Consider the following 144,179-nt stretch of genomic DNA (forward strand, 5'->3'; position numbering starts at 1 on the left):
TAATGAGCGGTAAAAATGAATCACCTGCAATTTTAAAACATACTAAACAATCAGGGGCGTCGATCCATTTTTCAGATTGGGGGGGGGGCAAAATCAGGAATCAATACGTTCCAAAGGCGCTCCATCACACAAAACAAACTCATCCACCCACACATATTAGTATATATATATTATGTATGTATATATATATATATATATATATATATATCACTCATGAGTAAACAAGTAATGCGAGCGCGAAGCGCGAGCTGAAATTTTTTAGTATACTGACCTGAAAACGGGAAGAAGGTACCTGTTTAGGACTGTTTGTAGTAACTCGTGAGTCATGAGGAGACACAGATAATGCGAGTGCCGAGAGCGAGCTGAAATTTTTTTCATTCTGACCTGAAAGCTTGATATTCTAAGCATTTTTAGGAACCAATTATAAGAACAATAGATGCGAGCGCGAAGCACGCGAGCTGAAAATTTTTTATATTTCGATCTGAAAAAAATTGACAGTTTAATGGACGTTTCTAATAAAAAAACAAATGTATCCAACAAAAGATTATTGCAAATCAAAGCGCGAATTCTTTTAAGGTTATCAGAACTGAAAACGGGGCATTCTATTCACCTATTTAATCGTGAAACGTATGGGTATTTGCTTAAGAAATGATGCGAGCGCGAAGCGCGAGCTGAAAATTTTTATATTCCATTCTTAAAAGCGGACATTTTGAGCACGATTTTAAATAAAGAACGAGTTGTGTATCTCAATCTCGCTTGCCGATTGGCTGTGTAACTTTACAATCTTATTTTATTTTTGCACATCCGAAATTATTGGGGGGGGGGGGCAAAATGATATGTTTGCCCCCCATATTTTCATTGGTGGGGCGATCGCCCCCTGCCCCCCCCCCCAGAATCGACGCCTCTGTAAACAATTGCGTTCAGTAATGCTTTTTCAAACGCTATAAAAACTTTTAAAAAGCGACGAGGTCGCCAAATTTCAAATTGTTAGATTATACTTTGAACATTTTAGATTGAACACAATATGGTTAGACGTAAGACAGTGTTAATCTAACGCTTCGGAGGGGTGGTATATACTCGTAATCCTCTAGAATGGTGATTTTATTTTTACATTTGATATTATAGAATGTAGCACTGGCGTTAATCCGGTCCGAGCAGTGGGGGGTGGGGGCGATAGCAATATATTGACCTGAAAATTCAAAATTTTGAGGACACCCCCACACTAAGGGCTATGTGTACTGAGGTATATTACCGTCAACATAATAATACAATCTTTCAGTAAAAGGCCTATAACGATTTTTTTCCATGGCTGTACTGCAATGGATTTGTTGAGATATAAAGTAATGAATTGCAGTTGATATCAATATGCGAGAGAGCAAAACGAATGAGCAAATTAATTTTTGAGTCATTGGAAAACGGGGTGGTGTCCAAATCTCTTTCAAATGGCGTGTAATTAGCACATCATGGGCAATGTATACGTAGGTATATATATATTATTATAAATATCTTTCTGTTAAAGGCTTATCAAGATTTTGTTCGATGGCTATAAAGGATTTGTTGGTATCATTAATTAATGAATTACAGTAAATATCAAAATGCGAGCGAGCGAAATGAGCGAACAAATTAGTGGAAGACAGAATGATTACCAAAATCGTATTTCAAGGCGTGTGAAATTATCGGAGAAATACAGCGAGTCAGCGTAATGAGTGAGTCTTGAAAAAATTGCTTCAGTTTTTGTTTAAGTGAAATGCATCAATATTAATAAGGGTAAATTATAAATAACTTAATCTTTAGAAGAAAAAGAGATATGAATATGAAAAGCAAATAAGGATTAAACATTCTAGAATTTGTTCAATGAAAACGCATTTGTTCAATGGTTTAAAGGTGCACATGAGATGAGAATTAAAAAAAATGGGATCATGATTTTCGGGACTAAGCAGTGGCGCAATGAGCCAAAATTTTGAGTGGGCTATATTTAGCGTATCGGGCAAAATTTATTAAACAAGTTGCGAGTGAGCGGAGCAAGTTGGCCCCCCCCCCAAAAAAAAAAAAAAAAATCTAAATTTTCATAACAAAAATCCAATTTTGTGATAGATTTCAGCATAATACTCAGAAAATAATATCATATTTCACCCTTTCAAACTATTTCTATGTTTCCTGGGGCCCGTTGGAGACAGAGTTGCGTTTAAACGCAAGCCAAAAAATAAATCGCAAGTCCCAAATGCGCGTTGCTGATTGGTTGAAAATCAAGTTGCGCATGATTTCTAGAGTTGCGATTGATTGCAACTCTTTCTGCAACTGGCCACTTTCTCTTTTTTTTTTTTTGTCGTGAAAACTTTTTTTGGGGGGGTAAGCACCCATGAAATAATTATAGGCCATCACAGGCGACAATATAAACTTTTAAAAAAAAACGTGGAAATAGCACAATAATGCAAATTAAAAGGAAACTATTGCAGAAATACATGATAATATATGGAAGGTTTTCTACCTAAGCAATTAAATTTATATAATTGTTTTTACCCACAAGCAGAATACTTGATGTTGTGGTGAAGATATGATATCAAACACAATCCAATATATTTGGATTTGATATTCTTCTGATTAGATAAAATCAATTTGCCTCATTCGTTTGATTTTTCGCAACCCTTTCAACAAGACCCCGATCGTGTGTATGCCTATAGTTTAAAGTCCACGTTCTCAAATGCATTGCAGTATTATCCCTTTTTCTTACTTAGCTCCCCCCTACAAAAAAAATGAATTCATCACATTGCACTGAGTTCAATAGAACTGCATTTCTTCATTAAGGCGATTGAGGCAGCGTATATATAACAATAAGCTGCAATGTGTCATCTAGCGAGGCAATATTGATTAGGTGCGCATAGAAAATCGTTGAAGTGAGTACACTGTAAAAAATATTGGGTGAAATTTTAACCAGCACGAGGGTAATTATGAGTCCAACCAATTTTGGGCAGTATATTACCCAATGCGGGAAGCATATTGTCCAGTAAGGTAACAAAATAAGCAGCAGTTACTTTTGAATGGGCAAAACTTTCATCACACTTGATAAATAAAAATGCCCAAAAGAAATGCCCAATGTTGGTTGGACACATAATTACCATCATAGAGCATTTTTACCCAATATTTTTTAGAGTGTATATAGAAGAAAGTAATAATGAAAATTGCATCCAAATCATCATCCATTCATTCTCTGCCTCGAATCGAACAGTGTTGTATAGGCCTAAGCAGGGGAGTTGTTCCATGTTTGAGGTGAAAAAATGTCCAAAGTTTTATGCCCCATATTAAAATGGGCTTACAATATTTTGCGCGCTTGTATATATAGTGCCGAAAAACCTTTTTGGGGGTAATAATAGTATAATTATGCTAAGTTTAATGCCTAATTTTACGGTGCTTTCCCATGCTTTTTAAAACACAGGGGCCTATATTTGCATTGCATATTGCGATTTTTTTTCTTCAAGTTTTTAAAGTTATCGGGGTGGGGGCAAGTCGAATTGCCCCCCAAGTAGTTTCATTAGGAATGACAGGGATGACCCCCAGATCAACGCCTTTGGGTCTAAATGATTGTGGAAGGGTTAATTCAGAAATCCCAACACAATGGACCGACTTCACCAAAAAAAAAAGACCCCATGTAGTTTTCCCTGGAGTGATGCATTGAATTTTCAACATCTTTGGAATTATCATTTTCTTGATCTTTCAAGGTTTAGATGGTGGTAAGTGGCGTCAATCTCGTTCGAGCAGTGGGGACTGGGAGGGGTTGTATCACAATATATTGAGATGAAAGGAAGGAAGGAAGGAAAGAAAGAAAGAAAGAGAGAAAAGAAGGAAAAGAGGAAAGGGAAGGGGAAAAAAACATTGAAAGGGAAAACGGAAGGGAAGCGGAAAAGTAAGGAAAGAAGAACGTGAAAAAGAATAAATCATTCCGAAATACTAATACATTAGCATGATTAGTAAGAAAGGGAAATAAAATGGCAAAATGGCAAACAAAAGCGGAAAATGAAGGTAAAATGGAATGAGCGAAAATCTAAATAAAAAAATGAAGAAAAGAGACAATAAAAAAAGGAACTCAATATATAGATTGAAAATAACGAACGGGAAGAGAGATGGACGTCATTATCTAGCTTGCTAAATTTTATGCAATAACCGTCGCAATGAGGACAAAAAAAGTCCTTAGCCACAATTTGTCCCTAAATAAGTAAGTAAAGATTTACGCTGCATGGTTAAGAGTTACCGAAAAAGTCTTGGCTGGTGATCTCAAGGGGCTCTGCCCCAACCCCATGCAGAATATAGGTGCTCTTCATCTGTATCCTTCAAAGGCTCTATAACGGGCCCTCTGTATGGACCATTCCGTACGGGGGGGGGGTCCCTAGCCAAGAAGAAATAAAAGAAAATAGAGGAGGCAACGAAATGAATGGAAAACAAAGAAATATATGAAATATTAGAATTTCATTTCAAAAGGCCAATTTTTTTCTGACTCCCTTCGCTCGCTGATGACTTTTTTTTTCAAAATTTGCTATTTCTTGTGCCCCCTCAAAAAAAAATTGGTTTATTATTACGCAACTGCGTTGAATTAATGTGATTAAAAATAGCGGCCATCTGTAAGGTTTAAAATGTCTTTAATATCAAGAGGTTCCAGGGGCTCTGCCTCCAGACTCCAGTCGCATGGCACTGGCGTACATGAAAGGGTTTGCTGGGCCATAGCCCCTAAAAGTTCTACAACCAAGAACAAAAAAAAAGGATGAAATAATATATCAAAGGAAAAGTGAAAGATATGATGTTATTTTCTGAATATCATCTCAAAATCTGTCTCAAAGTTAGATTCTCATGAAAGCTTTTTTTCTTGCTCGCTTTGCTCGCTCGGGACTTATATTAAGCAGCTTTTTGCCAAAATGCGCCATACTTTGCCCCCTCTCTTTTTTTTTACTCATCCTGCTACTGCCGCATAAAGTTTCGCCCTAATGCTCGCACACAATCATAAACAATATCCTGTTCACAGTGGCGTATAGATAAAAAAAAGAAAAAAAAAGAAAGGAAAACAAAAGGAAAGAGAGAATGGTGAAAACACAATATTATTTTCTGAATACTATGTAAAATATATTTTAAAAAATTGATTATTGTAATATCAAAATTTTTGCTCGCTCGCTTCGCTCACTCGCAACTTTTATATATATATTTTTTAATTATAAATCCTGCCCGATACATGCACCATACCTGCCCCCTCAAAATTTTGCCCCATTGCCTGTTTATCCCATGATTTTGACCGGATATTTTTTTGGCTCCCCCCCTGGCCACCGACCCCTGTTACGTCCCTGCTAAAAATAGGGTTAATAACACATGCATTTATAATGCACAAGCGAGAAAAAGGCAACCGTATTTTTTTTTGGGGGGGGGGGGGGTGTTTGTTGGAAGACTAAGCAGTATCAAGAAATGTCTTGGAAGGGAGAGACTGAAAAATGTTTCAAATCTGACTATAGCGAGAAAGTGAACAATGCGACAGCCTAAGTTGCATTCATTAAGTTAATGTGCACATAGGTCTAAAGTCCTTTATCAGAATGTTATTGAGCAAATTCGTTTTATTAAACTGAGCGAATGAGAATGAAACTCTTAACATTTTTTTTATCATTCAACAATCACTAGTTTCCAACTCATCACTGGTACTCTTAATAATACTATCAAAGATTCCCCAAGTCTAAATTCTTTTAAATTTAAGTTCAAAAAGTTTCTCCAAGATACTCGTTAGTTTGTTTAACTCTTCATCACTCATACATTATATTTTTCATATATACTTAGCACTACTAAGTGTGAAATATGATAATTTTCGTTTTCCTGTTGATCCGTAATATTCGCTGTGAGTGCCGGGGCAAGAATCTGGAAACCATTGATCTCGTTTTTTCTCTCATTTTCTATTTCTTTCTTCTTTTCTTTTTTTCTTTTAAACTATTCATTTAAATAGATTTAAGCTCAACTTCTACATGTTGTATTTGTGTTTTGTTTACATTGTTCATACAAATATGTAATAGGAGGCTGCATTCTACAAGTTCGCTTTTTTAGTAGCCTCCTCCGTTTCCGACATGTTATCTTAATTATTACATATAATAAGTTTCTTTGTTTTATTGATTATATCAAGATGTATGTAACAAACTTATTGTAAATGATTGTAAATGATTGTTGGAAATGGAAAAATAAATGAAATGAAATGAAATGAAATGAAAGGAGAGATGAAATCATGAAAGTGCTATAGATGTCAGTTCGCGCTTCACACTAATTGAAGAGTTTGTTTGCAAAAGGAGGTAGATCCACTTTAGGCAATTCCGAGAAAATTACATGTTTTTTTTTAATTCTCCGATACCGCAATATTCTTATGCGAAACTGAGTTGTCATGATACCCTACCATGTGAACATAAGATTGGTTATACAAGAAATCTTGGTTTCAAATTGTCATTGTGGATCTAGCCCCTATTGCAAACAAACTGAAATGGATCCAATCCCTTTTTGATAAAAAAGTAATTTTTCTTTGCCATTTTTATGCACGTGATAATGGGAATTTCAACTTTTCTTTGATATCATCAGAGCGACTAAAAACATATACATTGAGACCAAAATAAAAATCAAATTTTATGAAAAATGGATCTAACCCCTTTTGCAAATGAGCTCTTCGGGATAGTTTGTTTGCAAAAGGGGTTAGATCCACTTACACCATTCCAAGAAAATCATTTTTTTTATTCTCCCATTATGTTTCAATATTCTTATGCGAAATTAAGTTGTCATGATTCCCTACAACATGGTATATGAACATAAAATTGGGTATTGAAGAATCTGCTTGTCTTCATATTTTTATTTTTCCCCAAAAAATTACCTTTGTGGATCTGGCCCCTTTTGCAAACAAACTGAAATGATATTATCTTAAAGAGCTACTAAAATCTATACACTGAGACAAACATTTTTTTATGAACAATGGATCTAACCCCCTTTGCAATTGAGCTCTTCAACTATTATTGTTAAATCACACCCTGTTTATATTCAACCGTTGCTTAAAAATAACGATCCTTTTCAAGTCAATGCAAAGAGATTTTTAGTTCGCGCTCGAATGTTGTTTAATGGGATTTCCTATTTACCACTTGGTTACAAAATATGCTAGAATGTTCAATTTTTTTCGCTTGGTAAGTATAGGGAGATAGGCCTAAGATCTTTATTGAAAGCAAAATTTGCGCAGGAGCCATAGAGACATGTAGAAGTCCTTAATTCAACGATTTACCAACAGAAATCCTGCATTAGCCGACCCTGTTGCCCTCACTGATCTGATGATGATGGTGGTGATGATGATGATGATGATGATGATGGTAATGATGATGATTATGGTGATGGTGATGATGATGATGATGTCATGGTGGTGGTGGTGATGATGATGATGCCTGATGCATGCAGTGATGATTTCCGATACGATAGTTCTAAGATACATAAGAAGATAATGATAATAATAATGACAAAAACAACAGTAATGATGATACTTAAATTATAATGCTATAAATGTTGAAATGAAAGAAAAATATATATTATTCGAATGAAAACAAGTTATTTTTAATTTTTCTTAATGTATTGAACCGGGTATTGAAGAATTATTCACTCCTTAAAATTCAGTATGATCGGCCACCGTGACGGCCAGCCGGCCAATTTGGTTGGCAAAAATCAAAGCGGGTGATTTCGATTTGATGCCAACCGGCAACCTGACGACACTAGCAACAAATTTGTTGTCAAACAACTACATGTAAATTACAAGATGTATCTTGAGCCCTGTATGCTCACTGTGGTATTGCTGTACTGTGTCGGTGTGTACAATTTAGGTAAGTTTGATAAAAGTCCTAGGAAAAAGACTTGACATGTTGAATTCTTCACTTGCTACTGCGCGCCCCTGCTACTCTGCCGAAGTTGACACCGGTACCGTGACGGTACGGTACAGCAGCAAAGCGCAGGCCGCCCCGGCGCGGCACTTGGTGAGTGTCCGGATGCCTGGCCTACCCAGGAGGCTTCTACTAGAGAGTAAAAATCATTTAGGCCCTACTAACATATGCTTACTCTCAACGAAGCCAGGGATTCGGGCCTTATCGTGATTGCTGACTCCAGAGTCATAAAGTAGTACCGGACCTGAATTTCGCTAAGCACTACCACTACAGTACCACGCCTTGGCCTTGTTGATTTTCAATAGATGATGCGAGAAATTCAGCTAGCTCTCTCACCGGACAAGACTCTCGCACATGGGACAATTTCTGCGTTGACATGACATTGCACAGCAACTTAACTCTCGCATCATCACACTCCCCCCAATCATAATGCCAAGGCAATGGATCATTCGAGATGATATCATATGCATATCACCATGAATCATGATCACACACAGCTCACAGTCACACATTAATTTTCAACGTCCTATTACTTTATCTTCCTTTTTGACTCCAGTGCGTGTTATCGCGTTGTCAAAACCCATTGACGGAGCCACAAAGGAGGATACAACCTAGAATCTTAACTTTATCGTTCTTTTTGGCTCTGTCTATGGGTTTTGGCCACGCAATAACGTGCTGGAGTCAAAAAGGAAGATAAATAATAAGCTTGTTGAAATTGTATTGATAGCTAACTGTCTAAAAGTGGCAGAGTGGTCTTGAGGAGAAGGGAAAAGAGGGGTTGATGGAATAGACAGGTTAATTACTGTGCGAAATTTCGTTGGAAAAGTGGAGTAAAAAAGAACAATAAAGATATAGACAGTTTGAATTGATTTATTTAGTGGATATCCTATACTGTCTAAAAGTGGCAGAGTGGTTTGAAGAGAAGGGAAAAGAGGGGTTGATGGAATATACAGTTAATTACCGTGCGTAATTTCGTTGGAAAAGTGGAGTAAAAAAGAATGATAAATATATAGACAGTTGATACTGTGACTTATTTTGTGGACAGTAAAAAGTTGCAGAGTGAAGAGGAGACAAACGATGGGTTACTTAAATGACAGTGAAATTTCTTTGAAAACAGTGGAGTAAAAAATGTAAACTTGGCTGAATTATCGCTGACTAAATAAAATGTAAGATTGATATATGACAGGGTTATTTTATAATTAGATTTTTTTCCCTTTGTAACATTTAAGAGAGATTAACAAAATTTGTGGCACTGACTAAATAAATTGGCCGATCATTTTATTCAGATTTCGTCAGTTAAGTCAGTCAGTCATGAGAGGCCTTTATAGATTCCCACTTGGCTGACAAAATAAGACAGAACTTTGAATTGGGAAGATCATCAATCTGATTGTCGATCACTGACTAAATAAATTTAGGCCGATTTTGATTCTATCAACTTTCAGAAGACAGATGCAAATTCTGCTTTCTGTCAATCAACAGGTGTGAGAAATTAACAAGCATGTGGCACCCGCTGGGTACTCCTACATAACAAGCCATGAAATGTACATATGTCTATTGAATTAAGCATTCCTGCACACTTGTAATAAAAGTCCTTTACTTTCAAAGGGGGGGGCACACTTCTGTTTTAACAGCATTTTTACATGTCATTCTCAAATGGGGGGGGGGGGGCACGGGCCGGCCCGTGCCCCCCCCCCCCCCCTGGATCCGCCAGTGGATTAGTGGATATTATTTACACATGATTTGGGGGCCTAACGTTAGATCTACTGGCTTAGAAGGTTGGTAGGACATTGAAAAAAGCAAAACGGCATTTCTAATCAAATTAAAACTAAGCATTATTAACGTTAGGCCTAATGTCAAAATTTCCTAAATAGTGAAAAATAAGGCTATATTGGTCCATCCATATATGCTATACTGTGTGGGTTAGTGGCTACAAATAGGCATTTTAAAGTCTTTATGCTGACCTAGGACTGTTTTAGCCTCTGAGAGGAGCTGTGGAATAGATAATCAACTTGGCTGCCATAACATGTGAAGATGTCGCTAAGCTAAGTTTAACTATACATTGTTCATTCAAAATAAAGAAATAAAATTTGAGGCCAACTCACCTATTGACTTTTTGGACACATGTCTACAGCACAAACCCACTCTGTGACATCCGGTAATTAGCTAGATCTAACGTTAGGCCTAGATCTATATGATGTTTATATTAGGCCAGGATCTATATGATGTTTATATTAGGCCTACAAGATCTATATGATGTTTTGTCTGACTTTTCATTACAGAAGGTCAGATCCTAACTTAACTTGCTAGGCTAGAAAAATGGACCGTACAGACCTGCATGTCGAAGGAAGTAAACGATGGATTTCCCTCGAAAATCCACATTTACCAAGTGATGCAATTTGCCAAAAAACATGTAGATCTGATAGACTGTCTAGATCTATATTTAGATCTAGATCTTGTTTTTTATACTTTAATAGACCCTAGTTTAGCGATGCCTAGGCCTAATGTTAAATCTTTTCAATTTTGTATAATAATGGACCTACTACAACTGGACATTCAACGAGAGCATTTTATGACCATCACCTATTTCCAGCTGTCATATACTTAACTTTCTCTTTTCGCTGTTTTTACGACTACTGCCTTGGGCGATTGTTTACACAAGCTCCTTTCGGCCTATGACGGTCACCGATCGATCACTGGCCCTCTTTCGACCAAAGACGGTCATGTTTTAGCCCCGATTGCTAATAGGGAAAGTCCCTACATTACCTAGAATGCACTGCACAATTTATTTCCAGTTTTCAGTGCATTATTTCACACTACGTTGACAGACATAATAGTAATAATGATAATAATAATAATAATGATAATAATGATAATGGTATACTTACCCAGGATAGCCACTTCACTTCCAAAAACTGTTCTCCCAGCGGGCCCTGCATTATTATTACACCGGCTAAGCTAGGCTACCTATTCCGGAGCACACAGCTTTTTGAGGAATTACTTTCTGCCGCATTGACCTTTCCGAACTAGGAAGCGATTGATAATTCATCTTTTAAGAGTCATTCATTTACCAGATTAAACTAGTTTTAAAAGAATATGGACTAGTTTTTATACGCCCGTCTCGACGGGACGTATTATGGTATCACGCTCGGTGTCTGTCCGTCCGTCCGTTAACTTTTCCTTGTAAACGTGATAACTTCAGTTTAACTTAACCTAGGCTCATACAAATTGGTGTGTATGATACTAGCATGGATCCTAGGAAGCCTATTGATTTTGAGGTCAAAGGTCAAGGTTACAGGGACGTATTTTCATCGTACCCTTCTGCAGTCCTTGTAAACGCGATAACTTCAGTTTAACTTAACCTAGGTTCATATAATTTGGTGTGGATGATAACTAGCATGGGTCCCAGGAAGTCTATTGATTTTGAGGTCCAAAGGTCAAGGTCACAGGGACGTATTTTCATCGTACCCTTCTGCAGTCCTTGTAAACGCGATAACTTCAGTTTAACTTACATGTAAACCTAGGCTCATACAATTTGTTGTGTATGATACTAGCATGAATCCCAGGAAGCCTATCGATTTTGAGGTCAAAAGGTCAAAGGTCAAGGTCACAGTGACATGTTTTCCTCTTACTCTTCTGCAGTCCTTTTAAATGCAATAAATTCAGTTTAACTTAACCTAGGCTCATATAATTGTGTGTATATGATACTAGCATGGATCCCAGAAAGCCTATTGATTTTGAGGTCAAAGATCAAGGTCACAGTGACATGTTTCATCTTTTCCTTCTAAGTCCTTTTCAACACAATAACTTTAGCTTAACTTAACCTTTAGGCTCATATAATTTGATGTGTATGATACTAGCAAAGATCTCAGGAATTCTATTGATATTGAGGTCAGACAGTCATAGGTGAAGTCGCCACCTTCCACTTTTCTTGCTTGACCGATAACCCCATTTTCCGCTTTACGGGCGTATTATGTGCTCGCCTTAGCGAAACTCTTGTTCTGGTATAATAGCAGGTGAGTGGAGATCAATTGTTTATCTTGTTTATTTTTGTCGGAAAATAAATAAAAATAATTTATTAAACAGTTTTTATAACCATTCCTTTTAAAAACGAAATTTTTCAAAGTACATTGCAGACCCTTGTTAAAATAAATGTTTTGTTTGCTCAGTCCTGGCAATCTTTTATCTGTATTTGATAATTTATTTAATGGTAGTAATACATTGTCAAACCTGCACCAAATCAAAATTTTGAAAAAACTCTAACAGGCCATCACACTTGCAGCACTAACATGTGTGCAGTGCAGTTGAGTGCCCTGGCCTTGAAATTCATGAAAATGATAAAATAAAAGAAGGCTCTAAATCTATACCTACTTCCTTTTTCCCCTTTATCCTCTCCTTTCTCAAGCTGAAGGTCTGCAGTGTTACCGATGTTCAAGTGAGGACACCAATGATAACTGCATCGGATCCAACAACATTCAGACATGCTCGATCACCCAAGATAGATGTCTTACCCAAGTTACTTACTCAAGTAAGCCACAGATCTGAGAAATTAATTTAATGATTTGTGAACTTTCACATTCTTAATGTCACTCAGAAAAAAGTAGTGAAGATTGCTCTTTAAATATAGTCGTGGGTATGCGTACCATGTATATTTTTTAAATTATTATTTAACACCATTAAGAAATACTTTTATCTATTTGGCCAAACCTATTAAGCCTTGTGTATATGTAAACTTGCTTTGTTGTGCAGTGCAACTTCTTGTGGTGAAAGGAATTGCATTTCACCCCCAAAATATCACACAAGACACATGCTAGGCCTATGTGTTTATAATTATAAAGCAATTAAACTCTCATGATCTTCTTCTAGGCTGTATCAGTAATGCTGATTTATTAAAGTTTATTACCTTTCTTCATTTCCAACACATTGTGAAAAGGATATGTTCATAGGGAATTATGGAAATTGTATACATATAATCTTACATTGAATTAACCAGTTATATACAGTGTAATGCAAGTTATCCATGACATGTATTGTGATTAATTAGATGAGACTTGATCAATCACTTTTGAAAACTCCTTACTTGAATGAAGATTATTGTGTCAAGGAGTCGTGTGATTATAAATTTATTTTCTCTATACCTACAATACTCAGTTATTCTATATTGCTTTTGTAAATTCTGTTTTATTCATTATTTTTTTTAAACAATTAAAACACGGTTTGAACTAAACTGCATGTATTATCATTCAATTTTCACAATTGTGACCATGATCATCCCATAGTGAGAATTTTACCCTTATATTTAGCAGTATTTTATTTCCAATACAGCCATTTAATAATGGTTTACCCCAAAAACCTACCCCCATTATCACATGCCAAGTACATTTTCCACTAAACCACCCTCATTTTTGTAATTTTCAAATTCACATTAACTAAGTCAAACAAATCGATTGTAAACAAGAATGAAGAGTTAAAAACCCACCCTCTTTCCGAAGTATTGATTGTAAGTTTAAAAAATGCACAACTCTTTTCCCCTCCAAAATTATGTTGATAAACATTCCTTAAAATCTAAATTTCGAAAATCCATATTTTATTGTTTGAAACAGAAATCCTCTGAAAATTTGTTTTGCCCAATTGATCATTGGCTCTGCAGCCTCCATGCAGCTCCAGATCGATGTAGCGCTATCCCTTGTATTGTTAACAACCCTTTACAAACATTTTTACACAAAATTTGGATTGATCATGATTGATTACATAAGTATGTACACCTTCAATGAGATTCACCTGCCCTTTATTTCTTTGGTTTTATCCCATTGCTTATTTTCATTTGTTTGTGGAGGAGAGCGAGGAAAGTTGGGGATTGATAAATCTTGTGCCTCTGTGCAAGGATGCAGTGCAGCTATTGAACAGTTGTCCAAGTACTACTTCTGTGACAAGTCCCGAGCTGGATGGGGATGTGTAGAATGCTGCCAAGAGGACAGATGCAATGAAAGTAGAGGGGTTAACATTCACCAGCAGTCCTGGATTCCTTTGATAACCAGCATAGGTATTATTTTCTATTATGAGTTGTGTAGATGATGGATGGATTTTTTTCCTCCAAATTGTTTTCTTCAGTGTAATAAAAATAAAATGAGGAATTATTTTCATTTTCAATGCGTTCACTTGACCATACAGATTAATTGAAAGATACTAAAAGAGCGGATACCAGTTTATGCCAATGAATAATGATGTACATGTATCTGATTCTTAGCATCTTTACAAGTGATGATCACTTTGCATAGTATTGGCTTTCTGTATCTTGTACTGTCAAGAAAGAAAGAAATATCTGTAAGTGATGCACATATTACAGTGTACATACTGAATTTTGTGTTTTCACTGAAAAGAGATAAAAAATACATAAACTTTTGACTAAACTACAAAAAACATTGTAAAATAGTGAATGGAAATTTGCAAGTCAAGATTTTTAAATGTTAAGCTGCTGTCAAATGTAGCAGTTTGATATGCTAGAACTGATGAAAATAGCTTTAATAGAATTTGAGCTTGAATGAATATTCTAAAGAACAATACTTTACAATAAGTGAAGAGAGGTCTTGTGAATACATTTGCCTTGCAATATCAGATTCATAGCCCCAAAAATATCAAGGGAATCAAACCTTTGTAATGAAATGATGGAGTGGGAAGAGGAGAATAATTTTTTTAAAATTGTTATGGTGGAAGTTTAAAAGAAATTATTCCAAGGAATGAGAAGATTATTGCTGTTTAGGAAACAAGATCTCAAACATAAATTAAATCTCAAATTGACAATTTGACGAGTAGACTCACTGGAACAAGTGGTTAGTGCAACTCTTCCATTAATTTATTTAAATATGACTTACTGTAATGGTTTTCCCTTAAGCCAGGCAGTAAACCATTACAACCATAAAGGAAATGATGAATAAAATCTTGAGAAAAAAGGGTAAATTTGTATACTCGAGCAATTCAAATAGAAGTCCCTATGCTCCATTACAATGACACTACCTGCATAATATGTTGCCAATTTCAAGTCTCTACAGGTACAGTGATTAACCTTTTACAGTCTAAAAATTCTTAACTCTCTCATAATTTGTCAGATTTCCCCCAAAATCTTTCACCAATCAGCTTCTCTTATTATTCTCTATGGGTTTGATTCTCCATTCAGCATACCATGTAAAACAGGTGCACTTGTGCCAATCCAATGGGTATGCCTTTGTGTGCAGTATTACTCACTATATGCAATATGTTCCATGATCTACTGGTTTGTCTTCCTTATGAGAGAGGAGGTACACTTGCCGACTCTGGTGCTGTGCATAAAACTAACCATTGAATGGCATCTGTGACCTTTCCAATTTAATCCAGAAGAAATTTGATGTAGAATATTTTTCATGTACTGTATCAGGCATGTGAGACTTCTGCATTTCTGCGTTGTTGTTTCATTTTTTTTGGTGGGGGGGGGGGGGGGGGTTTGTTCTCAGTTGTAGAGTTGGTGCTATTCTGAATTTCTCCTTCACCACCTTACCTTTTTCCTGTTTGACTTTTACTGTGGAAAGAAACAATCACAGTAAGCACATTTCAAGTCCGGTTCAGTTGTGCATCAAAAACGTTTATTATCATAATGCACATGACCATAACATTTTTTTCTTTTGTTTTAGATCACTTGTGTAAAATGTGTCATTCAGAGCAGACTCCCACATTTGTAGTTTACATGCAACTTTGTATCGACTGGGCTAGAAACTAATGTTAGGCCTTGTAATATAAATCAAGATCTATACTTTTAGGGCCCTGCCTAACTCTTGATTTTGGAACTGTTGATGTGTGGTGGTATTTTTCACTTCTAAACCAGTCATGTGATATATGGATATTGACGGAAGATGGAGTGAAACCACTCCAATGAGTCATGCTGGACATTTATCGGGCTAATAGTGGTACCAGTGTATGACCCAAATCCCTGGACTGTTACAGTGGTTGTGATGTCTATCATCCAACAGTGTTGGATGTCCACCAAACAGTCTAAATATATTGCTGTACACATGCGTGACAAAAAAAACGTGTTTAAAGGGGTGTTTTTGTCTCACCTGCATAGCAGAGTGAGACTATAGGCGCCGCTTTTCCGACGGCGACGGCGACGGCGGCGGCGACGGCGGCGGCGACGGCGGCGGCGGCGTCAACTCCAAATCTTAACCTGAGGTTAAGTTTTTGAAATGACAGCATAACTTAGAAAGTATATGGACCTAGTTCATGAAACTTGGCCATAAGGTTAATCAAGTATTACTGAACATCCTGCCTGAGTTTCATGTCACATGGCCAAGGTCAAAGGTCATTTAGGGTCAATGAACTTAGACCATGTTGGGGGAATCAACATCAAAATCTTAACCTAAGGTTAAGTTTTTGAAATGTCATCATAACTTAGAAAATATATGGACCTAGTTCATGAAACTTATACATAAGGTTAATCAAGTATCACTGAACATCCTGCATGAGTTTCACGTCACATGACCAAGGTCAAAGGTCATTTAGGGTCAATGAACTTTGGCCGAATTGGGGGTATCTGTTGAATTACCATCATAACTTTGAAAGTTTATGGATCTGATTCATGAAACTTGGACATAATAGTAATCAAGTATTACTGAACATCCTGTGCAAGTTTCAGGTCACATGATCAAGGTCAAAGGTCATTTAGGGTCAATGAACTTTGGCCAAATTGGGGTATTTGTTGAATTACAGCCATAAATTTGAAAGTGTGTTGGTCTAGTTCATAAAACTTGGACATAATAGTAATCAAGTATCACTGAACATCCTGTGCGAGTTTCAGGTCACATGATCAAGGTCAAAGGTCATGTAAGGTCAAAGAACTTTGGCCATGTTGGGGGTATTTGTTGAATTGCCATCATATCTCTATAAGTGTATTGGTCTAGTTCATAAAACGTGGAAATAAGAGTAACCAAGTATCACTGAACATCTTGTGCGAGTTATAGTAGTTTTCAAAATCAGCACTGCTGCTATATTGAATCGCGTGATGCAGGTGAGACGGCCAGAGGCATTCCACTTGTTTCAGTTTTGGATGAGGGCTGCACGTGCACTCATTAAGGATATAAGAAAACACAGATTTTCAAGAAAAAGGGTGGTTTGAAAGACTGGTCAATGGTCGATTGCAGGGTCAAACGTATTTAAGGTATTTTTTTTTCAAGATTAGCCAAACGTGTTTAGGGTATGTTTTTTCCCAAAGCTTTTTCCCCGGGGTCATATTCTGGCGACAACTTGTTTAGGGGCCAAAATGTGTAAACAAAGCCCACAAAAAACTTGTTTAGGGGGTTATTTTGCACACAGAGAAAAAACTTGTTTAGGGGGTGTTTGGAAATAATTTGGTCATGCATGTGTTCAGCAATATATTTGACTGCCCCCCCCCCCCCGGATTGCGGGCTGTGTGAAACCGTCTGCCGTTTGCTTGAGTCTGTCAGCTTGCGCTGCCAACTACGACCTCTTTGGTTGGCTTGAACTTGTGTAGTCAGCTGTGCAAACTACGCATAGAGTTGGTTGACTTTCGTATCATGCTGGCATGTGAGGAAGTTGCGATGGCGGCAACCTAGATTGTATTTTAAAATACTAGACGGGCTGGCAACATCAACAATTTTATCTGCCAGTGCTGCTAGATCCACCAAACTTACCTCATTGCTTGTCGCAGCTAGGATGAGTTGGATAGTGATGATGGGCAAGAGCTGAAAAATAATTGCCTAAAAATGGAATCCATCATGCTAGTCCTCATCAGCTGAGCTGCATTTGCTGATTGAGGCACATCTGCTCGGAGACGGTTGTTTGCTTGACCAGTGCAGCTTTCAGTTTCTGATTATTGCCCAGGACAGCAGTGATGATATCCCTCACCTTTGTGGCCCTTGCTGTAGGGAGGCAACCACATTATTAAATTTAGTTATCTCCTGAATTTCCAAGTCGTTCTATGAGGCCTCTGTGATTTCATCTTGCCTCAAAGCTTGTTCGTTTCATTATTGTGTCTACATACTCCTGCGTGATAGCTCGTTCTTTCACTCTTGATGGGCAACTGGAAGTCTTGGCAGAAAATCTTCAGGATTTGTATTCAGTGTCAAAAGTTCAAGTGAATAGCTATTTCCTTTCCGAGGAGGCATCCACCTTCCCCCTCGACAATTTTTTTGACACCAACTGATTCTCCCTTTAAATACATGATTCCTATTTACTCTCTTCTCAATGGTAAAGCTTTTGTGTTTCCATATCCGGTTAGACATGGCTGGGATCTAGTTGTAGTTGTTCATCTCGGGCTGCCATGCAGTCCAAAGTTACAGAATCAGTGATGTTGGTTGTCTCCCCTGAATCATCAATCTTGGAGATTTGATGACCATTTAACTCAACATTCCCCTGAGTGTGAATGCCTTTAGCTGAATAAATGTGGAAAGAGTACTCGACTAATCATCATCTGATGAGTATGAATACACTTGCTCAGCATCCACTGTATGAATAATTCCTGGTCGAGTTCGAGAGGGCTTGCCACTCCGACAAAAGCAAGCAAAATGTTCAATCTTGCTGAACTTGTTTCATTTTTCCCTCTTGCTGGGCATGCTGGGTCTCTGGAAATATGGTCTTTCACACCACAATTCCAACATGTTTTGTCTGGAGGTGTCTTCGTGAACTGCTGCTGGCCATGCTAGGAACGTCGAGGATTGCCACTATTTCTGAATATACCATTTAGCTCCTCTGCTTGATCACTATTTGCCCACTTCCATCACTTCTACTTGTCGAACTGCTGCCTCACTTTCCCAAGCAATGTGAAGGAGGGACTGCTGAGTCAGACTGGTCTTCCTTAGCAAACAACGTCAGAGAAACAGTGATCCGCACTGGTCAATGGATTGATCATGATCATGATCTTTCATGGACGTCTCCTCAAAACTGCATGTTAATTGAACAGGGTTTTAACAAAATATCTGGATATTTATCCAAAATCATGAAAGTAGTTGAGTAATTAGCTAATTTTCACCTTTTTTTTTCTCAAGGGATGAAAAATAATTAGTGTTTTTTTTCCTTCTTCCATCCATCCGATCCGTGACCTTATTGCAGCACGTTTACATTCATAACTTCCCTAACTTTTCTTTATTAACTTGATTGTACTTTTCTTTTGATGTATTATTATTTTGATTGTCTAAATCACATTCACAGATTACAATCCTTGTATACTTTTTGGATACTATCAATTTTTTTTGAAGTTTTCTAAAATATTAATTTTTTTTCTTCTCCGTTGGAGCATACAAATTCATCAAACAATAATTAAAACAGTTCTTCATGAATTTTATCACTAATACTCTTCCAGTGTTGACAAATAAAACATGATGTATTGCAATTTCAAAACAGACAGTGTATTAATAATTCTATATCAATGTGATGTCCATATTATCCTTGGAAAAAACAAAAGTAAACAACAACACTCTACAATTATATACATGTATCACTACTCCAACTGATTGCTTATTCTACTAATGTCAAATTGACAGTCTGTTCATTTTCCCCACGCTCAATTAATTGGGAGTTCGTCATAGTCAAGACCAAAATCTTCCCTACATGTTATTGCAGTTTCCTCCCCACTTTTGAAGATAATTTCCATAGGAAATCTATTACAAAAAAGAAAAAAAAATCTTAGTGTAAAAATAATACTTTAATATAAATCAGAACACAATATCAATTATAATAATAATTGTATATTACTTTGCACAATATACTTAACTGCACAATACAAGACTTGAATGGTGAAATAGTTAACATGATAAGTAAACAAAAGTACAATAACATGTAAGTTATAATTATAGCAAACAGGAACCTACTGCTCTACAAATTACATGACAAAAAGTGACTTATTTATTGAAATTCTGGTGAAAAAGTTATGTTTTAAGTTTAGTATTGAACAAGATAAGAGATACATGTAATGCATTTCTTATAAAGAAAGGAGATTATTCTACAGTTTTGATGGAGCACAACAAAGGCACAATCATGATCAATATCTTTACAATACCTTTAATTTAGTACTATGCTCTTCAACCCTTTCAACCTCAAAAGCCAGAATAATGGCTATACAATGAAAGCACATATACCAGAAAAACCAGAATACCAGTTTCAAGTTGTGTGACTTGAAAAGCAAGGGTATAAGATCAGGGAACCTTTTGGAACTTGTTTATAATTTCATCAATAAAAACTTTTCATTTTGTAAGTTTTTGGCCAAAATGTTCTACCCCACCAAGGAGGTTCATGTAATGATACACAGCATGTCGAATATGGACTCCGCGTAAGCTATAAGTGAATTTTACTTTTGTTAAAGCAAAACAATTAATAATTAATGCTGTTTCAAGAATGTGGAAAACCAGTCCACACCCGCCATCTCATTATCTGTCCAAGCAGATGGAAATTTCAGGGTGTTTGCTTTAGCAAATTAATTGCCAGCTTTCTATATTGAAACAAAATTTGAGATTATCATTAGTACAGGAAAGTACAGAACATCAGCTGAGCCAGGCTTTTAAGTAGGGGAACTGTGTATCTATAATTGGCACTCATACACATGTACATGTAGCTCGTCCCTCCAGCTGTACATTATGTATGGGACCATCCTGAGTAAATACTTTCTTTTACAACTTTCAAGAAAACAACTACCGTAATTGTTACTTTAAGGGTTTAACTAAGTAACAACTTGTCTATTTAAACAATAAACTCAGTTTGCAACACCTGAAATACAGCTTAAATGTCTCTTTATGATAAATTCCAAAATTAAGTCACTGTTTCCATCATTTGGCACTCATCACACATGTAGCTCTTCTCTCCCTCTGTGCATTCTGTATGGGACCATCCTAAGCAGCCCATGCACTGTACCCATTGCTCCCATGGTGCTGAGTTGGAATACAAGACACCTGGGTCCCGTTCATCTCTGGGGTCTTCTGGATACCTTCTGGAAGACTGCTAACGCCAGTTGGTCCAGCCTCGTTTTCAGATGCACTGCTGTAAATGCTAGAGCATCAGGTGGATTCTGCTTGGACTCTGAATTCTGATGCGGAAGGTCTACTTGATTTTTATTCGTACTTTGTGCATGATCTGCCTGATCAGGTTGGTTCTCTGTGGAAAGTGTGTTATTGTCTTGTGAATTGTCCAGGTTGGCTTGATCTGAATGTTAACCAGTGGCATTTGCTTGCTCCAGAGGGCGATCAGCAAAAAATCCAGGAAGAAACTCATGATCGCCAAAAATATGCCGGTTGAAAGAGTAGATACCACAAACATTTAAGCCTCTCTGGATGTTAGATGCTGTAGCTGCCAGTGGCAAGGCTTGCTTTACAATTCTTGGAATGTCGTAAATGGACATATATAGTCTTCCCGGGATTTGACTTCATCCAAGCATCACAAGCTGAGTTGATATATTGCTTTAGCAGCCCATAGACACTGTGATCTAATGGTTGGAGCCTATGGGAAGCAGTGTGGAGGCAATGTGAGAAGTACTACACCATTTTCGCGGCCCAGATCAATGATGGAGATCGATACATGCGAATCATGATTGTAGAGAATGAGAAGAACAGGTCGCTCTTTGTACATTTTGTGGCCTTCATGAAGTGCTGTAGGAAGATCAAGAAATCATTGGATTTCATCCACCTGCTTGGTTTTGCAGACCCTATGCATCCCACTGGTCCATCCCTGATGAAATGTTCACGGAAATGCACACGTGGGAATATGAAGATGGGTGGTATTGCATTCCCTGATGCACTCACAGCAACACACATTGTGACAAGGGTACCCTGCTCTGCAGATGTGATAGCTCCAACCTGTTCTACCCCCAACCTGTTCTACCCCCTTTCTTGCAACTATAGGTCAGGCTTCTGTACTGTTGTTATTCCTGTTTCATGTTTTCAAATGTAGATTTCATGAGGCTCAAAGTGGTGGTTTTTCAAGCACTCTGGCTTAATTGTCAAAGAAATCCCCAACATTCTTACGGTTAAAGCTGGAAGCTCTGCTCAAACTGGTAGCTTCTTGTAATCTAATGGAGAGGTCTTTATGCTTTTTCAAGAATGTGGAAAACCAGTTCACAGCCGCCATCTCATTATCTGTCCAAGCAGATGGAAACTTCACGGTGTTTGCTTCAGCAAATTCATTGCCAGCTTTCTAACTTCTTTTGGCAAAAGGCCATTGTACATTTCAAACGAGCTTCTTGATCTTCATTAAAAACAAGCTTGCCAGACACGTAACCAATTCTGGGTTTACGTTAACATGAATTTCTTTATAATCCATAGGGGCTGGGGGTGATTTAATGCCTGAAATGATCAAAAGAGCCCTGAAAGCTAAAAATGTAGCTGTGGAAAATCCACATTCATAGCATTGCACGTTATTAGCTCATGCAATATTGCAGATTCATGTAGCAAGGCTGTAAGCTGGGTAAAGTAACCCCAGTGCCCAGATTAAAAAAAAATATCCTTGTTCCTTCCATTCTAAAATATCTGCTATGGACTCCCATCAAAATTTCTTACAAATAACCATGCCATGGCCATCATTTCATTTTTTTTAAACGGTCCCAAGACACAATCATTCAAATTACAAATGATTTTGCGAAGTAGGGGCACTGTGCCTGTGCAAATTTTGCGCACCATACGATGGCCTAGATACATTGAAATATTTTGGTGGCACAAACAGCATTGATCTTCTAAAGGGTTAGGATTAGGGTTAGGGTGGCTGTCGCAAAAGGAATTCTTTCCAAATGTAACTTACCACGGGTTCTTGCCCTACGCCAAGATGGTCATCGACATGATGTGTATAGCTGCCATTGTTGTCTCTGTCCGACTCATGTAGATGCCCAACTTTAGATCTCGATCTTCTTGGTCATCTAGATTTATGCTTGCACTGTCGTCAGCAACTCCTTGAACCCCAGATGATTCTAATATTGATCCACCTGGAGGATACACACTTGGTTTTCCTCCTAAAACTCTGCAATCAGAACTTCATGGTTCTGCAATGTAGGGTAATGTAACATTCAAACTCTATGTAACAGAATGATGCTGCGACACTATAACCAACAATACATATTCGCCTTTGCTATGAAGCGATTTACTTTTAAATAGATTTGTTTCAGTATTTTTTAATCTGAAACTCATCAATTTGACAGAGTTAACGAAAATACTGCAAAGGTCTTGGCTCAAATGGTGCCAAAATCCCCCCACCCCCACCTTTAAGTTTAGTCCCTGAATTATAAAGAGCCAAAAGGACACCAAATTTCAATCCTAGAAAATCACCATAAAGACTACCTCTCTGTATAAAGTTTTCAAGTATAATATTTTACCACCTCTACAAGTCCAAGTACAACTGAATATGATCTTTTTCTAATGTGGTAGCTCGTTGTAGAATTTCTTGTAGTCTGGGTGTGCAGGGGTAATCCCGGAGCAAAGTGCCATTAAGTCCTTTATTTTCCCTGAGACAGCTTAGGAAGCCTGGACTCATATGCACCTAGCGTTGGATCTTCTTCTAGTCCATTTGAGCCTCGTCTTGTTCCCAGAAGTCTGATATGACAAAAGGCATCCATTGTATGGGTGGTTTTGAAGAAGATGCTGTCTTCAACCATTTTCATGACTTTAATGGCCTAGAACTTAGTCCAGTCTACGGGTGTGCCATCATCTGCACTCGAAGGATACCCTTCTTTTGGCTGTATGTCTTCCAATCTTGGATGTCTGCAGATGTTACAGAAGCAACCTTGTATCTTGGTGGTGTTTCCTTTGCCATTTGACAAATGGTAGCCAACTGAGCTGGAAGACTAACCACGGCCCATTTCATTTTTCTTTTCAAAACCAAAAACTGCTGAAATATAACAAAGCCATAACTCTTAAGTGCATGGCAAAAACACTACACATATCATCTAAACTGAGGCAATAGATAATGCCCTCTCTTCAGTGTTCTATTAAAAATTAGTGGATCAATACACATTTGATTTTCCCAATGGGTTTCTGTACTTTTACCAGGCTTGACACCCATTCAGTTGGTTGTACAACAGGCACAATGTAACCCTTTTTCTCTAATGTGGTTAATTCATCCTTTAACCTATCCTTTACTGGAAGAGGAACCCTCCTTGGTGGCATCACTACTGGTGACACTGTTTCATCTACCTGCAAGTGTACTTTTCCTGGCATTTCCCTCTTCCACTAAAGACTTCAGGGTTTTCCTTAATCATCTTTAGTAGTAACATAGCTTTCATTATTTCTATCAGTAACTGAATCTACCTGAGAGTTATCTCTACACACTTTGATTGTTTCCATGAGCTGGGCTGTTTTGAGCCCATTCACAGGAATAGCATGATCCACATCTACAACTACAAAGTGAACATCATATTACTAAAGGCCCTAGCTGTCACATCATTCCGTGAGAGCCTTGCGAGTAATCACTCGCAACTCACTTGCAAGGCTTGCATGGAACGCAACAAAGTTTTGAGCATGTTCAAAACTTTTCTGCGTGCAAATCAGACTTGCGTGCGCTTCTGCGGTCATCTGCGTGTGAGATGTGTGCGAGATACTGTCAATGCGGGCAACCTGCGAGTAGCAAAAATAGTTACCCGCAAGTCACACGCAAGGCTTGCACGGAACGATGTGACATTTTTTACATTCTTCATTGTTTGAGTGCACTCACCAACAGTTGTGATTTTGGCTTTACCCCTGTACAGAGAAAGCTTCTCCTAATACATTTATGCATTTTAGCATTACCTGGAAATTTCTTCTTGGGCAAAACATTGCAAGTTGCCCCACTATCAGTTTGCATCTGCATCTTTTCCCCTTTAAAGGTCAAGTCCACCCCTTGAAAATATTGATTTGAATAAATAGAGAAAAATCAAACCAGCATATTGCTGAAAATTTCATCAAAATCGGATGTAAAATAAGAAAGTTATGGCATTTTAAAGTTTCGCTTATTTTTCACAAAACAGTGATATGCACAACTCATTCACATGCAAATGGGTCAGTCAATGATGTCCATCACTCACTATTTCTTTTATTTTTTATTGTTTGAATTATACAATATTTCAATTTTTACAGATTTGACAATAACGACCCACTTGACTGAACCATATAGTATCAAACAATGCCAATTCCACATGTTCAGGGAGGAATAATCGTTTCATTTGACAATGAGGAAAAAATTAGAATATTTCATATCTCATATAATATAAAAATACAAAGCAAATAGTGAGTGGATGACGTCATCAGTCTCCTCCTTTGCATACCAACCAGTATGTTCATTTATAACTGTTTTGTGATATTAAGCGAAACTCTAAAATGTTATAACTTTCTTGCTTAACAATGCTATGACCTTACTATCAATGTCAGCCTTATACACTTCTTTATTATCACTACATGCTTAATATTCATCTTATACCAATTTTGCTACATGCTTCTTAGCCTTTGATTGTGTATGTTTCTTGTACCACTTTAGACTAAAAAACTTATTTTCCCACACTTCGCACACACTTTCCCATAAGCTGGGCATTTCCTTAACTCGTGCTTCCCAGCACAGAATTTGCAATTTTTAATAAGTCAACAAACTCCTTCGTCGAATCTGAGGACATTGTGTCAGCAGTGTTGCCAGGATAGCACAATGTCACAGCATTTATAGTTCCATGGTCACAGCAACACTCACTGTCTCATCACAGCCTACCTATCCAGTCATCTGATGATTGAACATTCAGGCCAGTTTGTTACCGTAACAGATTTGTTTGATGAGGATGGCAATCAACGCTCAAACCACACCTGTTGGAATTGACATAGCACTGATAATTCGGTGTTGAACCAGACTCTCATTTTTTGTGTTGTATATATATAGGTTGATCAACATGTTTATGATGACCCTTGGGTAGTAACATACAGTATTGTGGTGTATACATAACTACATACTTTATGAGACTGGCAATATGTTATTATCCTGTCACTTGCAGGTCCTTTCAATGTGATTTTGGTGATAACAAAGGTAATATTGCATCATTTTCCGTGTACACTGTTAGAAAAATTTCCGTTTTTTAACGGAAAAAGTCCGGCAGCAAAATTTCCGGACTTTTTTTTTTTTTCCGTAAATTTACAGAAAGTGGTAATTTATGGAAAAGTTCTGTAAAATATACAAGATTCCGTAAATTACAATTCTTGAAAATACGGACTTTATTTACGGAAACTTTACAGAAAATTTACATAAATTAACATGATTCCGTATAAATAATTAACGGAAAAAAAAAATTTGTCCGGAAATTTTGCTGCCGGAATTTTTTTTTTTTTGTCCGTAATTTTACGGATTCCTTTTCCGTAAAATTACCGTACTTTTACAAAATTCCCATGTAAAATACGGATTTTATTTACGGAAATTTTACAGAAAATTTACGTGAATTAACATGATTCCGTATAAATAATTAACGGAAAAAAAAAATTTGTCCGGAAATTTTGCTGCCGGAATTTTTTTTTTTTGTCCGTAATTTTACGGATTCCTTTTCCATAAAATTACCGTACTTTTACAAATTCCCATGTAAAATACGGATATTATATACGGAAATTTTACAGAAAATTTACGTGAATTAACATGATTCCGTATAAATAATTAACGGGGAAAAAAAATTTGTCCGGAAATTTTGGTGCCGGAATTTTTTTTTAAAATCCGTAATTTTACGGATTCCTTTCCGTAAAATTACCGTACTTTTACAAAATTCCCATGTAAATTTACACATTTCCGTAAAAAAACAAGTTTACAGAATTCTTAAATTTTTAACAGATATTTTTTAATCAGTAGATACCTTACAATAGGAACGCTGATTTGCTATTTAAACATGTACTCCCAAACACATGGTAGATTGTATGAATGCATTCACTTAAGGCCTGAACAAAAATTGTGTTGCCCTTTTCTGACCTGGACGAATCGGGCCAGCTTTTTTCAATAATTTTTATCATACTAAGCTTACTATTTCTAGAAGAAAACATGGCAACAGTGATTGTGTCTCGCCCACTCATGAAAATAACCAGAAATATCGTGATTTGCGAGGGCACACAACATAATTGTATTGAAACTTCATTGTGAAATGACTGGGATGGAATAACACATAAACTTTAATGTTGACCTGTAAATTCAATTCAATTCAAAATGGTTTATTAAAAAAGGCAAAAGCCGAATTGCGAAAATTTACATTTCAAACAAAATCATCAATAACAAGGTAAAAAAACGTATAGTACTACGAACAAATTTCAATATAGACATATGTAACAAAGTTTATCATAAATAAATTTAAATCGATACTGATCAATAAAAAAAATTGAAAAATATTCAAAATACATGTAAATATGAGTGGATAGAGGAAATGAATTGGAAAGCAGAAAGGAATAGAAATAGTGGAGGAGAGAAGAGAGGCAGAGAGAGAGAGAGAGAAGAGAAGAAATTTATGGTGGAAGGGAAACAGAGAGAAAAGGGCGAAGAAGCAATTAGGTCACATTTTTTCATACATGCTGCAATAATACATATTTTGGCAATTTTTGTGACTTCAATTCAAATATTAAGTTTACGACTAGATATCAGTGAATAATTGCTCATATGAAAGAAAAATATTTTGATTAACAAAGTAAAATGAAATGAAATGAAATGAAATGAAACTTGAGTTCGCCAAACATAAAGAGAACTCAACATTAGAATTAGTATGTAATCTGCATTTTATAAAAAACAATCGTTTAATGATATCACATTTTAAGAGTCCAATGAATGATGAGTTTTTTAATTCTCAGCCATTCGTAGTTTGATATTATTATACATGTAACGATAGGGGAAGATATATAAAAAAAAAACTACTCCTTGTAATCAATTCTTTTAGAGTTAAAGGTAAATGCTAGTTTTGGTAACGATATCAAAATGAGTTCGTACAGAATCCAATGAAATGACCACCAAAGTGTCTGTTTGTATAAATAAAACATATGTGCCAAAGGATTCTGGAAGAAATTGTGTAATTGCTGAGAAATCAGCAAATAAGCACAGGATTCGGGTAGAGCGTCGGGCCCGACATTCAAAGCAATAATTATACACTGTCCCACGTGCGCTTATCTGTGTTGGGGATCTTCAGCCTGAACATTTTTCAGCGTAGATTTCAAGATTTCACAAAGTTCAGTTTATGTAACTGTACCAGATCTAGATCCTCGATGATATACTGACAATTAAGCCTTGTTTTACAGACTTTCTCATGAAATCAGTGTTTACTGCAACTACTGGAATTTCTCTTTAAGGTGCCAAATCAACGAGGGCAAGGGGCTATTTCTATATCGTGAAGTTCGACATCGCATCTCTACTGTTCCGGCCAAGCTTCTAGTCTGATATTGACAAGTCCTATTTTGAGGTAGAAGGTGATACAGTTTAGACGTGGGGATTTGCATAGACTTCGCAAACGCAAGACAAGAGTTTGATCCATCTATCTTCAAGAGACATCAGTTCTGACTGGAGTAAAGCATGCTCATATGAAGAATATGCTGCTCCAAAAATGATTCTAAGGGCACGTTTCTGAAAACGTTCGATGACTTGTACTTGTTGTTTTGTTAGTGCTCCTGACCATACAGGTACAGCATATTCAACAACTGGTCTCACGAAACTAGTATATACAACTATAAGGTCCTGAAATTACAGACTATGATATTTCAAAGTGTGAAGAACATATAAACGACTATTTGCGCGCTTGACCATATATCCAACATGTGTAGACCATTTCAAATCTGACTGGATTGCTACGATGAAGTGACACATCATGGAGTGAGAGCACCGTCGGGTTTGGTACATTTCTACAAAAACTTATGTCCATTGTGGAACACTTTGACCTTACCATGTGACCTCCGACTGCAGCATAACATGCAGGTCGCCTAAGTACATCTACCATCCAAGTTTGGTTGAAAAGTGACTTACAGTTGCGGAGTTAGGTGTGCTGCCAGGCCATCTGGCAACGATGCTTGTTATTTTCCCAGCCTGATCACAAACAACCTAGCAGAAGACAAAAGAGGAATATCAAATCTTACATTCATAACTGTCTCTATATCGTTCTGGGCACTTAATTTTCAATTTTCTTTGGGACATCCAATGGGAGCACACAACAATTGAGTTTTGCAAGTTTATCACATATTTGGAATGCAATTTTAACATGCATGCACATAAAAATTATTGGTGTGCTTTCCATGTTAGGTTGATTTATCCAACAATCACCCCACCCATCCACTGCTTCCATTGCTCAGTACTTGGAAAAAAAAAAAAAAAAAAAAAAATGCATATTAAAAAAATTTGCTACAGAATTAACTACTCATTTTAAAAATTGCCCAATCAAATACGAATCGAATAATTACTATAAATGAAACTGAAGTGATAGGAAATCCTAGGAAAGAAAATTAATGTCACATTCTTTTTTTTTGCCAAACTTTTTACAAAATAGTACATTGTTCTAGTTATAGTAATTTAAGTGGCTTTCACATTTGCTTGTATAAGCAATTGCAATCATTTGATCACAATATATGTCGCACACAATCACAAAGGTTGCAAGCAGTCTCAGCACTAATTGTGAAAAGGGCCTAAGAAAGGGTGTAATTAATCTAACCTGTACATTGATCGAGTATCTATTCTTCCTGTTGAGGAAGTATATTGCCTGATCCACACCAGGGCTCCTGATGTAGACATGTGTCCCATCAATTGCACCTATCACTCCTGGAAATCTGCAGTACTGGAAGAACTGTCGCTGAGTTGCTTCAACTTCTTCTCTTGTCGAAGGAAACTTGATGTATTGCCTTTTCCTTCTTGCTATAGCTTCTGACACATCTTTGATGATTTCGACACATTGATGACTGTGATATTGCTGCCTCATCACCATGCATCTTTTGAAATGATCCTGTAAAATCAAACAAACCATATGGTTGATAGGTCATTGTTTTGAGGTAATTTTAAAACATTTCATTGAAGCACATACAGATGATACTTCTGATGACAAAAAAAATTAAGCACATATTTCATAAGAATATTCATCTTTTACAAATATCAGACAATTTTCTGCAATTCATTTTAACAAATGGAAGGCCTCTTGCAGTGTCGCCATCATACGCAATTCGATATAGCAGCAGTACTGACTTCAAAAACAGCTATTGAATAATGTTTATTTTCTGCCCCGTGCTTTTGACTTTTTACCTTGATGTTTTTGCACATCTATTGATAAAAGTTCGAAAAAATTGGTCAGTAACCCCAAAGTGTACCACTATATAACATGGCGCGCAACATACATGGTATTTCCCATACATAGTAGATGTCTATGTGTGTAATTCACATGATTATAATTCAAATAAAAAAACATTTCTAAATATTCATTTGGAACTTATGATAATCATGTGGAAACCAACTCGCATATCCAATGAGCTGTCACCTTTGACCTGCGGACTCCGAATTTGAACTGAGCCTGTATTTTGGTGTCCTATACCTACACACCAAATTTTTTTTATCCATTAAATATTTTTTTACTTATTGCGTGGAAACCAAGTGGGGGGGGGGGCCGACGGACAGGGGCATTGCATGACCATCCAGGCGCCATTTTGTAAATTTCTAGTCCATTTGCATACTATTCCTAATCCCATCCTTACTCTCTTATCCTGCATGCTACACACTTCTAACAAATTGCTGTAGATTGTTTAAGAGTTGCTCTTCATATGAACATATGACTTGCCCTTGAAAATGCCGTCTTCATGCCCTAAATTCAAATCCGAAATAGTCTACATTAAAAAAATTCATATTTATTGAAATGTAAAGTAGGAAAATCATAAAATGGCCGTAACTTCCTTGTTTTTATTCATTTTGGTCTGATTTGGGAACATGCTTCCTTATTCATCTGTTTTTACGCATCAGTGACCATTACCTTTAGAAATAGCGCCCTCTATTGCAAAGTGGAAAAATAGTAAAATGGCCATCACTTACTTGTTTTCATTTATTTCAGTTTCATATTTTCAAGATTGACTTATGATAGTCCAAATTCAATTGTTTTTTTTTTTCATTTTACACATCAATGACCATTATCTTCAAAAATAGCACCCTCTATTGCAAACTAAAGAAATATTATAATGGCCATGACGATAAGTTCCTTGTTTTCATTTATTTCGGTCTCATATTTTCAGGGTATGCTTATGGCAACATCCCTCATAATCCATGTTTTTTTACGCACATCAGTGACCATTACCTTTAAGAAATAGCGCTCTCTATTAAAAAGTTAGAAAACAGTAAAATGGCCATCACTTCCTTGTTTCCATTTATCTTGGTATCACTTTTTTAGGGTTTGCTAATGGCATCATCCCTCATATGCAAAATGTTTTTTTTACGCATCAGTGACCATTGCCTATAAAAATAGCGCCCTCTTAATATTTTGAAAATGTATATCCTCAGGAGTTTTCTCTTTATCTCCTTCTGTTTCTTGCCCTCCATAAAATCACAGGCGTCAATGCATGCACATTGTTCTGATACGATTGCAGCTCTAGTTTTTTGTGTGTATGTTCATCTCGAGTTGTTATCTATGTGCCAAATTTCATAGCTTTTCATCGCAACACAGCCAAGTTTTTTGGGGGGGTGGGGGTGATCTGCCAATTTAGGGTTAATGACGAATTTATAACTCTAACCTGACATAACAGTTCTAACAGCAGAAACAGCAGAGCTTCACTCCTGATGTGGTAGTTTTGGAATTTTTAAGTATGCAATTCATAGGTACTTGACTGTTTGCTTAAATGATACTCTTACTTATGTGATCCCTCTCTGATTTCTAGATATTGTCATCATCATCAACTTTGTCTGGAGTCCTAAAATTAATAGAAACAACCTCAGTCAAATAGATTTAACAGTGCCCAGAAACATTCAATAATCGTTTAATTCAATTACTCACCCACTGCATGAAAACGGAGAGCCGTCAACACCTGCAAATAAACGGGAAGTGGATCATTCCTCTGTGTGTCCCTCTTCAATTCGGCTTCCAGCATGTTGATGATGTAAATGACGGTTTCTTTTGACAGTCGATACCGATCTCGAAATGGCCCATCCTCGTACGATTCCGATGGATTTCTAGCATCCCGTAGCCCACGACGTGGTCTTGGCAAAGGTAGCTGTACATGTATGCAGAAGAGTTGAATATTATTTTTAATTCTTTTATTTTGTGATCTTTATAAACGTTCCAAACAGTGAACATGTGCATGTAGATTTGATTACACATCTACCAACATAATAACTGCAATCTTAATTGTCTTCCCAAGATTAACAAAAATTACATTCAAAATGTTATTTCAAGTTTTCATTTTTGTTGTCTCATCAAATCATTTCAATAATACTTTTAAACAAATTAAAACAATGTAAACCAAATTTATCAATCATACCTCTCTTAGCAATTCAAGGTTGTGAAGGTGGAGATAATCCATGGGTATAGGTAGATGTCAACCGATGACGTAATTCTGTGAAACAATTGTCAAATAACACAAACATTATTTTTTAATAAATACCGGTAGGCAAATAATTGGAAACATATACATATAAAAGTAATTCATTGGTTTATCACTTTATACAGATCTCATAGTGAATGATAAATAAAACAAAAACATTGTAATCATTTGTGCGAGATGCCTTTAAAAATTAAAAAAGTTTTTTTTTTTGGGGGGGGCGCTATATTTTCTCTATTTGCAAGTGAAAAAGATTTTAGAACGAAATTTAAGTAATCAACTCTTTAATATTTCAGCCTCTAAAAATTGGCCTGTGCCGAAAGCAAAAGAAAGGTATATTTTTAAATGCAATTTAGGCAAATTGAAAAAAAAAAGCATTTCTTTCTCCTCTTTAAATGCACCAAATAGTACAAAATTATATGGGGTCTTCGGAAATTTTATTTGATCTATGAGAAGCAAGTTCCCATAGAAGAATAATTACAGCTGAGAACAAATTTTGCTTTCTACTATATGGTCAACATATAGTCAATAGACCAGCATGTTTCCACTTATATTGCACTTTCATTTGACCGGCATGTTTCCATTTTCATTACAGTGGACATTGTATAATAATTTAATGAAACACAAGTGAAGACTCTCTTTAATTGATATGTAATGGGAGAAATAACGTTAGACTGAGGACAAAATAAAAGACCTGTTCTAAAACAAACAATTTAATCAAATAATTGGAATGTAGCAATCATCATTATAAAAATTTAAGCTTAAAAAGAGAATCATTTAATTAAAGATAAACCCACAGAGCTGTAAGAAACTTCAACCCGGGCTTCAAACCTTCACAATCACATGCACACTGTCACTAAACCCATGCCCACACGTCCAGAGGACACATGTACAGCACGCTTCGCATTACCTAAAGCGATGTTCGTGCAGGCTCCACTCCACTTCACTACCGCTACACTGTACGCTCCAACAAGGTCGTCTACATCGCTTGAGCTGAGGTAGCTTCGCATCACACATACACACATGGAACACACTGTCTTAACTGAATTATCAGTGAATGGCTGAGAATGGAAACCCGTCGGTCGCTAGCCAGCACTAAGTCATTACTAGATCTACCTCGAGCGAAGTTCGTGCAGGCTCCACTCCACTTCACTACCGCTAGTGACAAAGGTGGGATGGAAATGTTATTTATTGTAAAAATTATAGAAAAAAATAAAACGAGGAAAAAATTTTTTTTCCCATACTCGTAGAATATTTTTGGTATTTTCTGAACCATCCAATAATAATATAAATATTTATGCTGTTTGACCTGCGACCGATCGCATGCGATGTTTTTAAATCGGCCATGAATAGTGACGTGTGAGGAAATAGATACATCATACTGGCTCAAAATCAACAATTTAGAGGATAACCAGAGGATGGACACGGAGTGAAATACGGGTGAAGAGTAAGAAATTAAGCCATTTTTCTTTCTCTTTATATTTTTTGTTATGATTTTTACAATAAATAACATTTCCATCGGCCACCCCACCTTTGTCACTCGGAATATCCGATCGAGTTCACCGTCCCGAAGTTTGGGTAGGTGGAGTGTAGTGTAGCGGTAGTGAAGTGGAGTGGAGCCTGCACGAACTTCGCTCGAAGTATACTAGATCTAACTAACTGTAGTTGACATTGGGTGATTTCAAGTTCGGTGTTGGTGTTGAGAGCGTAAAAAGGCCGCTGAACCGAGCTCCAACGCCGAGCTGGGACTGGGTTCAGAGGAATGATACCAATTGCGTTATCGATAGCACATGACGTCACGCCTCTGCGCTGCGCTGCTAAATCATCTCAACTTCACGCGAGAAGTCTCGACGACGAAAATGAAATCGGAAAGAAATGCATTAAATTCTCATCGTACAGAATACATGTACCAATGTTTTAATTAATTCAAGAATTCGAAAGAGTGAACATTATTCTTTATCAAAATATATACAGCTCAAATGATTTGTTCTACTACTAGTACTAGCTCATCTTAACTGTAAAAGCTAATTTTACGGGGATGTTTCAATGTGTTTGCCGCCTGTTCACGAGCTTGAGATTGCCAACACCAACACCGAACTTGAAACCATGATTTTCCCAATCCCTGGGGGTTGGTGTTGGTGAATGGGGAAATTGCACGTAGATCGTCAACACCAGCGCAGTGCTGGGTTCAGCAGACGACATTCAACACGAACTGCCGGAAATACGTCATATTTTCCGAGGTCAATCCCAACACCAGCCTGATTTCAAGTAGGCCTACGGTGTTGTGGCTGGTGTTGTCACAACACCAACACCAGATTTCAACACCGTACTTAAGTTGAGTTGAAAATCACCCATTTTTATTGACATTGTCATTGATTTGATTTAGAATTAGGGCCTAGATCTAATCTAATCCTACCCCTTTAAAAATTTTAATTTAAATAAGTAGGCTAGGCCTAATTAAGACGTTTATGCCTAGGCCCTACCCTAATTGCACAAATTTAATATTTTCATCTTGACATTTACAAATGAAGATACAAATGAATATATAAATGGCATCATAATATAAATATCCTTGTGAAGCTCATAATTAAAACAAGCTTGGCCCACGGCTTCGCACCTTCGATTCAATTCGTTCAACCACAGTGTCAAAATATCCAACACTCAAATGCACCAATGGGACTGTAGCAGCGCGTACGCGACGATACATTGCATCGTCTGGACTTGTCAATGCCAAAACCTTGTTCGTAATCATGAAAACCAACACTATTAATTTCATATAACAGCATAAAACGTATCAATATATTCCAGAGAAGCACAGCAGAAATTTCTTTTACGAATTCAAAGCAAAATACTTACGAATTTCTGATCAAGAAGATCACTTGACACATCCAAGACCGCAAGGAAAATTCTCTTTGCTTCGCGGGCTTTTCACAAACTTCTCAAGTGCGCATGCTCGAAAAAGAAAACTTATCATTTACTTGATTTTTCTGTAAATTTTACAAAGTTTCCGTAGAAATTGCACTTTGCACATATTATATTACGAATTAATCTGTTAAATCGTCTCTGTAAACTTACATCTACTTTACAGTAAATTTACAAAGATGTATCGTAAACGTCTCCTTGTAACGTCAGTAAATTTACCATTATAACCTGATTTTTCTTTAAATTTTACAAATTTTCCGAAGAAATTGCACTTTACACATATTACAAATTAATCTGTTAAATCTTGTCCATAAACTTACATCTACTTTACAGTAAATTTACAAGATGTATCGTAAACGTCTCCTTTCAATAATGATCTTCACTACAATTACGGACAACGTCAGTAAATTTATCATTAACCTGATTTTTCTGTAAATTCTACAAAGTTTCCGTAGAAATTGCACTTTATCTGTTAAATCTTGTCCGTAAATTTACAGCTACTTTCTAGTAAATTTACAAAGATTTGTACAGTAAACCACTAAATGTCTCCTTTCAAGTTTACGGATAAGATTAACAGATTTATTTGTAATATGTGTAAAGTGGAATTTCTACGGAATTTTGTAAAATTTACAGAAAAATCAGGTTAATGATAAATTTTCTGACGTTGTCCGTAAACTTACATCTACTTTACAGTAAATTTACAAGATGTATCGTAAACGTCTCCTTTCAATAATGATCTTCTGTACAATTATACGGATCAAAACGTTTGTAGAATTGATCATTTACCTGATTTTTATGTAATTTTTACAAATTTTCCGTAGAAATTGCACTTTACACGTATTACAAATTAATCTGTTAAATCTTGTCCGTAAACTTACAGCTACTTTCTAGTAAATTTACAAAGATTTGTACCGTAAACCACTAAACGTCTCCTTTCAAGAATGATCTTCACTACAATTACGGACAACGTCAGAAAATGTATCATTAACCTGATTTTTCAGTAAATTTTACAAATTTTTCCGTAGAAATTGCACTTAACACGTAATACAAATTAATCTGTTAAATCTTATCCGTAAACTTACATCTACTTTACAGTAAATTTACAAGATGTATCGTAAACGACTCCTTTCAATAATGATCTTCTGTACAATTACAGAAAACGTCTGTAAATTTGATCATTTACCTGATTATTATGTAATTTTTACGGGTTTTCTGTAGAAATCCGTAAATTTACAATTTTATTCCGTATTTTATCGTTTACGGACGATTTCTGTTAAATTTTGTCCGTAAAATTACGGCAATTTTTAACAGTGTAGAAGACCTTGGAACAATGTGCTTAATGTTATTTTTGTCAGGTGATTGTTTCACTATGACATAGTTCTTCAACCCAATGCTGTCTATGGTGGCACATCTCACTTATCTTGTGGCTGTGATGGTCGCTACTCAGTTTGGCGTGCACCTATCCTTATCTCCTGTCCTTTGATTTGCTCAGCTACCCGTTACTTCTCTTAATCTTTTATACATGTATGATGGCAGTTATGCATCACCTCTACAAAACATGTCAACAGGCTCTAAAATGCATACATGTATATTAGATCACATTACATTTCTTACCAGCATTATAAGAAAAATTAGAACATTTTAAACCAAATCAAATAAAAAATATAATTATCTTGATTTGATTGAGTTCTTTTCATGGTTTTCGCAATCATCTGCGAGAAGTGGGTAAAGCACAAGAGTGACATGCTGACATGCATTTTGTGCATGGCACAAACACTTAACCTACACAAATGATGTCTGAACACAGATGTTGGTGGTCTGGTAGCGCATCTTGAAGTGCTGCCTTTTCTTTTAAGGGTAAATTCCACTTGTGGTAACGATCTCAAAATGAGTTTGAACATAATCCAATGAAATTGCCACCAATTGTTGGTATGTTTAAATAAAAAATATGTTCCAAGTGGCTCTGGAAGAAAATGCGTAATTGCTGAGAAATGAGCAAAACAAAGCACGGAATTCCATCAAATGTCAGTATTTTTCCAAGCATAATTTTGATAGACTGTCCCACATACGCTTTTCTGTGAATTAGTGATCATCAGAATTAACAGTTTGAGCTAAGAATTCATGATTTCACAAAGAAAAGTTTACATTAATATACCAGATCTAGATGAATGATAATATGGTGACAATAAACCTTGAATTTAAAGACTTTCTCATTAAATAATTGTTTGCTGCAACTAATGTCTTTTGCCTTTAATGTCACATGTACATGATTGGCTTGATTGGATTTCATCTGATCTGAGCAATTTTTGTTTTCCTACCTGTGCCTGTACATGTTTAAGAATTTGACAGAATCTTAAAAACTTCTTTATGTTTTAAAACATAAATCTTATAAAAACAAATTATTTCAATGAAATGGTTACTCTCTTTTAAGAAAGAATCAAATATTATAACAAAAGATGCCACCTCCAAAATGCAAACAAGAATAGGTAATTTGGATTGTATATTATTACATTTTCTAAACCCCTTCGTAAAGAAATATTCAAGGAATCATGGTCACCCTCGCTGAAAAATAACAATTCAAAATGAATATTATTTTACTTACCACTGAAAATTACTCTTAGTTCTAGACATTTACAGATGTCATGCATACCACAGACCATTATTTTGCTTTAATAGAGATATCAACCTACTCATTTTTTCTTATTACTTTCTAAATAAAGTTGATACTTCATAAGGTTCACTGCATGACAATTGATTTCTTCTTGCATACAGTATCAATGCAGGTATTGAAGATTTCAAGCTGATATCAATAAATCCATACCCACCCCCCAAAAAAAAATTGAGTCAACGCCATTCTGGTTCCAAACATGATATTTTCCATGAAGAGACCTGATAACGACACCCCACACCATATCCTCATTCGCTTTGCTCCCTCACAGCTTTGCCATTTAGATATGTATATTTTTTTTAAAATGCCACTCACATGCCTGATATTGATGGAAACCTTGAACATCTGAAACCGTGACATCTGGATATATTCATCTGGTAGTTTCAATAGTTCACATTACATATATGTTACCATTTAAATGTTAGATTTTATGCGTTTGAGTCCATATTTGATTGTTCTTCCTGCATGAATACTGACTTCACTTATTAATGTACATGCAGTAATGATGCGGTAACAAACCGTTCTGTCCTCTAGCTTTTGTTGACTGACAATTTGAGCTTAATTAATTTATTTATCTCTGAGCATTTGAATATAAAACTATATCATACAGATATATCCAAGCTTTGAGCACATGTGCACAGGAGTACTTGGCATGTTTACATGTATGTATTACATCAATATAGAATTCAGTACTTTTTTCTGAATATTTGAGAGTGGTAGGCCTATTTCTTGTCATCTCTGGTTTTCAGACTGTGCTCTCTGTCTGAAATTGTTGACATTCCAACATTAAAAACTCCATATTCTATTCTATTCTACTCAGTATTATAATCTTCTTCCTAACATTCCTATTCAAGATGAAAATTATTTTATCTTTTGTGCTATGTTTACATAAATTATATGTAAAAAATGGTACTGTGTACAGTACATTATGTTGCATGCCAAAACAATCTACTAATGTAGTATTCTTAGTTTAAATAAATATATTTTATATAGTTGTAATGTCTCATTTTGTACTATGTACAGATTGTATTAAAACTTTTAAAAGTTTCTATGTCACGTTCAGTTTTGTATTTATGGGGAAAAGAATTTGGATTATTAGAAAATGCAACATAAAACTGACTTGAATAATTAGTCAATTTGCACATGTGTTAGTGGTTTTGAGATATACATGTACAGTATTTGTGTTTGCATCCGAGTTACTTATTGTAACTTTTTATTCATTTTCAAGGAAATTAGGATTATATTCATGATATTCTCTTGATTGAACTACCAAGATTCAATTCATGAAGTTGTTATTGGTATTGCGAACCGCCTAGCTAGGTAATGAAATATGTTTTCATGCCATGTGGGCTAATCTTCTTCATCCATTGATTCTTTATGATAAAAAATTTGAGTTTTACATTTGATGATAATAAGTTACTCTCGCTTGGAGATGTTTTTATTTTCTCAAATTGGACGATTTACTTTTTAACACTTTTTTTTCAAATTTCATTTACAAATAAGGATTATGTCCTGAGATTCGTAGCCCATTCTATGCTTGAGAAATGGTTTGGTATACCAAGAAAGGATTTTTTTTGGGGGGAGGGTATTTGGTCAGGATTTGAATTGAAATCAATTTAAGGCAGTTAGTAGCTTTGTCCAGAATTCAAGGTAATTTATGTCAAGATGTTCAATGCAAAGTCTTCAACATCAAGTTCTGCAAATACTCTATGCCTAATAAAGGCAAAAGATATTCACAATGAAAAATGGTGTATATCATTTTGTGCCCCATTTGATATCCCAAACTTCGTTGAAGCAAACTTACCAAAGTCCATGTGCATTTGAAGTTATCCAGTTCATTGGATCAGGAAAGCATGGGATTTTAGCTACTCAATTCAAAATTTGTCAAATAAGTACCTGTCGAATAGGAGTCTACTTTAACTACTTGACTGCGGGACTTCAAGGAACTAGAAAAGACAAACTACCTCACACCATAAGATAGTTTCATGACCCCCCCCCCCCCAGCAGTGAGGTCCATTGTTCATGATGATGTTTATGATGACCCCCCGTAATAAGGGTTGTTGTTGACAAAAACAAAGAGTAGAATACAAATATCAATATTGAGATTTGAGAACTCTAAATTCTAATGCTATTTTTAGGGGGGGGGGGTATTGCATCAATCAGCACAATTTGCCTAAATCATTCATATAATCATGGGCGTCAATCCAAACTTGAGCATGAGGGGGACACAATAGCAATTAACATGCAAGCATGTCACTTTTATAGGTATACTTTCCAGATCCATTACACTTTCGTCATACTCCACCGCTACATGTACCGTATGTCACAGGGGCGGATCCAGCCTTCGCCAATAGGGGGGGGGGGGGGCCCGGAAATTTTTTTTCACCCACATTTTCCCCGATCGGCCGCTCGAAGTTAATTTTTGTTTGTTTCTTTGAAGGGGTAATATATTTATATATATAATATCATAAGCCTTATTTAAAAAGTGCGAGCTTTTTGTTTATTTTATGTATTTTGTTTTAAAATTCAAACATTTTGGGCAATGTTTATGATCCTAAACGAGATGTGTATCCAACAAATTATTGCTGCGAGCGCGAAGCGCGAGCAGAAATTTTTAATATACGTTTTCATCTGATAAAAAAGGATCTGTTACCGGCAGCTTGTTAGCCATGAAGACGTTACATAATTATTTCAACTATCAAATAATGCGAAGCGCGAGCTGAAAATTTTGACATTTTTACCAGAAGAATTCAAAAGGCTAAGTATATAGCTAAATAATTAATGCGAGCGCGAAGCGCGAGCTGAAAAATTCGAGATTCAAACCTAAAAATTGGACACTCTATTCATATTTTGTAAATCATGAAAATGATGAGTAATTGGAAATCGGCTTCCTACATAAATAATGCGAGCGTAGAGCGCGATCACAAATTGTTTTATTTATTTTTGATATACGCTTTGTTCTGATCTGTTAACGGCTGCGTGTTAGCCATGATGACGTTACATATTTTAACTACCAAATAATGCGAGCGCGAAGCGCGAGCTGAAAATTTTGATATTTCTACCTCAAGAATGGAAATTCTAAGCACTTTTTGTAATCGTGAAAAGGATAAGTATATAACTAAACAATTGATGCGAGCGCGAAGCGCGAGCGGAAAAATTCTGGACACTCTTATTCATGATTTGTAAATCATGAAAATGAGTAATTGGAAATTTTCCTACATTAATAATGCGAGCGCAAAGCGCGAGCAGACAATTTTTTATATTGTGATCTGAAACTGGATAATGATTTAAATAGAGAACAAGCTGCGTATCTAAATAAACGCGTGTTTCAGATTTCTACCTAGAACATGTAGAATTAGGGTAATTTAAATACATTTCTTATCATGAAAATCAATAAAGCGAGCGCAAAGCGCGAGCTAAAAATATATGATATTCCGCTCTGAAAAGGGTCAATTTAAGCTCTGTTTTTCAAGCACTTTGTGGGAAAATTGTGAGGTGGATATGGATCACAGTTAAAAAGAGCTGATAAGTTTCATTATTATTACTTTGAGTTTTGACATAGCGGACCGGGACATTATGTCATCATATGAAAATGATGACTATCTTCCTATTTCTCTTCCTAAGCATGAGAGCGCGAAATCCTTAATATTATGGCCTGAAAACTTGACATTAAAAGCATTTTTGTAATTATATGAATAAGATGCATGAGTTGATATATTTCAACAATCAATGCGAGCGGTAATCGCGAACCGAAATTTCTGATAAACTGCATGTGATCAAATGGGGATTTTAAGTAGTTTGTTTTAGAATTAATATTGAGATAAACATAACTCACCAATCAAAATGCGAGCATGCAGCGCTAGCTGATACGTTTTCACAATCTGACCTGAATAGGGATATTTTGATAACTTTATGGAATACAGGAAAATAATAGGTACCTGGCAAATCAAATTTTGCGAGCGTGCAGCGCAAGCAGAAAATGTTAATATTCAGACCATAAAACAAAAATTTTACAGAAAACTTTTTGAAAATCAAATTTGCAAATCAAACAAAATAATGAAAGTTAAATTTTCGAGCTGGAATATGTTTTGTATATTGACTTCAAGATTTGATATTTAAGCTCCATATTGAGCAAGATATGTAAATCACCTAAAAGGCGATGTGAGCGCGAGCAAAAATTTTATATCCCGGTATGAAAGATTTTTTATTATTACTTTCCGAGTCTTCCCCTTATCTTATTCACTCGTCTTCCTCCTTTTATGTTTCCCTTTCTTTTTTTCTCCTCTCTTTTCCCTTCTTCTCTTTTTTTCTTTCTTTCCCTTTGTTTTTCTTTTTTTTTTGCTCCGCCAATAGGGGGGGGGGGGGGGGGGGCCGGGCCCCCTGGATCCGCCTATGCTGTCATGCCGTGCATACCCACATGAAAAAAACCCACCACGCACGTGCGGGTCTCCATGTGGGTGCTCGCGTGTACCCCGGCGTCGTACGTACAGGAACGGCTCATAGACGGCTAGCTGCGCTGCTTTTGAATTCGAATTTACCCACCGTTAATTGCATCGAAAAGTTACATGACAGTTTTTTTTTTCCTTTATATTTTTTAAGGGAATCAACTCTCATTTCCTTGAGAAGGTATGCACATATTCCCCCCCCCCCCCCCAGATGGTCACACGTCTTTTGTGACAAAAACATGGGGGGGACATTTGATATTGTGTCGGGGGGGACACGTCCCCCCCGTCCCCCACCGATTGACGCCCATGCATATGATATGAAGATATGATGGTAATGAAGATTTACACTATTATTTTTTTTATGGGTTTATAATCAATGAATACATAATTTACATTACTGTAGTCCAAACCCCATGGTCATTTGTATGCTGATTTGATCCACTGAACTTAATTGGAAAACAAAATTCCTTCAATTCAAGGTACCTACATTATTTTGCATGACGTGCTTCATTGTATGCAATTGTATGTGTGATATTAGTTACTGTGATGAATATTCAGTTATGTATGTAGTTATAATGACAGCATTGAGCAAGTCCGTCCATATGTTTTTACAAGCTGTAGATTGAAACTATCGGGTTTTGTACATATTTTAACTTATCAGGAAACCAGTGCATAAAATGTGTAAATTGTTTGGTATGGATTTCATTTCTTTTCTCATTCCAATATAGAGGTGTATTATGTATACATTAAAGAGGATATTACCGACGAAATGTACGGTCCCTTTAATATCTAATGTGTATTGTCTGTATGATTATTAATTTGTTAAAAGATTTTTCTTGAATGTGTGTCACAATCAGAACAGAGAGGGAGATAGAAACAAAGAAAGAGGGTATGGGAGAGGGTTTTTTTTTTTTTTTGGGGGGGATAATAAGATATCCATGGAGGATTGTTACCTAAACATTGCTTTGACGGATCATTTACTAGTATTCACCCTGTCACTTGTGGCGTGGAATCATACCATGTCAAACCTTTAACATGAGGCTGCTCTTGTCAATGGGAGGCTTAATATTTGGCGCGTGACAGACCTTTTCTGAAAAAAGAGGAGCGCCCCCCGCCCTCCCCTCCCATTGGCGATGCAATGAATGAAGGGAAGAAGAGAAGAATCAGAAGGAAATGAACAAAAAGAAAGGGATGGAGTAGAAAGAAGTTTGAAGAAAAATAAGGGGATTACGTATATCAAATCTTTCACGAAATAATATTTTCAGTTTAAAAAGTTGGGTTTTTTTCTCATCCGCGGCTATAAAGAAATCCCCTACTCACTGATATCGGGTAGTAACGTGAAGAGCAACCTCGTTTCTTCCTTCTCATGTGATTGCGACCCAATATTGTACTTACACCATTTACACTGTAAAAACGCTGTTTAAAATTTTAAGCGCGTTGTGTAAGCCCGTCGCTTTAACAACTACTGTTTAAACTTCTTAAACAAATGTTTAAACTTTTTAAACAAATTGTTTAAAAAGTTTAAACAACTTGTTGTTAAAGTGACAGGCTTAAACAACATGCTATTTTTTTTTACTGCGTATCATCAAGGATGTTTCAAATGAGATGGAGTAACAGCAAATAAAATCTCTTTAAACAAGGTTAAAAACCGCCAGCAGAAAGTATGTCAGGCATGCACTTTGCTCAACATCTCTTGCAATTGTGTAGACAAATGATTCCCGCATGACTACGCAGCAATAGGTAGTACATAATTCAGAGGCATGCGAAAATAAACGATGCAATATGTCCTGAAATATGACTCAAATTTGCTCGACTGGGTATGTGCGGGCACTCATCTGGCATATTACAGTAATGAATAACAATATTCCACCGACTACTTTTGAAATTTTCATTCGCCGCAAACGATCGGAAAAGTGTTAAAATCTGGTTTCAATAAAGGTCAAATTCTTTCTTTTTTCACTAATTAAAGGTTAATTGATATAATATGGGCAAATATCTCGTCGTAATAGTGCTTGGTTATTGATGTTTTGTCATGCATTCAAATTTCAGTTTGTTTATTAATATGAAACATGAAAAATTGATACAAATGAATATTCGTAAAATTTCACCCCCTCGGGTAAATTACCAAAATGTGCAATTTACCAGAATGTACCACCCCGTCTGTACGCAAGTGATGCAGTATAAATTACCCGACACACTCGTTTATATATTTATCTCGTTCGTCTATTAATAGACGATGCACATAAACGTCAAAGTTGTTTTTTGTATTGCCTGCATAGCAGAGCGAGACTTTTGGCGCCGCTTTTCCGACGGCGACTGCGGCGGCATCGTCAACATTGAAATCTTAACCTAAGGTTTGATTGTGTGAAATGCGATCATGACTAAGAATTTTAGAAAGTATATAGACCTTATTCATGAAACTTGGACATAAGGGTAATCAAGTATGATTTAACATCCGGCTGAGTTTCAGGTCACATGGCCAAGAATCAAAGATTTTAGGGTCAATGAATAGACGGTAGACCATGTTGGAGGAATCAACATCGAAATCTGAACCGAAGGTTAAGGTTTTGAAATGTCATCATAACTTAGAAAATATAGTGACATAGTTCATGAAAATTGGACATAAGGGTAATGAAGTATTACTAAACATCCTGCCTGAGTTTCAGGTCACACGACTAAGGTCAAAGGTCATTTAGGGTCAATAAACTTTGGCCGAGTGTTGGGGTATTTGTTGAATTGCCATTATAACGTTGTAAACTTAAATGCAAGTGTAATAAAGTATCAGTGAATATGCTGCATGATTTTCAGGTCACATGACCAAGGTCAAAGGTCATTTAAGGTCAATAAACTTTGGCCATCATGATTTGAAAGTACATGGATATAATTCGTGAAATGTGGACATAGGGGTAATCAAGTATCACCGATCATCTTGCAAGTGACCTAAGACTTGTTGCAACTTGCAACAAGTCTTAGGTCACAATGATCATGGTCAGATGTCAATGAACAATTTTATCATCAAAATACTAGTAAATGTTTTGTTGGGTGAATAATAATTTAGTCGTTTTCAGAGTCAGCTATGCTGCTATATTGAATTGTGAGACTGCAAGAGGCGCGTTACCTGTTAAGTAATATAACCAAAATGTGCATAATGTCAAAAATATGCAGTCACAACACGTTTTAACTGCACTTCAGGTAACAAATAGATCCCGTAAGGCAGGTGCACTATCGCCAAATTTAGGTATCAAATTTCTTATACCAGAATGTGCAGTCTAAACAAAAACATGTGTTTTGACATGGGGCACATCTGTCCCGTGCCCCTTTTAAGGGTCACAAAAAATATTTGTATTGAGATTAATATAATAATAATAATAATAATAGGCATTTATATAGCGCCATCTATCTAGAAATATTCTATTCCGAGGCGCGTTGTTATTATCATTATTACACCGGCTTTAGCTCGAGCTGCCTTTCAGCGCTCATGCATTCAAGGAATTAATCCTGCCGGGTACCCATTCACCTCACCTGGGTCGAGTGCAGCACAATGTGGATAAATTTCTTGCTGAAGGAAATTACGCCATGGCTGGGATTCGAACCCACGACCCTCTGTTTCATATGCATACGCATTGAAGACCGTTTTGGTGGGTTGGGGCTTGTCAAATTATTGTACCCCCTAAAGAAGAAAAGACGTTGCAGAGATCAACAGGACAGGAAAGATCAAGGAAGGACGAAGCGGTGTTAGGGGGGGGGGGCTATAAGCGTCATGCTAAAGAAACAGCTCATTTATCTTGGCACACTGGATTTCTATCCCGGAAATGCGGCACACTACCGGTCGGTTCGAGATACAGCACTCCTCTTTCCTCCATGCATCCTGCATGAGAAAAGTTGTCCTATCAAATATTTCCACTTGGTTATCCTGAAATGAACACCAGTATACCTGGTGTTGATAATAAAACGATTTGTTGAAATACTTGCGGATTCGCCTCAAGATCCTTTCTGTAAACTTTGTAGAATTAATTTAGTAGTTCTGTATATTTCGTACGTCGGACGAGTCTGTCCTGTAGTGTACTTCCACCAGTGCTTACAAAAAAAATTAAAGAATTCCTGAAATTTAGATTTCTTTCATTTGTATGAAATGTTATGCATTAAATTAGATAAATATAGCATTGTTATTTCTATTTTTATTTTACGATTTGTTAGCGTCAAGGAATCAAAGCCCGATATAAGCTGCAATCGGGGCATCCAAAATTCACGTTTGACGTGTGATGCGTATAAACGCCTGTAATAATCGTGTTTTTTTTTATGTGAATGACAATTTTTGATTTAGCATTACATAATAATTTTGATTAAAATGTAGACATGTTTATAAAAAGAGTGCACAGTTCTATGACAAACAACAAGAACAATCAAATTTGACTCGGACCAAGCGGACTGAGTCTGACGATATATGCGTATCGCTCACTTCAACAAAAATTTCAACCCAAAATGAAGCACACTTAAAAAAAAGAAGATACTAATTTAAAACTGTGGCCCCTATCTAGACCCTTTCGCCCCTCAATCTGTGCCCAAGCCGCCAGAGTTCAAAAGGCAAGAAGTGCATGATCATCGAAAAAAAAATCAACATGTAATGCTCGCACACACACCCATATATACACAAATGATTATATCTGCTATCGGGTACTTCTATGGACATTTATAATGATATTAAAATAAAAAATGATAATGGATAATGATGGTGGTGGTGGTGATGGTGGTGTTGGTGGTGGTGTTGATGGTGGTGGTGATGGCGGCGGTGGTGGTGGTGATGATGGTGGTGGTTGTGACGGTGTTGGCGGTAGTGGTGGTGGTGGTGGTGATGTTGATATTGATGATGATAAAAAATGGTAATGAAATTGAAATATTATTATTAAAAACATTTTTAAGCTCTCCACAGTTTTTCTACACTATATCACACTGTTTACGTGAACAAAAATTATCAATAAAATGCACAATAAAATTGAAATACCCCAAAAAATAAACGAAAGATTAAATGATCAGTATAAACGCTTTATAAGGACTTTACTTAGTCATGTTACTAGACCTCGTTGGTTCATGAAATAAGGTTATTTGGCATTTTATAAACTTTTCTTACCCTTCATTATTGGTGTATATCGGACTACTATATCAACCCGATTCGCCAATTTTATCAAAGAAAAAAATTATTCTTTGAAATAAATAACATTCATTATTTCAGTTGATCTGAGAGCATAATCAACATACCCAGTCAAATTTGAAATGTATCTCTCCCGATCCTTTAAAGTTAGGTCAGAAGCGGCACTAGGGTTCCCATTCCTCTTTTAAAGGACTACTTCTTTATCATCTAGGAAACTCGCAGGAGACAACCCCCCCCCCTGTTGTGCTGTCCCTGAGTGAGATGGAGATACAAACCGACATTTTGTAATGCTTACCAAGGATCATTGATAAAAAAAACATTACAGACCACAGGGTTAATCCGCCAATAATGACTCCACATAGGGATGTAAGGTCATGTTTGTGTTTTATGAAGACAAATATTTCTAGAAACGGACAATATTTTTGCCGACATGGAAGGTTACTAGACTTGGTGTGTTCATGGTCAATAGGCATTGGAAAGGAAGTGTTTCCTCGACGCTTGTCTCATTTTTTTGATCGCACCTTTGAGGGGCAGTGCTGGTAAACCGAAGCTGGAGCACGGACATTGAAGAAAACCAGAAGAGAGGCAGTTGATGCTTCCAGAAGACCACTCGGTTGTAGATCTATGACTAGTCTTCGGTACGTTCCAATCTAATGCAGATGTGATCATAGGTTGCATTTTCACACAGTATCAATCTTAGAAGAGCCTAGTCTTCAGAACTGGGAACATGGAGAGCTCTGATGACATGTTTCCAGCCTATGTTGACGATCAATATTCATACCACTATCATCACAATGGCAGTCTCGACTATTTCTCTTACTATTCATATTCTCAATATTTCTATCAATTCGATTTCGGTCTCGATCACCAGGATCGTCAAGTGATATACATCGTAGGCTTTTTCTTCATTCTTCTTCTTGTCATCTTTGGGTTGCTCAGTAATACGTTCCTGCTTTATGGCATCGTCAGGTTCCCGCGCATTCGCCAAGATGTCCAACACATCTTCATCACTAACATGACCATCGTATGTATCATGTATTTGGTCCTTGTTGGAATTCCAGCATTGTTTATCACGGGTTTGGAGGCATTCGCCCATTTAGTGGCATTCCATGTTAAATCCGAAAATAGTATGATATACATACAGATCTTCTATCAAATTATTCATACGGTGAGTTTAAGACACGAAGGGAATTATATTTTTTTACAAGTTAGAGAGATTTAAAAAAGTAACAAACAAAATGTTTTTGAATTGTGAAATCTGAACGGAATGTGAAAATAACTTAGATTTTATTTATATTTAATAAATGAATGATAGTTACACGTGATAATGTAATTAAATTGGAAAAATCGTGTTTTCCTCTTATTTTACGATTCAATATCAGGTGCTCCCACTTTCATAAAAAATAATTTTAAGTAATACTCCAATATAACATGGCTTTACTCTTGATTAAAAATATTGAATAGTTATTACTCTAACATAGTACGGTGAAACAGCTTACATTTTGACAAAATAGTTAACATGATGAAAATTAAGGTATGTGACAGGGCAACATCATCTGCTTTTTGTCTGTATACCACTTAAGGTTCAATAATCATAGATGGAATAACATTTAAGAAATTACAAGCAGTATTATTAGACCTATTTTATCATATGAAGTAAGGTTGCCCATATTTATATACATCTTTATAATGTCAAATCAAATAACACATAAGTGGTGGTTTAAACATATTGGTATTTTCAAACTCGGATTAATCTCGTTTTTACCCATATCACCACCACTCTCGATGTAGGCGGTACTCTTTCACCTCGCCTCAATGATCACTGCTCAAGCCTTTGACCAGTATCTCTTCGTGGTTTATCCCGTCGTTGCTCGTAAATGGAGGACACCTCAGAATGCTGTCATCGCGTGCATCACCTTGTGGATAGGTAAGATATTTTACTGCCATTTTCTTACTCCTATACTCCTCACCCGAAAAGGATAAAATAAAATGAAATAAATAAGGTCATGAAAATAATTTAAAAAAATAGTAAGATGAAATTAATTTTGAAATAAAAAGTGAAGTGATTATGATAAGGCATGTTTCCTCTGCATGCACAAACCGTATGGATGTATCCGGATACTTTAATACTCCAGGATAAACATACTTGGGGAAATGGTATTAGTCCGGGTTATAATTGAGCAAGGTGCCACACGGAAAAGGAGAAATTTTCATATAGTGCTTCTAGACCAGTTTTTTACGCTGAATATGAATATATGAGGTAACCAGGCTGTATCCTGAAAATTAACCCTTGAGGGCGCTTTTTTTTAAATGGCCGCCAAATTTTCAGAACATTTGAATTTTCGTACATAGATTTTGACACAAACATTCCATTGCCACAAAATTAGTGTCATATGAAAGACAAATAAATTTCCTACAATTTGGTACTATTTATAGGGGCTAAGTAAGTCAATTGGCTGAGATTTTAAGTAGAAAACTGCATTTTTTGTCATTTTTTTCCAAAAATTGAAAATTTTGAAAATACATGATTTCACATAATTCTAAGAAAAATTAATCAATTATCTTGAAATGTTCCAAAAAACTTTATTGATATACTATTATCATGTGGATGAAATTCTAACTCTGTATCATTCTTCTTAGCAAATTTATAAGGTATCAAACTTGAATATTTCAATTTCAGAAATGTCGCTTTTTGTATGCATTTTCATAGACTAATACGTATAACATGTATAATATGTATAATGTATAGTTACAAATTAAATGCAATTATCTCTGCTTGTTAATCACTTGCATAGTTAAAAGTAGGCTTTTCTCTATCAGCTACATAAAACAAAATGTTGGCACATCAAGGCCTAAAACTCTCATGGGGTGGGGGTGTCGAAGCCCCCCCCCCCCCTTGGCTATATCATGTTGTTGTATATTGCCTATTTGTTGAAAAAATCACTGTTTTTTGGAGCACCCATTGAAGCAAAAACAGGCATTTCTACTATACAGTACAGCCACTTTGATTGCTTTGAAACCACTTGGATAGGAAAGAGTAGGCTTTGTTCTACCAGCTACATCCAAAGAAGTGGAACATCGAAGCCTACTCCTCTCGGGGGGGGGGGGGGGGGCTTTTGCTTAATATTGCATATTTATTTGAAAATTCACAATTTTTGACCCAACATTGAGGCCAAAGAGCGTTTGTGCTTTGTTGTACACCCCATTTTATTGATTTGAAACCACTTAGGAAAGAGTAGTTTGTTCTACCAGCTACATATAAATAAGCACTGGCACATCGAACCCTAGCCCTCTCAGGGGCTGTCTAAGTCACCCCCCCCCCTCTATATCAAGTATATTGCCGATTTATTGGATATTTCACCATTTTAGATCACCCATTGAGGCAAAAGCGCGTTCCTACTATATAGTACAGCCAATTTTATTTTCTTGCAATGACTTTGAGAAGAAAGAGTAGGCTTTGCTCTATCAGCTACATAAGTGTTGGCAAATCGAAGCCTATCTCCTTCAGGCGGCTTTAGAAGTTACCCCACTAATTTTCGGTATTTGGCTATTTGTTGAAAAGTCACCATTCTGGAGCCCCCATTGAAGCAAAAAGGTGTCTCTGATATATAGTTCTGCCACTTTTATTGCCTTGAAACCATTTAGAGAGGAAAGAATAGGCTTTGCTCTATCAGCTGCATAATTTTGTGCTGGCAAATAAAAGCCTACCCCTTCCAGGGGCTGTCGAAATCAGCCCCCTCACCCCTTTGCGTTATTGCCTATTTATTGGAAATTCACAATTTTTTTGCCCCCATTGAGGTAAAGAGGCATCACTGATATATAGTTCTGCCACTTTTACTGCCTTGAAACCAATTAAGGAGGAAAGAATATGCTTTGCTCTATAAAGAAGTGCTGGCACATTGAAGCATACCCATCTGGGCGGCTGTCAAATCACCCCACCCCTCTTGCATTATTGCCTAATTATTTGAAAATTCACAATTTTTGAGCCCCCATTGAGGCGATATGCACTTCTGCTGTATAAAACACCCAATTTCTCTTTCTTGAAACCACTTGGAGAGGAAAGAGTAGGTTCCCCTCTTTCAGATATATATAACGAATTGCTGCCATATCGAAGCCTGACCCACTTCAGGGGACGATACATGTAGATGTTACCCCACCTTTTTTACGATTTTTGCCAATTCATTGGAAAACTCGCCATTTTGGAGCCCCCATTGAGGCAAAAAAACGTGTTTCTGGTATATAGTAGAGCCACTTCTTTATATGTACCTGTTAGAGGAAAGCCTACTCTTTCCTCTCCAAGTAGTTTTAAGGCGGTAATAGTGGCAGAACTATATATCAGAACCGCCTTTTTGCCTAAATGGGGGCTCAAAAATGGTCAATTTTCCAATAAATAAGCAATAATGAAATAGGGGTGGGGTGAATTCAACAGCCCTTTGATGGGGATAGGCCTTTTTTGCGAGCATGTCTTTATATGTAGCTGTTAAAGCAAAGCCTATTCTTTTTCTCTCCAAATGTTTTCAAGGGTGAAAAACGGCAGAAACATAATCAGAAATGACTTTCTGCCTCAATGGGGGCTCCAAAGTGGTGACTTTTTCAATAAATAGGCAATGCAAAAGGGATGGGTGATTTCGACAGCCTCCTGGAGGGGGTAGGCTTTTATTTGCCTGCACTTCTTTATATGTGGCTGATAAAGCAAAACCTATTCTTTCCTCCCTAAGTGGTTTCAAGGCATTAAAAGTGGCAGAACTATATATCAGAAACGCCTTTTTGCCCCAATGCGGGCTCCAAAATGGTGAATTTCAAGGGGGGTGGGTAATTTCGACAGTCCCCTGAAGGAAGTAGGCTTTTATTTGCATGCACTTCTTTATATGAGGCTGATCAAGCAAAACCTATTCTTTCCTCCCTAAGTGGTTTCAAGGCAGTAAAAGTGGCAGAACTATATATCAGGAACGCCTTTTTGCCTAAATGGGGGCTTCAAAATTGTGAATTTTTCAATAATTATGCTATAATGCAAAAGGGATGGGGTGATTTCAACAGCCTCCCGGAGGGGGTATGCTTTTATTTGCCTGCACTTCTTTATGTGGCTGATAAAACAAAACCCATTCTTTCCTCCCAAAGTGGTTTCAAGGCAGTAAAAGTGACAGAACTATATATCAGAAACCCCTTTTTGCGTAAATGGGGGCTTCAAAATTGTGAATTTTTCAATAATTATGCTATAATGCAAAAGGGATGGGGTGGTTTCAACAGCTTCCCGGAGGGGATAGGCTTTTATTTGCCAGCACTTGTTTATATGTAGCTGATAGAGCAAAGCCTACTCTTTCCTCTCCAAGTCATTGCAAGAAAATGAAATTGGCTGTACTATATAGTAGAAACGCACTTTTGCCTCAATGGGCGATTCAAAATGGTGTAATTTCCAATAAATAGGCAATATACATGAAATAGAGGGGGAGGGGTTGACTTAGACAGCCCCTGAGTGGGATAGGTTTCGATGTGCCAGCGCTTCTTAATAATATGTAGCTGATAGAGTAAAGTCTAAGCTTTTCTCTCCAAGTAATTGCAAGAAAATAAAATTGGCTGTATGATATAGAAATGCCCTTATGCCTCAATTGGTGATCCAAAATGGTGAAATTTTCTACAAGTAGGCAATATACATGATATAGAGGAGGGGGTGACTTTGACAGCCCCTGAGAGGGCTAGGGTTCGATGTGCTAGCGCTTATTTATGTAGCTGGTAGAACTAATTCTACTCTCTCAAAGCAATAAAATACTATAAAGCACAAACACTTTCTTACCTCAATGTTGGGTCCAAAATGGTGAATTTCCAAATAAATTGGCAATTAGCAAAAGGGGGAGGGGCGACTTACCCAGCGCCCCCCCCCCCCCGAGAGGGGTTGGCTACGATGTACGTGCCACTTCTTTTGATGTAGCTGGTAGAACAAAGCCTACTCTTTTCCTCTCCTAGTGGTTTGAAAGTAATTAAAGTGGCTGTATTGTATAGCAGAAATGCCTTTTGCCTCAATGGGTGCTCCAAAAAACCAGTGATTTTTTTCCAACAAATAGGCAATATACAACAACATGATATAGCCAAGAGGGGGGGGGGGGGGGGCTTCGACACCCCCACCCCATGAGAGTGTTAGGCCTTGATGTGCCAACATTTTGTTTTATGTAGCTGATAGAGAAAAGCCTAATTTTAACTATCCAAGTGATTAACGAGCAGAGATAATTGCATTTAATTTGTAACTATACATTATACATATTATACATGTTATACGTATTAGTCTATGGAAATGCATACAAAAAGCGACATATCTGAAATTGAAGTATTCAAGTTTGATACCTTATAAATTTGCTAAGAAGAATGATACAGAGTTGGAATTTCATCCATATGATAATAGTATATCAATAAAGTTTTCTGGAACATTTCAAGGTAATTGATTAATTTTTCTTAGAAATATGTAAAATCATGTATTTGCAAAATTTTCAATTTTTTGAAAAAAATGACAAAAAATGCAGTTTTTTACTTAAAATCTCAGCCAAATAACCTACTTATCCCCTATTAATAGTACCAAATTGTAGGAAATTTATTTGTCTTTCATATGACACTAATTTTGTGGCAATGGAATGTTTATGTCAAAATCTATGTACGAAAATTCAAATGTTCTGAAAATTTGGCGGCCATTTTGAAAAAAGCGCCCTCATGGGTTAATTTTCAGGATACAGCCTGGTTACCTCATATATTCATATTCAGCGTGAAAAACTGGTCTAGAAGCACTATATGAAAATTTCTCCTTTTCCGTGTGGCACCTTGCTCAATTATAACCCGGACTATATAGGAATACCATCCTGGAATAGTTCCCTGTGGAAAGGACCCTTAAAACTACCCCTGTCTGCATATAGGAGTGGGATCGTCGTAGGGGGAGTTGTGGATTGCGGGTGAATGCAATATCTAATATCTAACGAAAAGAGCCATACAACATAATATATTTTATAATCATTATTCTTCAAAACATGCAAGAAGGCACGATAATGCATCAGAAGTTTTGTAGAAAAGCACATGGGGAATACTTCATAAGATACAAAAGAAATATAGTCGAGTATATTATCGATCCCCTCATTTGCATACCACCCATGATGTGCATTTAACTACGTGTGTTTAATTGCAAATAAACGAAACGAATAGATATAACTTTTTGTTCTTATCAGATTTGGGTGAAATTTTCAGTCTTATGCTAGTTTGGTTTTTCTATATTTTATTTCCTTTCTTATTGGGATGGACTTGAGCTTTAAGGACTTCATCCAATCTCATAAAAAAATCACTCTCCCTTACTCCCCAAGTCCCCCGTCCCCCTCTCCCACACCCTCTCTCGCGTACGCACACACATATACACACACACCCCTTTTCTCCAAATGTTTTATGAACGATTTCATCCATATCTCTTTCATTTCGTTTTCACAACATAAAACACGCAACACACACACACACAAACCCTCAGCCTAGCTCACACACAATCGAATAACTTTCCCTGATTTTCACTGGATTAACAAAAATAAATGGTGTATTAATTTTATCATGCAGCTAACAATGGCATTTGAATGTATATCGTGTTCGTGATGAGGCATACAGCAGTCCCCGGGCATAAAACACAAAACAGGAAATACAGCTTCCTCTCGTGTTTGATTTTTAAAGCCAAAGTAGAACAGCCACTTTCAACATTTACAGCTCAACCCCTTAACTGCTCACGTTTGACCAAGTAATTTACCCACAATACAGCATTTTGATAATGAAATACAGTCCTTATGATAATACGCCATTGGAAAGATAACAAATAATTTTCCACGATCGCTCTTTACACCATTCATGATAAAACAGCATTTTCCAAAAACTAAAATAAAATAAAAGGGTTAAAGTTCTTGATGTTTCAGTATAGTTTATGAGTATTTCCTCACCAGAAGTAAAAAAAAAATATTTCCAATATTTTTTAAAGGAGCACATTTTCAAGACTATCAACAAAGCGCATATGTTTATATGACCATGTACCTATTACATGATATGACATGAGGCTCACATTGTGGGATGAGTTCTGCACATGTCAGTGGAAACATATAGGTCCATTGTGGAAGATACTTCCCCAATAACATGTTTAAAAGCGTTTTAAAGCCACCTTTGGCTACTCAGCAGTAAATACATGTTTTATTTTTGTGTTAGACAGAAATCTTCTGATACTCAACTGCGTTTAGTTATTTAAAACTGATATCTCCTTTCGATATGCGCAGTGCTGCACTCTTAACACTAATCAGTCAAACTGACTAGACCAGTAGTCAGCTGGTTGCAACTGATATGACAATCACTGATAAACACATTTCGGACAATAATCTAGTTAAAAATAGCTCTGTTCTAGAATCAAATTTAAAGGCAAGGTACTTAATACTACAATATTATTTGTCATATCAATTTTAACATGCAATTAATGCAAAAAGTGTCACAACTTACCCCGCCTTCCCCTACTCCCTTTCGGTAATAGCAATTTTTTTTTTCTTGATAGAGGGCAGTTATTAATTTTAAGTTTTGCTTATTAACAAAACAGCTAATAATTTATTCACTGCACGGTTTATATACAAAAGGAGTGAGTCGTTATTGTCACTGATTCACTATTTTCTTGTATTTTATTATGAATATATCAAATTTTGCCGATTTGATAATAATTAAGCATCTTTATTTAAATCGCACGAGGTTGCAACAACGGCAATCACATACTTTTTTTCTTTGTCATTGGATACAACTTTGCGTTATGAGCAGAAAATTGTCCTGTCGAGTCCCTACAGGAATTATCAGGAACAGAAACGGTCTAGTAAAATGCAAAGTAAGTGGGTGGCGTCATATAGGTACCTAGTTTGCAACCTGATGTGCATTTAAAGTATTGTTTGGGTTTTATGGCTAGTATATGAAAGGGATGGTCCGGGCTGTTTTCACAAAATATTGCTAAACTTTAAAATTCAATAACTTTGTTATTTGTTATCCGATTTTGATGAAATTTTCGGCATTTTGCTCAGTGAATTCTACTCTATAAATACTTTTAGCCCGGACCATCCCTTTAAGTGAAATATAAACTATTTCTTATCTTACATCCGATTTTGACGAAATTGTCAGCAATAATTTTTCTACTATAATTGAAATCGAGTTTTTGTTGAGGGGAGGTCTTGCATTTTTCGTCCGATTATCTTTCGAATGTGTATACGATCCTTCACAATTATTTGGGGCATTTTATTTTCTAGAAAGCTTCATTATGACGTTGCTAGTTTTCCAAAGTTTGATATAGAATTTGAAATCCCCCAGGCACTTTTCAGGTTGTCTTTTAATATCGCTTATCATAACTTTATTACCCAATGTCATATTTCATTTTGCAGTTGGTATGATGGTAGCACTCTTGGATGGTTTGACATTCATCAATATATTTAAGGGTGTATCGGATACCGTGATGCTCATTAAGGACTCACTCATCTTCATCTTATTCTGTCTGGTTCCAATCATCTTGACCATTGTTTTCAACATGAAAGTATGGCACGCCATGCACAGTGCTCGTACTGCCACAGTGAAAGACAACCACCAGGCTAACAACGCACGACGCTTCACGCAACTTGAAGAAGAGAACGGCGGTGTCCCTGGGACCCTCGTCCGAGCACAAGATTTGCCCAACAACCTTGCTATCTTCTGGTCCTTTGTCGTTTTCTGGACTCTATACCACATCGTACATCTAATCATTTCGTTCACATGGGCCCTAAAACGGTTTGATCACTGGATATACTTCAATAATAAGGACGAGGTCATGATCATCGTCGGCGACATCGCAGTGCATTTCAACGTCGCTCTTAATCCTCTCTTTTACGTTGTCTGCAACCCGAAGTTCCGTCAACATCTGTATCGTGTTGCCTATGCATTGACCAAAGGCAATTCGCCCTACTCGGGTCACATCGACGAAACCACTATAGGTACAGATGAATAAAAAAATAAAAGACTTGAGTAGGACTATGAAAAAAAATGTTAAGGATTGTTTGACTGTTAAATCGGTGAAGAAAAAAATGCATGATGGCCGATGTGGAAGACATTTCGGGGAGATAAGACCATCACTTTGGACAGGTGACAGGTCCATGCACGTCATTGTTAAAAACGTAATGATTTATTTTTTGTCTTACGTCAGATTGTTCAACCAACCAATAATCAAATGTGACACTATGATTGATATATCATAATCCTTCGAGGGGCACTGATTAAAAATATTGGTTAACATTTTCATTTTTTAATTGAACCCTCATTATAAAGCCTATCAGAAAATGATATAAGCATGCGGGTTGCATAGTGTGAACAAAATACTTAATGAAAGTCTCACATAATCTACATGGGGAAATATTTCATATTTTGGTCCAGAAAAGGCCTTTCCAATATTCCTTGTTAGATACGTAGAAAATCAGAAAATGTATATAAGAAAATGTGTCCTTATAAACAGAGAGTCTTGAGAAATGATGTAATTTTACAGCACACATCTAAATACAATTTAGGTTCATCTATTTTAATCTGTATGTGATGATTTTTTTCTTAAAACAGAGAGAATTGTCTTAAAATGAGGCATTTCGAGTGAAATAAGCGAACAAATTTATGTTTAAAAACCAAGCATTTCGGTCTAGGATCTTTCGTTAAAAAAAAAAGAAAAAAAAAGAAACAAAGATGGTCTGCGGCTAAAAGATTTTCAAGTAAGATTAACAGATTTGTCTGTAAAAGAAAATCGTTTTTTTTTAAATATATTCATGGTCATGGAATACTGTACGGAAATTGCACAAAAATCGTATAGGTCTGAAAGCACATTTAAAAAACCGTGTTTTTTTTCAGACACACCTGTTGAATTGCATTTACAAAATATCCTGCATTTTTTTTCACATTGAATATAGTGTATATAATAATCAGTGGCGTAACTACGGGGGCATGGGCTGGCAAACAAAAACGGGGAAAGGGACAAAAAGGGAGAAATTAGGAAGAGAAACGTAGCGGGAGAAAGAAATTATTGTTCGTTAATTATATTATGTTATATTATAAGAAACATTATTTTCATAACTTTATAAAACATAATTTGCTCAGGGCTTATGTCTTCTTTGTTCCTGGTGCTCGCATTGTCTGTTTAACGAGTTATATAATCCTGTTGTACTAAAACCTCCTGTTTTCAAGTCAATATACACCAAATATATTTTCTCGCACTTCGAGTTATTATCATTTTATGTATAGTGACATATGCTTCTTTTTCTTAATATAAAACATTTCCTGCCCGTGCTTACCGTCGCATTAGTGGATTGGTGATATATGTCTGCTCTTCATGAATTCCTAAAATCAGTCCTTAAAATGTCCCTTTTTCTAATCTGAATATCAATGTTTACAGCTCGTGCTTCGCGCTCGCATCATTCGGTTAGTGAAATACGTATGGTCTTCGTGAATTCCTACAAACAAGCCTTAGAGTTAGAATGCCCCTCTTCGGGTCTGAATTTCCTAAATTTTCAGCTCGCGCTTCGCGAGCTATTTGATTAGTGAGATGCGTATGATAATCGTCATTACAATGTCTACAAAAAGTGCTTCGTGTGTTTAGATGTAATTCTAACAAAAATCAGCAAGCGCTTGGCACTCGCATTAGATAACTATGGTGAGATATGTATACGCTTAATGGATTCCTTAAAAAAAAATCCTTAAAATATCCCTGTTTGGGGGTCAATATATACCAAAAATTTCAGTTCACGCTTCGCTCTCGCATCACTTGGTTAGTGAAATACGTTTGGTGTTCGTGAATTCCTGCAAACAAGCCTTAAAATGCCACTCTTCAGGTCTGAATTTTCCTAAATTTCCAGCTCGCGCTTTGCGCTCACAATTTTGATTATTGAGATGCGTATGTTAATCATGATTACAATGACTACAAGTGCTTCATGTGTTTAGATGTAATTCTAACAAAATCAGCAAGCACTTGGCACTCGCATTAAATGACTATGGTGAGATATGTATACTCTTAATGGATTCCTGAAATATAGTCCTTAAAATGTTCCTGTTTGGGGTCAATATATACTAAAAATTTCAGCTCGCGCTTTGCGCTCGCATTGTTTGTTTATCAAGACAGGTATGTATCATGATCACAAATATTTGCTTATAATTTTCCTTTTTTAGGTCTGAATAAAAAAATCAGCTCGCGCTTCGCGCTCGCATTATTTGAGCAGTGACATACATATCCGTTCAATGGCACTGTCCTTAAAATGTCTCTAGTTTGTCAGTATACCTAGCAACTGAGCGCGCTCACTAAGTGACTCAAAATTTTTGTTGGTGCCCCCCCCCCCATGTCGTGACACACGGTACGCCACTGATAATAATTGTTTACAAAGACCAGATTCAAATGCCGTAAATTCACATATTCTTTGAGTATAGTGAATCTGAACAAATTGTTGAAAACGATATTTCACGATCGATTCTTCCAAAGACAATTTTTTTAAATTTCTCTCATATTGACATTTTCGGCATCATTCATTTTAGTTGGTTGGTTATAATATGGTTTGTAAGTTAATGTAAATTACACATATATCTCACATGATTATTTTCCTTTTTCACAACGTTCCCTTATTATGTTTTGTATATCTTAAATAACATCATTGTCTAGATGTATCCACGCCTTCACACCCACACCACACACATACACACCTTAAACGTAAAGAAAAAAACACAATAAATACGGGTACGTGTTGCCAAAATGTCACTCTGTTGCTTCTCAAGGGTTCAAAATCCATTCTTTATTAAAAATGTAATTTCGTCATCAGATAAAGGCGACTGTTGCACCATATACAACAGTGCTTTAGTAATGATATTTGGTTTCAAAGTCCATGTTTTCCTTCTCTTTCAGGGGAGCACTCATCGAAGAATAGAGAAAAAAATTCACGTATTAACATGAACCCACCAGTCACGGGGATTGTTTTATAAGGCTGTAAGGAAAATTATTTTTCGAGTGGTTGGGGCGGCAAATAATTTTCAAAGACATAAGTAAGCAGAGGAGCGAGCCTACAAACTTATCTCGAGGATTTCTTTTTTATTCATTAATTTTGAAAAAGAAGGATCTGCTGTACACTTAATATACGAATATTTGTGAAATTTTGCAATAAAGTAATGCCGCCCACTCCACCCCCGCTGCGTAGGTTTTGTTTGTTACTGGCCTATTAAACTTGCCGCTTCTCTTCCTCGAAAAAAATAAAAACAGAAGATTGTAACTGTCATTGCCTTTTTAAGATTATAATATTGTTATCGTATGTTTATTTTTGGAAATAAACTTAATCACTTGCCAAAATTGTATTCTTGTTTCGCATGATACCTTATAATGATATTAAAATCATACCCTATTGTATTACTTTAATTTGTTTGTTGAAATTTCTAAACGGAAATTATAGTGTTTTGTATCCGCAATATAACGCTCTGCAATCACATAACTTGCCCCGATGCATTGTTTATTTCAGAGTAACCTTGTTTTGTTTTTTTACTTCCATAGCTTGTTTATTTCTGATATCTGATATTAAAAAAATATTCTTAAAAGAAAATTGCACAATATGCCATGTGTCAAATTAACTTTGGCAAAAAAAAAGGTTTCACCAAGTAGCTCTCTCTATATTTTTTTGGAAAACCAAATGTAAAAAATTGACTCGGGAAAAATAATGTCATTGGTTAAATTTAGTAAAAAAGGAAATCAGTAAAGAAAAAAAAATCTCGAGTAGAGACGCGTGTCCTGTGGTAATTCAGTGAGGGCGGTCACCCAACCGACCCCGAAGCACCCTGACACTTCTCATTTATTGTTAAAAGGATGGACGATGGTACAGTAAAAGTTGAACGTGATAGAACGGAGGACCAGATGGAAAATGTTATGTTAGATCACGGTCCTTTACTACTATGTTATTTTAAAAAAAATGTCATGAATCTATATAGTATAACAAAAAGAAAATATTCACGTGATTTCACCAATATAGGAAATTATGGTAGCCTACATTAGGGGATTTAACTGAATTTATTCTGCTCAATAATGAGACCATAAAAACACAAAGCAGTTGATATTATTGTACATTTACACGAGGTGAACTCAGTAATGGGCTTGTCCAAAATAACCAGATCGGCACACTTTTGTTATAACCGAGAACTGTTGACAAGTCCATCCCAACAAAAAGTTGATTTAAACAAATAGAGAAAAACCCAAGAAGCATAACACTGAAAAATTCATCAAAATCGGATGTAAAATAGGAAAGTTATGACATTTTAAAGTTTTGCTAAATTTCACATAACACTTATTATGCACATCCTGGTCGGTATGCAAATAAGGGGACTGATGACGTCACTCACTATTTCTTTTGTATCCTATTATATGAAATATGAAATATCTTAATTTTTTCCTCATAGGAAGGTGAAATAAGTTTTGTTTCTCCATGTACATGGATAATTACAATTGTTCTAACATTTATGGTTCAGTAAAACTGGTCCTTATTGTCAAATCTGTAAAAATTGAAAAATTGTAATAATTCAAACAATAAAAAATAAAAGAAATAATGAGTGGAGGACATCACCGATTCTCTCATTTGCGTGTTGCCGAGTTGTGCATGTAACTGTTTTGTGAAAAATAAGCGAAACTTTAAGATGTCATAACTTTCTTATTTTACATCCGATTTTGATGAAATTTTCAACGTTATTCTTGTTTGATTTTTCTCTATTGATTCAAATCAACATTTTTCTGGGGTGGACTTGACCTTTAATTATAGTTACATATTGTATATACTGCCTAAAAATAATAATTTCTGTATAAAGATTTTTGTGAATAATGAAGATATTTTTTCTGTATAATGTAAATAAGTTCACTCTTGCCGCAATTGTCTTTATCAGTATAGAATTAGTACTGAATTTGATGTACAATATTGTGATTTAGTTAAAATTATTGCTTAAACTATGATAATGACATTATTTGGGGCTAACCTCGATTAGCATCCTGCCATTATGTTAGCTCCAATTACCGAAATTCAACTCAATTCAGTTACTTCTGACTTCTAGTCTAAAGTATGTTAGATTGTATGTTAATGCTGATGATGAGTAGTCAATAAGGAATAGATTAATCATTAAATAAGTCTACATATCCGAAGTACAAAGTATGATCTAACCGATGTAGAATGTTAATTTGCCAAAAAGACTTGTAAACTTGTCTTGACGACGAGATTATTTTTCAAAATCGACATTGTGGTTTACAGGCCTATTCATTTTGTATACAATTAGTAATCTCAGATGGGCTTAAACTAATTTGGTCTACTATAATTTTGTCTACTACAATTTGGTCAAAGTACCGTTTGGTCTACAATACTAATGATTCGTCTAATGGTTACTTAGACTAAATTCTACTTCGTCTATATTTTTTTACTTGAAAAGTGAAAATTTAGTTCACAAACAGTGTATCATAAACTACTGTAATCTACCCATGTACAATAGACTAATAAGTGGTGTCATACCGAGAAGGTATGTGACGAAATGCTTTAGCCTAAATGAAACTTAGACGAAATGGTAAATAGACTGTGTGGCGATTAAACCAATGTTATAAGACGAACTAGTTGTAGAAAATTCGATTAGATCACACTGGATAATACCAAACGGGTCGTACATGTATAGACATGACAGAAGCAAAGTGGTTGTAGACCTATACAATTTACCATCATTAGCCTAAATGAAACTTAGACGAAATGGTAAATAGACTGTGTGGCGATTAAACCAATGTTATAAGACGAACTGGTTGTAGAAAATTCGATTAGATCACACTGGATAAGACCAAACGGGTCGTACATGTATAGACATGACAGAAGCAAAGTGGTTGTAGACCTATACAATTTACCATCATCATGATCATGAGGCGAGTTACGTTGTCATTAGACATGTTAGATAGGGGGCTGGAAGTTTGGGTTGATAGTCCATTCAGACAAGGGTGTGTTTTTTTGCCCCTTTCAGACGATTTGTCAGTGGACCAAGTTTTTTTTTAACTCTGATGGTGAGTCAACTTTTTTTTGTTGCTCATATTATAGCAAGTCAAGTTTTTTTTTAAACTTCCAGCCCTCATGGATATCTAATGTTGCGTCCCTTATAATTATGTATCTCGCCATGACGACGTATAATTTTTCATAAGTCGACTTGGCGAGATAATGAATCTCGCCATGTTGACATTAATAATCAAGTCGACATGGCAAGATAATGATTATCTCTGTAATCTCGATGACACTTTAAAGCTTCCGTGAGATTTATCAGCCTTTATCATAAAAATCCTACAATTTATTTATTATGCCTCTGCAAACTGGGAATATAAAGAATCGTGTAAGTAATAATTATGCAAATAGCCATTTGATTGGAAGTAGGCCTATACTCAAGTCAGTTTCCTTCATTTTGGCACAACCTTCGACAAAGTTCGGTGCCCAATGAATAACTTATTCTAATCTGGTATTTCAATATCATTAGATCGAAAAATCATTGAGAGACATGATTACAGATTACAGTATAAAAAATATACAAGTTTTATACGCAGTGTATAACAAAACCCCACAACAGCTAATTTAGGAACTTGCATTTCCGAAAATTTATCATCGCTGTCCTGGAAACGAGGTTTGGCACCTGGTAATGACTCGAGTATCAGTTGCCAAGATTCAGTCTGTATATGGGTATATTTTTGTGGGGGGGGGGGGGGTCTTCAGCAGATATCCGAGGAGTGAAGATATTAGACTAATACTTTTATATTTTTTTAATGTCTGAGTCAGTCATACTCGCCTTCAAATAAAAAAATACAATTCAAATCAATACAGACATGGACGCTGAAAATTTTATCAAAATCGTATGTAAAATTTTTCACAAACCAGTGATATGCACAACTCAGTGACATGCAAATGAGACAATCGATATCCCTCACTCACTATTTCTTTTGTTTTTTATTGCTTGAATTAAACAATATTTCATTTTTTTACAGATTTGACAATAAGTACCGACTTGACTGAACCATAATAGTATTAAACAATGCTAATTCCACATGTTCAGGAAGCCTTGTTTCACTTCACAATGAGGAGAAAATGAGAAATTTTATATTTCATAAAATACAAAGGAAATAGTGAGTGGATGACGTCATCAGTTTCCTCAATTCCATACCGACCAGGATGTGCATAATTGATTTTTTGAAATGAAGAGAAACTTTAAAATGTCATAACTTACTCATTTTACATCCGATTTCGATGAAATTTTCAGTGTTATGCTTTTGGATTTCCTTCATTTATTCAAATCAACTTCTTGTTGGGGTGGATTTTTCCTTTTAAATTAGTGAAATAAGAAACCAAATGTTTGAGCTCACGATTCGCGCTCGCAACATCTCGCAAGTATATGCCCCTTTAAATAGTGCCATTTTTTAAACCAAAAAATCGAGTTTTACAACTTCAGATTTGAAAATGTTTCCACTGAACCGAAATCACAAGTTCAAAAAGGCTTTGTGATCAACTTTCTACAAAAAAAAACTCTACTACTTCACGCAGATGATAATCTCATATCATGTCCCAGATATAAGTGCCCTTTTAGTGGCTTTATTTGCCCCCCCCCCAAACGAAAAACGTATGGCCGCCGCCCCTTAACAAGTGCATACAGAACCCCTTCCTTAAACAAATATTGGGTAGGAAACGTCGTTACACTTCTGTTACACTTCAATTTAAAAAAAAATATGAAAAAAGGGATTCCCTGTATTATTATACAAATTTCAGTCAACCTGTAAAATTTTTAATTGCAAGGAGTATCATGACGGCTAGGGAGTTAAATCGGTCCCCAATATGCCTACATATACGTAATGTTGGAGAAAAAACCCGGGAGAAAAAAATATAAGCCTGTTTAGCTTTTATACACTCTTAAATAAGACCCTATCATGTAAGAATTTGCCACACGAAAAGTATATCCTTTGCCGTTTTTAAAAAGCATTTGTTTTTTAAACCTGACTTCACCCTTTGTTCACCTTGTCTCATTTCACCCAGGCTGTATCATACGAAATAACATAATGCTGGGGTGTCACGTAAACTTGAATATGGAAACATGGTTACAAGGTTCGAATCTTCTAACTGATCTTCTAATGCAAAAATTTCCCATTTCACCCCGCTCTTTAGGCCTATTTTGAGCTGGAGGACCTTACAATCATGACTATTACAAAGGGGGAGGGGGAGCACATTTTCCTGAGGAAAATTTGTCAAGCAAAAAAAAAATAAAGTTTTCACCCAAAATTTAAGGTCATTTTGTCCACGGAGACACTCTATTCCCGTTTTGTAAATCATGAAAAGGATGAGTGATTGGGGATCTTCCTTATATTAATAATGCGAGCAATTAAAGCGCGAGCAGATAATTTTCATATTCGTTTAGAACTGATTGAAAAGGTACCTGTTGAGGACATGTTTGCACTTATCCATGAAGACGTTACATATTTCAACAATCAAATGTGAGCGCGAAGCGCGAGCTGCAAAATTTTGACATTTCTACATAAAGAATGGAAAATTTTGATCAATTTTTGTAATCGTAAACAGAATAGCTATCTCAACAATTGATGCGAAGCGCGAGCGGGAAAAAAAAATCGAGATTTAGACCTAAAAAACGGGACACTATTCATGTTTTTTAAATCATGAAAGGAATGAGTAATAGGGGATCTTTCTACATTAATAATGCGAGCACAAATTGCAAGCAGAAATTGTTTGATATTGTGATCTGAAATTGGATAATGATTGAAATAGAGAACAAGTTGAGTATCTGAATAAACATGCACGCGCGTGTTTCATATTTAGACCTAGAATCTAGGCATTCTTATTAAATCTTTTATCATGAAAATCAAAGCGAGCGCGAGCTTAAACTTTGAGAATCCGATCTGAAAAAAAAAAGATTCATTTCAGCTCTATATTTCAAGCACTTTGTAGGAAAATTGTGAGGTGGACATGGATCGCACTTAATAAAGAGCTGATATTTTTCATTATTATTACTTTGAGTTTTGACATAGGACCGGGAAATCCTTAGGATATGTCATATGAAAATGACGACTATCTTCCTATTCCTCTTGCTAAGCGCGAGATGAAACAAAAGGGACAATTTAATTATTAAATTAATATCTTATTCATTAATGCCTATAATGATCGAGGGGCGAAATCTGATGATATTATGGCCTGAAAACTGGATATTTCAAGCATTTTTGTAATTATAAATAGGATGCATCAGTTAAAAAATATCATGTTTTAACCATTAATGTGAGCGCAACTTAATTGCGAGCCATTTTTATTCATAACTGTCATGTAAAGGGGATTTTAAGTAGTTTGTTGTATAATCAATATAGATACATAACTCGCCAATCAAAATGCGAGCATGCAGCGCTAGCTGATACGTCTTGAAAATCAGACCTAAAAAGGGATATTTTGGAAACTTTTTGGGGCACGAAAATAATACGTACCTGATAAAATCAAAATTTGCGAGCGCGCAGCGCGAGCAGAATTTATATTCAGACCATAAAACTTAACATTTTTACAGAGCGCTTTTTAAAATTCAATTTGTAAATCACACAAAATAATGATAAAGTTCGATTTTCGAGGTGAAATATGTTTTGTATATTCATGACTTCCAAACTTGATATTTAACGTTAAACTAATATAGGCCTATATGAAAATCACCTAACAGGCAATGCGAGCCCGAAGCGCGAGCGAAAATGTTATACAACATGAAAGATTTGATTTTCCAAGTCTTTCCTCATCTTATTTTATTCACTCGTCTTCCTCCTCTCCTTTCCCTTTTTTTTTCTTTCTTTCCTCTTTTTCTCCCCCCCCCCCTTTTTTTTGCTCCGCCAAATAGGGGGGGGGTGTTGGGCCCCTCGCCCCCCCCCCCCTGGATCCGCCTATGCATGAAAATGCATAAAAGTTAGAGATGTATTGAACTATTCAAATTAAGCCATATAATCATGGAATTCCCAATCGAGAGCAAACAATACTATTTCTGTTTGATTATTGTGAAATATCATATAACCGCCGCAGAGAAAAAGAGCGGTGCAAGCAGCAGCTAGCTACATGTAGGTGGTATGATCAAAGCACTGGACGCGACGTTACATGTAAGGAACGACGTGAAAGCTGAAAACCTATCAAACGCCTTGCTTGCTTCTAGTTCTATGTTCTAACGTTCTTGTCAAGTTAATAGTGGGTTGCAAGTAAAAGAGAACCTCTGATCGGATTCCAAAGATGAAAAAGGACAAACACAAGGCCAAAAGAAGTGCAAATTACAAGAAGCAACATGGTATTTCTTCTGCAAAGAATGCGAACAGAACTGGAAAATCGACGACTGCTGCTGAATTCGAAGCAGATGCCACACTGCGACATGCAAAGGGATATGGCGTCAAGTCACAAGCAGAATTGATAATAGAAAAACAGGAGGAACAACTGAAACAGGTAGATAGTATAATCTTGAGTCTAGTATGGGATAGACTGGGCCTTACTATGTAATACAAATTATGGAATAAAATCAAATAAAAAGATTGTAAATTTGTAATTGTCCTGACGTTTTTCCCGACATCGCCCTCGCTATGAAATATGATGTCCATGGACCATGATATCGTGAGTCTGGACGTGGGGTGGGTGCCATTACCATACCGACGCATGCAATTCTGATTGCACACAAATCCAATGGGGTTATCACAGTTCTGTTTTCCGGTAATCAGAATTGCACTGAAATGTTACTAAGGCTGAGATATTGATCGTGTGATGCCAAAACTGGTGCTAGATTAAGTGCTCATAGCTCATGCCCCCGGCCTAATGTTAATCCCATCCCAGGGCCAGGGTAACCAGATTTCACAAAATGAAATCCGAGACAATCAACAAAAAAGATCGACAAAGAATGCTACACAGTGTGAGACTTGTGAAAAATATATAGAATTGGAAGGGATGCGATGGTGAACGAAAGAATGAAGGAGAGAAAGAAAAAAGATGAATTGAGAAGAAAGAAAGAAAAATGAAGGAAAAAATAAAAGAAGGATGAAATAAAGTATAAAAGAGAGAAAAATAGGTTTCTGTCTTTTGAAATGAATCTAGAAAGAAAGAAAAGGAAAGGGAGGGAAGATTGATAAATGTGCAAAAGACAAAGGAGAGAAAAAAAAAAAGGAGGAAAGAAAGAATGAAGGAAAGAAAAATGTTTCCTTCATTCTTTTAAAGAAAGAAACAAAGGGAAAGAAAGAATAAGGGAAAACAATCGGAAGGAAAAAATAAGATAAAGAATGAAAGAAAGAAGGAAAAGAGAAGATGGAAGGAGAGAAAGAACGAAAAGAAGAGGAAGGGAGAAGGATGCAAAGAAAAGTTTAAGGAAAGAACTTCAAGAATGAAGGAAATAAAAAAAGGAAATTTAATAAAGAAGAGAAAGAAAAATGAACATAGAGAGAACGGTTCAGGGGAAAAATAGGAAATAAAGATAGATGGAACAAAAAAGGGCAAGCAGGAAGGATAGAAAAGAAAGAAAGAGGAAAAAAAAGTTAAAACTTTTAGCAAACAAAAAAGTCCAATCTAACAAAAATCATAATGATATTTGGTGTTTTTTTATTATATTTTTAGAAGAAAAAAAATCTCCAAATCAGTACCGGGGTAATATGAGAATCCATAATTTATAATTATAAAAATTTTCCGCCAATTTTGTGATTATTTTGGTGGAAAAACTGTTTATCATGTGAATTGTTTGCACCATTGAGAATCTGCTCCGATCCTATATGCCTAGCTAGTATAGCCTGCCACACACAGGCAGGAGGCCAGTTCGTTTGCAATGTATTGGAATTGGGTTAGCAAGAAAATCACTGCAGAACTTGCAAAAGTTTCCATTTATCGATTTTTTTTGTCTCTGTTCGTCATCCGTTGGTTATTTGATGAAAATTCGCCACTTTTAAATGTATTAACTACATTTTGTTCAATATTCTGAAATACGGGACAAATAAGCATCCCGGGAAGGGTTTGTCAGGACTCCGGGACAAAGGAGCAAAATACGGGACAATCCCGGCAAATACGGGATGTCTGGTTAATCATGGGTACTACATGTACGTCGATCTGTGCACAGGTACGGTACCTGTTGTCGATCTAGTCTAGATCTACAGCTGCGCAATTCTATTTCTGATGGTAAGGTAATGTACATAGTATAAACCAAAGTCACACAACAACTTCAAACCTAACTACATTTCAATGCATACCGGTAGATTGTCATTAACAAAAATCCACATCGAAATGGTGAAGATAATTTCAGGAATTTCATTCAAAGGCCTCAAATTTATGTTTTTTTGTCTCGCCTGAATGTACAACTAAACTAGAGACTTTGTAATCACTTTTCCTGGTGGTCTGTCTGTCTGTCTGTGACAGTCTTACTTTATAGTCTGCTCCAAAATGTTAAAGGTGCTCTCATTTCTTTATTTCTGCATCAATTTAGTTCATACTTGGTACATAATCCTTGGGTAATATCACATGTGTGTCCGTGAGGGTGATGGGTCAAAGGTCATATGGGGGTCAAATGACATAAGGTCATGTCTGTTCCAAAAATGTTAAAGTTTTTGTTCAACTTGCTTTTATTTTTTTTTCTGCATCAGTTACCGGTATGTTGACACTTGGTTCATATGATCATTGGGTAATACCACATGTGCATCCATGAGGCTGATGGGGTCAAAGTTTATCTATGGGTCAAAAAGTTAAGTTTTTTATCAAATTGCTCTCATTTCTTTATTTTTACATCAATTGTGTTTACACTTGGTACAAATAACCATTGGGTATTAAATACCACACATTTGTGTCCATGAGGATTGATCAGGTCAAAAGATCATATTGCATATTTTAGCGATTGCGATATCAGGTGAGACTTGTGGTTCGTGGACCACCTTGTTTATCTAAATGTACCTACATGTAAACCAGTGACAGTTTGCTCGAAATGTTTAATTTTGAACATATATGCTTGTGAGGCCTGATCATGGAATTTGATAAATGAATCTTGCTAACTTTTTTGTCATTAAAAAAAAAAATTGTTTGAAGAAATTAATTTAGCCATGGCAAAGGCAGATTAATAAATATGATGAATACGGTACCTGTAATATGAACTTACTGCAAAATATCAAAACAATTTCCATTAAATCAAGTGATGAGATAAGCAAACTATTGTCCAAAGTTTCAAACATTGCCAAACTCACATGGCGATATTCACACACACACACAAACATTTCCTTCATACTTACCCTACATGTGTATCTTGCCAAATACTGTCCTTTCATTTTCAAATAAGATAGCTTAGTTTGGTCTAGTGCTGTAGCCGAACCGCCGAACCGAACGGTAGTTCGCCGAACATGGCACTTCCGAACCGAACAGAACCGAACCGAACACTAAGACTTGGTTCGGAAGTTCGGCAAAAAAAAAAAAAAACGGCTTTCAGCTAATAAATTTATAAGTTTACACCCTTTCTAATCATTATATTTGCGCATTCTCTATTTAATATTCTTTGCAATTGTATGTTGGAAGTATGCGCTTATTTTGCGGTTACTAGATTTTGTTTTCATTTTCATGTTGACATTGTGGTTTTTACGGCCCTGATTAAGAAAGGAGATCCGATGAATGATGTTGCGCGAGCTTGCGCTATAATCATTTTACTGGCTTTCATCATCTCTCCCTCTGTGGCCGAATCGATCGCCGAAGCATGGTAAAGAAAACCAAAACTGTATGAGTGTTCATTGGTTAAATCTAATTATCTTAAATATTGTTGTTTTTAGGTGGCGAACAAGATTCTTGTTTGAAAATCTTCAAAGTATTTTGAATGAACGAGCTCAATAAACTGAAAGTGAAAGATGAAGTACCATTAATATTACGAATTACGATACGATGTGATTAAGATCGTAACTCGTGTATTGTTGCGGCGGAGAATAAAGATCTGATTGAGGTGATTGACATTATTATTGAGGTGTCGGCTCGCTACTGTCTAGTTTTCATGATTTTAGAGAGAAGTAAAGAGTTTTTGAAAACGAGAGATCCAGTGAAAGTGGGAAATAAAGTGAGTGACTGTTAGAGATGGAAAGGAGAGACGCAAAACAAATAATATAGAAATGAGATGAGGTGAAGTTATCTTTTTTATTATTAACAATCAGATGAAAATAAAAATCAAACACTCATGAATGATTACGGTATAGCATATAGCAAGATCCCCTTCCCCTCGTTGACAAGTTGAATGAAGATAAAGCCATGCGGAAACATTCATCTCTTGGGGAAAATGACCCCCAATCTTTACTTTTTTTTTCCTTTCTTATCAACTTCATCACTCTACTCCCCCTGTCCCATTACAGTCGTAAAACTTTGCATCCCACTTGGTCTGTATGTTCACGGTCGAATGAAATCTGACCTATGAAATCATAGAAATCTCGGGAATTGCTCTTCAATCAGTGAGCTGAGTTTCGCGAGCAGACAAAGCACGTGGCCGGCTGTATGTACCGATGCGACAATCAGCGACATGCGATTGGTGGTTTAGTTCACCCATCGAGCCAATTAGCGAAAGGCGCATTACATAAGCTTGCTTTCTTCGACACGCCCCTGGCCCTACTATGCCTACAGTTCAGTGCACTGGCGCTGGCCGCCTCGTGTGTGATGCAATTGCCAATCACGTTTGGCCGGACTGTATATATAAATATTCATGAGCTCAGAGTCCCGCTACAAGGGGACTGCATGAGCTGGCCTAGCTGGTATAGGTACGAGTGCGAGCGTAGTTAATTTGGCAAGTATCCAAAGTGTGGTCCAGGTATGGACGACTAGGAAGAGTCGCCATTTTAGAACTGCGAGTTACCCAATAAATCTGTCATCAGATAATCAAATTCGAGATAACAGTTGATTCGTTGAGCGCTATAACTTTCATAGTTTCATGTCAACAAGATAGAGATAAAATGGTTTGATGTGACAGAGGTACACGCGAGCACATGCAGTCAATCAAGTACAAATTGTCTACCGGTACGCTACGTATACCTGAATGAACTATAGCTTTATCAGTCTATCATTACCGAACCCCGAACAGAACCAATGTTCGGCAAATTTCTGCCGAACCTTGCCGAACCGAACCGAACCCGAACATGGCGCCTGACTTGCAGCACTAGTTTGGTCTTTGTCTTTTGTATACACCTTCATTACAATCACTGTGATTTGGACTCTCTACCATACACCTCCAGATAACAGTGTTATGCATTCCAATATTTGAATCATTGCCATTTGTCATATAACAATTTTTTTTTTCGTTTCAGTATTCAAGAAGAAAGGTTGAAAGCAACTGGGAAAAATATGAAGATTTTGTTGTTGATCCTGACACAGAGGCAGAGAAAGTCCGTTCAGAACCAAGGGGGGAAGACTTTCAAAAGCTTTTATCCAGATCAGGTGAGATGAATTGTTATTGACCATTATGTTTATAAGCCATACTGATAGATGTATCTTTAGAGACTCTGAAATCAGGGTGGCGTTAAATGAGATAACAAATTTGATCCTGTTTAATTTAGGGGGGATGAATTTCCTGTGTCCCTGATCAAAATTTTATCAGGTTTGTATTTTATTTACATGTAGATGCTGTTAACAGCAAGAATGTTAATGTATGAAAATTGTATGTCATATTGTCAACTTACGCAGACGAATAAAATGATGACCTGTGACCTGTCACCCAAGTATAGGTCATCATTCATGTGTGAAGTCCTGCTCCTGCATAAATGAACATTGTGATACGCCTTCATGGTCATTCTACAATCTACAATGTACATTTAAGCACCTTTTCAGAAGTTCAATTGCTGTGTGTGTGTGTGTGTGCATGCCAATAGTCAACATGATTTAGCAGTATATAATGATAAGAATGAATTAAAGAACGCAAAATATTAATTTTGTTTACATAAGTTTTTAAGGTACATTTTGATTAAGACAAAAACAGTCCTTAGATGCAAATACAAGAATGGCATTTTTTTGCTCCTTTTCTCTTGCAACTCTTACTCATAGAGTCATAGTACCAAAGAAACATTATCTCATATTCTGATACATGTAGTTTGCATTACTGTAAACAAATACTTCCCCCACAACCCTAATCCTAGTATAAATCCCTGTTTATTAAAAGTAAACAAAAATTAACATGACCAGTCTGATTGTCATAGTGGTATGTGTCATCCTAAATATTACAATACCATATACATGTACCTTTCACTCACATACTGGTAGATTTGCATCTAGATAGAAATGCATAGATGCTTTAATTATGTTATGCATAGTTTGTTTAGACAAATGTTGTTCTTGATAATTCCAGAGTTTACCAGAGGTTTGTTAGGTATAAAGATAAATAATGTACATGTATGTGCAAACTGGATTCCAATTTATTAATTACTAAAATTTTAAAAGAGTACTTTGTTATAGGGGTCCCAGGGAAGAAAATAATTACAATTTACTAACCATTTTTGTCTCACCTGCATAGCAGAGTGAGACTATAGGTGCCGCTTTTCCGACGGCGGCGGCGGCGTCAACACCAAATCTTAACCTGAGGTTAAGTTTTTGAAATGACAGCATAACTTAGAAAGTATATGGACCTAGTTCATGAAACTTGGCCATAAGGTTAATCAAGTATTACTGAACATCCTGCCTGAGTTTCATGTCACATGACCAAGGTCAAAGGTCATTTAGGGTCAATGAACTTAGACCATGTTGGGGGAATCAACATCAAAATCTTAACCTAAGGTTAAGTTTTTGAAATGTCATCATAACTTAGAAAATATATGGACCTAGTTCATGAAACTTATACATAAGGTTAATCAAGTATCACTGAACATCCTGCATGAGTTTCATGTCACATGACCAAGGTCAAAGGTCATTTAGGGTCAATGAACTTTGGCCGAATTGGGGGTATCTGTTGAATTACCATCATAACTTTGAAAGTTTATGGATCTGATTCATGAAACTTGGACATAATAGTAATCAAGTATTACTGAACATCCTGTGCAAGTTTCAGGTCACATGATCAAGGTCAAAGGTCATTTAAGGTCAATGAACTTTGGCCAAATTGGGGTATTTGTTGAATTACAGCCATAAATTTGAAAGTGTGTTGGTCTAGTTCATAAAACTTGGACATAATAGTAATCAAGTATCACTGAACATCCTGTGCGAGTTTCAGGTCACATGATCAAGGTCAAAGGTCATGTAAGGTCAAAGAACTTTGGCCACGTTGGGGGTATTTGTTGAATTGCCATCATATCTCTATAAGTGTATTGGTCTAGTTCATAAAACGTGGAAATAAGAGTAACTAAGTATCACTGAACATCTTGTGCGAGTTATAGTAGTTTTCAAAATCAGCACTGCTGCTATATTGAATCGGGTGATGCAGGTGAGACGGCCAGAGGCATTCCACTTGTTTTTATTGTTGACTCAGTAATTCTAAACTATTCAATAACTATTTAAAGCCACACAAGTACCAACTCCCTCTTCAAATGGAAATTACTAAGGTTCCATCTGGGCACCTACATTATACTCCATAGAATCAGTGGGATATTTGGACATATGTCTTGCTTCATTAGTTTAGGTGCTGCTGAAAGTTGATGGCAACAATCCTGTCTGGTCTAGAGATTCAAGTTGATCAGGAATTCTTCAAGGAGCCACTTAATACCCAGAAGTAAACCACCAAACCTGAAAAGAACATAAGGCCCGTTTTTCAACATGATATCATCTGAAGGCTTGTTTCCAAGAGAAGTCAGGTACCCCTGGAAAAAAAGGCCAGAAGATGGCACAAACGATCAATGATGATTACTCAGATTACATGTCAGAATGCTGGAGCTTCTGTCCTCCGATTATTGGCCTAGATTATTCAACACAGGATCAGAATATTTTGCAATGATTGCTGTAGCTGATCAACTCCCAATGTGTGAAAACCATGATGTATAAGCGGGTTGCCAGCAGCAATGCAAGCACTATGTCACCTTGCCCTCCAGCATCGTCTAAACACCTGGCAGAGCTCTATCCAATGAGCCGTGAGAGGATACATTGGTGACATCTGAAGCCAGAAATGGTAATCAAGCATTAAATATCAAAAGAAGTACTCCTCGTTGAAGAGTTGAGTATGCACCTGCTCAAGGTCACAAGAATGAAGGGAAAAAGTACCATGGGTGGCTCAATCACAACAAAAAATACAGATCATCTACTGGATATGATGGCCCATTGGTGAGATCTGTCAGCTAATTAATAGACTTCCTGATGCCACACACTGCTTTACAGTTTTGATGAGAGCATGTTCAACAATTAGTTCAGAAGAAACAGGATAGGCCTACTTCTCAACAACGAAGGTCATGGAAGACATCGGAAGCTGATCATCACGGTATGAAATAATAGTCTAAGCTGCATTTTCAAGGGACTTGATTTTGTTGGATTTATCACTTGATGGAAGGAAAAGTAACCACATGATAAAGGCAGCATACCTGTACCTGTTCTACTCATACTGTACCTTGGATAATTGATATGTCTATAAGTTTATCAATTGAGACAAAGTAATTCAGCATCCCATGTTTCTTTTGTCTTTGTGGTAAAAAAAGCTCTTAAGACTTTGATTTTGTATTTTGTATATGGCCATGTGTTTATATCTGGATGCTTTTGTTAACCCCCCAAAAAACATTGACCAAATGGAGAGGTAGGTATTATGACGTTGGTAATTTGGTATTATTTGAAGAATTTTGAGAATTTCATTCTCTATCAAATCTTGTATTATTAAACATCATTTTGGTGTAACACAGAAGAGGTCCTAGTTAAAAATGCATGGCCATATATGTTGTAAATTGTGAATGTACCCATTATGTAATATTAGAGCACTTTCTATGTTATTTAGTCGCATTGAATTAATGCTCACTTCTGTTATCCATTAATTGTGTTTTTGACAGATGATGCTTCGTCTCAGCTTCGAATGAAGGATGAAGTATGGTGGGATGAAGATGATCAAGATGATGAAACTGAGGTTTGTATTACATAAATGATACGATTATTGAACGTAACTCTTAACCCTATCTAGGCCGGGGTATTTTTGGAGTTTATATGGCCAGGGGGGGGGGGGGGCCTCCCCCCTTGAGATCTCGGCCGTCGACCAAGCGATCGCGCCGAAAATTGGCATGCGGTTTGTCTAGGACATAATATACAAAATTGCATAGTAATTTATTTCATACGAATTGCTATTAAATGATTATACTAATTTATGCGTAATTAGTATGCGAAATCATACTTTTTCCTCTAACTCCCTAAATAAAGCTCCAAATGTTCTAATTTTTAGTATAGAAACTCTTTGTGGTGTTATTAGCAAGTGTACATGAACAAAATTGTGATATCAAATAATTTTCTTATGTATTATATTGTTTTTTGCAATTTCTTATGTATTTCTTTGTTTTTTTTACCTTTTGTTTTTCATTGATTTTTCAATGAAATTTGTTAAGGACTCTACTGAGATCATAAAAAGCATAAAATAAATTATACATTTAGACCAGCAAAACAATAATCATACATTTATGATTTTTGGTTGAAAACACAATTTGCATTGACTTTGTACACAAAATCACGTGTTTCAGCAATTTTTGGTCTGACATGCACTTACATAATGTTGCGTAATTTCGGAACCACGTACCCTGGTGACGCAAAATTGGTCTCAAAAGTTGCGCAAGACTTCCGGATGTTTTCGGGATATTAGGTTTACGAGGGTGACATTCTGACAATGTATCATGATTATGTAATATTGGTGGGCATAGAATACATACAGGTGCAAGTTTGAAAGTTTGATGGAATTCTACACACACTGGACCTCACAGTTTTACAGAGTCAGTAAAACACGCCTTATCAATCCACTTGTTATCTTTTTACAAAATCTTAATTTTGAAAGGGTATTTTCGCTGGTAGCAAAAATCAACCTAGGTTATATAGAACATCATATTTTGTATTTCACTTAATTGTTAACATGGTTCCATCTTTACTTTAAAGATAATGAATTGGAATTGTATTGTTATTTTAATGCAGGAGTAGAAAAGTCAATTTAGAGAGATGAACAACTTTTGCATCTATTCTATTCGATTCTTCCATTGTTAACGTGAAATGTTTGTTAATTTTTTTGTTTTATCAATACTAATTCTATATTGATTTTTTTAATACAGACTGAAATTGGGAAGCTGTTTAAGATTAACTATGTGGATTTATCACGGCGTCTTAAATGCATCCCTCTCCATGAGCGTCTTGGAATATCTACTAAATATTTTGATGTAAGTGCATTAATTAACTTTTTGCTCTCTTTGTTCGACTAGAGTCACATACAGCAGACTGTTAAGTTCGACTTAAGTCACATTCTAATCGCAATGTACACGGAGTGCATTAAGTCTATTGTTCATACTCACATACACAATAGTGATGTGAGCATTGCATTGTACACACAAAGCTTTTCTTTACAATAAACTATCAAAAGCTAATGTGAGCTGAATTAGCATAGTCCTTGCTAAACCCCTCTTACATGTAAGTTGCACATTGAAATTAATGTGGTGCAGGATTGATTCTGTATGTGGCGGGCAAAGAGTTAAAAATGAGAGACATGGATACAGCTTTGCATTATTAAAGTGTAACTATGATAGTGTGTTGAATGAGTGAAAAGATTGTTTTAAATCAAATCTCCTCTGAAATGTCATGACATTGGCATCATGTTCAATTGCTTAACTTGGAAGAAAAAAAAAAGTGTTGCATTGTCAGACTGTATTTCACTACTTTCAGGTTAGATGTAGGTCTCTTGACAAATTTATGGGTGACTTTGCCTTAGTCAACAGAAATCTGTTGGACTTATAAAAGGTGAATGATATGCTTGGTACAATCTGGTCTAAAGACTTACTTCATAATTGGATGATTTTTTTTTTAAATAGAGAAGCTTGACTTTATACATGGATGCAGAAATAAGTGTAATTTTACTTTTTTTTTGCATCCTTTAGAGTTTAGAAACAGACACCTATTGTGGCGGCAACTGAGCAGGAAAATTAAGTATTTTCATGAGGGAAACGTGTAGAATCAAAACCTGAAAGGGATTGAAATCTGCATGGTCAAATTAGCTATTATTGTCTCATGGTCAAGTTTCTTCATCTATTCACTTCTGGGACATTTTGCTTTTATATAGTACAAATGCACTATGCTACATTGATATTCTTTGTTTTAGCATTGAGATACAGAAAGGTTATTCAATTAGAAGTGACCGTGGGTCAAGGAAACCTCTTGTCCCAAATGTGTGGGATTCTAAAAAGGAAGACTGCATACCTGAATTTATCCCATCTTGATTTACTCATTTGATTTTCTGTTGTACATTTCCAGGAAGATTTACTCAATAAAATAAATGAGGATGCGGCAGAGCATACAAAGAGGTATCAAGAAATGTTGGATGCAGAGAAAGCTCAAGAACTGAACAACCCTCAAGAATCTGAAATTCCTACCCCATCAGATACTGTTGCTGATCTATCATCAAGAGAACTAATGACAGAGCCAACTGTTGGTGCATGTATTGATAGTTGTGAAGCAAACAAACTGCATGAAGTGACGGATGAACAATGTATTGAGCAATCAAGTGATGTTACTTTAAGAACTAATAGTGATACAGAACATTGTACTAAAGATGTAAAACAGACAGACTCACAAGCCGCTGTTAGGTTGTCGAATTCTGCTGTAAGTCCGAGCTCTAGGAGTCATATTGATTCAGGATCACTTGTGACCTCCAGCGATAGGTCAACAAAATCTGCTGATGTTAAAGGCAAGGAGAAAAGATATTTGTTTTTTAAATCCCCCACTAGTTTGTGATGTAGCGTATGTACACTTGTTGTTTTATGCAGTCACTTCATTATCAATTTTGGAAAGTAGCTTGTAAAATCTGCATTTGCAGGTTGCTATATTTTTTTTCACCATTTGCCCTGACTAGTATTTCTTATGTGTACTTGAACAAAATATAATTGAAGTTATCAACCAAAATTAATTAATTTTTTCTTGACTGGTTTCCATGCTTTGCGATTGGTCTCCTTTGGGTAATTTCTGGTCCCACATATAGACATTTGTGTCCAGTTTTAAAAACTCTTCATTAAACGGAAAAGTAGATAACCTTGATATTACAGCACTAATGACAATAGGTGAAAAGGATGCATTAACCAGCAAGTTTGCAAGAATGATTGTTATCTTTATAAGATATGCTGACGGAAAAGAGATAATTAGTTTGCCCCTAATATTTATCAAGCTACCATATTAGCTAGAATGTGTTGGTAAATATGAAATCACTTCGTGAATGGGTTCAACAATCACATGAGACATGTCCTTCGGGCACCCTCAGTAATGGATATGGATACTTTATAAGTTTCATATTATTAACCTAAAAACTAAAAAAAGTTTCATTATTATTATTTAAGTTATTATAATTGTATTTCTTTTTAAAATATGTTTCTGTATTGTTTTATTACAGAGCCAACCACAGAACCACATGCTAAACACAATGAAGAAGAAAATCTTGAAGAATGGCTTGATGACTACTTAGATGATTGAAGTGATTCTGGTTTAACACTTTGCCATTGGTATTTTGATTTTCTAGTTTTACAGCGCATCCCAAAAAATGTCCCTCTGTTATACGGCTGAATTATTTCAAAAATTGAAAATTATTTCCAATTAAATGTGTTGTATTAGGAAGCTCATCTCATGTCCTAGCTTCTAAAAAAATTTCATTGGTTTTGCTTCAGTGGTTTTGAATACATAGTCTATTATGTAAGGTGGTGCTTTTTAGTCCATTCCAAGTTTCCATACATGCAGCACTGCTGTATGTTCTGCACTGCTAAACATATCAACCCCCTTTGATCATTCAGAATCTGATCAGGGAATTCCCTGAGCTGACAGGAAATCTTTATGATCTAACCAGGCTAATCAAATCACAACCTTGCATGTTCAGAAGGGCAACAACAGTACCTGACACAATTCATTTCAAGTTTGATAATGGGAGATGGACAATGATAGAAACAACAGGTCATGTCTGTTTCATGCCTAATTCCAACAATATTGCATTCTTGATTTTATTCCTTTTTAATTAAGTTTATAATGACCAAGTTAATTTACTGTACCTTTTGGAATGAAAAAAATAAATTTCCTCAAGCAATGTTCGCTTTCGTGAAGTGTGATACACTTGTGATTTGCTCTTCATGGTTCAGCTTATGTACTTATCCAGCATTCATATTTTCTTTCATCAATCTCCCATCAATCGTCAAGTTAATAATTTGATGAGCCCTGATAGATCAGGGAAATGTCCCTACTCAAGATACTGGATGGTAAATGGGGGTTAACATTCTGAAGACAATGCAGAAATACAGCAGTGCTGCAAACTTGGAATGGGCTGAAATTCCTCACTGTTTCGTAACAGGGTGTGTATTCAAAACAACTGAAGCGAGACCAAAGAAATTTTCATAGAAGTTTGAAATAAGTTTATGAAATAAGTTTTCTACACCTGTACATTTGATTGAGAATACTACCACATTTTGGAATTAGTTTAGCCCTATGTCAGAGGTACATTTTTGGAGGGACGCGCTGTAATGGTTTTATTTTTTCTTTTCTTTATTTTCATTTTTTGTGGGGGTGTGATAGAATTATACATGTAAGTATTGTACTTTACTTTTCTTGTGAGTGAAAGTGTGCTGCATTTTGCCGTACTTTAAATGAACTTTTGAAGAAAAAAAACCTTTTCCCTTTGATTGCTAGAATTTCAGCAGATATTATTCAACTCATGTAGGTTATTTGGATTTTGCTCTCCTTTGAAAAAAAATGTTTACAAATTTGACTTCTAAATTTAGGTGGTTTGAAAAAATATAGAAACCAGTCCATGTTATGAGAAAAAAGATGTATGAAGAATAAGGACATGTGTTTAATTTTTGTACCCTTAGTTTTTTGTTTTTTTCTTCCATGTTTGAATTGACTTGAGCTTAAAATGATTTATTCATGAAATATGCTGAATCGTTATACTGAGATGAAGAAGAGGAATAACAATTGCTCTCATGACTTTCCATGATTTTTATTCTTGTAAAAACAGATATGGTCCATAATTAATACCTATTTATACTTGAGTAGGGTATGTCATTTTGTGAACAATCCCTGATGATGATGATGATGATGATGCGTTTGTGGTGTATTTATTTTGTACTTTTTGGGGGTGGTTATGCATGATATATTTCCCTTCATTCATAAAGTACAAAAGATAAATTGTTAATAAGTAACATGAAATGATATATCCCCTGTATTTTTACATCTGAAAGGATGTCATGTCATAACCACCTCCAGATATGATCTAAACACACCTTGTGCAGAGGACATATTCTCTGTACAAGATGTGTTTTGATCATCTCTGGAGGTGGTTATGCAATGATAGCTCTGCAGTCATTAAGTACCAATGACAAATACTTAATCAGTAACATTTGTACAAACTTGATAGAAGGAATGTTCTTTGTAAACCAGAAAGAGGATTCATTGAAAAATACACAAATATTAGTTAGCGGCTGTTGTATATATTTAAAAAGAAAAGACAGGAAAAAAATCTTATCAGCCATGAAATAGAAATGATCAAACTGTAACTGTTGAAACAGGAATGTCTGATAATGAGGCCAAGGTGTGGAATAGACCATATCTGTTAATGCAAAAATTGTTGTGGCATGTTAGCAACTTGGCATAAGCATATATACAAGACCATTTCTTAATCTTGTTGACAATTTTGTAGATTTCATGAACAATCCACACCATTGAAATTGGGGCAATACATGTTTTGCATTGAAGGGTAGGGTATGTATTGGTATTCATCTGTGATTACTATTGAGTTTAAAATAGGTTTATATAGCTTTGACAAGCAAAAATTGTAACTTCTCACCTTTTATATTTTATTTCAAAGTTATGCTTTTCGTTTTCTTCAAATCAAGTTGTTGGGGGGTGAAATTGACCTTAAACAGACATTGATACAGCAGTAGTTCATAAAATGCAAAATATCATGTGCTATCATATCATGTACGCTAAAGGGTGAATTTGTGAGACTGGTGAGTGAAATCACCAACACCAAACTGGCCTTTTCTGTTCTCTTCTGAAAATAATGACAATAAACCATCTGGTTTATTGTCATATTATATTTGGGAGGTCTGATATGGTGTATCTACAGTGCCATTTGAAAATTTTCCCCAAAGTTACTGTCTCTTGATATACATGTCATAAAATTCAGAAAATTGAACTGGTACAGCTGCATGGAGAATTATTCAACTCTGTGGTATAGTGAGTACTTGTATGTATTTTTGCAAAATTTCAAACTTTGGTTATGGAAAGAAGCACCTGCATAACATGAACCAAATTATCAAATTCTCGACAAGACATAGCTTTTGATTTAATAAACATTAGGAATCGAGTTCTTTCTTGGATGAACAGAAATGGTTGATTAAGTAAATTAATGTCATATCATACCTTTCTATGTTGTTCATTCACGTTATAAGGACATAACATGCCTTAAGTACATACAATTCATAGTATGTCAAGCAGCATTACTACTTTTCAAAAATGTGATTTAAGAAATAATATTCAAGTGAAAATTTCCTCCAGTAAATTTGTACATGGGTTGTACCTGAGATTCAATTCCAATTCCTGTCAAAATTAATTAAAATTTTAGATAATGATCAAGTTATTCTTGAATGTTTACAAATGATGCTCCTCACAGGATTGAAAATAAAATAATTTGCTCAATTATTCATGCATGTATCTTTTCATGCATGAATGAACATGATTCCTTATGTTGATTCTATCAAAGGCTATTTTCTTGCCTTTAATTTAATAGATAATATGGTTGATGTTAGATATAGTATGCGTTTCATTCCATAACCAAAACTTGCAAAAATATGTACTTATACTATGAGGTTGAATATTTCTGCATGCAACTGTGTATCATGTTACAGAATACGATATGATAGACTGCTGCACCAATTTCTGACATGCTGACTTGCAGCAGCCAATGTCGCTGAGAAGGGGTAATCCACCCAGCTATCCCACCCCTGTCTTTATTAGCTGTTTTTAATTGTACCAGAATTATCAGGATAGTTAGTTTTAAAGAAAATAGAAGAGGATAATAAATTTAGAGGAAATATGTTTTTCAGACACTTCAACTGGATTTATTATGGAGATGGGTAGTTGGGATTTGGGGGGCAACTTGGAAAAAACTGATCATCACCCTGAAAAGCGAGTTGATGGGCAGTAAGTGATGGAAAATGTTTTTAAATTTGATAAAGTTTTAGTTATCCTTTGTTATACCTGCCTTTGTTTTCTCTTATCTCGGAAAAAAATTGTTCCACTGGATAAGGGTTGACCTGACCCTGCAAGGTCTGCCATTTGTCACTTTTATGTTTCAATAATTAAAATTTTGGTTCTTTACCAATTGCATTTCAGTACTCATAGTCATCAGCATACAATATTATTAGTGTTGGTTTGTCTTGTCACTTCCCAGTTATGTGACAGCCACCAGCTGTAAAGTTAAGGGAAAAAGAGGAAAGAAAAAAACGGATTATATGGATGAGAAGAAAAGGAAAAGGGGAGAGTTGAGTAACTAAAGTAAGGTAGAGAGCTAAGGAGAGAGAGATGTAACAAATGGGAGAAAGAGTTTGGATATACACTGTATATGGTTGGATCAGTGAGGGAAGGCTAAAGATACAAGAGAGAAGGAACAGAGAAACTAATGAAGAAAGTGGGGGGAAGATAGAGGAGGAAGTAATTGAATATAGAACGGAGGGAGAGGGTGAAGAAGAAACGGAGAAGTGAGAGGACAACTGATACTAAATTAGGATGAATAAAATTAAGAGGGGAAAAATATTTTTAGCTAAATTGGTAAGTTAACTGCAATATTTGCAATTAAATAGAAAGTTCAATGAATATTTAATCGACAGAGACTGTCAATCGACATTCTATGGTCATGAATGTGTTCGGTGATTCTTTCCCAAAACATAAAGACACTAGAAAATTTAACCAGAATCCTTAACTCTTGCCTTTTTGGTAACAAAAATATGAAGATTTCTCCATTCACAAGAATTACCCCAATGGCTGTCTTTACGACTTGGTATTATGGTGTCAATTTACCTTTCTAGATTGAACATCATTCATACCTAATAAATACAGACAACAGTAAACCATATTTTCAACCCAAATTTTGAACTAACCACTTTTTTTTATTGTAAAATAAAATTCTGAACTAATATCTTATCTGCGAAAGCCAACCAACCTTAAGGATTTTTTTAACATTCTTTCCCAAGGAATAAACTTTTTTTTTTTGGGGGGGGGGGGCAAAAACTGGGCATAATCAACTAAACCATAAATGAGGTCTATTGACCTTGTGGGATAGGGTATTCTCTGAAATACAAATGAAGAAAGAAACTATTTGTACCAAGCTCTTGCCATCTGCCACCCCCAAATTATCATTTTTTTCCCTTGCCCCTTTTTGTTTTGCCTTTCCAAGGCCAATATGTCACTAATATAAAAACGAAGAAAGCGACCTCAGACAAAATAGACTTTCTTTAACATTATACATGTAGTTCTTCCAATTCCGGGGGTATATCTCTGTGCAAGAATAAGCGGCTTGCTGTCAATATAGGCCTCCAACATTCAAAATAGATCTATTGACCTAGCGCGGAAATATTTATATACTGAAGAGAAAAAAAAACGGTTCTTGTGATTTGCAAATGTATGTTTTGAGTAGTGTAGGGCCCTACCCCTGGGCATACGTTTATGGTAATACAGGAATAGCCAACTGTGTATCGGTCTTCCAGGTCGTTTACATCTGAACTTTGCATTTTGTGACTCAAAAAGAAAGAAAGGAGAGTGAACAAGGAAATACAAACAAAAAATGAAACGGAAAGAAAAGAATGAAGGAAGAACATGAATGGAAGTAAGAAAAAGATACAAGGAAAGAAAGAAGAGGAAAAGGAAAATCTAAATCCCCCTTTTCTCTTATTCATTATTGCTCGTATCTTCCAGACTACTGATGATCGCCGATGGGGGGGGGGGCGAAATTGATTTGTTTGTTTCTTTGAAGGGGCAGTCATGACAGTCACTTCTGATAAAACAACATAAATATCATCTCATAAGACCTGTTCAAATAGTGCGAAGCGCGAGCTATTCTATTTATTTTTTTTAATTAAACATTTTTGGCAATCTTTGTGATCCTGAACAAGATATGTATTGTAACTAAATAATTACTGCGAGCGCTAAGCGCGAGCAGAACTTTTTAATATACGTTCTGGACTGATCGAAACAGAACCTGTAAAGGACTGTTTGCAATTAGCCATGAAGACGATACATATTTTAACAATCAAATATTGCAAGCGCGAGCTGAAAATTGTTGACATTCCACCCTAAAAAATGGACACTTAAGCACTTTGTAATCATGAACAGGATAGGTATATAGCTGAACAATGCGATCGCGAAGCGCGAACGAAAAAAAAAATATTTGAACCTAATAGCGGGACACTATTCATATTCATGTGAACCATGAAAAGAATTGGTAATTGGTATCTTCCTTCATTAATAATGCAAGCGCAAAAACATATTTTTTTTTATATCCTGATCTGAAACTGAATAATTTTCATGCACGTTTTAAACAAAGAACAAGCTGCATAGTCTACATTATTTTATCATGAAAATCTATAATGCGAACGCGAAGTAAGAGCTGAAAATATTTGATATTCCGATCTGAAAAGGGTAAATTTAAGTGGATATGGATCGCACACAATAAATGATGAGAGTGCGAAGCGCTAGCTGATATTTTTATTATCATTATTTTTTGTCATCATATGACAATGATGACTATTATCCTATTCCTCTTTCTAAGCGTGAGATGAATCTTATCGATATTCCGTTCTGAATAAAGAACAATTTAATCATTAGGAATTAACGAAAATGTTATCTTATTTATTAATCTAATAAGCCTAGTGAGAGCGCGAAATTTGTTGATTTTAAGGTCTGGAAACTGGACATTTTGAGCACTTGTAATTATAATTATATTTTGATTTTGTAATTATAAATAGGGCATGGGTTAATATAACATTTAATGCGAGCGCAAATCGCTATCCGATTTTTTTAAATAAATTGTATAAAAAGGGGATCTTAAGTAGTTTTTCATAGAATTGATATAGAGGCATGGGCGGAAATCTGTCCCGTAAGGCAGGGGGGACAACAGGGGCTGACCCGGCCTTCGCCAATATAGGGGGGGGGGGGCGAAAATGTTTTCAGCCATATGTTAATCCCCGATCGGCCGCTTGAAGGTAATTTTTGTCTGTTTCATTGAAGGAGTAGTCCTCATGGTCACTTTTTAGCTTTATTTTATTAAATCAACATAAATATATAATATTGTCCTTAATTATATAATGCGACCGCGAAGCGCGAGCAAAAAAAAATTGGGCAAATTCATGTATTTTTTCCTAAAATTTGAACATTCTGGGCAATGTTTGTTATCCTGAAAAAGATATATATACAACTAAATATTAACTACGAACGCGAAGTGCGAGCAGAGGGTAACTGATGGAAGAGGTACCTGTTAAAGACTGCTTGCAGTTAGCCATGAAGATGTTACATATTTCAGCAATCAAATAATGCTAGCACGAATCGCGAGCTGAAAATTTTTGACATTTCTACAAAAAGAATCGACAATTTTAATCAATTTTTGTAATCGTGAACAGGGTAGCTATATAACTAAACAATTGATGCAAGCGAAGCGTGAGCAGAAAAATTCGAGATTTAGACCTAAAACGGGACCTAAAAACGGGACACTCTACTCATGTTTTGTAAATCATGAAAAGGGTAATAGGGGATCTTTCTACATTAATAATGCGAGCACAAAGCGCGAGCAGAAAATTTTTGATATTGTGATCTGAAACTGGATAATGATTGAAATAGAGAACAAGTTGAATATCTGAATAAACATGCGCGTGTTTCAGATTTAGACCTAGAATCTCGGCATTCTACACATCTATCACCGAGCGCGAAGCGCGAACTTAAACTATTTGATATTCCGATCTGAAAAAAGAGTAAATTTTAGCTATATATTTCAAGCACTTTGTAGGAAAATTGTGAGGTGGATATGGATCATTAAATTAATATCTTATGTATTAATGCCTAATGAGGGCGAGAAATCTGATGATATTATGGCTTGAAAACTGGACATTTCAAGCACTTAAGTAATTATGAATAGAATGCATCAGTTGAAATATTTTTTTAACCGTTAATGCGAGCGCAACTCGCGAGCCAAAATCTTTGATAAACTCTCATGAAAATCAATATTGAGACATACATAAATCGCCAATCAAAATGCGAGTAGCGCTATCTGCTACGTTTTGACAATCAGACTTGCAAAGGGATATTTTTCAAAACTAAATGGAATACACAAAAATAATAGGTTCTGAATAAATCGAATTTTGCAAGCGCTCAGTGCGAGTAGAAAATGTCAATATTCAGACCATAAAGCTGTCTCTTTTACAGAGCACTTTTTGAAAAATCAGTTTGTATATTTCCCCAAAAACTAATGAAAGTCCGATTTCCGAGGTGAAATGTATAATGTATATTGACTTCGAAACTTGATATTTAAGCTCCATATTGAAAAATCACCTAACAGGCAATGCGAGCGCGAAGTGTGAGCGAAAATTTCATATAGTGACATGAAAGATTCTTTTTATTTTCCAAGTCTTCCCCTCATCTTATTTTATTCACTCTGGAAAAATTGACAAGCAAAAAAAACCAAAGGTTTTCACTCAAAATGTAAGGTCATTTAGTCCAAAATACATGTATTATAATTGTTTCAAATGTGATTGATGCATTTTTCTCCATCATAAAAGACCAAAAAATAGTAGGGGGACATTTGATATTGCGTCCCCCCTACTATTTTTGGTAGGGGGGACACGTCCCCCTGTCCCCCCTGGGATTTCCGCCCATGTATAGAGGTATAACTCACCAATCAAGATTTGATACTCTGACTATGAAACGAAAATTTTACAGAGCACTTAAAACAAAATCAATTGAAAAATGTATAGTGACATGAAATATATCTATTTTTTTAATTTTCCAAGTCACCTTGATTATTCACTCGTCTTCCTCTTCTTTTTTTTCCTCGTATTTTTTCTCCTCTCTTTTCCCTTCTTATTCTCTTTTCTTTCTTTCTTTCTTTCTTTCTTTCTTTCTTTCTTTCTTTCTTTCGTGAGGTAGTTGTGTTTTTTTCGAGCTCCGGTTTTTCTGGTTTTTCACTGATTTATATGACCATTTGGTCCTTGATTTTTGTACCATTACAATTGTGTTGGGTTATAGATTGATATAGTCTCGATCCTCCTTCGTCAGGTTTACCAATTTTAGTGTTTTTTAAACACATTTTCTGTTATTTTTTGTAAGGTTTCTAGACTGGTTCGTACATGGCCAGTCAAGCAAACCAACGTAGTGTACAGGGCCAGCGTACCACAAGTGCAGCTGGCCCTTTGTTAAACAATGTAGGACATTTTAAAAATGTCACCCGTCACAATGGTGTAAGCTTTCAAGCTATTGAAAATGTAACGATACAATCTTATATCAATGTCTTTACTACAACTATACCCGCTAATGACGTAATATCTGCCTCTCGCATCTCTAATGGTCGCATAGCTGTGTATCTAAAATCAAAAGAAGCTGTTATCAATGCTGTACAAAAAGGCCTTGAGTATGAGGGGGCCTTTCTTGAACTAACCCCCCTTGTACGGCCCACTACTCGAGTCATTTTATCTAATGTATACCCAGAACTACCGAATTCTGTCTTGACTGAAAATCTAGCACCTTTTTGCAAAGTTGTGTCCGACTGCAAACCAATACCTCTATCGATTTAAAGACAAACGTCTAAACCATATTATGAGTTTTAGAAGGCACGTTCAAGTGTTAGTGAAACCTAACACAACACTTCCAGATAACATTAATTTCGTGTTTTCAGGTATGAACTATCGTGTTTTTATTTCAACTGAGTCAGTCAGATGTTTTAACTGTGGTGAATTTGGTCATATTTCCCGCAATTGTAAGAAACCTCAAACAAGCACAAATACTAATCAGTCAAAGACAAACGCTGCCCCAGTTTCAAATGACACGAGAGTGCGCCAGCGCGGATCCTCCCCGCCCCTCACTACGGTTTCGGACCCCATGCCACCATCACCTCCCCCCTTGGCGGCAACTACAATGCCCCCACCTGTACCCACCTCCTCTGATTTCCCTAGTTTACCACCTCGTGATTGTGGGCCCCTTTCTACCTCAGCCACCCCCTCGCGCATCAGGAAGCCTCAATCCTCCCCACTGCACATACCTCTGACATCACCTGCTCAGCCGTCCAGCAATTCAACTACCACGCCCATAGTCGTGTCCTCCAAGTCCCCTCCCCCCAAATCTATTTCTGCGTGCCCTTCGCCTGTGTGGAAAACTCCCCCATCACCTGTCCGAACTTTCTCTGAAGTTGTTTCAAAACGTAAGCAACTAACACCCGAATCAAACGAAAACAATACTACTCTTACTACACTGAAGGCCCCCTCTCCTCTTCGGAAAGTGGCCAGGAAAGCTCCCTCCTCCCAAACCGAAACCGTAGACTCTCCAACCTTGACGCAAGTCCTTGACTCCCAAACCCCCAATATCCCTCCTACCCCATCCTCCACAGTTGGAGATTCATCTACCGACACTGACCCCATGACTTGGGAAGATGCCCAAACGGATGAAGATGTCCCGAAGGAAGATGCACTCCCATTGACTCAAGGCCCCCTCTCCCAAGGCCAAATTGTGAAATTTCTGTCAAACGTAAAAGGGCGGAAAAAGCCTGCCCAGATTGCACGGAAATATACATCAAATATTCCAGGGCTAGTTAAACAATTAAAGCCCCTGAAAAACAGCCCCCTAGTAAAACGTAACATGCAGCAGAGGATATACAAATTGATCAGCACTCTGGAGAGCTAATTCCTTTTTACCTTCTCTCCATTCATTACGTACGCTCAAGTTGCTATAGCCATAATGGCACTGTCAATGCTGACCCTCAACACCGGAGGATGCTCCTCCCAAACTCAAAATGCCTCCTTCCGAGTTTATGTTGAGCAAATTGCATGCAACCCGCTCGTTGTATTTTTACAGGAAACTTACCACCTTAAAGATAGCAATCCTTGCTGGAGCAACTGGTCGCATAAACCTTTTTGCTCACCCGGTATTACTCGAGGGTCAGGAGTGACAACTTTGGTTAATAATTCTCAAGTCGATATTTTATCTACTTGTATTGTTTTTGATGGCTATATATTGTATAACAAGCTCTCCCATAATAACTGTATTTATCATGTATACAACACACTCATTCCTCAATCTGATGAAATGGCAATTAAAGCTATTAATGCCCTTAATTGTCATATATCCACCTGTTGCGAAGATAATATTGTGATTGTGGGTGATTTTAATTGCACTGAAAATCCTGCGATTGATCGTTTGTGCACGCTCACAGAACGCAGACCTAAACTTGTTACGGCTTTGCAAAATGTTCTGAATAAATCTTCTCTTTGTGATGCATGGCGTTTTCTAAATCCAAATGAAAAGAAATTCACCTGGCAACGGCACAATCCAGCCAGTGCACAGGGCTTTTCAAAGTCTAGATTAGATCGATTTTATGTACCATCGTGTCTAGTTTCTTCTATTCATAAGTGTGAAATTATACCTAGTTCCTTATCTGACCACTCTGCAGTTTCTCTAACCTTGAAATTTCCAATACGAGCTAAAGGAAAAAGTGCATATTGGATTTTTAATAACACTCTTTTGGAAGACGAAAGTTACATTGATATTATTCGTCTTTTTTGGTCAGATTGGCAAAAAGAAAAAAATGACTTCCCGAATCTTGCATCTTGGTGGGATTTCGGCAAGGTTCATATAAAATCAATTACTCAAATGTATAGCAAAAAAATAGTACAAAGGAAAAGGCAAGCTCTAATAGAAATTAACAAAGAGATTGATAAACTTCAGAGCGCAAAAGAATCTAGCCAACAAGATAAATATACTCTCGACGAGCATAGAAATGCATTAAACTCGTTACTGAAAAATGAAGCACGCGGAGCTCTTGTGAGGTCTCGCTTTAAATACACAAATGAAACAGACTCATGCTCCAATTTTTTCTTCAACTTAGAAAAAAAGAATTCCTTATCAAAAAGTATATCCCGCATTCGGCTCGCTTCGGGACGTATTTCGGAGAACCCTTCTGAGATAAAAAATCATGTTCGGGAATTTTATGAATCTCTTTACACTCGAAAGCCAACTGACAAGAGCGCCATCAATAGTTTACTTGTAAATATCAAGACGCTTGATCCGTCCTTATCAAAGGACCTTGAGAATCCAATATCTGTAGAAGAACTTGATAATGCTGTCAAGCAGCTAGGCAAAAATAAGTCTCCTGGTATCGATGGACTTACCTCTGAATTTTATCATGTCTTTTGGCCCATGCTCAAAGATGATTTTCTCGAAGTTCTTACCTCCTCTCTTGAATCTGGATTTTTACCATACTCTTTTAGGAGGGCGGTCATTACTTTACTCCCCAAAAAAGGAGACCTCGCTGATATTTCAAATTGGCGTCCCGTCTCCCTCCTCAACACAGACTATAAAATTTTTGCTAGGCTGCTTGCCAGTAGGCTAAAATCATGCATTGACCATGTTATTGGAAGAGACCAAAGTTATTGTATCCCCGGTCGTTCTATTTATGACAACATTAATCTCATTAGAGATATTTTGTTCTATGCAAACACTGATAATATTTCTTTGGCTGTATTGAACTTGGACCAGAAAAAGGCATTTGATAATGTAGATCATGTTTATTTATTCAATGTTATGAAACGCATGGGCTTTGGAAGTCATTTTATATCTTATATACAAATTCTGTATGAAGGGGCTGAAAGCCTTATTAAAGTGTGTGGATCCCTGACAGCTCCCTTCCCCTTTGAGAAAGGAATACGACAGGGATGCCCTCTATCAGGGTTGCTATATACTCTCGCCATTGAGCCTCTCCTGAACTCACTAAGAGAGAACGTGTCAAATCATGCATTAAATATCCCTGCTATTAACAAACGTTGTGTAGTATCTGCATATGCAGACGATGTATCGATATTTGTTACAGCCGATGCTGGCTTTGAATTAGTTGAACAAACTTACAATATGTTTAGTCTGGCCTCTGCTGCATGTTTAAATACAAAAAAATCACAAGGCCTTTGGGTCGGCCGTTGGAAAGGGCGGAATGATAAACCCCTCAACTTTTCTTGGAATAGTGAAGGTCTCCCTTTTTTAGGAGTTCATTTAGGGAACACCTTTAATTATTCTAAACAAAACTGGATTAAATGTAAAGAAAGACTTAATAAGACTTTCATTTCGTGGTCTCGTTTATCGAACTCACTCTCATTTAAAGGCAAGGTATTGATTGCAAACCAGCTCGCTGCATCAAAAATATTTCATGTTCTTGCAGTTCTTTCTCCTCCTGAAAATGTATTAAACGAACTTCAGAATTTAATTGTGAATTTTATCTGGTCAAATAAGCGGCACTGGTTAAAGAAAGAAGTGTTGTATGAAAAACCTGACGAAGGAGGGCTGGGGCTAGCTTGTCTCCAAGCTCGTGTTCTAACTTACAGATTTTCGATTATTCAACGGTTTCTTTCGTTAAATTCTCATCCAGTAAATGACTTTATGGCTCATTTTCTGAGACAGTATTGTAAATTAGGATTTGATTACCATTTGTTCTTTACAAGAATTGATCCTAAGTTTTACACAAGTCTTCCAGTTTACTATAGTGAAGTTCTGCGAGCTTGGTTGACATCTGGAGCTCGAATTGTGACACAATCCCTCTCTTTCAGCCATGCAATTAACATGCCCTTAAGTAGTTTTCATATTATTGATGCAATTGATGTTGATAATTTTTTTCCGACGCGCCTGATGGCATGCGGAGTGAAACTAGTTCGCCATTTGATAAACCACTCAACCGGTCTTTGGATTGAGAGTAGCTGTCTCCAAAAGAACTTTCCAAGAGGACTTCGACAACCATCATCGCGTCTCATCGAACGTGAAACATTACTCATTCGAACTGCACTCTCTAAAGTTTTTCCTACATATTTTAATGACTCAGGCTGTCAACACGAATACTCTGATTTATTGTCTGTTCCAGTAACTCCGATCAACTTCACTCTGGCTTCTTCCGAAAATGGACTTACTGCTTCTTCTAAAGCCATCTACACAATCTACAGGAAAGAACTAGATAACACGACAATCTCATCAAGCTCACATTGGCATGATACTGGATTTCTCGATCCATCTACAAAAGTGAACTGGCTATCTATCTATCAACTACCAACACCTAAAAAAGAGGCTGATATTCAATACAAACTCCTTCACAATATTTTACCGTCGCTCACTGTACTCCATCATCTTAATACAGACATTCCTTCTTTTTGCGGATGGTGCGGAGAAGCAGGAACCATTCAACATCTGTTCATCGAATGTAAAGGAATTCAACCCCCTCTCAATCTTCTTCATAGACTGTTGAACAATCTCCTCCCCTCTCTCAAACTTAATTTTGACCTGTACTGGGCACTCATTCCGCATGCCAGAGGGCGTGACAGAAAGATTATCCGCCTTGCTAATTTCCTTATTATTAGTTTAAAAAGTACAATTTATTTTATGTACCGTACCTCAAATTTCACCGATCCACTTATAATTTGGTTACATCGTCTCAAAAACAGAATACTCTATGAATTTACTTATTACAAATTATGTTCTAATATTGATGCTTTTTCACGTAAATGGTGTATGAATAGATTACTTTTTACAATTAACGAGGGCAGCATTGCATGGCTCATTTAAACATTTGATTTTATAACTCTGTGCTTGTAATCAACCTGATCTCATTTGAATGTTTATGTCAAACTATTCTTTTATTATATACCTGACTTTTGTGATTATAATTTGTAAATAAAGTTTTCATTTGAAAAGTCAAAAAAGTCTTTCTTTCTTTCTTTCTTTCTTTCTTTCTTTCTTTCTTTCTTTCTTTCTTTCTTTCTTTCTTTCTTTCTTTCTTTCTTTCTTTCTTTCTTTCTTTCTTTCTTTCTGTCTGTCTGTCTGTCTGTCTGTCTGTCTGTCTGTCTGTCTTTCTTTCTTTCTTTCTTTCTTTCTTTCTTTCTTTCTTTCTTTCTTTCTTTCTTTCTTTCTTTCTTTCTTTCTTTCTTTCTTTCTTTCTTTCTTTCTTTCTTTCTTTCTTTCTTTCTTTCTTTCTTTCTTTCTTTCTTTCTTTCTTTCTTTCTTTCTTTCTTTCTTTCTTTCTTTCTTTCTTTCTTTCTTTCTTTCTTTCTTTCTTTCTTTCTTTCTTTCTTTCTTTCTTTCTTTCTTTCTTTCTTTCTTTCTTTCTTTCTTTCTTTCTTTCTTTCTTTCTTTCTTTCTTTCTTTCTTTCTTTCTTTCTTTCTTTCTTTCTTTCTTTCTTTCTTTCTTTCTTTCTTTCTTTCTTTCTTTCTTTCTTTCTTTCTTTCTTTCTTTCTTTCTTTCTTTCTTTCTTTCTTTCTTTCTTTCTTTCTTTCTTTCTTTCTTTCTTTCTTTCTTTCTTTCTTTCTTTCTTTCTTTCTTTCTTTCTTTCTTTCTTTCTTTCTTTCTTTCTTTCTTTCTTTCTTTCTTTCTTTCTTTCTTTCTTTCTTTCTTTCTTTCTTTCTTTCTTTCTTTCTTTCTTTCTTTCTTTCTTCCGCCAATGGGGGTGGGGGCGGCCCCCCGCCCCCTGGATCCGCCTATGTAATTCAATGTATCTCCATCATAACCATATGCGGGAACCATATAGAGATATACACTAATAACGCTTAGTATACATCTCTATGATCAACCTACATACTCATCAAATTGGCAATTGACGTTGTGTCTTTGACGGGCGCCGGATATGTACTTCCGTCTTCATTCACACGACACACGTCCACAAAAGAATGATGTCTGCTGGTAAATAGAATATACCAAAGATGCGGCGGTTATTACGAAATAGAATGATATTCATGGCTTATTTTGTAGTTTCCTCCGGAAGTATACTATGGTTGGCATCAACATGCGGTATGTATCATTGGCAATATAGATCTAAGACATGTCGTTTGAACTTTGTGAAGCCGACGGTTGTCCCATATAATGAAATCGATGTAAGTAATAGCCTAGTAACATTACTACACATGCACATGCGATAGGTGTCTGACGCCACACTGAAAAGTGTCAGCATAAAACAGGCTGATTTAGGGGGAAATATGGCACATTTTTTCGGGAAATCCAGGCTGCTAGAAAAATGTGATCTGAATTGATTATTAACTTGTGTTTGGCAAGTATGGAAAGAGAAAATTCAGGGGCTTCTTTTGACAGTAAGGACAAGTTTATAAAAATTATAGAATTATTTGAAATAAGGATTTGGAGATAAATTGCAAACCCTTATTTGTGTGTGTGTTGAGATTGCCATTTCCCCATGCGTTTTCTATGGGAAAATTAAATTTCTTTTTTGTACAATTTTTTTTCACTTTGTCGCAATTTTTCATTGTGATCTGGTTTCCAAATCTTTATAAAAATCATACCATCAGAAAGAGCATAAAAAATCCTATTGGACTCTTTATAGACAAGTTTTTGGCATTAATAATAAATCTATAACAGCTCTCGGAAGCTAAAAATTTGGATTTGTGTGTGTCCATTTCTTAACTACACAGTCTATGGCAGAGAAATGCTGAAAATTGACCTTATTTCATTCTTCTTTTTTAAAGCCAATAATTGGAATTTTTAAAAAAATGTTACACTTCTTGTCAGTCGGAAGGTCATTTCTCTTCAAATTCACAAAGAAAATGTGATATTTTCTTGAAATAAGAAAAATATTTTTTTTATCCAGACACCCCGCCGATAGTATAAATTAGGCTCAGATCTATATCTACTGTAGTATACTCCGGCTATCTTACAGCTCTCTTATCCATTGCAATATACAACAATTTTAATTTTATTAAACCGGTTTTACCAAATTAAATTGTAATGTTGCTGTTCCTTGACCTTAAAAAGTTAAGCCTTGTTTGGGCTAGGCCTTGGCTTAAAGGAGAATGAAACTCTTGGAGCAAGTTGGCTTTTGTGAAAGCAGAAAAATCAAAGAATAAGATCAACAAAAGTTTGAGTAAAATAGTACTAGCAATAGAAGAGTTATGAGCATTTGAATGTCGAGATCACTAATGCTATGGAGATCCTCCCATTGGCAATGCGACCAAGATCTATGATGTCACAGATGAACAACTCTCCCCTTTTGGACACTGAAAATATACCCCAAAACATCTCTTTTTGCTCATTCTAATCATATGACAAACGATTCATCAATGATATAATGTTGTGAAACCTCTGTACTTGTCCTCTCATAAAGAGAACACCTCAACTTGTGATAGACTCTATAAAAGTGAGAATATAAGTGAAATAAGTACTTAAGTAATGAGGGAGTTGTACGTGTGTGACATCACAGATCTTGGTCGCATTGCCAATGGGAGGATCTACATGGCATTAGTGATCTCAATATTCAAGTGCTCATGACTTTCTTATTATTCATTCAATCTTCCTCAAACTTTCAACAATATGTTTCTTAGATTTTTCTCTTTGATATGGATTCAGCTGGTTTCAAGGGTTTCATTCTCCTTTAATCATCATCATCATGCACTTCTTATTGCGATGTTGCATGGCCAAATGCCTCATCGAAAAATCTTGATCTTTCACCCAGTTATCTGAAATATATCTTCTCCAGGGCCAGGCCAAGTCATGCAATTGAAACAAGATTTCGCATGAATAGCTCTTTTTAAAGTTGAATAATTGTGTGGCCAGTACGTTGGACATTTGAATTCATGGGATATGCCAAATGGAACAACCTCAATGTAAATCAAAGAAACAGTTTGTCATTAAATGCTTTTAAATCAGGGTTTAATAATAAAAATTAAAGGAAAATATTATTTTTCAGTATATCGTATGAAACAAACTATATGAACTATAAGGAAAACAGTCATTTTATGTCTGGTTTAACAAAAATGTGTGATAGTTTGATATTATTAATTTACTTTTCATTATTTGATTAGGACGATCTTTATATAATTTTTTTTAATTTTTTCTTTCAAAATCATTTATGGGGTTTGTTTTGAGGTTTTCGTTTATCTTGAAACCAATTCATTGTTTAATGGATATTTTTTGTTTGTTAGTTTTTTTTTCAGTTCTTTTGGGTTCCATATTTATAGATATGTATATGTAATTGTGCTATTGATTATGTAAATATTACTGATTCAATTATATTAATTACATGTATAGTAAATTGTATGTTATGCGGACAGGGCCATTGTGGAAAGCCGTTCTGAACCGACAATGCTACCCTGTATAAATAAAACTACAAATCTTGGGCATTTCAGGGGTGAATTTGCCCCACACCAATTTAGATATCTTAACTTATATCTCGGGTAAAAATTTTGATTAAGTATCTGTGGATTTTGTACAATGGTGCTTGAAAGTCTGACTACTCTGGCAGCTCTTTTTTTCAACCTTACTGAGATCCCTATGCCCCCCGAGAGTGACCCCGAAGGCACCATGACTTTTTTTAATGAGGCAAATAAAGGGCCTTACAAAATATGTCTAGATTATAAATTACAAATATTGAACACATCATCTCTGATAAAGCTAATGTATGTAATTTAGTTGATTCTGAGTCTGATAAACAACAAAAAAGTAATAAAAGTCATCTATATTCATCGTAATCATGATTCATGATTACATTGGATTCATGATAGTTTAAATAAATTATAAAAAAAGTGATTTTTTTTTTTGTTACAGTACTTAACCTAATGCATCATAGACTTGACACAGTCAGAGTTTCAAACTTTCAGGTCAACTGAAAGCTTTGGTCTCTGTTTCATCAGTTCTCTGTTGATCTGAAATGTCTTGCTTCACTACACCTCCTTACGTTGATTGAAGATGTTATTGCACTCTGAGAGGGGACCAATGCTCCAAATTAATCATTGATCATTGATAATATTTTCCATCAAAATGTACTGTAGGTTTTTTAATGATGAAAGTTTTGAAAATAATCAGAATGTAGCAGTCATCACCACCTTGGAGCAATTTCATTAAGAATCAATCTAATGTAATAAAATAACTACCCTGATTTTTAGGGGAATATTAGGCCTACTTCGAACTTATGGGCTCACACAGTGTGTGAGATGGCTAGCCATCTTTATAGGAGGAGAAACAAAAATTGAAAAATAAAATGTTTAAAATCTAAAAAAAAACCAGACAGATTTCAGCTGTTTAGGTTTCAGGGAGTTGGTAGTGCTGCTACCATTAGTCTGAAGTCTGGCATATTTTCCTCTTTCATATGAGAGATAATTCATTGGATTTTATGAAAGGTTAGAAATTTTTCTATCTTGCTTAGGACATCTTCTCCATTTACAGTGTTTTAATGTATAGTGTACAAATAATTTCTGTATACACTGGTTATGAAATTGCTATTGTTTTCATTTCCATAGATCACTGAACATGTTTTTTCTTTCTTCGCTGATTTATTATTATAGGACCTGGATGCATGTCGGATGAAATTGGAGAAGATTCTATGTTAGATTATTACAAACATGAGCTAGAAAGAACTAGAGCTAATATGAGGCAAACTGAAACTAAATTAAAAACAATCACTCAAACCTTGAACAAGCAATATGCAAAAGCTGCCAGTACTGTGAATGAGATTCTAGGAATTGAGAGCCCTCGGGTACCGAGCATCTTTGCTGTCACACCAACGTACACCAGACCAGTGCAGAAGGCAGAACTAGTGCGGTTGAGCCAGACCTTCCTCAATATTATAAATTTTCATTGGATAGTTGTGGAGGATTCTGAGAGAAAGACCAACCTTGTGTCTAAATTCTTGGAAAACTCTGGCCTAGTGTACACCCACCTGAATGTAAAAACAACAGATGAGTACAAGTTAAAGGAGAATGAAGCTTCTTGGAGGAAACCTAGGGGAGTTGATCAAAGGAACCTTGCAATTGACTGGATTCTAGAAAATGTTCCTCAAGATGAAGAAGGGATAGTCTACTTCGCAGATGATGACAACACGTACAGCTTGCAGATTTTTGAAGAGGTAGGTCAGAGAAATGTTAGATCTGGGGCTTGTTTCATAGAAACGCATGATGGTCACGTTGCAATTAAGATAACTACATTGTACCATGGTAACAGGGCTCAAAATGAAATTCAAGGTTTCCATTCAATGGCAAAGTTGAAATTGTCTTTATGAAATGGGCCCCTGATAAAACAGGTAGTACATTCCTATATTATGTTTTATCAAGTGGTGATTACTGTTATAAGAATAATCCTTGAATCCGTTTTGATGAATAATTGATAAATGGACAGAATATAAACACTAGATTTGTAGAAATCTCATGACATCATTTTTTTTAGGTGAAGGAGTATAAGCTCACTGTTTGAATGAAAAGGCAGTTAGTTATAGAAAATAATCTTTGGTAAGATAAGCTATTGAAATGATAAACAGCAAGATATAGTGCTCTATTTTTCAATGAAGATGATGCAGGTATAGCTAAAAGATGAAATTCTTTTTTTTTTCTTAATAAGTATGTCTCCATTGCAAGAAACCTCTATTTTACCATGATACATATTTTTCATGTTCACTGCAGATGAGAACAACTCAGAGAGTCAGTGTGTGGCCTGTGGGACTTGTTGGTGCGCTTCGCTTTGAGCGACCTATTTTAAACGACGCAGGAAAGGTAACCTCTTGGTACACCATGTGGGCCCCTGACAGACCATTCGGAATGGACATGGCTGGATTTGCAGTGAGTCTCAAGCTCTTCAGGCAGCAACCACATGCTAGGTTCGACATCACCTCAATGAGGGGCTATGTGGAGTCTTCTCTTCTTGTACAGCTGGGAGTCAGAAAGGAAGACTTGGAACCTCTAGCAGAAATGTGTACAAAGGTAATCAAATAAAGATAAATAAATACAAATCAGCAATGTCAACACATTTGTTAATATTGCCAATTTATATTTCTTTATCTTCATTTCAAATTGTAATTGTTACATTAAAAATGGAATGATAGAAATTTTGGGGTCATCTCATTTGACATTGTAAGAAAAAAAGAGGGTTTTAAATTGTGCAGACAAGAAACCTGTTATGGGCTATTCCACGGTTACTCACATTACATTTGGAGACACCTTGACTCATACTTGGAGCTGTAAATCCATTATTATTGATAGGAACTAAACATCTCTTTATCACAACATAGTACGCAGTCTGACTATCCTTTGTATAAAAACAAAACTTGGGAAATTTCATTATGCTCCTGGCTACTCATGTTACATGATTTGGACATGCATAAAATGAAAAATGGACATAAGTGAAAAGTGTCCTCATGCAAGGCTTTTATGAAAGTTGATCATATCCATTTCAAAGAAGTATATTAGGGAGACAAATTTGAATATAATTAAAAAAATAAAGAACACATGGTTTTTACAAGGGGTGCAGATAAAGTGGTTACTCATGTTACGGTTCAGATGGGCTATATGTACAAAGACACATTGAGCTCATGTCCACCAACCTATGGAATTGCCCTTATGATAATATTGATGAAAGTAAGGTCATTAATTCAAGTTATTATTTGTATTTTAATCCAAATCAGCAGCTCAAAGGAAAAGGGTCATAACAATTGTTTGACAGTTATTCTTAGCTGAGGGAATATATTGCCTGTTGCCATATCATGGTCAAAAGTCAAAAGAATACAATAAAATTCTCTGATCAAATATACTGGTGCTATTGAATAAGCTTTGACTTCAACGCAGCTCTAGTGAACATCGTTTATATGTCTCAAATGACTGACAGGCCATTATGTCTCCCAAAACAATTCATGCAGTCCATCCAGTCAAAAGAATGCAATCAAATTCTTTGATAAAATTGAATTAGCTTTGACTTCAATACAATATTATGCACAAGACTACCGGTAATCATAGATACAGTTAGCATTAGAGACACTGTGGATACATTTAATTCATACTTTCCATGATACAATCAGTAGCCTAGATTACCTGGTGGGTGTTTCATAAAGCTGTTCGTATGTTAAGAGCAACTTTAAGAACAACTGGTGATCCTTTCTTGTGGTAAATGATATTCATTGGTGCTTAATTATTGCGTAAGAAAGGTTCACCAGTCGTTTCTTAAAGTCGCTCTTAACTTACGAACAGCTTTATGAAACAGCCCCCAGGTATTTATCAAAATTTGATATATTAAGATATGATTCATGAGTTCTGCTCAGCATCTTTGACAGTCCCTCCCCCCCCCACATCTCCCACTGTTTTTACTGTGCTGAAATGACAGGATAAGAATTAAAAAGATGATTTATAGGATTCCTTCTGAATGACTTCTTCCTCAGTGCCTAAAGTAGCAGTCTTTACATCAGTTCAACCTGGTTGATATCCTTCACAGAGCAAAATAACCATGGATATTGTAGCTTCATGAATAAGCTTACATAAACTAAAGAAAAATAGATGCAAATAGTATATGATATTATCATCATCATCTATAAAAATTAGAGTGTTCTAGCGATGCATTAAAAACATGTATTTTGCATCAATTGCCTGTGCAGTATCAGAGCATATCCCTAAAAAGGACCGAAATCCAATGAATATCCCATAGACTCCTGTACAACATTTGCTATTGAATGTGTAAGCTTATTCAACAGTCTAGTGCTAATGCGTGAAATATACAACGCGTGCAACAATGAAAGCAATGCGATGCGCAGCATAGAGCACAACTACGCTCCATGACGTCATAATGAACTATATGCAAGTTGCATGTTGACGACTAAAATTGATCCTATGAAGTGATAATGGCATAATGTGGTAAGTGATATGACTTGTTAAAGTAAATTTCTCCCTCTTTTTTTTTGGGGGGGGGGGTGGGATAGATGATAATAATTATATTGGATGGCGGTATTTCATGAAATACCAGAAATATTCCACTCGTTAGGGCCAATATTCCAAACTCTTGGAATATTTCTTGTATTCCATTCTAAGGCATCCAATATAATATAATTATTCTTCACTTTAATTAATGATAATGAAAATAAGATTTCTGTTATGCTTTCTTCCAGGTACTGGTCTGGCACACAAGAACTGAAAAACCCAAGTGGAAACAAGAGGACAAACTGATTGCACTCGGTAAACCATCAGATCCTAGAATAGAAGTATAATCATGAGGACGAATCATTCAAAAGATCACTCCTCAAAGCGCAGGGATAAGAAAAATTAAACTAATGATGTGCAATTTTTTACAGGACATTTTGTCTTTTATAAACCTATCATGTTACTATAGACCACATGCCTTAAAAGAGTCAATGTTAACAGGACTCAAATTAAAAGAAACAAACAACACATAGAGCGATAGTGGCATATGAAAGGTTCAGTATTAAACACAGCCCCTTTTCATCTCATCTCTTCCATCAATCGAATAACCTACATGCATCCTTTGCCACATACCTCCAACAAATATTCCTTATAATGACGGTATAGTGGATCCAAAGTAATGGGTGATAATTACATCCTCTATTATTTCTGTTGTTCATTCAGCTTCTTGGTTCCCCCTCCTATACTGTATACCCAGGGGGTTGGGCTTGTTTGATCCACCTTGCATGGGAATATTCACAGGTTGTGACCCTCGATCAGTATGGTATAAGAATGTTTGATTCATTAGGCCGGTTGTAAGATAGTCATGACTTTTCAAACAACTGGAATATGTTTGGGTGCTCAATCAATTCTCAATCATTTAGATTCCCAAAAGCTTAATATGAAATCCAATCTCTCTACATTAAAATATCCTGTCATTAACTCATTAGCATGTGAATTCAATGTTTATTATTTTGTCAAAGTTTGATTTGGGATATAAATTCTAACTTTGTTGAAACAACATAGAATTTATTCATTTTATTTTAACAGGGTAGCCCTTTCAGTTACAAGAACTGCTCGACCAAGGGGCCCTGTATCAACAGAAATAAAAAGCGTAACAAGAAATATTACATAAAAATAGTCAACAAAATGAGAAGAAAAAAAATGTAATCCATAAAAGTAAAAATAAATCAAAATATTTGGTGTATCTAATTAGTGCAAGAACAAGTAAACAGTTGTGTTGAAGTTAAGCTTTATGAATCACACACCTTTCAAGGGTCTATAATCTGACTAGTCAGTTGACATGCAATAGGCATGTATTAATTATAACTGCTGTTCCAATTAGGATTAAGGTGGAGCTGCAAGGAAGGCAGGGATGACCACCCCCCCTAGTAAGTGGAGAACAAAATTGAGGAAAAGAGGAAAAGATAGTATAAACAAGATAGGTCTGACTTGTTTGCTACATACCTGTCATTCATTTGAAACAACAACTAAAATGACTGATTAAATGTATTTGGAAGTAGTGATAACTAATGCAATATATGGCATTATACCTTTTATGTGGTGAGCACATACTAACATGTGCATTTCACTGTGTAGCTGCTCTAAAGTGATACCACTAAGGGGGGAACTGGTGAGCTACGTAGAAGTACGATTTTGACCTATCAATCAGGTTTTGAGCTGATATTTTGACTTTTATTTACTATGCAAACATATTTTCTTCATAAAACATCATTCATGATTTGTGACTTTTGTATTAGTCATGCATTATGCACTGCACTCAGTCAAGTTTACAATTAGATAAATGGTATATGACAAGGCTACTTATCTTATTGTGGTATGAAATCAATGCATTGTCTGTAACCCTTGTGAGCATGAAATATTTGTATATTTATTTTTATATAACCAGTACTTCACATATCTTATAACTTTTTTTCTATTTTTTAGAATTGATAAACTGTAGGCCCATAATGAAAAAAAGAAAACAAAATATGTGAGCATGTCCATGAGCAGTTCCTCAAATATTGGCTAAGTGCCAAACTTAAATGGTCTTGTAACATTAGACAATGACGGAACAAAAAGTTTTGTATAAAGTTAGGCCATCTTCCAAGGTATGAATTTTAAAGTATGATGTATTATCATTTGTTGGTATTAAAAAAAAGATTTTGTAAAAACTTGGGGAAAAACATATTTATGTGAAAATATCTGTGATTTGTTGTCATAATATGGAATTTGGTCTATTGATCGTACTGATTGTTATGATAAATTTGATAGATTGTTGAAGATTGTTTCATTTATTTCAATTCTAGAAACATGTGCATGAATTAGTGAACCTAGCATTAATTAGTAGGTATAAGAAAATATTTGTTCAATCTTGCCAATTTCCTAGTCTCCACACTGTATTGAGATAAATTAGATATGATGGCACTGTTCTCAATTTAAAACTTCAAGACATAGATCCCTACTCTACCAATTGTGAAATGATTGATAATATTTGTGTGCATTGGCGCCCTCTATTGAACAGAGTATAGCATGTCTTTGCAAGTGCCAGGTTCCCTGTAACATTGTAAAGTTGGTTTTTTTTTAAGTCTTCTTCTTATGTTGGTTTGAGTGGCAATTAGTCATATTTGACTACTGTCGCCATTGACTCTATCTATAAAATCTCATTTCTCACATAAAGATATTATTATTACCAATATGATGTATACATATATATGAAATATTTTTCTTGTGCATTCTTCTAATATGAAAAAGATAATTATAGTATTATATACAAAAGTTTGTCGTAACTCTTGTCAAAATGGCATATAAAAGATCTTCACCAAAGGATTTTAAAAATGAAAGTAAGTTTAAGGTATCCACAAAATTTTCATTTCTGCGTTGACATGTCAACCATCAGTCAGCGAGACTCGTTCTGCAATAATATGAAACATAATCTATTTCGGGGATTATCACTACATGCTTACCCTGTATTGACAGTTATACATGTATACTTACTGGTGCTAAACCAATCAGAAACACGATGAAAATTTGATTTATAAAGAAAAAAAATCACTCAAATATTTTTTAATTCTGATATTAAGAGACAATTTGCATTGTACTTTTAGGCCAAGCAATATAGAGAGGGGCCTTTTTCATAATAATTATAATAACTTGAGAAAAAATATTTTCCAATGGATTTACATTCGTCATTGACTTGAATGATTTAGACAAGTTATCTCAATATTGCACTTTAATTATTTTGTTTATATTTTTGATGAACTATTGTCATACAGCTATTACATGTTTTATTCTGTAATTCTCTTCATCACTACATGCAGTGCTGGCTGAAATGAAACCTTATGTTTCCAGTATTACCATGTTAGAATGCCTAAATTGTAAGTCAGCTCATTAATATCTTTTAAAAGTTTTATAAAAGCTTTATAAGTGTAACTATTAATATTACTATTGTTATTAACTTGCCAATGTTTTACATTCCACAAAACTCGATGTACGTGTGACTTTGCAGACTCCCCCCCCCCCTCATCTTTCCATTCATTTTCCACCCCTCTTTATTTGATATATATTATTGTTGTAATTCTCCACCCATCCTATTTATTTAATGGATATTGCTGTTGTTGTTATTATTCATTATCTTATTCTACCTCGTCTTTTTTTTGGTCTTCTCCTGAACTGGTAAAATGCGTGACTATTTCGAGCACTTTTGCCTCATAAACGGATCACCCCTTATTGATATTTATTTTTAAATGGGTTAGACTTACCACAAAAAATGTTACTCTGAATAGAGTGGGATATTCATGCCACGCATGTGATATTTACTATATGATTACAGTTGCATTATACACTCGAAAATAATGGGTGAAACGGCTCAAGGTATAGGGAAATGTATGTCCAACCAAGTTTTTACATTTCTATCCACAACTTCTTTAAGTATAATCCCTTCTTCAATTTCCCGTTTGTGTTCTTCAAATATTGTTTAGCTTCTGATTGCTCATTTGTAGTTTGACAACTCACGATGAGATTATGTTTTACCTGAAACTTTTGGACAGGATTTTATCGGACAAATATTTGTATAAATTTCATCTGTTTGAATATGTTATTATAATGTATGTCTGGTAGATAATGGGACTCAATTTTGAAGAGTTTATCTTTTGTATTTCAGTTATTAAATGTTTTATGCCATTATGGTGCATATCATTATTTTGATATAAACTTTGATATATGTTACCTAGCCATGTTTCCATGTGTTATCAGTCCTTGAGTGCATGGGATAAACGAGTTATAGGAAGGAATCCAGGAATTGACTTAATTCAAATGTATCGTCGCGAGTAGAGGTTTTGTACTAAAATATGAGGAGCAGCAGCTTTATAGGCATAAAATATCACAGCACGGGCGTAAACCCCGGGGGATGGGGAGATGTATCCCCCCCACTTTTCGGAGAGGGGGGTGGCATGTATATTCATCCCTTCCTCCCCTCCCCCCCCCCCCCCCGCCCACACACGCACACTTTTCAAGACAAAAATATTTTTTTAATCATCAAATAATGCTACTGTTAATGAGTGGGTTCATCTTTCAATACTTAAATTTGCCCAATTTTGCATTCTATAAATGCAAATTTTCTCACGCGGTCGCTCCAGCCCCGCATTCAATATAATCTTACAAGATTTTGGCCATGACAAGTAGGCCCTACCTACGTTTAGCTTTAGTATCCCTGCATCATGAGAGTATGGTTATAATACATCCATCTATGAATAATTGTATGATACCAATTACTTTTGAATATGGTTATAACTTTGATCAAAAACCAATCAAAACATCCTTTGAATACACTGGCGTAAATGTGGGGGGGGGGGGTCATATTATTATCCTAGCATCTTTGTGGAAGCGGGGGATAATTTGTACAAAAAAATACAGGCATATACCCTCTACTTCTAGTTAAGCGTACGATGAGTACTGATGACATTGACCAAATCAATGTCGTTAATGAAACATAGAGGCAAGCAGGGGCAGCAATATTTCCCCCACACACTTTTCATCCGTTTATAGGAGACTTTAAATCACATTAATTTCATAAACAATATAATAAATATTTCAAATGTGAATATTGTTCAAACTTGTGAATGTTGCATCATCTCCCAAGATAATCTCAAAGATTATTCAAAATCTTTCCTTTCTGCAATATTTTCCATTAAATTGCATAAAATTTATGCACTTTCTCCATGTGTTTTTAAATTGATATTGTGGCCTGTGATGGCCGACAATCATTTCATAAAGCACCCTTAATCCCGAAAATCATCCCGTTTTTTTTTTCATTCTCATCTCACCTTTAACAAGTGAGCAAATGAGATTTCATTGAACAAAATATGGATTGTTTAATACTTATTTGCTATTTATATTTCATTTTCCTTTTCTTCTAAAGTTAAACTTATTGATAACTTACATTTATCGTCCTCTGTAATATTATGTACATCATTTTAAACGACCGAAGCAACTTTTTCAAGGCTCGATCAACTACTATACGCTCACTCGCTGCAATTCTCCAATTGCACACCTCTTGAAAGACAATTTTGGTCACCATTCTGTCTTCCAACTATTGAATAGTTATTGATATTTACTGTAATTCATTACTTTATATCCCAACAAATCCAGTACACTATAGCCATCCAGGCGCGGATCCAGGGGGGGGGGGGCACAGGGGGCACGTGCCCCCCCTTTTGAGAAGCAAATTTTAAAATTTGTAATGTAAAAATGCCACGAAAACAGAGGTGTGCCCCTCTTTTGAACTTGAAGGCCTTTTTTTTTTTTTTTTTTGCTTGTCAATTTTTTCTCCGGGTACGAAAAACCCATAATTAGTGCTTGAAAACCTTTTTTTTTTGCGTTGTCGATTCTTTTTTTCGGGTACGAAATACCCTTTATTTGTGGTTGAAGGCCTTTTTTTTTTGCTTGTCAAATGTTGTCAAAAAATCCTCCGAAAAGTTTGCCCCCCCCCCCCCCTCTTTGGAAATCCTGGATCCGCCCCTGTAGCCATTGAAAAAATCGTGAGAGGACTTTGACTGAATTAAAGATGGTAATCCATTTATATTATATACCTACGTATACATTGCCGTAATGACTAATTACGCACAACTTAATGAAGTTTTTGGACATCATTTTGTCTCACAGCTGCTAAATATTTGCTCGATCGTTTCGCTCGCTCGCATATTGATATTAACTGTAATTCATTACTCTATATCACAACAAATCCATTACAAGATAGCCATCGAAAAATCGTTATAGGCCTAATAACTGAATGATGTTACTATTGTGTACACGGTTATATACGTAGCCTTTGGTGTAGGGGTGTCTCCAAAATTTTGAATGTTCAGGTCAATATATTGTTATCACCCCCCCCCCCCCCCCATTGCTCAGACCGGATTTACGCCAGTGTATCACAGTAAGTATACTCGTCACTATTAATTTCTAGCAGAATAACAATACTGAACGATTGTGGGTAGTGATAATTATTATTTTACCCAGGGTAGCCATCTCAGGTCTTATGAGTTTTTCTCCCACTGGGCCCCGCCTAACATTATTATTACCCTTCTCCATTCCAATACGTTGAGCGCCTGACCAGAAGGTATAACAACGCTCAAAAGTTTGTACGACTCGGCGGGAATCGAACCCACGGCCTCCTGTTCGCTACCTCGAAACCACACAGTTACCACAGTGTCCGCTGTTCACTAATGTTGGGTCGATTCTTCATCTGACGTTTCCTAGTTTGATGAGTCAAAGTACATGCGATGCACCATATTCCACAATTTATTCTTTGAATATTTGTTATTTTTATTTTGTTCCAAAAGTGCATATAGTCGCATAGAACATACAAGGAACGAAATTAAAGGATTTTAAAGGGATTTAAGGAACCAGGACTTCTTCCCACTTTGAAATAGAGAATGCAATTCATTACCAAACGCAAATGGCACCATTCTAATGGGTATACCTGTGAAAGCTTAACGAATGAACGAGGAATTTAATTCTGTGATCCCATTCGAGGAAAATAATTGAGCCTACTGTCAGCTGTAACAGGAATTAAAAATCACAACAACAACAACAACAAGAGCAACAACAAAGTCAGGAACAGCAGGTTATGACGAAAGAAACGTAAACAATTATTGTTAAAGGATGTTAATCCTCTCTCTCAATTGGATAAGGGTTCGGGCAGGAGGTAAGAAAGCAAAGAATGACAGAAAACCCCCGCTAGCTCTCTGGCGACACGACGCCAACGTCCCGTATCGTGTGTGGGATAGGGTACCCGTTATGCTCTCCTAACACATTCTTTTATCCAAACCCACATCAAAACAACCATTTAATCCAACTAAATGGTTTTATCTTTTCCCCGTTAACGCAGTGACGAATAAATAGAAAATATGAAGAGGTTATACACAATGAGGCGTGTGGGGGTTTAAAGGCAGAAGACAGTATGTCTATGCCAAAGCAAGTCCATTTTGTTCCAAACAATTACATCCTTCGTTAGTCTTTTTCAGGCCACCTTCTCGTAATCGGCCTAGTCGAGGGGTCCACAAAGACAAGAAAAATAGAACCCACTCTTAATTCAAGAAGGGACCACAAAGAGATTTCTATATACAACACTGCCTTTGGTGTGTGATTGATATCTTGCTGAAGGGGGGGGGGGGGTGGCAGGGTGGAAGATGGAACACGTATTGAATCAAAAGATCAGATTGAAGACATCATTTCTTTCCAAGGTAGGTACGAGAGAGAAATAGCGGGAATGCGAGGGCTCTCGATTTTTCCGAGTTTTCAAGTGAACTGGTGTCATGGGGGAGGGGGTATATTTTTTCTTAAATCTGTCAATTTGATATTATTATATATTACTATCTATCATGCATTTTTTTTTCAAACAAAAAAGTTTTTGTCGAGTTCAACATCGTTCACAAATTCTATGTGATTTGTTTTTCTTCTCTTTTTTTTGGGGGGGGGGGAGAGGGAGGAGGGCGAATAAATCCTTACTCAAAGATAGAAAACGGAGGTTGATTTTTTTATACAAAATTTAATGCCATAGAATGGTGTCCTAATGTTGGTGTATAAGTGGAAACTGCACTGAACACCACACAATGATTAAACTTGCGGGACGAATCCAATATGTACATGTATCTAGTACATGATGTAGGGGATGTATCTATAGGTGGCCGAAAGACATGCACGCAATCTGTTAAACATGTTAAAGGAGAAATGATTGGTCAATAGGCGCACAACTATATCTTATTTTGAGTTATCAGAAGTTATATAGGTGCTTATTGAAGTCAAGACTAAACTGGCATGTTGTAAGATATGAAACACATCCATCCCCAAATAAAAGCAATTGAAAACACTGGCCGTAACGATGACACGACAATTGCTCCTGTGACATAATTATGCTCCGGTCTTAAAGCTGGGAATAGAGTTAGGATTGTACTAGAGTGTTTGGTTCAGAATAATATGAATGTAAGGGTTATGGTTTATTCAGTTTGGAGGTTAGATTTTGTGTTTGGCTTAACATGCCGATTTTCCATCGGAGCAATTGTCGTCGGATTAAATGTCATGAAACCGCAGTACCAGTCGGAAAACAAAAGTGTGCACCCATCTCAGATGACAAAGTTCGCTTTAATAAAGGAAAGGGAAAGTTGCATCTCTGAGGCCTATATCAGAGTATGGGCATGGGCAGCAAGCTGAGTAATCAATGATGATCACATTTACAAAGGATATGGGGTGCTTGACCCAGTAGCCTAACCCCTTGTGGACCTAAAACGCGATGTTTGTGTTTATATAAATCGGAATATGGTAGTTGGTTTTTAAAAAAGATTCCTCTAAAACTGTATATCTAGTAATCAATCCCATCATTTTAAAAATTACTCTGTATTGCATTTAAAAAAACCGCGTAAAGTATGCATTTAACCCTTGATTTAACCCCTCTTAAAACTTACAATCATTCTTCTATATAGGTAAACTTGATCGTGCGCTCCTATATAGCTTAATGCAAATAATTTTCTAACATTTTACATTTCCTTCCCCCCCCCCCACCCCAGGGAAAAAAAACTGCGCTAGATCATGGCACTGGCCCCCTTTTACATCTTAATGGGATGTCAAAATTGTTCAAAGTTATTTTTCATCATTATCTTTTTATTTGCGAATTATTGAATAATATAACGTCCATACATCCATCATGGATGACATGAATTATGACTTATACGAATTAAAATTTTACAATTTAAAACGACACCTTTCTATTTTATTTGTATGACATGTCGTTAAGTCTTATTTTAACAATGATATTAAACAGGGCATTGAATCGTGCATAATTAACAAAAAGGTCCAACGGTCACAATTTCATAACTCGGTGTTCATAATATAGACTGCATATACGACACAATTTTCAAAATACAGACCTCGAACATTGATTCGATTCAACTAATTCGCTGTGCACCATGAGTAATAAAATCATATAATGCTTAAGTCTTTCTTTTATGAAGTTAGCATGTCTTTTTAATAAGATCTCTGTGCAATCAAGCATCTCTTGTCAGTCTTGTCAAAGCTTGAAATAAATCCACAAGTCACGGTAACGACCCCATGTCTGCTCTACATGCAGTGTAGAGGCTTTCATCTACCTCTCCAATAATTGTCTGTCTTCAACTAGCCCTTTTGACATCAGAAGCGTAATTACTAAAGGAGGAGAAATCGCAAGTTACCATCCCTCTTCTCAGAACACGTAAAAAATAATAAGGAAAAAAGTCAGAAATGACACATCGGCGTTAAATTGCGCGAATAATAATACGCTGGCGTCCGCTTTCACGTAAAATGGTGTAATTATATACTTCTTTTCAGACAAAAACTCACACACTTCCACAGTGAATTTAATGATGGTGGTGGTCTCTAAATGATGGAAAAGTACTTCTTAATCCCATTGTCCGTCGTTTGTATTGTTGGAGCGCTTCGTTGATGACGTAAAGAAATATACTTTTTAGGAAGTATGCCTCTCCTCTAACGGAAAAAAGGACACGACTGCCCGAGAAAACAGAATAGAGATCAAGGAGAATAGATTTTACTGACATTTTTGTTTTATTCCAATCTTTTTGTAAGAGGAAAGGCAGTCTTGATAACACTCGACGCAAGACAACTGTGGATTCATCGATCAGGAAATCGAGAATTATTTTCGCAATGTTTGGGTGAGTTATTTTGTTCCCTTTACATTATTGACAGTATCATTCTCTAAAATGCACGTGTCTTTACATCACACATATATACACACTGTAAAAAAACGAAGTGATAATGTAGCACTTACAGTGCTTGTATAGTGACTGCGCTACGAGTGCTGATTTTCTAGTTCAAATTTAAACTAGAAAATCAGCACTCGTAGTGCAGTCACTATACAAGCACTGTAAGTGCTAAATTAGCACTTTATTTTTTTTACAGTGCACAGAGATAAGAAACTCTATTTGTATAATCGGCTGGGTTATCCCCACTATCTTTTCGTATTTTTTCATTATCATAATTCTTGAATTTCATGAATATAAAAAGTTGTTTTATTTCGTTCGTTTCGTGGACATTGTAAAATTTGCATCACTTATTGCAACCTTGATTATATCAGAACGTGAGACTTGAAATAAGTTAATAATGATATCATATACATTGAAAGAGAGAGACGTTGTCATGTTTGTATGTCATGATTATGCATTATTTGCTTAGCATACAACAGATTGTAAAAAAATATGTTAAGTTGGTAATCTGAGGGGAATATGATATACCCCTCCTTAAAATGAGAATGATAAATTCGAATTCTTTTCTGAAACATTCAGTAGATATCAGCGCCATTTTGTATTGTCTTAAAATAAATTTTCATTTATGTAAGCGACTGAAATTCATGAACAAAACTATCATCATTATAACAAATTGTTTCTCTCTGTTAATAGCATGTATGATACTATCAGTTAATAATCATTTCACTTTTTTATTGTTATTTTTCTAATCGGAAAGCATCAAAACATGTTGCATGAATTATCATTTCCATTTTGTATATAATTAGGCCAACATTCATTGTAACTTCGGTAATGTCAAAGGTTTTGGAACAAACATTCGTGCAAAATTATAAACAATGTCTATTCTTGTACCCTGGATTTGATAAGTTTAGTCTACTTCTTTGGGTTTCCAAAGAACAGCGCAGATGCCTGCTGGGTAAAAAGCGAAATCTACCTGTTGAAATAGGCCATGATAAAACGTGATTTGTTAGTCGATACTATCGGTCTTACTTCATGGTGATAGATCCATACTAATTTGTCTCGTCTTAATCTCCTTTTCTTCTCAAAACAAACACAATATGTTCCGCGGCATATAACCATCCATCATCTGATTTACAGTCATCTCGGCTGTTAGGAGGAAGAAGAAAACGGGAGAGGGGGAAAAAGTCGGAATGAAATCTAAAACCGCACGGCACGAGCGTCAATATTGGGTGGAGATCTAGCGAACGGGGCAATACATTGCACTTAAATGTAAAAAGCGAAGCAGAAATAGAAGGATTTCGATTTTCCTCGTAAAACCACACACGCGCCAAAACGATTTTTGAGGTCCATCTGCCCCCGAAATATTAAGGGGCGGCTTAAATGCCGCGAGCCGACTGAAATGATATGCGAGTATTATTGCCCTAAAGAGTTAAATGCTTGTAACAAAATGTTTCATCGTTTGCTTCTACTCAAGCTCAACAAATGAAATAAGTAATAAAACATTTTTTAAGGAAAGAAACGAACCATAGACTGTGATCTGTGAAGCAGTAGCAGCTAGGAAGCAATTCTCTTCTGCATTATTCATTTGGGAATACAGACATATAGCATTTAAAACATTGAAACAATGTAATTTTGTTGGTCTATATCACTATCTAACATTTATTTCATGGGACCTCAAATAAGTAAAGTAATATTCTGTAAATATTGCTGACTCTTACTTTTTTTAATTTGTTTTCAGTTTCTCTCAGTTCAGTCTCGTTTCAATTTCATATTAGTATATGCCAAACATTTTTTTAAGATACAACATAATTAAACAACAATGATATACACCAAGCACAATGGTTTTTGCCAATATGGCTGTATAGAATGACATATAAATATTTATATCAATGCGTGTATATTTTGTTTATTTCATTTCAAAGAGAAAACAATAAAACAAATAACCTATCACCAAAACTATCAGAACAGTCTACGATCATATGGATACCATGATTAGAATGCCCACACCATCCCCGTTCTCCTCCTTTTTAAGTCTCCTTATTTTTGTTATCTATTTTTAGCATTAATTTTGATACCCATATAGGTTAACCATGATGAGAGGGCAGCTTGGCAAAGGACTGTGCAGTCTTTTCACATTCCTGAATTTATCAGGATGGCCAATTCATACACACTTCTGAAAACATAATGATAATCATTCTCGAATATAATAACCTAACATTATGTGAAGTTGCAGATGTATAATCCTTTTCAACTGAAGTTGGTGTCCTTAATCTTCGTCAGAATAAAAATAATGGTGTGAAGGGATTTCTTTAGGAATGCCCTGTTTATCTCTTAAGCATGCTTTCTGCTTGAGTACGGTACCCTCTCTGCACTTTAGGAAGCTAAATGAAATCAATAATGAATACGCTTTCAAGATTGTTTCTTGTTTTCGAAATTGACTTTTCCTAATCGCTTCATTAATTCTTGATCGATACTAGATTATCGTGATTTTCTGCATGATTTAATCATCAATATCCGCACAAAAAATAGAGGCCCAAAAAGGGGCATGACGAAGTACCTGTCGCCTATTTTAGAGAAAAAAAACCTCTTAGTTTTTAATGATCAATTCTTTCTGGCCAGAATAAGCTGTCATGTATAAGATATACTCGCAAAAGTTATGTAGTCCACATAAGTATAAGAAACCCAAATAAAATACGTTAACTGGCATTAATTACAAAATTGAGGCTAGATAAGGCGATGTAGCAAAATAGCTCCAAAATGATAATAATCTATTTTTTCCTTATCATTTTCCCAAAGAAATAGAATGAACAATCACATGTCTAAATATTAAACAATGTCATATGAAAATAGATAACGTTAATAAAAAATAATTTTTCACAAAATGCCTTTAATTGTTGGTACATTTTTTCCCATTTCTTTATAGACTGCTGCGTATCAACTTAGTATAAAAATAAAATTGTGGTTTCCTGATGAAAAAGACTTATGAGGAATATCACACGTTTAATTAACATTAAGGGAAATAAACAAAAACTGTGCCTTATCTTCTACATCAAACCATTTTACATGTGTAAACCTAGCACTGAACAAAATCAATATTTTTAATGTTTCTGTTGTGTTTTATAACCTAAAATGTTGCATCATAGAAAGCCATGTTTGAAAAAAAAATGTCCATTATGTATTTAATGATTGAATCATTATCAAACGGTTCAAATCAAACTTTTTGCACGTTATTACAAGTTTCTGTATTCCTTTCATTTGCTGTTTACAAAACAACTAAAATTCAAGTTAAATTTGCTTATTCCTGCATTTTAATATTTATGGTTTTATCTAACAGGTTCTACTCTACACTTACTTTTATCATCCTCTGAGTAATGTTTTGCTTGATCTTTATTTGCATATCCATGAGACTTTTATCTTTTCGAATTTATTATTTGCTTCATTTAAAAAAATTATTCTTGCTACATCATTACTTTCATGAAAACAAAATAATCATAATCATAATTAAAAACATATAACACAATATATTATTAGAAAGTCAAAAAGGGGCCTAAGCTTTCGATCCTAGCAGAATCTTCGTCAGAGGCAAAATGACAAACATATAAAGTGGAACAACCATAATATAGACCAACAATATATTATTGTCAGAAATGTATGCCTGTTCGTTAAATTGTTTGCTGATATCTGCTGCATGAATTCGGAAGTTGTTTACACGGTAAGGTATGTTGAATTCAATTTATGCAACTTTGTGTGCCAGCATAGTGTTTCACATACTGTAAAATCTAATTGAACAAAAAATGCTTGCATTTTAAGTGCAGACCTACAATTAATATTGCTAATTTCGGTGCTAAAAGTAGGAGGCAAATCCTTTATATTTTTAAAGTATTCTTTGTCATGTTATTTTTTTTTACGCGAGATGAAAGTTGGTCCTTAACGTAAATAAACTTGTAAATACACTTCTGTAAAAACGAAGAGGCCAATTAAGATGTTTTGTTTTGCCATTAGCCCATTCCCAGGTACCCGTCGGACGCGGTAGAGGGATTTCTATAAGAATTGCTTGACCTAAACACTCCACCTCTTATAAGATTCGTCAACCCCAACACAAGAAATTGCATATATCATGTATATGGAATTTATTTTGATGGTGAAATTCATACAAATCCTTCCAAAATGTCCAACAAATTTGAATCGACGAAAGCGTTCATTAATAAATTCGTTTAAGAAATAAGTAAAAGACAATAAAGACTTCGATTGTGGAGCAAGCATGTCGTCGATTATTGCACTGTGATTTCTACAGCTCGCAGTCGATTAGCAACGCCTCTCTACCCTCCTGACGACTCGCTCGATCATGCACACACTGATTCACGGCTCCCTCTCCCTCTCTTTTCTATTGCTACGTCTGATGTTCTAAACACTTGGCCAAGAGACTAGGGAGAAACAGCCAAGCTAAACTCCATCCAACACGCTGGCTGATCATCAGCTTCAGATATGCGGAAGATTTGATGAGTGAATAAAAGTCCTTTCTCATGAGACTCCCACTTTCTCTCTCTCTCTCTCTCTCTCTCTCCCTCCCTCCTTCGTTCTCTTACTCTCACTCTCCGAATAAGTTTATCTTACCTACTTTATCTACTCCTACCCACTTACACCTCAAGAATAAACTCTCAAGAAAGAGAAGAGATAGCACTTGTCATCCAATTTTCTCTCAGGTGTACAAAGTGACATAAATGCCGATATCGTCCCAGTATTTCCCTTTCCCTATTCTTTTACGAGCCAAGCCTTTTGGTTTTGTACGCCACATTTAGTTTTATCGGATCTAAGTGACAAACTTTTCACGGATCGCTTTGTTTGAAAATGCGATATTAGAGTGATACTTTTACCTTTTTTGCAAGCTTGTCAATAAAAAAAAAGAAGTTTGCAAGGGATTAACAAACCACTGTACACCCTAAAACAGCCTACAGTATTTTTTGTTCTAGCAGAATTAAAACAAAATCAGGGCACGCACTTTTAATCTAAAGTGCAACAAAAACACCTGTTGTAAGCATGTGTAAGTGCCTCTACCTATATGCGTGAGTTGAAAGGGGTATAAAGTGATAGAGACTGGACTTGTAAAAGTATTGTATAGAAGAGAAGGACAATAGCAATGGATGAAAATAATGATGAGAAGGGAAAGAGTGAAAGCTAGAAGGAGATAAGGGGGAGATGTTGAGAAATTGGGGGCAGAAAGAGAGAGGGGCGGACTTCAAGAAAGCAGAAGGACGAGAAGGTATACAGGGAGTGTTCGAATTTCATAGTTAAGGGAGGGTATAGAGGTATGTGTGAGTGTGTGTCTTGTGAGCGTGGGTGTAAGAGAGATATAGTTAGAGTAAGAGAGAGTGGGGAAAGAGAGAGAGTGAGGGGGAAGAGAAATAGGAGAGAGGTGTCGACAATGCCTTGATTTCTAGCCTAAATAGTTCGAATTCCGTCTCTGAATTCACCGTCATCAGTAGATTTTAAGGTATTTCAAGATTATTGTAGGTACTGTAATAACATTTGCGTAATATGGAAGATTTATATATTTTATGGGTTTTATTCTATAAATATTTTTTTTTAATTGTTTCTGATTAAGAGTTTTTAGAATTATTTGATTGATCACTCACTTTACTATACATCACCTTCAAACTCTTTTTTCGTAAAGATTTTGTGCTTACCCGAGTCTTGTTTCGATTAGGGACCAAATATGTTTAGGAACTACTTACTTGCAAAAAATATACTTCGACAAAGGGATGCAAGAATTATGATAAGTTTTAATATGCATGTGAAGGATTATCGCAAACAAGAGACGCTGAAAACAAAAGCAAAACTTTGTCAAATGTGTTATTCGTCACGCTACCTGAGGTAAAAACATCCATGAAATTACCAGTTGCTTTTAAAGGCATACGATTTTTATTATTCCTTATCATATGAAATATGAACGCGGATATAAAAATATTAAATGACGAAAGAACTAATAAAACGAGTTGAATCCTGATCAAAATACAAATTGGAGAAACATTAAAGCAAGGGAAATTAAAGTCAGGATGAAGTCGTTACTTATATGCCATTTCAGAATAGACCATCGTGTTTGCTTTGCTGATTAACGTCTTCATTAATCATTCCATCCTAGATTTTATCAGCACCAAGAAAGACAATATAAGGAGATTTTCAGCTAAATCAATACCGCCAGAGCGCTGCCTTCATCATTCATCTACCACCAATGATAATACTTCAACTATCAGTTCTTGGGACCCAGAATGCATAGGCGAGTATGTACGCGCAGACCAGACGGATAGGGAAAGATAGGAGTACTGTCTTTCATTAAATACAACTTGGCAATAAATTCACACGCACTACACACGCGCACACACGGTTCGCGATTTTCCTGGCTTTTAATTTGGAGTGTCGTTATACGGGGATAATATACGACTATCCTTTACTCTCTTTTCAATCGACTTCTCTCCTCTCCCTTCTACTTATTGTGAGAAGAGGGGATATTTATTTCCGACACCCAGTACTCTTGGTCAAAGATTAACCAAAGAGGCATCTGCTGCAGGTTGATCATGAACTAGGGCCAAGCTGGGATTGATACAAGATGGCCATTCGTCTTTTTGTTCGCCTTGCCCTTTCCCTTCCATTTTGCCCCTGTTTACTTTTTATAGTTTGAGTTAATCCTCGGTCATGTTTGCTTATCATTATAGAGATAAATTTGGCTTTAAATCGAACAGAAGGCTGAAACTTAATGATAAAAAAAAACAATGCCCAAACTCACCAAATTTAAAATCATTTTCTCTCTCTGGGGGATGGTAAGGATCTTTCGGTGTCTATAATTTCATTCATTTAACAACGATAAGTCTACCGGTTTATGTCGATCGTAAGTCCATGAAAAATCATTGCTAAAGTGTTACAATCGGATTTATTACTGATAATAACTCTTATGCTACATGACATACGGTATTAATGGATTTACAAGAAAAAGGGTGCAAGCAAATACAAAAAATAAATCATTAAAAACTATTATGTTTTCACTGTAAGATGTCAACTTTGCTTTGTCATTAATAATTATGCATCCTTGTTTGTCTTTTTGTTGTGCGCTCTCAACCTTTTTCTTCATTGGCCTATTATCGTCTTTCTCTAAATTCAACTAATAAGATTGTGTGGTAATTCATGCTTGGGCGCGCGCGGGCGTGTGTGTTTGTGTGTGAGCGCGCGAGCGTGCGTTTATGATGAGTGTAGCGGACTACCTAATTATGTTTGCATCTGAACTTTGTCAACTTCTTTTTGAGTGAAAAAATCTCAATCGATTTTGATTCTTTTAATTAAAAGCAAACTTTTTAAAACAAACTTGAATGCTGAATCGTCTCATATAGTTGCATGAGCCTATACGGCAGATGAGTTCTTGCATATTATCTACAATATTTTACAATTTAATTTGTAATCATTTTATGAGAAGTGCATTTCTTCACTGGCCTTTTTGTGCATGTTTATTTCTTCCCTCGCTTACCACACGCACACGCACCTCTACGTACACGCACACACACACCCTCGCGCAATACGCTTCCACAGAAGCATTCTTTCCTAGTCTCTCCTTCTCTTTCTTTCTCTCTCTCGACAGTCTATCTCCCCCTTACTCTCTTTATCACATGTCCTCATTTTTAACACAACTTATATAATACCTTGCTTCAACAAAAGTCTAAATTACGAAAACACAAACAAAAATCAGTCTTCTTTTTCTTGAAGATAATTATATCTAAATATCTGTAGTCATCGTTTTAAACTCAATTTAGGTATAGCAAAGATGGAATAATCAAACTATGACGAGGAAAAAAATAACGATAATCCCATCTGTTAATCATAATTCAGTACTTGACTAACACATATGACCCTTCCTTCAAGTAATTTAGAAGCACATTTTAATAAAATGATAATGAAGATAATACAAAATGACATATAAAACAACAAGAAATTCCAAATAACTCACAGAACACCGAATAAAGTCCAAAGAACGTCTATAAAAATAGTTGTTTACTTTGAATTGCAGGATAACTGTTCTCCCTTTAGGCATATAGGTTATTCCTTTATTATGTGCCAATACTAAGCCAAACTGATAGTAAAATAACATTTCTATTCATAAAGCTTTTTTCCCCTTTGTTTGTTCGTTTTTACGTCAACCGAGGCAGATGTTAGATTGCCATTCTATTACAGATTGGGAATTACTGACAGAGAAAACGGGGATACATATAGCTATTAAAAGAAAATCATTTTAATATTCCGATCAATCGCACCTCCATAAGTACTGCGTATATAATGACTCAACATCTTCATAAGACGAAGATCGCTTATAAACATCTTTCTTAATTAAGAATCCTTAATTTGCCTATACTCTGAGCTAAAAACAAACTTAATGATAATCGTTATTATGTAACACGGTGATAATAAAACCCATCTATAACGTGTCAATCCTGCTGAGAGATTTGCCATGTTTGCAAATATAAATATTAACTTCCATCCAAATTCCATTACGGAAGCAGATTGGTTTTTATCAAGTGAACGATCATCGCCCATATTGCGAATCACTTTGACGAGGAACATGGCGTCCATAAACAAATGTGAGGAAAATAGACAGGAGATTACGGAGAGGGGAGAAGAAAATCAGTGGAGAAATTTAAGCGTCGTCTAGAATACCTGTGTTTTCACTGCTTTAATCACATCCATGGCGATTTCACGGCGTTTTCACGCCTGCTTTGACTGAGCACCGCGTGGCTCATTAAGCCCGCCGACTGGTCCCGTACGGGTGGGCGGGTACAGCCTGCTACGAGTGCCGCTGCATTAGTGCATACAACCAGAACTAATCGATTTGAAAAGGGTGTAGACATGAAGATTTCATTTCCCTTCGTTCTCCTTGTTCCGCATTGCTTAGTTCAAATTCTATATCCATCTATGGAAATCAACGTACATCGTCAACTAAAAAGGGGTGTCTGTAAAGAAGGAACGTAGAAAGGAAACTCGAACTATTTTTATTTGAGCTTTTTAGTGCGGTGTATAATGCAAAGTATGGTATCACGCATTTAGGAGTGGTCGATAGTTTAGGATCGTGTGGTTATGGCGCGCATATACTTTTTAGCACTCTGGAACCAGTTCGATTTTTATCATTGATTAACTCCCAGACAAGATGTAAAGTAGGAGTGAAAAGAGAGATGAATGCATTGACAGATATTTATTTCATGCATCTCCGAGAGGAAATGAACATATTTTTCAATGAAACTTTAGTCTACATAGCTTGTCGAGGTTTCAGAGATGATTGCTCTCATAAAAGAAAAAAAAGAAATTTCCACTGAAGAAAACAGAAAAAAAGTATATGATTTCGTATTCAGGAGGGAAATTTTCATTCATATTGACGGGCATCGTTTTCTTTCCATTTCAGTTTGCCTGTTTACCCGAATTTCAAAGAAACGATCTTGTTTACTTATCACGTGATTCAATATTATTTTGACTTCCATTCTATGTAAATTGATTAAGATTATAATGCCGGAACAAAAAAAAACAATGAATTCAAAATAATGGACGGTTGAGTTTTCCTTGGATCTGAATTTTCATATTCCGACAGCATGTTTAAATTGTGAATAATAAAAATATAATGTTATATACCTCAGTCACATTTGCTTTACGGTTGCCGAACGGCGAGTCGAAAACAGCTATTCTATTCATTTTTATTCAAACCACCTATAATAATTATGTAGCTCGCACAAAAAATGTTAAAACGGCTGTTTTCGACTCGACGTAGACCGCCGTAGAGCAAATGTGAGTGAGGTATTAGTGATCTGCAAATGAAGAGGATTTTGAATGTACAAGACTAAAATAAAAATAAGAAGACTCAATAAAGTAAAGGAGAAATTAGCAGAAGGGAAATGGCTTTGCTATGGAGTAAAAAATTGAAAACAGAGATCGGAGAAACTCTTAGAAAATTAAAGGGAGAGAAATAAAAGAAGAATCAGTTACGTCAGTCGAGATATACGGAATACAATGGGGGGGGGGGTGATGAAGAGAGGGGATATAGCCAGAGCCCTGGGAACGGTTTTTCAATAGGTGGTGCTGCTTTGGGGGAAAAAATGACACACAAAAAGGAGGGTTCGCTCCAAAGTAAAGGTGATTTTGGTCAGAAAAATATTGACATGCACAAACAAGTTTTGTTTCAAAATTAAGGTAATTTTCGTCGAATTTCCACACCTTTTTTGCATGCCATTAAGATTTTAAAGGTGTGCTGCATATGGTGTAGTTTAACATAATATCCGCATCACCACGCTTCCCAGGGTTATGGGGATAGGAAAGAGGAAAGGGCGAGGGAGGGGAACACCTCACACACAGATATAAATAGGGGGGTATGTCTTTCATAACGAAGAAAATGAATAACCCATTTTGCAAATACACTCATAATATAGAAGGACGTCGTTTATGATTCCAAAGTAGTTATTTACAAACTACGTCAACTTGTTCAATTTTATTGGTGTCAATTCATTTAGTAGTGATTAGTTATTCAGACCAAAGTATAATTGCCCTGAATCGGAGTTAACACAAATTTCCTAAATTGAAAATCAATCCAAAGGAATATCACCAAATTTTGTATGTAATTCTATTTCCTATAGCGTGGACGATGACACCATTTAGACCTACTCATAATACGGATTCCTTGTTAAAACTACTTCAAAACCTTTGCAAACTAGGTTTCAATCCAGTCATTAAAATGTGTATCTGATGCCACACAGATCGAACAAGGCTACTAATCCGTTTGTTTACAAATAGTTGATTTGAAAGTCTCAGAAAAAGAGAAAGAATAGGGGAAAGACGAATAAAAGAGAAGGGCTCTTATTTCGACAATGTATAGAATGCACATGCTCGCAGTTTTTTTTTTTTTTTTTTTTGGGGGGGGGGTTCGATCTATATTATATCTAATGATAAATTTTTATTAAGATTCTATATAATAAAGAAATATTGTGAATTATATTGAGGCTATTGTTTTTTTCTTTTTGTGTAATAATTATGCCTTATGCCTCCAACGTCAAAGTTTGAACATAAATACATTAAAAATTGTTTATTTCTTTATACTTTGTTGGTATCTGATCGTAGGTTTTTACGATATACTTACTATGTCTATATACTCTTTTTAAATGATTGATTTTATTTCCCTGTATCTTATCATCAGACAAGTTCCTTACTTTATTATATATTTGTAATTTATCTAAAGTTATGTGATTTTCTCGAGAAAGGTAAGATTCTCTTCTTGTTCATGCCGAGTAATAAATGTCAGGTATATATTTAAATCTAATATGAGTTGAGTGCAGCTAAAAATGTGGATAATTCTTGCTAAAGGAAAATATGACATTGCTAAGAAACGAACCCACGACCCTCTGTTTAAAAAGAAGAACGAGAGTAAAAAAAACCCACTAAACCACGAAGCGCAACAAGAGGGGTGCAGAAAGTGAGAGAGGGGGTAAAATACTCTCATATACCAAGGTAATTGCGAGGCGGTACGATGTGTATCTAAGCGCTGTAATGAAGAAGCGTTATGACTCTTCGTTTCGGCTACCAAACTCTTACTATATGCATCAATCATGCCCCCGTTGGCGGAAAACGGAAGTCAATTTATTTCTCGCCGCGGGCAATCCCTATTTGCCCACCTTCTGCATAATAGAACACCGAGAAGAGGGCAGAAGGAGGAGGAGAAGGAGAAGATGATGACGATGATGGTGATAGTGGAGTCAGAGCATCGACTGAAAATCTACCAATGCAAGAAGAGAAACGGGGGTGGCGGGATGTAACACAAATTTATCGGTCATTTCCTGAGGTTTTTACGTCGAAAATTATATTTATCTTGTAGATGCCATCCCCGGTGTGTTGCGGATGCCAGAAACGGGCTAATGAAAGTTGTTGTTGACTATAGGACGGTCTCGGCCCGTTAAACAAAGTTCATTTTGATTCGGTGTATATAAAATAGGCCTCCGCACGCGGTAACACCTGAATTTTTTAGCGCTGATTTTTGTAAAGTGTGACTCATGAAACTTCATCTTTTTTATCATTTTATAAAAAACCCAAATGGGTGTGTATCACACTGTTGACCTCTAGTGTTGAATTCTACATCCTGAAGGATCAAGTCATGGCTTGGATTACTCAAATACTAGAAGATCAAACAAAATTTGAATTTTCAGTATATGTTTCTAACGATTGTCTACTCTAAAGCGTGACAGCATTCCATTTTAAAGAGGATTAGTCATCTTAAAATCGTATTAAGTTACCCTAAAGACATCGCTGATGGGAGTCAGACGGATACATTATGTTGTGGTTAGAGGATAAAAAGGTCGATGTATATTGCTTTACGTTTTTACACCTGATGCATATAAAGAACACAAACATGAAAATTCAAAATAAAATGGAATGAGTAAGCATTGACTTAAGGCAGATCGAGAGATCTCAAAACTTATTTCTACACCATCGAACTTTCAAACCATTAATTATATATCTAAACAGAGTCTTTATGTAAGAAACTCAACAAAATTATGAATTAATGATAAACGTGATGAGCATTGCACACTTTAATAATCATCTTATTGGGTCATTTCTTTTTTAGAAGAAATATGTCGTGAAATGTGTGTCTTTATATTTAGCTTGTTCAGATTCGTTTTCGAGATTGTGCAGGAATAAATATTCTCTATATACTAAAGGTGATTACTTCTTTTGCTTTGTTAGAAAAACTCAAAGATAATCATTTGCCACTCGTTTAACTATTTGATCCTTTCTCCTTTCGGAATCTAAATAAATAAATAGATAGAAATAGGCAAAGAGGATAGGAAAAAAAAAACAGATTTAAAGAAGTATGTCATATGATAGTATATGAGACGATATTTATAACATGATTTTTTAATTATGGAATGGGCAGAGGTCTCAAGGGAATGACACTTAAGATTAAGGAAAATATATATATTTTTAATATAAGCAATGCTATCATTTTGTAGCAATTGCCAACTATAGTGTTTCTCGATTAGTAATAAACTAAATAGATGACTTTCTTTCTAGTGAAACACATAATCACACAGGTTAATGTCTGAAGTAGGAGCGTGAAGATGTTCTCCTCATCACCTAAGAACGTCTAAGTACTGATCCTTATCGTCTAAAAAGCCTCACAGAGCCTTATCCCAGCTATCTAACACCGCAAATTGGCCACACGAGCACATCTTACCTTATCGCGCCAACACATCGCTCACAATATAGGAAAGAAAAAAAGAAAATAAGAGGAGAGAATGTTATCGTGTAGATTGGTTTACATCGCGATGCTTGTTGCGACACCTTTCGTTTTTACAACTGATGACATGGTTTTCGTTTTAACACAGCTTTATCGAGACAGTTATTCGTCCGATATTGCACTTTTTACAGAATGTATGCAGTATTGGAACATTAGAAACAGTCATATACACTCTTAAAATAGTTGGGCAAAAATGCTCTGGGCAAGATACTGTCCACACAACTATTGGTTAAAATCTGTTCAAATTTGGTAATAAAAACTAATAATTGGGCAAAATATTATTTTGTTCAATTGGATAATTATTGCCAAGAATATATATTTTTTACCAACATAATACCCAACACAGTGGACAGTATATGTTGCCCAACATTTTAAGTGTGTAACAACAAGTGATATTTCTTTCTTAAATCATTTTAAAGTATCTTTTTCCTCTTTCTCTGTTAATACTTATTCATGTTTTGGTCACTTGGAAAACCATTTGGAATGGGGGCACCATGCATCATTGTTTGTGTATAAATATGTAAAATTAAAATGTGTTTATTTTCTTTAGAATAAAAATTACCATTATATGGACATGATGGATTAGGAATCTAATTGCAATAGATAAACAGCAAAATAATTATCTGTGATTCTCGGAGTATACCAATTCTGTATTTATTATTCTTTTTACATAACTACTGTAAAATAAGACTATACCCGCACCTTGCCCATCACTGTGGTTTTGGGAATTTCCCCCAGCTTTCCGTGGTTTAACTGGTTATTGGTTGGGGGTCCCCAAACTGCAATACATCAACCACTAATAAAGACAGTGAATATGGTGATGGAAAGTTAATGAGACATATATCTAAAATGGAAGAGAACATCCAGAGGAATAGCTGTGCCCACGATATTCTCATGAAGACCTGCGTTTTACCATCTAATTTACACCGCCATAATGGAACGCAGATGGTCTCCGAGCATGTCTTTTAACCCATAGCATGTGTCAATGTGTTGTTGCTGGCTTGCTGTTAATCATAAACCCTCATTTAAAAATGGTCATGATGACCATCTCGACTATTTAAAAATTAATAGAGATTAATGTTTGAAACAAGTGATATATAATTATAAATTATATTAGTGTAAATATTACAACTTTTCACTCACTTTCAACTCCGATTTCAACAAGCAGTGCCGTACAGATGGAAGGGGGCCTGAGGGGCAAGAGCCCCCCCCCCCCACAATTTTTCTAGACCAAGAAAAAAAAAGAGAAAAGAAAAGGAAAGGAAAGGAAAGGAAAGGAAAGAGAAAATGGTGAAATATGATATTATTTTCTGAATATTATGTAAAAATCTATCACAAAATTGAATTTTTGTAATAAAAAGTTCAATTTTTTTGCTTGCTCGCTTCGCTCGCTCGCAACTTATAAATTTTACGCGATACGCCATATCTAGCCCCCCCTCTTTATTTTGGCTCATTACGTCACTGTTAACATTTTATAATGTTATTCTGAAAAGGTGAAAATGTGGTAATGTGGTTGATTTATTGTCTTTACAAATGTGTCATAAAGTTAAGGAAATTTATTCAACAGTATAAATTCTAACAATGTTATCAAAACATTTTGGTTAGATATTCCATTAAAATTGATTCGTTATATTACATTTAATTCTTACACTGAAAGATTTATCTTGATCCGAAATAACATTTTAATCTGATTTTGTATTATAGATTATCATTCTCTCTGTAAACTTGGGAAGTGGCAAGCCTGTAAGTAAAGCATTAGAAATTTAATGGATAAATATTGAGCTCATATCCATTCTTCCTTAACTTGTTTTTTCTTCTCGTCGTGTTTTAAGCAATTTTCGAACGAGTTAATTCCAACAACAAAAAATGTTTACTCACTGTTCAGATGGAGGTAGCTAGTATGTAATAATAAAGTTTCATCTGTCAAACATTCTTCTTACCCAGTATTATAATTCATAACAACGTTTGAGGCTTTACCAAGTTTTACTCAGCAAATTAATTCAGCGTATAGCAGCATGAAAGGTATTTTATATGCTTCATGTACAGATCGATTATCTTGGGAGACAGGACTAAAAATAAGACATAAAACTGAGCACTCGCAAAAATCATCTATTTGAGATAAGCGTAATGTGAATTTAGATTACTTAAATCACTTGAAATTAATTTGAGTTAACATGCACTGTATACATGGTGTATGTATTTGAATATATTATGCAGTAATATTTTGCTCACATTGTCGGTACCAGAACTTCTGTTGCAGTTATAACGTTTCGGTTTCACAGGCACATTTTCTCACATTTACATCTCTCGAAAAGTGAATAAAGATTGGATTTAATGGATTTTACCTCAAACATGGTATCAGATTTCGGGAGTGAATAAAAAATCTCAAACTCTTACTTAGAGCAATAAATAAGGCGCGAAATCGGAGGTGACGTATCAAATTTAGCTGTCCGATATCTCTTAACGTTGGAAGATCGCTAATGTGCAATCGAAGAATTATTGCACATCTCCCCTTTCTCCCTCCATCTATCATTCTAAACTACCGTGAAAGCTTGCAATGTTTGCCGGACGGCTCCCCGAAAACCAAGAAGCATTTAGATGGTGAGGGGCTTGACAGTTACCAAAAACGTTCCACCCTTGCCTGTCGCCTGCGAGACTTGCATCAAACCCAACCGCGGGAGAGCTGGCGGGCGAACCCAGCAAGACACTGTTGTATCAACACGCCATCCACCTCCACCAGCTGTCGCTATTATTCTATCTTTCAGCACATACGTGATTTATGTTAGGCACCCAATGATAGGCATAAAGCACCAAAATACATTTTAAACTAATGTTTTAGGATGCCTGTTCCTCGTATTTAGCCAGTATAGCCAAAGTCTTATACTCCACACCATTTTTGTTCCCTTAAGCATGGCTAAACAGTCGCTTCACTTAACCCATATTCTAAAAAGACCAGTTCCAGTGGTCAAAATTCGTCTGGTTAATGCCCTAAGGCCAGAACAAAGCCGCAAGAAATCATTCCTGAAATCATTTCATAAAGGCGATATTTTGGCCTTTTGGGGGACGATAAAGTCAGCGCAAACCACCACTTTAAATCGCGGGCGGCGCAGCATGACTTTACATCGTTATCCCGCCTGAGCGGCACTGAAGCGCCATTTCTCCGTTTGTTTTCACGGCTTTTCGGCTCATTTACCATCGACAAGTGATAAGGCATGTAGGCTTGCATTATGGTGGGGGAAAGCCTTCTTGTGTAGTTTTTGTGCCGGTGCTGTCAGGCGTGTGTCTATGGGGCTGTCACTTTTAACTCAGGTGCAGTCAGTGCTAATTGACGCTTTAATTGGGATTTTGGCAAGGATTTGTATTGTATCCTTTTAAAGCAGCCGTGTGTGAGCAAACACCAGACGCGTTGAAAATCTGTGCGTAATGTCGACTTCATGACGGCTCCGCCCCAAGGTGGTTGGATCGGAAATTCTTCTTCTAATTAAAACAACGCCAATGTAAATACAAACATAAATGTATAGTGCACTCAAATAAATTTGAAAGTTTCATATATACATTTACAATAATTATTGTTATGAACAAAAAAAAAAGAAGAAGAAGAAGAAGCAATTAAGCTTTCAATCGTTTGCATGTTGGTGATTATAAATATATAAGTAGACTGTCTTAAAAAGGCTAAGTTTTTATATTCTGATTTTCTCATTAAATTTGCATTGTAAGTAGTTTTTGTGACACATCGATGCCTTTTGTTGGGGTTTACCATCCATGAAATAAAAATAAACCTACTCTAAATATTCATTCAAAATTGTCAATAGGTCTAGAGCTAAGAAGTAAATGCAAAGAAGTAAATATAAGCAGCATATCTTCATTAGATGTAGACATAGTGTGAGCCAGCTTTAATGGAAGTAATCAGCCGTTTTGAATTGCCCGTTTTTTGTCAGTTCTTGCTTTTCACTTTCTATACGGTGGAAATATTAATCTAGAATTTGTGTCAATATCATAATGAAGTCATCTTCATTAGATGTAGACTTATTGTAAATCATTAAAGCGGATAAAGAATGGATGAATTCCTTTAAAGTACTTCTCTCGCTTTTTGTTTATTCATAATTATATATAAGAAAGTAGAGTGATGCCCAGCGGATTTTATGTTGTGATGTAATCCTTTGTATAATGAATTTGATGATGAATAGAAAATTGGTTCTAAGATAACTGAAAAATAAAAGATGAAGCTTTATTAAAAGCACGGTAAAATGCTGGAGGTATCCTATAACGTTCCATGTGAAAATGATATCATGAATGCATCCGCTATCGTTAAGTGTTTGCTGCAAAAAGTGGCGCCTAGTGTATCGAACGAAATTTCTTGAAACATTTCAAACATTTCCTCCAATTTCGAAAAAGGCTTGAATTCGTTACATTCAAGATTGAGTCTGTCATTCCTTGGTTTAGATTTTCAGAAATTGGAGAAATCGAATTCTCAATTTCCGTGACAGCCTGGTTTGTTTGATTCCCGTGACGTTGTCCTGAATTTACATTATATCCTCTTTAAGACGTTGCTTAAATTATGATCAAGCTTGGATAAAACAGAAACGTGTACCATTGTTGGGAAATATTTTGTCAGAAAGAACTTTCATGGGTAATTTTCATGTGATATTTACATTCTATTGAGTGGTTTATCCAAGAAACATACGCGTTCTTTTTAAGAGATATATCTTCTTTTTTTTTTAAATCTGCAACGCAATTTTAAAAATGTGAGTTGCTAAAGTAAATTTGGGGTATACCCTCCCAAACTAAAAAAAAATGTCGAACAAAAAGGAGGAAAAGGAAGAAACAAAAAAAAGGTGGAAGAATAAAGGAAATTATAAGGTAAAATGAAAGATTTCAGAACTACTGCATCTTCTATTTTTTTTTTTACTTTTAGTCCTCTTCTTTCCTGTTTATTTCTCCTTTTCATTCATTTGATTTTTATTTCATTTTATATTCGTTATTTCTTCTTTGTTTTATATACGATTGGTTGTTGCAAAGTTAATTTAGATCATAGGAGAATCCTTTACATGCATCATTCGCTCGCTTTGCTTGCCCGTATTATCTAGATACAGGATACTTAAGGAAGCAAACGGATTCTTCAAGCAAGGTGACGAAATTTCGTTAAAAGGGTTATTGTATTTCTTAGCTTGCTGCATTCACGTGTATTCATAGTTAGGGAAGCAAACAAAATATTTTACCAGGTGATAAAATATATACACCTCTTATTATCTCACAGATCGAGGATGTATCCTTTTCGTGGAAATGAAACTTCATAATTACACTTTTAATTTTTTTTTTACTTGCTCGCTGTCCTCGTTCCCCTGTTTCCATTCTTTTTAAAGGCAAACAAATGCAATAAGCAAGGTAAAAAAAAAGTTTAACAGTACAACATATTTTGGTAAAAGAAAAAAAATGGTTAGCAAGACGATCGAATATACGAATATTTGTCATATTTATGTAGGGGGCCTACATTCCTTATTTGATGACGATAATATAATCAAACACATTGTCATTATGAATATATTTTTTCTCACGCATTTCGCTCGCTCGTGAAATCTTAGACTTATCGTAGGTAAACAATGGCTAAACAAATCAGAGTTCGGAGCATTTGACAGTGATGGAAACCAAATCATCTTTGTTATAAGGCTCATTAATAGATGATATTTTGTCGAAACAGTTACCATGACAAATTTTAATGATAACCATTTTTATTATAGCAAGGTGCCGAAAACATTTTATTGACTTAATGATGATCCACTTCGTTAATGTTCGAAATACACTTATAGTGTGTATGCGCGCAATGGAGGAGGCGGGGGGATTATAGTGCAACAAAATTTTCGACACCATCGAGAAGATTGTCGTCAAATCTACAATCTTACAACCACCACCAATCATGTCGCCCTAGCCAAGCAACTGGCTAGAAACAGTCTACCGTGAGACTCGCCAATAAAAATATGTATATCCAATGAATTCATTTATTTGTACCATTCACAAAAGGAGTAAAAAATCTTCAAATATAGATTTTCTGTACATTTTGTTTCCGATTGTGACAACGTTGACAGCCAAAGACAGTGTTGACAGTAGTCTCTTTAATTTTGAAAGTTGCAATCAACCTTCGTTTCATGTTCGATGTTACAATTGGGTCATCGCCGCAATATATATAGTTTTAATCATCGTGTCAATTCGATTACACACAGATGTGTTGTTTTCTACTTCTAATTCTCTTGTAGATATTCTCATCGCACATGACACTTAATTTGCTGAAGCCTCGACAGCCATCTCTTAAAACAATACAGGCGAGTTGACGCTGTCGAGATCTTAATTGCATCTCTCAAAAAACCTCTCGAAGGTAGGAAGGAAGGACGGAGAAAAAGAGTTATGAAAATATCGAATGAATCGCCCATTCGTCCACGGTTGAGAAATATAAGAAGAATAAAATAGCCTCCTCGGTTTTTCAACGTTTATGATAAACACCGTGGAAAGCTCTAGATGAGTTTATGTTTCATCAAAGCACGTATCGTCTTAATGGATTAGGTCGATGTATAGAAGCGACATATTGTTAATAGTTATAGACATAGTTGTTATATCACGGTAGATTATAGAGGTTTCAACATCTTAGTTATTTGAAATAATTAGCGAAAGTATAAACGTATTCTGAAATCGTTATTTTAAGTGGAGCAAAGGCAAAAGACAGCTTTAACTTGTCAGAAAAAAAAGTGATAAATGGTCTCTAAATTTCACCAATTTTGATAAGTTTAATAGGCTATAGGTGGCAGGGAGTCGTGGGGCGGTGTAAAAACTCTTCAATGCAAAAATGTCTATTGTTACCATGAATATATACGCATGCATGTCCCCTTAGAATTTTAACGGAGCAAGCAATGATATTTTGCACTTAAATGGGCCGTTCATGGAGTGACCCATTTACCAATCATGATGTATTTCCCTTTTCTGTGCAGTTTCCATTCATTCCCCCTAAGACCCCACCCTCTCCCCTCTCTCCATCTTGTTATCACCCCCCCCCCTCTCTCTCTCTCTCTCACTTTGTTTCTCTCTCTCACTTTATAAATACATTCCTTTCTGTTCAACGTTTTCCCGCCTTAATCATATTTTGACATAAATGCTCTCAAGTCGGATAACTGTTGAGGTAAATTTCGAAAAGCTGATTGAGCGTGAAGTTGAAAAGGGTGCTGTGAGTCGGTCTCGTATTCATCTCGTCACATTCTTGTGTGTGCATTGCGTGTTTGGCGCGCTTACCAATCCCTCAATCTTTCTCTGTATGTAAGCTACGAGGCCGTATCAGCACATCGCTTCAGATTGGAGTACTTCTGCTTCAGCTAAAATGAATAAATAGGACTTAGTTAGATTTAAAGATGAAGGAGAGCTGGAACATGGGTATTTTAATGTATAAAGACATTTGAAATTATTAATCATACATTGATATCTAAGGTAGATGATAAAACAGTATTATGTCCAGTTGTCAATTTATGACGTATATTTGTGTGAGCTTCAATTATTGTTCATCTGGCTAAAGTTAAAAACACAATGCAAAATTCCTATCATTACCAAATCGTTATTTTTACTTTTTTGTATTTATTGATCAATCAAGTGTTGACAATATTTTCCATACAATTCATAAAATAATCGGAAAAAAGGATAACATGACAATAAATACATTAATGGTAAAGAGATAAGAATAAACTTCCTATACAGTATAAAAATAATTTAACAGCTCATGTACAAACAGGAACCAGATTTTATATCAAATTAACGTTTCTTGACACTATAGGAGAAACTTGAATGATATATTAGGTAAATAATTAGATTTTTTTCTTTCTTTCCTTTTTATTCCAGAGAATAAAAAGAACCTTTAGTTCATTATAATTATGAACAAAAACAATAACGAATCAAATTATTTTTATATAATTCTTTTACATACATTAATTCTTTTACATAATTCTTAATACATTTTTTCTACATAACATACAATATTTTATAAATGAAAAAGTAATGGTGATGCCTACTTCATGAAATAATTTAAAAACAACGACCATTTCTGATGAAATTTCTCGCATTGATTATTTTTTCATCAAAATGTACTTTTCAACAACAAAATATCTCTGAACTTCACTTTTAAGGAGATCAAAACTTGGTAATTTATTATTCATTTTCATTTTATATATGTGAAAGCGACAGATTAATAGAATAGTATTTAGAGCAACAAAAAAATAACTATTTCCAAATAAACACAATTCTCGATCAAACTGTGAATAATTAGATAGTATTAAAGTTTGGCGGTGAAATAAATATGAACAAGTTCCATGCTAATTTTATTTTACGAGGATAAGAAACCAAGGCACATTATTTTTTTTAATTTAATTAAAGCTTTTTTTTATATATATAGCTTCATTTTCATTAATCAACTATAGAATATCCAAAATACTTTAATGATTCTTATAGATAAATACTGAAGCAAGTCAACTGTTATAATAAAAGCAGATACGAAATTAAGTGTGTTAATACGAATGTATAATTCGTGTCAATTGTATAATTGTATTAACTAGGTAATATGTCTTCATGAATGTTTGTCTGGATTAATATTGCACAAAATGGAAATAAAATAAATGAGGAGCTACCTTTACAATTCAATACTTCTGAAAATGAAATTTCTTTATCAATTTGTTTTTGCCAAGTTTATATTTTAAATTAATTGAATTGATTTTTTTTCGCATTCTTAAAAACAACCATCGTTTTAAATAAACAATCATCTTTTATCAGCAGCTGCACTCACAACTTATCGAATTTAGTTTTAGCAAAAATGCTAAAAAATGATACTTTTTAATGATCTGAAAAAGTGTGCCAAGAAACTTAACTGCGGAGTATAAGAAATTAAATGTTTAGTTTCTTTATTTCTTATTCTGCACAAGGACGATTAAAAATGGTAATAACGAACAGGAGAGAATCGGGCCTATGTTGTCGTAGATAAAGAACTGTGCTAAAAAGAGTGAATAATTAAAAGAAAGGGGTATGAAATATTCTAGACTTAATGCGATCATCCTTTTGGGGGCTAATATAAAAACATTTTTTTAAAGACTTATTACTTATTACTTATTGTGATAACGATTTTTTTCTTCATCATTTTGTGAAGATATCAATGTTGAACATAATTGTTATAAGATATATAGGGTGAAAGTTATGGTGAATATAAAACAATTTTGTCTTCTTTTGAATAAGAGAATGGAGGCGTAGATCAAAGATTGTCTGTGAGATGGCTCCATATAGCAATAAAGAATTTAGGGATGCAACGACATGGTATATCTTGAGCCAGGGTATAGGAGGGCGATCGATGTTCCAACGCTGCATCCTTAATTGGGCCTTTCTCTGACATCCCATTACAGTTCCGCTCTATCGCAGAAAATAGAAGGAGGAAGAAAGACAGAAGAAAGAGGTCCAAAGAGAAGAAAGAGACATTTTATCAAGGGCTTTTTATATTTTGTGCTCCGAGCAAATAGCTGGAAAAGTTGACAACCCATTTCCCGGCAGTATCATTTGATGTTAGTAATCGATGGCAGGTTTATTGAAGCTAGCGCCGCATCGCACCACGAAATGAAGTTTACATAGGAGAGATAGATGGTAAGAAGGAATGGAGAGAGAGGGGCAAAATCAAATGGATGGATAAAGAGAGAGAGAAGAAATAAAGGGAGAGGGGATGAGATACAAAGCGAGAGGAGCGAAAGACGTGAAGAGAGTTAGATTTAAACAGATAAGATGAAAAAAATAGCTAGATGGATTAACAAGATTGATAGATAGAAAGAAAGAAGATAAAGGGAGAGATAGAAGAGTAGAGACGGATAATGAAATATTAAATAGCCAAGAAACTATTGTACTTTGACTAAATAATGTGACTGATGGAGCGACAAAAAAAAGAAAGAGATAAACAAGTTGAAATGTTTAACAAAGTTATATCAGAAATGGGTATGTAATACAAAATATTATCTTTTACAAATTTGAAATAAAAAAATGTTGGTAAACAACATTGTTATTAAACAAACAGACACAAAGAGACAGAGATACTCGATTTTTTTCTAGAAATAATAATTTTTTTGTTGATGAAGAATAAATTCCTGCATTTAACAGTAAAAGAAAAGTAGCTGATCGGCGAGTTTTGTCTTTTTTTATTTGACCACGCGTTTTCACAGTGCCATAAAAGAAAGGTTAAAATGAATTTTAAAAGAAACATACATGAAAAATCGGCAAGTATGGATTTTCATGAATAAAATGAAGTTCGGGAACCTTAGAATGGAACATTAAGGCAATTTATGAAGTAAAACATACATTCAGAAAATGTCGATACTATTGTACAGTGAAAGAAGGAAGAAAAGGGCATGACGAACGACAAACTAAATGAAAAGCTGAGAAACTTGAAGAGAGATATAGGGGTAAAGAGTGTCTTCGAGATGGGGTGAGGGGTAATAGGAAAGAGAAGGATTGTCTGTAATGCGGACAGGTAGAGGATGCCTGAGGATATGGCGAAATTAGCTCCATCGTGTTCGGAAGAAGAGATGCTCTACACCAAAAAGCCCGCGTTCGGCCTCAGGCAACATCATTCCTAATGCGTAATATTAGCCTTGTATCGAATAGACATTAACACGGTGCGAGCATATTAAAACCCGGCTTCGATCAGAAGTCAGGGGGAGAAGATGGAGAGGGAGAACAAAAATCGAAGAGTGACGACGATAATTTGAATTCTGAGTGATAAAAGGGGAAGAAAAGGAGAAGGTGACGGGAAAGAGAGAGGGAGAAAAAATGCGGAGTATCTCCTTTTATTCGGTGTTTTGGTCGAGCCAAGCCTCCGAAGAGTCTAAATCGTTTTAGCTTGGACGATCAATAAGAAGTACAGATAGAAAATACCGCTTGGCAAAACATTACAGTGAGTGAACAATGCCTTTTTGCCTTAATGATTTGAAAATTGATACCGACTAAGGGCATCTGAGGACAGAAGAGTTCGCTGCTGCCCCCTTTAATGTCATTAGAGAAAATAAGGCGTGATGAAGAGTGAATTAGGAATGTGTCAACCGTATCAAGAGGGAGCAACAAAATTAATTTGATCAAACCACGCTTTCCACTTGAGATTAGTAATTAATGACCACTGATATATAATTTATCATCACCTTCAAGAAAATTAGATTGAAAAGATTAATATGTTACCAAATTATCTATTTCATGATTGATAAGTGAACAGCATCAAGTAAAAAAAGGAATAAAGAGTGTCATCAACAATATTGATATTGATTGCTGATACAACATTTAATTTAATGAATGTCATCGTTGTGTAATAAATTAACATTGCTCTGTAGTAAACATTCCCCTTGTATCATTAATCGAGAAAACAATTTCTCCAAAATATACCAGTGAATGGGACAACATGATTCTAACTTCAGCATTATTGTCGACATTGAATATAGAGCTTTAGAGAAGATTGAATTACATTTTTGTGAGGCGCAACAAATATAAAAATGCGATTTTTATTTTCGTCTTAATCAGAAGCTCCGGGGCATAAGCTACGTTTTCTGATGCTTGGTATGCACAAAATAAAAATCTGAATATTATGAATCTGAATCTTAATATAACTCAAAGTGTTTAGTGTTTTACCGGTATGAATGTAAAGTGTTATATAAATGTAACTGATTATATTATACCATCAAATCTAATTTCTGCAGCATTAATATTTCATAACTAAATGCCTGTTGTACAATCTATTGTTTCGATTTAGAAAGTACAATCCCAAGAGTGTTTCACAAGTTCCTTTATATTGCGTATTTTTCATTTATCGTAATTTCAAATTCGATATCAGTGTTAAATTGTTTTAATTGCATTGGGTAAATACATTAGAGTATACTAAATGTAACTGAATGCGTAAGTGGCTTAAACAAATCCATATGCAGGCATGTTATTGGAATAAAAGATGTAAGAAAGACCAAACATTAGTAAAGATGAATCTGACAGACCCCTTATAATGGCAACAACGAGGAAGCAACATGTAACAAAATACCAAACGAAATTTGACATTGTATTCATGGTTAAGTTATTTAATCGCCTCAATATCAATAGTATGAAAACCAAATCCAGGCGACAAATTGGGCCTCTTTATGCATGCGATTACACTCCGCCCTTCCATAGCCTGAAGATCTGAAACCAAATATGTAATTGATATGGGTCATGGAACAGATTGGTCCGCAGTCCTACGTTGATAGGGGTGTAAAAAAAGAGCGAGATGAGGGGTGCAAGGTTGGAGTTTTACTGACAAAGTATTTGGATAGGAAAATGAAGCGATGGCATTAGCTGTAACATCGAGGATGGAAATATACTTGCACAAGCCTTCAAGGTACGTAGGCCTATATACTTGTCATACAAAATATTACGAAAGTAATGCCGAGAGATATTCATACCTGCTCATTGCGAGAGTCCGGGATGAAGAGATTTACGGATACAGGGGTAGAGGGAGGGAACGGAATGGAGAGAGAGGGGGGAGAAAAGTGGGTGGGGGAAGCGTGCATGGGAAGAGGAAACTCCGGTAAAGAAGAGTATAGGAGGTTCGTCGAGGCGGTTGAACAGATTTTAGCCGACTCAACCAGGTAGCTCGCATTTCTGCCGCCGGCTATTGGAGCTCTAAACTCTTTCAGTGGTTTGGTGACAAGTAAAAAAAAAAAAAAAAAAAGAGGAAAGGGAACAAGTACGAAAAAACCCTTTTTGGTACTGGTAAACGGTCCCTCATGAAAGTCGATACGGCGACTTAGCCGCATCACCAATATTCACCATATTGTGCCCCGCAAGAAAATTCTCCATGTAAGTCATATATTTGGTCTTGTATCATTTTCGATTTACCATGGAATCATAAAGAGTGATTAAGAAACTGTCAAGATGGCCAATCATTCCCCCATATTTGCTTTTATGAACAAGATTTAATTTCAATGGCAGATGAAAGAAGGTGCGCCGCTATACTGGGAGACAGTAGCACCCCATGAATTTTCAAGTAGTGAAAAAAGAGCAAAAAGAAGGAAAATAAAAACAAAGCTTTAACAAAAGGAAGAAAAATAAGAAATAATTAAAAAGGTAAAATACTCCTATTTATTAACCAAACAAATGAAAAGTATAATAAAATCCTACCTCTGCTTGCATTCTCTCCATGAAAAAATTGCGCCATTCTCATGTGAAAACAGAAAAGTTTACTTTTGAGTATATATAATGAAACGATGGGAAGACAACAGTCACTGGAAAGGGGACGAATTTTTATTACCGATTATTCTGCCTTGAGATAGTCGTCAATATGACTCCTAATTCTTAAGATATTTGTTGAATAATAGTCATAACATCTTTGTCCCTTAATTTGTTTTGTCATTAAACAGTTCTTAATTGGAATTTTTATCTTGAGTTAAAGCTTTTAACTTAATATGACATTCCTTACCTTGTTAACACTTTTAAAATGTAGGGCAATATTATTGTCCACACAGCAATTGTTTAAAAAAATTGTCCAACTCTGGGTAGTTTTCAACCATTACGTTGTAGTTTTCACCCAAATCACACATTATTGGTTTAAAACTACCCATAATTGGATAAAGTTTTAAACATTGATTTGTGGACAGTAGCTTGCCCAACATTTTTAACAGTGTAGTTTAGCAAAAGTTACAATGGAACGATATCTCTAACTAAGGCTCTTACCTCTGGAAAATTGTCTTCAGTGACATATAAGATGTAAGTTTTTAGAGAAATAAAAAAAAATAAGAGACAATGATATCTCTTTACATCTATTATCAAATGTTTAAAGGAACGTATATAGAATAATGTTGACGATTATTATACTTGATAGGAAAAGCAAGATAAGTATACAAGAACATGAAATCTGACTGATATAACCGTATAAAATATATATATGTTGAATTCATCACTAAAAATGCAAACGATTTCCTTTTCATTATAAATTTAGAATTGCGACTGAAGTGAAATACTTTTACAACAGTTTGGTAAGAACTATGAAATATGTGATAAGTATTACGTATTGAAAAATATTGATTATTTCAATTCTTTCCTAAAGCGACCCTGTGACCTGCCTGAGAACATAAATTGATATTGTGATTTAGTCTGAATTAACTGTCAGCGCTGGTATAAATTCGGGGGTATGCAACCAAAAAGATGGACAAACCGTGCTTTCATTTACAGAAATTCTCGTTTGAAAACGAAAAGAACAGAAACACGCAGGGGAGGAGAAGGGAATTGAATTCATACTCGATGCATTCCCGAGTGACAGTGATAAAAAGTGATTATTAGGGGTTATGAATAGTTGATTATTCGAAGAAAAGATTGGGGTGGGCAATATGTCGCCAGTACTGAACGAGCAAAGAGCAGCGCACTGTTTAAACTTGTCCAACAAAAGATGTGCTCAATGCGAGCATATGGTGCGGCTTTTAAATTTCAAGTGGGGATCGCACGTGCTGAGATATCGCATCCGAACACGCTAAAATACCCAGCGCGCCCCCAAAATTGTTTGAGATCCGGAAAATGTGGCAGAAATATATCTGGTTAGAAAAAAAAGAAACTGATAATGAAAGGTTTCTTATTCATGTGCGTATAGAGCTTAAATGGAGGAGGATCCATTTGTGCAGTGGAGTAAAAAAATAAAAAGAAAGTCGCATTTGTTTCGTCATCTCCGCCAGGATTGTCGGTTTAGTACAGGTCACATGCATCAGAGTGTGTAACTTTCGTCTGATTTCTTTATCTCACTAAAACTCAAAGAAATAAACTTTGGAAACTTATAAACAGGTCTATAGAGAAAAACTATACAAAAGATTGAAAATCAACAACTCTGACCAACAGTGTGTAGCTACCCCGACGAAGGCCTATTGATGAGATGTGTTTTTTTTTCCAATAAATATTCAAGGATTGAGGAATCGAGAGGAAGAACTCCATAGAGAGCAAAGCAAATAAAATTTCATTTTAATTCAAAGACCTTCATACAAAATTGACAAGCGGGATAATTTACCTGCCCAGCATATCAGGGAGTTTTTGCTCCGTGTCGCATGACGGATTCAAGAACACACGAAATGTATTGAAAATGCCTGACAAAACAATGAACAGCTTATAGAGGCCTTTGTCGACAATAATTAGTGAAAAGGACCAGTAGTTTCTTCCTAAGTTTCGGAGCTGACAAAAATTGCAAATATGTCGTTTGTTCATAATTTAGGACGAAACTGCTTTTTTTTTATTCACCAATTTCCGAAAAAGACTGCTTTGTTATTTAGGGACCCCGGGGAAGAACAGGTTGGCTATTAATATAATAGCCAATCTAAAACGGGTCTATCCCTGCGATATATAATTTTGTATGACATGCATTGTTAAGTTTGATTATTGTTACATTGTTATATTGTATGTAATTATTTGATCATGTAATGTTTATTTTGTTTATATTCATGTGTTTTTTTAAAGCGTGAATAAAACCAAACCAAACCAAATCATTCATTATCATGAAAAATACATTTCGACGTTCGTGAATCCGTTGCGTCGTCGATCGAAAACTCTTATTTTTTCGATTGACGAAGTCTGAATATACCTTACTTTTTCATGACTACGGTCTACTCTGAAATAAAGAATGGTAAGCATTAGAGAAATGAATGACATTAAAGGCTATCGCTTTACGCTTTAACAAAATTATCATCAATTTCTCTCCAGCCTGTCATAATATGCTTTATGTCAGTATAACATACGTCGTCACGGCTTTAAAGCGATTTTCGGCTTCTTCTATACGATGATTGTGCGCGCATCTTTGGACAGGTCGGCGCGCAGTCAAATTACAAGCCAGATGGGGCCTGTCGATGTGTGTAAACATTTGCTCCAAATTCATACGCTGGCATGTATGTGGAGCAAGCCAATTTCTAGGCGGCGTGCAAACTCGCAAAACGCTATTTGAACTTCGGCTTACCAGAAATTGAAACAGTGATTTATGCAATATTGCGTCGGAAATTTGAGGAAATCATAAAAGCTCATGCGCTGATTTTCAGGAACTGGGCGCAAATTTACATCCAGCGCGATATCAGTGTGTATTCGGTCTTTAGCATCCGAAGTTCTGTCTGAGCCATAATCAGTCAGTCGGGCTAAACTAAAGTCGAATTCGGCCCAAAGCTGAAAAGAAAACCAACCGCCGTCTGTCGGGAATAGGAAACCACTCCCCCCCCCCCAAAAAAAAAGGGGGGAAATACGGGAAAACCCATTAGCTACATGCAAAACACTTCCTCTAACTTTCTGATGCATTCAGAAAATCTTCATAAATTTGATACAGTTATTCAAATATAAAACATACGGGGTTGATGCCCTCAAGAATAAGAGAGGGTGGGAATGTCACAATGGGTCAGTTTGGATTGGACATGTACCACTGGACATCGTACACCGCCCGCTGGACATACTGGACACAGATATCCGACTCCACGCAGATCGCCATCACAAAGCTGTCACATATTCATGATCACACTTACTTTACACGCTCGTGTGCCACCGAGAGTCCATCCTAATATACCCTTCCACCAATCACGTATGCCTCAAGAAATTATTTAAACTCAACAATCCCCCTTATCCGTCTCCAGGGATACGCTTAAATCGAAGAGAATAAAAGTCAAAATGTGTTGATAATCCTCATACACGTCAAACATATGGACTCATTTCATCTTCAAATATGCTTTCCAGTTTCGTGGGCATATGGACTCATGAATTTTATTACTCGATATTTCGCGGCAAGTCGTAATATTGATACAACCAAAAGACGTATAAAACTTCGAAGAGCAATTTTTAAGTATCGAAATATGCAATTTTATAAACATGTCGTGTGCACTTGTCTTTCATTTGAGTTGTAGCCTATTGTGTAAGACATCATTTTTAGAAAATGAAAAGATTATTATTAATTATTGAAATGTCGAGACTTTTAAATATTTTAACTCTGCACTTTCATTCAGTATTCCTTTCTCCTTTCGTTTCTATTGTTTAATAGAATTCATTTCATTGAAATAGAAATAAAAAGAGAATAGCTGATCTAAGGTAGATAGCAAACAATTAAATTCTGAATGTCATTAATTAAAAAATATCCAAAACTATTGCAATGAAGAATTAATATAGAATCAACTCTAAAATCTCAAATTTGTACACACTCCATAGATTTGAAATTATATCCAAGTAGGGGGCAAGAGCCTTCTCCTCCCCCATCCCTTCTTTGCAGCTTATAACTATTATTTGAAATATGTGCAGGATTTATTTCTTAAATTGATTTCAATTCAACTTGAATTTTTCTTATTTCATACTTTCCGTGCAGTATCTGGATTCCCTTGTCTTCACAGTGTATTTTTTCGAAATTGATTTTTAATGATGTCAACCATTTATATATGAAATTTCAGTTAGGCCCATCTTGAATAGGTTTGAATAGGCGCCCCCCTGCCCACACACACACACACACACACCCTCACACACACACAGGCAATGCTATACAATTTATTGTTCATCAGTTTCCATGAAGAGAGGTGTGCGTATCTTTTATTTTTTTGTTTCGCTTTTTGTGTGTGTTATATACCTATGCAGAATAAATTGAGCTCTTATCTTCTCCCATGTTGCCAATCTTGAATTTTCAACTAACCTGCACAAAATGTGTTCTTGTATTATTAGCATCCTCTTCGTTAGCAATACTCATCGTATATTCACGCTTTATTGATATGCATGTATACAAAACATTAAATCAGCGCGGACTTCGACCCATCCTTAATCAAACCTTTCTCAAGGATCGAGTCCTCTTCATGAAAAGAATGGGCGGTACGGATCGCATCCCTGTCAAACTCAGTAACCATGACAACGGACACAGGTACACGGGGAAACGCAACGCTGAGATTTTTGACCTGTCCTCCGCTATCTGTTCTCTGTCTCAAGCGCGCGCGCTTGGTCCGTT

The 144,179-nt window shown here is 35.8% G+C and overlaps 5 protein-coding genes across 9 annotated transcripts; 4 read left to right on the top strand and 1 right to left on the bottom strand.

Annotated features, from left to right (window-relative positions):
- The first annotated feature begins 7,691 nt into the window (after nt 1–7,691).
- LOC129265969 (uncharacterized) lies at nt 7,692–25,428 on the top strand. Its single transcript, XM_064102059.1, has 4 exons — nt 7,692–7,856; nt 12,316–12,438; nt 13,747–13,953; nt 20,833–25,428. Exons 1-4 carry the CDS (start codon nt 7,793–7,795, stop codon nt 20,928–20,930), a joined length of 492 nt encoding a protein of 163 aa, XP_063958129.1. The 5' UTR covers nt 7,692–7,792; the 3' UTR covers nt 20,931–25,428.
- Nucleotides 25,429–27,781: 2,353 nt separating this feature from the next.
- LOC129284007 (putative nuclease HARBI1) lies at nt 27,782–35,324 on the bottom strand. Its single transcript, XM_064102060.1, has 5 exons — nt 35,237–35,324; nt 32,321–32,395; nt 31,837–32,053; nt 29,527–29,814; nt 27,782–28,922 (listed from the first exon to the last, which is right to left on the bottom strand). Exons 3-5 carry the CDS (start codon nt 31,843–31,845, stop codon nt 28,815–28,817), a joined length of 405 nt encoding a protein of 134 aa, XP_063958130.1. The 5' UTR covers nt 31,846–32,053; nt 32,321–32,395; nt 35,237–35,324; the 3' UTR covers nt 27,782–28,814.
- A 12,400-nt stretch (nt 35,325–47,724) lies between these two features.
- LOC129265968 (adenosine receptor A1-like) lies at nt 47,725–58,038 on the top strand. Of its 3 annotated transcripts, none has more exons than XM_054903864.2 (3): nt 47,725–48,732; nt 49,356–49,491; nt 56,969–58,038. In XM_054903864.2, exons 1-3 carry the CDS (start codon nt 48,292–48,294, stop codon nt 57,562–57,564), a joined length of 1,173 nt encoding a protein of 390 aa, XP_054759839.2. In that variant the 5' UTR covers nt 47,725–48,291; the 3' UTR covers nt 57,565–58,038. The 3 variants fall into 3 exon arrangements, with proteins under 3 accessions (XP_054759839.2, XP_054759840.2, XP_063958131.1); XM_054903865.2 differs by having other exon boundaries at nt 48,036–48,202; XM_064102061.1 differs by having other exon boundaries at nt 48,097–48,588.
- Nucleotides 58,039–67,576: 9,538 nt separating this feature from the next.
- LOC129264880 (cell death regulator Aven-like) lies at nt 67,577–84,099 on the top strand. Of its 3 annotated transcripts, none has more exons than XR_010294098.1 (7): nt 67,577–68,065; nt 72,904–73,033; nt 76,546–76,619; nt 77,797–77,901; nt 78,986–79,418; nt 80,115–81,483; nt 82,038–84,099. XR_010294098.1 is itself a non-coding variant. In XM_054902837.2 (6 exons), the coding sequence occupies exons 1-6, from the start codon at nt 67,859–67,861 to the stop codon at nt 80,192–80,194; spliced, it is 1,029 nt and encodes a 342-aa protein (XP_054758812.2). In that variant the 5' UTR covers nt 67,651–67,858; the 3' UTR covers nt 80,195–84,099. The 3 variants fall into 3 exon arrangements, 1 of the variants encoding a protein (XP_054758812.2); XR_010294097.1 differs by having other exon boundaries at nt 67,630–68,065; nt 80,115–81,839; XM_054902837.2 differs by having other exon boundaries at nt 67,651–68,065; nt 80,115–84,099.
- Nucleotides 84,100–95,558: 11,459 nt separating this feature from the next.
- On the top strand, nt 95,559–106,865 carry LOC129264879 (galactosylgalactosylxylosylprotein 3-beta-glucuronosyltransferase 3-like). The gene is made up of 4 exons (XM_054902836.2): nt 95,559–95,771; nt 99,269–99,828; nt 100,379–100,675; nt 102,844–106,865. Exons 1-4 carry the CDS (start codon nt 95,684–95,686, stop codon nt 102,940–102,942), a joined length of 1,044 nt encoding a protein of 347 aa, XP_054758811.2. The 5' UTR covers nt 95,559–95,683; the 3' UTR covers nt 102,943–106,865.
- The last annotated feature ends 37,314 nt before the right edge of the window (nt 106,866–144,179 follow it).

This window comes from Lytechinus pictus, chromosome 7 (genome assembly GCF_037042905.1).
Source record: "Lytechinus pictus isolate F3 Inbred chromosome 7, Lp3.0, whole genome shotgun sequence".
Classification (NCBI taxonomy): domain Eukaryota; kingdom Metazoa; phylum Echinodermata; class Echinoidea; order Temnopleuroida; family Toxopneustidae; genus Lytechinus; species Lytechinus pictus.

Bases quoted from the DNA above. Each gene is read 5' to 3' on its own strand.
- LOC129265969 (XM_064102059.1), top strand. From the start codon at position 7,793: ATGTATCTTGAGCCCTGTATGCTCACTGTGGTATTGCTGTACTGTGTC. The intron at 7,857-12,315 runs GTAAGTTTGATA...TCCTTTCTCAAG, and splicing joins TGTCGGTGTGTACAATTTAG to CTGAAGGTCTGCAGTGTTAC. The intron at 13,954-20,832 runs GTATTATTTTCT...TTGGAATACAAG, and splicing joins TCCTTTGATAACCAGCATAG to ACACCTGGGTCCCGTTCATC.
- LOC129284007 (XM_064102060.1), bottom strand. The intron at 28,923-29,526 runs GTTAGATTAATT...GTCTTCTGCTAG, and splicing joins GATACTCGATCAATGTACAG to GTTGTTTGTGATCAGGCTGG.
- LOC129265968 (XM_054903864.2), top strand. From the start codon at position 48,292: ATGGAGAGCTCTGATGACATGTTTCCAGCCTATGTTGACGATCAATAT. The intron at 48,733-49,355 runs GTGAGTTTAAGA...CTCTCGATGTAG, and splicing joins TCTATCAAATTATTCATACG to GCGGTACTCTTTCACCTCGC. The intron at 49,492-56,968 runs GTAAGATATTTT...TTCATTTTGCAG, and splicing joins GTGCATCACCTTGTGGATAG to TTGGTATGATGGTAGCACTC.
- LOC129264880 (XM_054902837.2), top strand. From the start codon at position 67,859: ATGAAAAAGGACAAACACAAGGCCAAAAGAAGTGCAAATTACAAGAAG. The intron at 68,066-72,903 runs GTAGATAGTATA...TTTTCGTTTCAG, and splicing joins AGGAGGAACAACTGAAACAG to TATTCAAGAAGAAAGGTTGA. The intron at 77,902-78,985 runs GTAAGTGCATTA...GTACATTTCCAG, and splicing joins TATCTACTAAATATTTTGAT to GAAGATTTACTCAATAAAAT.
- LOC129264879 (XM_054902836.2), top strand. From the start codon at position 95,684: ATGCGGCGGTTATTACGAAATAGAATGATATTCATGGCTTATTTTGTA. The intron at 95,772-99,268 runs GTATGTATCATT...TTATTATTATAG, and splicing joins ATGGTTGGCATCAACATGCG to GACCTGGATGCATGTCGGAT. The intron at 99,829-100,378 runs GTAGGTCAGAGA...TGTTCACTGCAG, and splicing joins GCTTGCAGATTTTTGAAGAG to ATGAGAACAACTCAGAGAGT.